This window comes from Pseudophryne corroboree, unplaced genomic scaffold (genome assembly GCF_028390025.1).
Source record: "Pseudophryne corroboree isolate aPseCor3 unplaced genomic scaffold, aPseCor3.hap2 scaffold_90, whole genome shotgun sequence".
NCBI classification, from domain to species: Eukaryota; Metazoa; Chordata; class Amphibia; order Anura; family Myobatrachidae; genus Pseudophryne; species Pseudophryne corroboree.
The window spans coordinates 1,798,789-1,936,433 of record NW_026970479.1 but is presented as its reverse complement, the minus strand read 5'-3'; the positions used below and the strand labels follow the sequence as shown (position 1 = coordinate 1,936,433).

At 43.3% G+C, this 137,645-nt stretch overlaps 65 non-coding genes and 4 pseudogenes across 65 annotated transcripts; 53 read left to right on the top strand and 16 right to left on the bottom strand.

The window, feature by feature from the left end:
• The first annotated feature begins 1,864 nt into the window (after positions 1-1,864).
• On the top strand, positions 1,865-2,028 carry LOC135045026 (U1 spliceosomal RNA). Its single transcript, XR_010237561.1, has one exon. It is a non-coding gene; the product is annotated as a U1 spliceosomal RNA (small nuclear RNA).
• Positions 2,029-2,180: 152 nt separating this feature from the next.
• On the top strand, positions 2,181-2,343 carry LOC135045192 (U1 spliceosomal RNA). Its single transcript, XR_010237720.1, has one exon. It is a non-coding gene; the product is annotated as a U1 spliceosomal RNA (small nuclear RNA).
• A 655-nt stretch (positions 2,344-2,998) lies between these two features.
• On the top strand, positions 2,999-3,162 carry LOC135044923 (U1 spliceosomal RNA). The gene has a single exon (XR_010237459.1). It is a non-coding gene; the product is annotated as a U1 spliceosomal RNA (small nuclear RNA).
• Positions 3,163-9,893: 6,731 nt separating this feature from the next.
• Positions 9,894-10,057, top strand: LOC135044985 (U1 spliceosomal RNA). The gene has a single exon (XR_010237521.1). It is a non-coding gene; the product is annotated as a U1 spliceosomal RNA (small nuclear RNA).
• Positions 10,058-10,209: 152 nt separating this feature from the next.
• On the top strand, positions 10,210-10,344 carry LOC135044551 (U1 spliceosomal RNA; annotated as a pseudogene).
• Positions 10,345-11,046: 702 nt separating this feature from the next.
• Positions 11,047-11,210, top strand: LOC135044855 (U1 spliceosomal RNA). The gene has a single exon (XR_010237392.1). It is a non-coding gene; the product is annotated as a U1 spliceosomal RNA (small nuclear RNA).
• Positions 11,211-11,362: 152 nt separating this feature from the next.
• LOC135044383 (U1 spliceosomal RNA) lies at positions 11,363-11,525 on the top strand. Its single transcript, XR_010236988.1, has one exon. It is a non-coding gene; the product is annotated as a U1 spliceosomal RNA (small nuclear RNA).
• A 671-nt stretch (positions 11,526-12,196) lies between these two features.
• On the top strand, positions 12,197-12,360 carry LOC135044880 (U1 spliceosomal RNA). The gene has a single exon (XR_010237416.1). It is a non-coding gene; the product is annotated as a U1 spliceosomal RNA (small nuclear RNA).
• Positions 12,361-12,512: 152 nt separating this feature from the next.
• Positions 12,513-12,675, top strand: LOC135044569 (U1 spliceosomal RNA). Its single transcript, XR_010237132.1, has one exon. It is a non-coding gene; the product is annotated as a U1 spliceosomal RNA (small nuclear RNA).
• A 671-nt stretch (positions 12,676-13,346) lies between these two features.
• On the top strand, positions 13,347-13,510 carry LOC135044840 (U1 spliceosomal RNA). Its single transcript, XR_010237378.1, has one exon. It is a non-coding gene; the product is annotated as a U1 spliceosomal RNA (small nuclear RNA).
• Positions 13,511-20,142: 6,632 nt separating this feature from the next.
• LOC135044625 (U5 spliceosomal RNA) lies at positions 20,143-20,258 on the bottom strand. Its single transcript, XR_010237166.1, has one exon. It is a non-coding gene; the product is annotated as a U5 spliceosomal RNA (small nuclear RNA).
• Positions 20,259-20,544: 286 nt separating this feature from the next.
• LOC135044821 (U5 spliceosomal RNA) lies at positions 20,545-20,661 on the bottom strand. Its single transcript, XR_010237360.1, has one exon. It is a non-coding gene; the product is annotated as a U5 spliceosomal RNA (small nuclear RNA).
• Positions 20,662-20,931: 270 nt separating this feature from the next.
• Positions 20,932-21,047, bottom strand: LOC135044614 (U5 spliceosomal RNA). The gene has a single exon (XR_010237156.1). It is a non-coding gene; the product is annotated as a U5 spliceosomal RNA (small nuclear RNA).
• Positions 21,048-21,191: 144 nt separating this feature from the next.
• On the top strand, positions 21,192-21,355 carry LOC135045249 (U1 spliceosomal RNA). Its single transcript, XR_010237776.1, has one exon. It is a non-coding gene; the product is annotated as a U1 spliceosomal RNA (small nuclear RNA).
• Positions 21,356-25,198: 3,843 nt separating this feature from the next.
• LOC135044823 (U5 spliceosomal RNA) lies at positions 25,199-25,311 on the bottom strand. The gene has a single exon (XR_010237362.1). It is a non-coding gene; the product is annotated as a U5 spliceosomal RNA (small nuclear RNA).
• Positions 25,312-25,586: 275 nt separating this feature from the next.
• Positions 25,587-25,702, bottom strand: LOC135044759 (U5 spliceosomal RNA). Its single transcript, XR_010237299.1, has one exon. It is a non-coding gene; the product is annotated as a U5 spliceosomal RNA (small nuclear RNA).
• A 275-nt stretch (positions 25,703-25,977) lies between these two features.
• LOC135044665 (U5 spliceosomal RNA) lies at positions 25,978-26,093 on the bottom strand. Its single transcript, XR_010237206.1, has one exon. It is a non-coding gene; the product is annotated as a U5 spliceosomal RNA (small nuclear RNA).
• A 2,637-nt stretch (positions 26,094-28,730) lies between these two features.
• On the bottom strand, positions 28,731-28,846 carry LOC135044817 (U5 spliceosomal RNA). Its single transcript, XR_010237356.1, has one exon. It is a non-coding gene; the product is annotated as a U5 spliceosomal RNA (small nuclear RNA).
• Positions 28,847-29,116: 270 nt separating this feature from the next.
• LOC135044613 (U5 spliceosomal RNA) lies at positions 29,117-29,232 on the bottom strand. Its single transcript, XR_010237155.1, has one exon. It is a non-coding gene; the product is annotated as a U5 spliceosomal RNA (small nuclear RNA).
• Positions 29,233-29,376: 144 nt separating this feature from the next.
• Positions 29,377-29,540, top strand: LOC135045238 (U1 spliceosomal RNA). The gene has a single exon (XR_010237765.1). It is a non-coding gene; the product is annotated as a U1 spliceosomal RNA (small nuclear RNA).
• Positions 29,541-56,684: 27,144 nt separating this feature from the next.
• On the top strand, positions 56,685-56,847 carry LOC135045250 (U1 spliceosomal RNA). The gene has a single exon (XR_010237777.1). It is a non-coding gene; the product is annotated as a U1 spliceosomal RNA (small nuclear RNA).
• Positions 56,848-60,099: 3,252 nt separating this feature from the next.
• Positions 60,100-60,278, bottom strand: LOC135044577 (U1 spliceosomal RNA; annotated as a pseudogene).
• Positions 60,279-82,371: 22,093 nt separating this feature from the next.
• TRNAN-AUU (transfer RNA asparagine (anticodon AUU)) lies at positions 82,372-82,445 on the top strand. The gene has a single exon. It is a non-coding gene; the product is annotated as a tRNA-Asn (tRNA).
• A 5,365-nt stretch (positions 82,446-87,810) lies between these two features.
• On the bottom strand, positions 87,811-87,926 carry LOC135044793 (U5 spliceosomal RNA). Its single transcript, XR_010237332.1, has one exon. It is a non-coding gene; the product is annotated as a U5 spliceosomal RNA (small nuclear RNA).
• A 274-nt stretch (positions 87,927-88,200) lies between these two features.
• Positions 88,201-88,316, bottom strand: LOC135044641 (U5 spliceosomal RNA). The gene has a single exon (XR_010237182.1). It is a non-coding gene; the product is annotated as a U5 spliceosomal RNA (small nuclear RNA).
• Positions 88,317-88,602: 286 nt separating this feature from the next.
• LOC135044660 (U5 spliceosomal RNA) lies at positions 88,603-88,718 on the bottom strand. The gene has a single exon (XR_010237201.1). It is a non-coding gene; the product is annotated as a U5 spliceosomal RNA (small nuclear RNA).
• A 270-nt stretch (positions 88,719-88,988) lies between these two features.
• Positions 88,989-89,104, bottom strand: LOC135044631 (U5 spliceosomal RNA). The gene has a single exon (XR_010237172.1). It is a non-coding gene; the product is annotated as a U5 spliceosomal RNA (small nuclear RNA).
• Positions 89,105-89,248: 144 nt separating this feature from the next.
• Positions 89,249-89,411, top strand: LOC135044488 (U1 spliceosomal RNA). The gene has a single exon (XR_010237072.1). It is a non-coding gene; the product is annotated as a U1 spliceosomal RNA (small nuclear RNA).
• Positions 89,412-90,082: 671 nt separating this feature from the next.
• Positions 90,083-90,246, top strand: LOC135044922 (U1 spliceosomal RNA). Its single transcript, XR_010237458.1, has one exon. It is a non-coding gene; the product is annotated as a U1 spliceosomal RNA (small nuclear RNA).
• A 152-nt stretch (positions 90,247-90,398) lies between these two features.
• On the top strand, positions 90,399-90,561 carry LOC135044441 (U1 spliceosomal RNA). Its single transcript, XR_010237038.1, has one exon. It is a non-coding gene; the product is annotated as a U1 spliceosomal RNA (small nuclear RNA).
• A 671-nt stretch (positions 90,562-91,232) lies between these two features.
• Positions 91,233-91,396, top strand: LOC135044814 (U1 spliceosomal RNA). Its single transcript, XR_010237353.1, has one exon. It is a non-coding gene; the product is annotated as a U1 spliceosomal RNA (small nuclear RNA).
• A 152-nt stretch (positions 91,397-91,548) lies between these two features.
• Positions 91,549-91,711, top strand: LOC135044480 (U1 spliceosomal RNA). The gene has a single exon (XR_010237068.1). It is a non-coding gene; the product is annotated as a U1 spliceosomal RNA (small nuclear RNA).
• Positions 91,712-92,383: 672 nt separating this feature from the next.
• LOC135045107 (U1 spliceosomal RNA) lies at positions 92,384-92,547 on the top strand. Its single transcript, XR_010237640.1, has one exon. It is a non-coding gene; the product is annotated as a U1 spliceosomal RNA (small nuclear RNA).
• Positions 92,548-92,699: 152 nt separating this feature from the next.
• Positions 92,700-92,862, top strand: LOC135044395 (U1 spliceosomal RNA). The gene has a single exon (XR_010236999.1). It is a non-coding gene; the product is annotated as a U1 spliceosomal RNA (small nuclear RNA).
• A 615-nt stretch (positions 92,863-93,477) lies between these two features.
• On the top strand, positions 93,478-93,641 carry LOC135044960 (U1 spliceosomal RNA). Its single transcript, XR_010237496.1, has one exon. It is a non-coding gene; the product is annotated as a U1 spliceosomal RNA (small nuclear RNA).
• A 152-nt stretch (positions 93,642-93,793) lies between these two features.
• On the top strand, positions 93,794-93,956 carry LOC135044440 (U1 spliceosomal RNA). The gene has a single exon (XR_010237037.1). It is a non-coding gene; the product is annotated as a U1 spliceosomal RNA (small nuclear RNA).
• A 671-nt stretch (positions 93,957-94,627) lies between these two features.
• Positions 94,628-94,791, top strand: LOC135044803 (U1 spliceosomal RNA). Its single transcript, XR_010237342.1, has one exon. It is a non-coding gene; the product is annotated as a U1 spliceosomal RNA (small nuclear RNA).
• Positions 94,792-94,944: 153 nt separating this feature from the next.
• LOC135044394 (U1 spliceosomal RNA) lies at positions 94,945-95,107 on the top strand. The gene has a single exon (XR_010236998.1). It is a non-coding gene; the product is annotated as a U1 spliceosomal RNA (small nuclear RNA).
• Positions 95,108-95,722: 615 nt separating this feature from the next.
• On the top strand, positions 95,723-95,886 carry LOC135045068 (U1 spliceosomal RNA). The gene has a single exon (XR_010237602.1). It is a non-coding gene; the product is annotated as a U1 spliceosomal RNA (small nuclear RNA).
• Positions 95,887-96,038: 152 nt separating this feature from the next.
• On the top strand, positions 96,039-96,201 carry LOC135045285 (U1 spliceosomal RNA). Its single transcript, XR_010237792.1, has one exon. It is a non-coding gene; the product is annotated as a U1 spliceosomal RNA (small nuclear RNA).
• Positions 96,202-96,872: 671 nt separating this feature from the next.
• LOC135044520 (U1 spliceosomal RNA) lies at positions 96,873-97,036 on the top strand. The gene has a single exon (XR_010237102.1). It is a non-coding gene; the product is annotated as a U1 spliceosomal RNA (small nuclear RNA).
• Positions 97,037-97,188: 152 nt separating this feature from the next.
• On the top strand, positions 97,189-97,330 carry LOC135044447 (U1 spliceosomal RNA; annotated as a pseudogene).
• A 694-nt stretch (positions 97,331-98,024) lies between these two features.
• LOC135045226 (U1 spliceosomal RNA) lies at positions 98,025-98,188 on the top strand. Its single transcript, XR_010237753.1, has one exon. It is a non-coding gene; the product is annotated as a U1 spliceosomal RNA (small nuclear RNA).
• A 152-nt stretch (positions 98,189-98,340) lies between these two features.
• Positions 98,341-98,504, top strand: LOC135044367 (U1 spliceosomal RNA). Its single transcript, XR_010236972.1, has one exon. It is a non-coding gene; the product is annotated as a U1 spliceosomal RNA (small nuclear RNA).
• Positions 98,505-99,175: 671 nt separating this feature from the next.
• Positions 99,176-99,339, top strand: LOC135044633 (U1 spliceosomal RNA). The gene has a single exon (XR_010237174.1). It is a non-coding gene; the product is annotated as a U1 spliceosomal RNA (small nuclear RNA).
• Positions 99,340-99,491: 152 nt separating this feature from the next.
• LOC135044586 (U1 spliceosomal RNA) lies at positions 99,492-99,654 on the top strand. The gene has a single exon (XR_010237140.1). It is a non-coding gene; the product is annotated as a U1 spliceosomal RNA (small nuclear RNA).
• A 670-nt stretch (positions 99,655-100,324) lies between these two features.
• On the top strand, positions 100,325-100,488 carry LOC135045094 (U1 spliceosomal RNA). Its single transcript, XR_010237627.1, has one exon. It is a non-coding gene; the product is annotated as a U1 spliceosomal RNA (small nuclear RNA).
• Positions 100,489-100,640: 152 nt separating this feature from the next.
• On the top strand, positions 100,641-100,803 carry LOC135045190 (U1 spliceosomal RNA). Its single transcript, XR_010237718.1, has one exon. It is a non-coding gene; the product is annotated as a U1 spliceosomal RNA (small nuclear RNA).
• Positions 100,804-101,477: 674 nt separating this feature from the next.
• Positions 101,478-101,641, top strand: LOC135045096 (U1 spliceosomal RNA). Its single transcript, XR_010237629.1, has one exon. It is a non-coding gene; the product is annotated as a U1 spliceosomal RNA (small nuclear RNA).
• Positions 101,642-101,793: 152 nt separating this feature from the next.
• LOC135044359 (U1 spliceosomal RNA) lies at positions 101,794-101,956 on the top strand. Its single transcript, XR_010236964.1, has one exon. It is a non-coding gene; the product is annotated as a U1 spliceosomal RNA (small nuclear RNA).
• Positions 101,957-102,630: 674 nt separating this feature from the next.
• LOC135045057 (U1 spliceosomal RNA) lies at positions 102,631-102,794 on the top strand. The gene has a single exon (XR_010237591.1). It is a non-coding gene; the product is annotated as a U1 spliceosomal RNA (small nuclear RNA).
• A 152-nt stretch (positions 102,795-102,946) lies between these two features.
• LOC135045189 (U1 spliceosomal RNA) lies at positions 102,947-103,109 on the top strand. Its single transcript, XR_010237717.1, has one exon. It is a non-coding gene; the product is annotated as a U1 spliceosomal RNA (small nuclear RNA).
• A 674-nt stretch (positions 103,110-103,783) lies between these two features.
• LOC135045056 (U1 spliceosomal RNA) lies at positions 103,784-103,947 on the top strand. Its single transcript, XR_010237590.1, has one exon. It is a non-coding gene; the product is annotated as a U1 spliceosomal RNA (small nuclear RNA).
• A 152-nt stretch (positions 103,948-104,099) lies between these two features.
• On the top strand, positions 104,100-104,262 carry LOC135045188 (U1 spliceosomal RNA). The gene has a single exon (XR_010237716.1). It is a non-coding gene; the product is annotated as a U1 spliceosomal RNA (small nuclear RNA).
• Positions 104,263-104,936: 674 nt separating this feature from the next.
• On the top strand, positions 104,937-105,100 carry LOC135044934 (U1 spliceosomal RNA). Its single transcript, XR_010237470.1, has one exon. It is a non-coding gene; the product is annotated as a U1 spliceosomal RNA (small nuclear RNA).
• A 152-nt stretch (positions 105,101-105,252) lies between these two features.
• On the top strand, positions 105,253-105,415 carry LOC135044365 (U1 spliceosomal RNA). Its single transcript, XR_010236970.1, has one exon. It is a non-coding gene; the product is annotated as a U1 spliceosomal RNA (small nuclear RNA).
• Positions 105,416-106,089: 674 nt separating this feature from the next.
• LOC135045084 (U1 spliceosomal RNA) lies at positions 106,090-106,253 on the top strand. The gene has a single exon (XR_010237617.1). It is a non-coding gene; the product is annotated as a U1 spliceosomal RNA (small nuclear RNA).
• A 153-nt stretch (positions 106,254-106,406) lies between these two features.
• Positions 106,407-106,547, top strand: LOC135044559 (U1 spliceosomal RNA; annotated as a pseudogene).
• Positions 106,548-107,241: 694 nt separating this feature from the next.
• On the top strand, positions 107,242-107,405 carry LOC135045050 (U1 spliceosomal RNA). Its single transcript, XR_010237584.1, has one exon. It is a non-coding gene; the product is annotated as a U1 spliceosomal RNA (small nuclear RNA).
• Positions 107,406-107,557: 152 nt separating this feature from the next.
• On the top strand, positions 107,558-107,720 carry LOC135045245 (U1 spliceosomal RNA). The gene has a single exon (XR_010237772.1). It is a non-coding gene; the product is annotated as a U1 spliceosomal RNA (small nuclear RNA).
• Positions 107,721-108,394: 674 nt separating this feature from the next.
• On the top strand, positions 108,395-108,558 carry LOC135044844 (U1 spliceosomal RNA). Its single transcript, XR_010237381.1, has one exon. It is a non-coding gene; the product is annotated as a U1 spliceosomal RNA (small nuclear RNA).
• Positions 108,559-108,710: 152 nt separating this feature from the next.
• On the top strand, positions 108,711-108,873 carry LOC135044454 (U1 spliceosomal RNA). The gene has a single exon (XR_010237045.1). It is a non-coding gene; the product is annotated as a U1 spliceosomal RNA (small nuclear RNA).
• Positions 108,874-109,547: 674 nt separating this feature from the next.
• Positions 109,548-109,711, top strand: LOC135045008 (U1 spliceosomal RNA). The gene has a single exon (XR_010237544.1). It is a non-coding gene; the product is annotated as a U1 spliceosomal RNA (small nuclear RNA).
• A 152-nt stretch (positions 109,712-109,863) lies between these two features.
• Positions 109,864-110,026, top strand: LOC135045234 (U1 spliceosomal RNA). Its single transcript, XR_010237761.1, has one exon. It is a non-coding gene; the product is annotated as a U1 spliceosomal RNA (small nuclear RNA).
• Positions 110,027-110,700: 674 nt separating this feature from the next.
• Positions 110,701-110,864, top strand: LOC135044843 (U1 spliceosomal RNA). Its single transcript, XR_010237380.1, has one exon. It is a non-coding gene; the product is annotated as a U1 spliceosomal RNA (small nuclear RNA).
• A 152-nt stretch (positions 110,865-111,016) lies between these two features.
• Positions 111,017-111,179, top strand: LOC135044453 (U1 spliceosomal RNA). Its single transcript, XR_010237044.1, has one exon. It is a non-coding gene; the product is annotated as a U1 spliceosomal RNA (small nuclear RNA).
• A 9,472-nt stretch (positions 111,180-120,651) lies between these two features.
• On the bottom strand, positions 120,652-120,814 carry LOC135045032 (U1 spliceosomal RNA). The gene has a single exon (XR_010237566.1). It is a non-coding gene; the product is annotated as a U1 spliceosomal RNA (small nuclear RNA).
• A 655-nt stretch (positions 120,815-121,469) lies between these two features.
• LOC135044387 (U1 spliceosomal RNA) lies at positions 121,470-121,632 on the bottom strand. Its single transcript, XR_010236992.1, has one exon. It is a non-coding gene; the product is annotated as a U1 spliceosomal RNA (small nuclear RNA).
• Positions 121,633-121,784: 152 nt separating this feature from the next.
• Positions 121,785-121,948, bottom strand: LOC135044927 (U1 spliceosomal RNA). Its single transcript, XR_010237463.1, has one exon. It is a non-coding gene; the product is annotated as a U1 spliceosomal RNA (small nuclear RNA).
• Between the last annotated feature and the right edge of the window lie 15,697 nt (positions 121,949-137,645).

Genomic DNA, 137,645 nt, shown 5'->3' with positions numbered 1-137,645 from the left:
AGATTTTGGTGATCTTTAAGTAGACAAGTCAAAATTTCAAACCCCCTCTTATGGTGTAGGGTACCTGGCCTACTCTGATGTAATCAGAGTTAGATTTGATTAAGTGATTTTATCAAAAAACAGCTAGGAAGCACAATTTAGCAGTGGGTTGCAGAGAAAATGAAATATGCTGGCAGAAAAATCCAATTGAGTGATTAAACAGCTCTTCATTTTCTGGCTTTATTTTTATGCTAACAAATTTGTTCTCTGAAAAGTGTCCACAAAGCCAAGTATCGGATTAACATCTTTGTAGGGATGGTTTTTCACCTATTACTAAATTAAACTTGCTTCATTGGAAAGGCAGCAAGATGCATCCTCATTTCAATATCTACTGAAATAATACAGGTTGACACCAGGAAACATTAATGCCACTGCATCCTTGCTGCTTTCTCATGTGGAAGTCTGTTTAATGTGAAAACAAGGTGATATCTAATTAGCACACAGGTAAGGAATTAAGAAAATCTTTATTTAAGGGTGAAGATGTTTCTCACAAAATCGTTGCCCCAATGCATCATTGAAATTCAAGCTGGAAAGATGATTTTAATATATCACTTGTACATTTTGTATTGCTCTTCTGGTGACAATGTAGTTTGTTTTTGTCAATTACCATTTTAATAATCGGGTAAAGAAAATTAAGTGGATTTTTGAAAGAAAACAATACTGTCAATATACTATTAAAACATATTAAAATGGTAAAAGTTATTGTACTTTAAGTAAAAATAAAAGAGAAAAAATATCAATCCCTGTTTTGGATTACTTTAATTAACAAAAAAAAAATGCATATAGCAGAGGATAGTTTCAATCTGCCTACCTCTGGGTTATGAACCCAGCATGCTTTCATTACAGTACTCTGCTGCACATGTAAGTGCAAGAGATCTTGAAGCACTCACTCATCATGGGAAAGTAACAATGTGTTTCTTCCTTGGTTGATGGAAGAAACATCTTACAAAAACTCTCCAGATTATTGACTTTTTAAAGTTTTTCTAGGAAACGTTCTAGATGAATGCTTATTAGCCTTTGTCAGTATGGACTTTTGCAAAGTGTCTCTGTGGCGCAATTGGTTAGTGTGATTGGTTATTAACCAAAGGGTTGGTGGTTCAATCCCACCCAGGGATGTAATTGACCTTGTTATCAGATTTTGGTGATCTTTAAGTAGACAAGTCAAAATTTCAAAAACCCCTGTTATGGTGTAGGGTACCTGGCCTTCTCTGATGTAATCAGAGTTAGATTTGATTCAGTGATTTTATAAAAACAGCTAGGAAGCACAATTTAGCAGTGGTTTGCAGAGAAAAAGAAATATGCTGGCAAAAAAATCCAATTGAGTGATTAAACAGCTCTTCATTTTCTGGCTTTATTTTTATGCTAACAAATTTGTTCTCTGAAAAGTGTCCACAAAGCCAAGTATCTGATTAACATCTTTGTAGGGATGGTTTTTCACCTATTACTAAATTAAACTTGCTTCATTGGAAAGGCAGCAAGATGCATCCTCATTTCAATATCTACTGAAATAATACAGGTTGACACCAGGAAACATTAACGCCACTGCATCCTTGCCGATGATAACCTCAAGTTGGGTCATTCGGTGCTGCAGAGTCGTACGCACTCTTCCACCCGTTCAAGAGCTTTGGTATAACCCCATGGTTCTTAATGTGACCCCAGCATCCTCTAGGTCGTATGAGAAAATAGGATTTTAATACCTACCGGTAAATCCTTTTCTCTTAGTCTGTAGAGGATGCTGGAGTTCCCTTGTGCTGCCTCAGTTGAATCTCCTTTACTTGACAGAGATGTGCCTGAGCAGCGGCCCTCCCCAGCCCTATCCCAAATCATACTTATTTTGCATAGGAGATACCATGGTCATGAAGATTATTCTCCCAGGGTGAGGTTCATTCATTGCATTCTGGGTATGCTGACCCCTGTGATTTCCCCAAATGTGGGTAACTCGACTGCATTATTTGTGGTAGTGGGGGACTGTGTTTGTGTTTTCCTCTGGTCAGCTCTGGTAAAAGTCAGATTTCTTTGTTTCAGATCTTCCTCTAGCCTTGTTCTTCTTTCGAGAGTTCCCTTGTGCTGCCTCAGTTGGATCTCCTTCACTTGACAGGGGGGTGCCCGAGCAGCGACCCTCCCCAGCTCAAGCCCAACTCCTACTTACCTGCCAGGTGAGATACTATGATCATGAAGGTGCTTCTCCCAGGGCAAGGCTCACCCATTGCACTCTGGGTGTGCTGCCCCTGCGATTTCCCCAAATGTGGGAAACTTGACTGCATAATTTGTGTTTCCCCTGGTCGGCTCTCGTATAATTCAGATCTCTTTGTCTCAGGTCTCTCTCCAGCCTAGTTTGCTGTCTGTTTCCACTTCTTTTTTCTTGAGCCCCTCCCTTTTATACCCTTGTGCACTATCCTGACTTCTCCTCCTGTCTGCTTACTTTGTGCCTTCCAATGCACAATGCAAACTACACACCCTTTTACTTGCCTTACAGAGCAGCTCTGGAGCTGTTACAGTGCCAAGCTGCTGTAAGAAATCAGCTTGAATGCTTCAGGGGCTGGGGCATTGTCAACATGAGCCCCACACCGAAGGAGGGTGGGGGTGTTTAATGCGAACTAAGGGTCATCCAAGCGCCGCAAAAGGCCGCCATGCCCTGCATACCCCTTTTCTCTTTTCATATGCAGATGAGGGTTCCAGCCAACTTTGGCCCACTGCTTGGATGACATCACCGTATGCAAATCCATCTTCTGCAGAACTTCCCCCAGGAATGCTTGTACTAGTTATTGCATTTGGTTTGTTGTTTGGGGGTGCTTCAGTATTAGGCAGCCTTCTGCCCTCCCATGTTCATCTGAAAATATGTGTTCTCCCTGCAGTTGTTGTCTCCAGATGAGAGTTCCCTTGTGCTGCCTCAGTTGAATCTCCTTTACTTGACAGAGATGTGCCTGAGCAGCGGCCCTCCCCAGCCCTATCCCAAATCATACTTATTTTGCATAGGCGATACCATGGTCATGAAGATTGTTCTCCCAGGGTGAGGTTCATTCATTGCATTCTGGGTATGCTGACCCCTGTGATTTCCCCAAATGTGGGAAACTCGACTGCATTATTTGTGGTAGTGGGGGACTGTGTTTGTGCTTTCCTCTGGTCAGCTCTGGTAAAAGTCAGATTTCTTTGTCTCAGATCTTCCTCTAGCCTTGTTCTTCTTTCGAGAGTTCCCTTGTGCTGCCTCAGTTGGATCTCCTTCACTTGACAGGGGGTGCCCGAGCAGCAATCCTCCACAGCTCTGGCCCAACTCCTACTTACCTGCCAGGAGAGATACTATGATCTTCACTGTTAGGGCAATCAGGATGTGGAATTCCCTGCCAGGGAAGGTGGTAATGGCGGACTCTGTAATTGGATTTAAAAAAGGAATGGATACATTTCTGAATGAAAAAGCTATCCAAGGTTATAATACTTAAAATATCAACATGGTTAATCCGGGGGTAACATGAGTTGTAGTAGCTAACTAGTCATAAAACATTATTCAGCAAGTATGTAGAATCATCACAACTTAAAACAGGTTGAACACGATGGGCAATTTGCCTCTATTCAACCTCAAAAACTATGTTACTATATGTTACTATATTACTATGTTACTGTAGTATACAGAACACCACAATGCAATGAGCAGTGATAGTGAGCACTGATGAGGATACTAGAACTGACACTGAGCAGCAAGATGCAGCACTGGACTATTAGTAATGTACTGTAGTATGCTGAGCACAACAATGCAGCACAAGACAATGAGCAGTGATACTGAGCACTGATGAGGATACTACTGAGAACTGACACTGAGCAGGAGAGACACACTACTAGTATTACTGAGCAGCAATAAGTATCCACTGATACTGAGCACTGATATTGAGATTTCCACTGAGAGAACATAGCCACGTCCTCTCCGCTCTCTCTTCAATGCACGAGTAAAAATGGCGGCAACGCGCAGCTCTTTATATGGAATCCGAATCTCGCGAGAATCCGACAGCGGGATGATGACATTTTCCCTTGTTCAGGTTTTCCGAGTCAGGCGGGAACAACCGAGCCTGCCTCGTACCAGTGTAAACCACGTGGAGTTCGTGGGGAATTCGGTTCTCGGAGAACCGAACCCGCTCCTCTCTATCTTATACCCATCAATTTTTTTTATTTTCAATCTAAGCCCCTGCAGTTTTCTGTAAGCATCTGCTTTGCTATGATGATCAACAAGTCACAAGGGCAAACACTCAGGGCTTGAGGCGTAGATCTTAGGACCAGCTGCTACAAGCATGGCAGAGGTGTCACTATCACTGGTGACACCCAGAGAGGTGGCGAGGGAGATTGTAATGCAGTGCGCGCAGATAAGCAGCGCAATGGTAAAAAGGAGGCATGGTTTCATAGGTAGGGGCGTGGCCTGGTGGCCTGAATCTACATTTTGTTGCTCCGGGTGTCCCGGGGGTTGGGGGCTGCACCGGGGACTAGTGTGTGAGCGGTGCTGGCTCCTGCACAGTGACATGGCATGGCCACTAGAGATGTGCACCGGAAATTTTTCGGGTTTTGTGTTTTGGTTTTGGGTTCGGTTCCGCGGCCGTGTTTTGGGTTCGAACGCGTTTTGGCTAAACCTCACCGAATTTTTTTTGTCGGATTCGGGTGTGTTTTGGATTCGGGTGTTTTTTTCAAAAAACCCTAAAAAACAGCTTAAATCATAGAATTTGGGAGTCATTTTGATCCCAAAGTATTATTAACCTCAATAACCATAATTTCCACTCATTTTCAGTCTATTCTTAACACCTCACACCTCACAATATTATTTTTAGTCCTAAAATTTGCACCGAGGTCGCTGGATGACTAAGCTCAGTGACCCAAGTGGCCGACACAAACACCTGGCCCATCTAGGAGTGGCACTGCAGTGTCACGCATGATGGCCCTTCCAAAAAACACTCCCCAAACAGCACATGACGCAAAGAAAAAAAGAGGCGCAATGAGGTAGCTGTGTGACTAAGCTCAGCGACCCAAGTGGCCGACACAAACACCTGGCCCATCTAGGAGTGGCACTGCAGTGTCACGCAGGATGGCCCTTCCAAAAAACACTCCCCAAACAGCACATGACGCAAAGAAAAAAAGAGGCGCAATGAGGTAGCTGTGTGACTAAGCTCAGCGACCCAAGTGGACGACACAAACACCTGGCCCATCTAGGAGTGTCACTGCAGTGTCACGCAGGATGGCCCTTCCAAAAAACACTCCCCAAACAGCACATGACGCAAAGAAAAAAAGAGGCGCAATGAGGTAGCTGTGTGACTAAGCTCAGCGACCCAAGTGGCCGACACAAACACCTGGCCCATCTAGGAGTGGCACTGCAGTGTCACGCAGGATGGCCCTTCCAAAAAACACTCCCCAAACAGCACATGACGCAAAGAAAAATAAAAGAAAAAAGAGGTGCAAGGTGGAATTGCCTTGGGCCCTCCCACCCACCCTTATGTTGTATAAACAGGACATGCACACTTTAACCAACCCATCATTTCAGTGACAGGGTCTGCCACACGACTGTGACTGAAATGACGGGTTGGTTTGGACCCCCACCAAAAAAGAAGCAATTAATCTCTCCTTGCACAAACTGGCTCTATAGAGGCAAGATGTCCACCTCATCATCCTCCGATTCATCACCGTGTACATCCCCCTCCTCACAGATTATCAATTCGTCCCCACTGGAATCCACCATCTCAGCTCCCTGTATACTTTGTGGAGGCAATTGCTGCTGGTCAATGTCTCCACGGAGAAATTGATTATAATTCATTTTAATGAACATCATCTTCTCCACATTTTCTGGAAGTAACCTCGTACGCCGATTGCTGACAAGGTGAGCGGCGGCACTAAACACTCTTTCGGAGTACACACTTGTGGGAGGGCAACTTAGGTAGAATAAAGCCAGTTTGTGCAAGGGCCTCCAAATTGCCTCTTTTTCCTGCCAGTATACGTACGGACTGTCTGACGTGCCTACTTGGATGCGGTCACTCATATAATCCTCCACCATTCTTTCAATGGTGAGAGAATCATATGCAGTGACAGTAGACGACATGTCCGTAATCGTTGACAGGTCCTTCAGTCCGGACCAGATGTCAGCATCAGCAGTCGCTCCAGACTGCCCTGCATCACCGCCAGCGGGTGGGCTCGGAATTCTGAGCCTTTTCCTCGCACCCCCAATTGCGGGAGAATGTGAAGGAGGAGCTGTTGACCGATCAAGTTCCGCTTGACTTGATAATTTTCTCACCAGCAGGTCTTTGAACCCCTGCAGACTTGTGTCTGCCGGAAAGAGAGATACAACGTAGGTTTTAAATCTAGGATCGAGCACGGTGGCCAAAATGTAGTGCTCTGATTTCAACAGATTGACCACCCGTGAATCCTGGTTAAGCGAATGAAGGGCTCCATCCACAAGTCCCACATGCCTAGCGGAATCGCTCTGTCTTAGCTCCTCCTTCAATGTCTCCAGCTTCTTCTGCAAAAGCCTGATGATGGGAATGACCTGACTCAGGCTGGCAGTGTCTGAACTGACTTCACGTGTGGCAAGTTCAAAAGGTTGCAGAACCTTGCACAACGTTGAAATCATTCTCCACTGCGCTTGAGACAGGTGCATTCCACCTCCTATATCGTGGTCAGATGTATAGGCTTGAATGGCCTTTTGCTGCTCCTCCATCCTCTGAAGCATATAGAGGGTTGAATTCCACCTCGTTACCACTTCTTGCTTCAGATGATGGCAGGGCAGGTTCAGGCGTTTTTGGTGTTGCTCCAGTCTTCTGTACGTGGTGCCTGTACGCCGAAAGTGTCCCGCAATTCTTGTGGCCACCGACAGCATCTCTTGCACGCCCCTGTCGTTTTTTAAATAATTCTGCACCACCAAATTCAAGGTATGTGCAAAACATGGGACGTGCTGGAATTTGCCCAGATATAATGCACGCACAATATTGCTGGCGTTGTCCGATGCCACAAATCCACAGGAGAGTCCAATTGGGGTAAGCCATTCTGTGATGATCTTCCTTAGTTGCCGTAAGAGGTTTTCAGCTGTGTGCGTATTCTGGAAAGCGGTGATACAAAGCGTAGCCTGCCTAGGAAAGAGTTGGCGTTTGCGAGATGCTGCTACTGGTGCCGCCGCTGCTGTTCTTGCGGCGGGAGTCAATACATCTACCCAGTGGGCTGTCACAGTCATATAGTCCTGAGTCTGCCCTGCTCCACTTGTCCACATGTCCGTGGTTAAGTGGACATTGGGTACAACTGCATTTTTTAGGACACTGGTGAGTCTTTTTCTGAGGTCTGTGTACATTTTCGGTATCGCCTGCCTAGAGAAATGGAACCTAGATGGTATTTGGTACCGGGGACACAGTACCTCAATCAAGTCTATAGTTGGCTCTGAAGTAATGATGGATACCGGAACCACGTTTCTCACTGCCCAGGATGCCAAGGCCTCAGTTATCCGCTTTGCAGCAGGATGACTGCTGTGATATTTCATCTTCCTTGCAAAAGACTGTTGGACAGTCAATTGCTTGGTGGAAGTAGTAAAAGTGGTCTTACGACTTCCCCTCTGGGATGACCATCGACTCCCAGCAGCAACAACAGCAGCGCCAGCAGCAGTAGGCGTTACACTCAAGGATGCATCGGAGGAATCCCAGGCAGGAGAGAACTCGTCAGAATTGTCAGTGACATGGCCTGCAGGACTATTGGCATTCCTGGGGAAGGAGGAAATTGACACTGAGGGAGTTGGTGGGGTGGTTTGCGTGAGCTTGGTTACAAGAGGAAGGGATTTACTGGTCAGTGGACTGCTTCCGCTGTCGCCCAAAGTTTTTGAACTTGTCACTGACTTATGATGAATGCGCTGCAGGTGACGTATAAGGGAGGATGTTCCGAGGTGGTTAACGTCCTTACCCCTACTTATTACAGCTTGACAAAGGCAACACACGGCTTGACACCTGTTGTCCGCATTTCTGTTGAAATACTTCCACACCGAAGAGCTGATTTTTTTGGTATTTTCACCAGGCATGTCAATGGCCATATTCCTCCCACGGACAACAGGTGTCTCGCCGGGTGCCTGACTTAAACAAACCACCTCACCATCAGAATCCTCCTTGTCAATTTCCTCCCCAGCGCCAGCAACACCCATATCCTCCTCATCCTGGTGTACTTCAACACTGACATCTTCAATCTGACTATCAGGAACTGGACTGCGGGTGCTCCTTCCAGCACTTGCAGGGGGCGTGCAAATGGTGGAAGGTGCATGCTCTTCACGTCCAGTGTTGGGAAGGTCAGGCATCGCAACCGACACAATTGGACTCTCCTTGTGGATTTGTGATTTTGAAGAACGCACAGTTCTTTGCTGTGCTTTTGCCAGCTTAAGTCTTTTCATTTTTCTAGCGAGAGGCTGAGTGCTTCCATCCTCATGTGAAGCTGAACCACTAGCCATGAACATAGGCCAGGGCCTCAGCCGTTCCTTGCCACTCCGTGTGGTAAATGGCATATTGGCAAGTTTACGCTTCTCCTCCGACGATTTTTATTTAGATTTTTGAGTCCTTTTTTTACTGATCTTTTGTGTTTTGGATTTTACATGCTCTGTACTATGACATTGGGCATCGGCCTTGGCAGACGACGTTGATGGAATTTCATCGTCTCGGCCATGACTAGTGGCAGCAGCTTCAGCACGAGGTGGAAGTGGATCTTGATCTTTCCCTATTTTTGGAACCTCAACATTTTTGTTCTCCATATTTTAATAGGCACAACTAAAAGGCACCTCAGGTAAACAATGGAGATGGATGGATACTAGTATACTTATGGATGACGAGTGACTGACGACACAGAGGTAGCTACAGCCGTGGACTACCGTACTGCGTCTGCTAGTATAGAGATGATAATTAATGATATAAAAAAAAAATATATATAACTACTGTAGGTATATATAATATAATGACGGACCTGGTGGACACTGTCAGCAGACTGCTAAACTACTAGTATGAAGAAGATAGAAAAAAACTTCCACCACAGGTAGGTAGGTATACAATTATGGACGAGCACTGACGACACAGAGATAGCCACAGCCGTGGACTACCGTACTGCGTCTGCTAGTATAGAGATGATAATTAATGATATAAAAAAAATATATATAACTACTGTAGGTATATATAATATAATGACGGACCTGGTGTAATTCAGATCTCTTTGTCTCAGGTCTCTCTCCAGCCTAGTTTGCTGTCTGTTTCCACTTCTCTTTTCTTGAGCCGCTGCCTTCTATGCCCTTGTGCACTCTCCTGACTTCTCCTGTCTGCTTACTTTGTGCCTTCCAACGCACAATGCAAACTACAGGTAGTGCTGCAGGGCCCACACCCTTTTACCTTGCCTTACAGAGCAGCTCTGGAGCTGTTACAGTGCCCAGCTGCAGCAAGAAATCAGCTTGAATGCTTCAGGTGCTGGGGCATAGCCAACAAGAGCCCCACACCGACGGAGGGTGGAGGTGTTTAATGCAAACTAGGGGTCAGCCAAGCGCCGCAAAAGGCCGCCATGCCCTGCATGCCCCTTTTCTCTTTTCATATGCAGACGAGGGTTGAAGCCAACTTTGACCCACTGCTTGGATGACATCACCATATGCAAATCCATCTGCGGCAGGCCTTCCCCCAGGAATGCTTGCACTAGTTGTTGCATTTGGTTTGTTGTTTGGGGGTGCTTCAGTATTAGGCAGCCTTCTGCCCTCCCATGTTCATCTGAAAATATGTGTTCTCCCTGCAGTTGTTGTCCCCAGATGAGAGTTCCCTTGTGCTGCCTCAGTTGAATCTCCTTTACTTGACAGAGATGTGCCTGAGCAGCGGCCCTCCCCAGCCCTATCCCAAATCATACTTATTTTGCATAGGAGATAACATGGTCATGAAGATTGTTCTCCCAGGGTTAGGTTCATTCATTGCATTCTGGGTATGCTGACCTCTGTGATTTCCCCAAATGTGGGAAACTCAACTGCATTATTTGTGGTAGTGGGGGACTGTGTTTGTGCTTTCCTCTGGTCAGCTCTGGTAAAAGTCAGATTTCTTTGTCTCAGATCTTCCTCTAGCCTTGTTCTTCTTTCAAGAGTTCCCTTGTGCTGCCTCAGTTGGATCTCCTTCACTTGACAGGGGGGTGCCCGAGCAGCGACCCTCCCCAGCTCTAGCCCAACTCCTACTTACCTGCCAGGTTAGATACTATGATCATGAAGTTGCTTCTCCCAGGGCAAGGCTCACCCATTGCACTCTGGGTGTGCTGCCCCTGCGATTTCCCCAAATGTGGGAAACTTGACTGCATAATTTGTGTTTCCCCTAGTCGGCTCTCATATAATTCAGATCTCTTTGTCTCAGGTCTCTCTCCAGCCTAGTTTGCTGTCTGTTTCCACTTCTTTTTTCTTGAGCCCCTCCCTTCTACACCCTTGTGCACTATCCTGACTTCTCCTCCTGTCTGCTTACTTTGTGCCTTCCGATGCACAATGCAAACTACAGGTAGTGCTGCAGGGCCCACACCCTTTTACTTGCCTTACAGAGCAGCTCTGGAGCTGTTACAGTGCCAAGCTGCTGAAAGAAATCAGCTTGAATGCTTCAGGGGCTGGGGCATGGCCAACATGAGCCCCACACCGAAGGAGGGTGGGGGTGTTTAATGCGAACTAAGGGTCATCCAAGCGCCGCAAAAGGCCGCCCTGCCCTGCATACCCCTTTTCTCTTTTCATATGCAGATGAGGGTTCCAGCCAACTTTGGCCCACTGCTTGGATGACATCACTGTATGCAAATCCGTCTTCTGCAGACCTTCCCCCTGGAATGCTTGAACTAGTTGTTGCATTTGGTTTGTTGTTTGGGGGTGCTTCAGTATTAGGCAGCCTTCTGCCCTCCCATGTTCATCTGAAAATATGTGTTCTCCCGGCAGTTGTTGTCCCCAGATGAGAGTTCCTTTGTGCTGCCTCAGTTGAATCTCCTTTACTTGACAGAGATGTGCCTGAGCAGCGGCCCTCCCCAGCCCTTTCCCAAATCATACTTATTTTGCATAGGAGATACCATGGTCATAAAGATTGTTCTCCCAGGGTGAGGTTCATTCATTGCATTCTGGGTATGCTGACCCCTGTGATTTCCCCAAATGTGGGAAACTCAACTGCATTATTTGTGGTAGTGGGGGACTGTGTTTGTGTTTTCCTCTGGTCAGCTCTGGTAAAAGTCAGATTTCTTTGTCTCAGATCTTCCTCTAGCCTTGTTCTTCTTTCGAGAGTTCCATTGTGCTGCCTCAGTTTGATCTCCTTCACTTGACAGGGGGGTACCCAAGCAGCGACCCTCCCCAGCTCTAGCCCAACTCCTACATACCTGCCAGGTGAGATACTATGATCATGAAGGTGCTTCTCCCAGGGCAAGGCTCACCCATTGCACTCTGGGTGTGCTGCTCCTGCGATTTCCCCAAATGTGGGAAACTTGACTGCATAATTTGTGTTTCCCCTGGTCGGCTCTCGTATAATTCAGATCTCTTTGTCTCAGGTCTCTCTCCAGCCTAGTTTGCTGTCTGTTTCCACTTCTCTTTTCTTGAGCCGCTGCCTTCTATGCCCTTGTGCACTCTCCTGACTTCTCCTGTCTGCTTACTTTGTGCCTTCCAACGCACAATGCATACTACAGGTAGTGCTGCAGGGCCCACACCCTTTTACTTGCCTTTCAGAGCAGCTCTGGAGCTGTTACAGTGCCCAGCTGCTGCAAGAAATCAGCTTGAATGCTTCAGGGGCTGGGGCATAGCCAACATGAGCCCCACACCGACGGAGGGTGGAGGTGTTTAATGCGAACTAAGGGTCATCCAAGCGCCGCAAAAGGCCGCCATGCCCTGCATACCCCTTTTCTCTTTTCATATGCAGATGAGGGTTCCAGCCAACTTTGGCCCACTGCTTGGATGACATCACCGTATGCAAATCCGTCTTCTGCAGACCTTTTCCCAGGAATGCTTGTACTAGTTGTTGCATTTGGTTTGTTGTTTGGGGGTGCTTCAGTATTAGGCAGCCTTCTGCTCTCCCATGTTCATCTGAAAATATGTGTTCTCCCTGCAGTTGTTGTCCCCAGATGAGAGTTCCCTTGTGCTGCCTCAGTTGAATCTCCTTTACTTGACAGAGATGTGCCTGAGCAGCGGCCCTCCCCAGCCCTATCCCAAATCATACTTATTTTGCATAGGAGATACCATTGTCATGAAGATTGTTCTCCCAGGGTGAGGTTCATTCATTGCATTCTGGGTATGCTGACCCCTGTGATTTCCCCAAATGTGGGAAACTCGACTGCATTATTTGTGGTAGTGGGGGACTGTGTTTGTGCTTTCCTCTGGTCAGCTCTGGTAAAAGTCAGATTTCTTTGTCTCAGATCTTCCTCTAGCCTTGTTCTTTTTTCGAGAGTTTCCTTGTGCTGCCTCAGTTGGAGCTCCTTCACTTGACAGGGGGGTGCCCGAACAGCGACCCTCCCCAGCTCTAGCCCAACTCCTACTTACCTGCCAGGTGAGATACTATGATCAGGAAGGTGCTTCTCCCAGGGCAAGGCTCACCCAATGCACTCTGGGTGTGCTGCTCCTACGATTTCCCCAAATGTGGGACACTTGATTACATAATTTGTGTTTCCTCTGGTCGGCTCTCGTATAATTCAGATCTCTTTGTCTCAGGTCTCTCTCCAGCCTAGTTTGCTGTCTGTTTCCACTTCTCTTTTCTTGAGCCGCTCCCTTCTATGCCCTTGTGCACTATCCTGACTTCTCCCGTCTGCTTACTATGTGCCTTCCAAAGCACAATGCAAACTACAGGTAGTGCTGCAGGGCCCACACCCTTTTACTTGCTTTACAGAGCAGCTCTGGAGCTGTTACAGTGCCCAGCTGCTGCAAGAAATCAGCTTGAATGCTTCAGGGGCTGGGGCATAGCCAACATGAGCCCCACACCGAAGGAAGGTGGAGGTGTTTAATGCGAACTAGGGGTCATCCAAGCGCCGCAAAAGGCCGCCATGCCCTGCACACCCCATTTTTATTTTCATATGCAGACGAGGGTTGAAGCCAACTTTGACCCACTGCTTGGATGACATCACCATATGCAAATCCATCTGCTGCAGGCCTTCCCCCAGGAATGCTTGCACTAGTAGTTGCATTTGGTTTGTTGTTTGGGGGTGCTTCAGTATTAGGCAGCCTTCTGCCCTCCCATGTTCATCTGAAAATATGTGTTCTCCCTGCAGTTGTTGTCCCCAGATGAGAGTTCCCTTGTGTTGCCTCAGTTGAATCTCCTTTACTTGACAGAGATGTGCCTGAGCAGCGGCCCTCCCCAGCCCTATCCCAAATCATACTTATTTTGCATAGGAGATACCATGGTCATGAAGATTGTTCTCCCAGGGTGAGGTTCATTCATTGCACTCTGGGTATGCTGACCCCTGTGATTTCCCCAAATGTGGGAAACTCGACTGCATTATTTGTGGTAGTGGGGGACTGTGTTTGTGCTTTCCTCTGGTCAGCTCTGGTAAAAGTCAGATTTCTTTGTCTCAGATCTTCCTCTAGCCTTGTTCTTCTTTCGAGAGTTCCCTTGTGCTGCCTCAGTTGGATCTCCTTCACTTGACAGGGGGTGCCCGAGCAGCAATCCTCCACAGCTCTAGCCCAACTCCTACTTACCTGCCAGGTGAGATACTATGATCTTCACTGTTAGGGCAATCAGGATGTGGAATTCCCTGCCAGGGAAGGTGGTAATGGCGGACTCTGTAATTGGATTTAAAAAAGGAATGGATACATTTCTGAATGAAAAAGCTATCCAAGGTTATAATACTTAAAATATCAACATGGTTAATCCGGGGGTAACATGAGTTATAGTAGTTAACTAGTCATAAAACATTATTCAGCAAGTATGTAGAATCATCACAACTTAAAACAGGTTGAACACGATGGGCAATTTGCCTCTATTCAACCTCAAAAACTATGTTACTATATGTTACTATATTACTATGTTACTGTAGTATACAGAACACCACAATGTAATGAGCAGTGATAGTGAGCACTGATGAGGATACTAGAACTGACACTGAGCAGCAAGATGCAGCACTGGACTATTAGTAATGTACTGTAGTATGCTGAGCACCACAATGCAGCACAAGACAATGAGCAGTGATACTGAGCACTGATGAGGATACTACTGAGAACTGACACTGAGCAGGAGAGACACACTACTAGTATTACTGAGCAGCAATAAGTAACCACTGATACTGAGCACTGATATTGAGATTTCCACTGAGAGAACATAGCCACGTCCTCTCCGCTCTCTCTTCAATGCACGAGTAAAAATGGCGGCAACGCGCAGCTCTTTATATGGAATCCGAATCTCGCGAGAATCCGACAGCGGGATGATGACATTTTCCCTTGTTCAGGTTTTCCGAGTCAGGCGGGAACAACCGAGCCTGCCTCGGACCAGTGTAAACCACGTGGAGTTCGTGGGGAATTCGGTTCTCGGAGAACCGAACCCGCTCCTCTCTACCTTATACCCATCAATTTTTTTATTTTCAATCTAAGCCCCTGCAGTTTTCTGTAAGCATCTGCTTCGCTATGATGATCAACAAGTCACAAGGGCAAACACTCAGGGCTTGAGGCGTAGATCTTAGGACCAGCTGCTACAAGCATGGCAGAGGTGTCACTATCACTGGTGACACCCAGAGAGGTGGCGAGGGAGATTGTAATGCAGTGCGCGCAGATAAGCAGTGCAATGGTAAAAAGGAGGCATGGTTTCATAGGTAGGGGCGTGGCCTGGTGGCCTGAATCTACATTTTGTTGCTCCGGGTGTCCCGGGGGTTGGGGGCTGCACCCGGGGACTAGTGTGTGTGCGGTGCTGGCTCCTGCACAGTGACAGTGCATGGCCACCGAGCATGACGCCTCCATTCTTGACCATGCTGTAATTGCAGTCGCACTGCAGTTCAGCGTGATCATATAAAATGGTGTAGCCTCCTGCTGGTGCAGACTGTATGTGCGCGCAGGAAGCCGCCACCATTTTTGTGATCACAGCGGCTGAATGTGATGTCATACAGCCGCTGTGACCACGCCCCCTGTGTCTCCTCCGTTGCAGACCCCATTTTGAAGCCTTGCCCCCGCACCGCTCCATCCCTGACTTGGAAATGGAGTGTTGCTGACCCCCCTCTCCCCCCCCCCCCGCCCCGATTGACAGGCAGAGGCGATCGCATTCTCTGCGGGGTGCCGCAGAAAATGCAGGCACATGCGTATGCTCTTAGCAATTTTTGCAGTTGGATCGCTTATTGTGATTGCAATCCAACCTGAATCAGGCCCTATTACCTATCACAATGCGCTGCGGGCAGTACAAAATTGGGTTAATATAGGAGTAAAACTCCCAGACCTGTGCTCCTTAACTGTACCTGGTGGCTAGTGGAGCGGCTGCCCAGTAATCAGTGTCCACGCCAGTGCGCACACGGTCCACCCCCTACGGCCACGCTCCCCTTCATCAGCGGCCTCGTGATCCGGAAGGGCGGTGTGTGTGTGACTGACCTTAGGAAGAAACTGGAGCCTCCGCTGCAGTGACCCAGCAACCAGGGCACGGGAGTATACAGCGCCGCTGGGAGTGATGAAGCTGCAGTAAAGATGTCTATTAGACCTAGCCTGCTGCAGCCCTTGTAGATTCTCATAAAACAAGTTCTTCTTTTCTTGTCAAAATTAATAGCTAAGAATAGGCTGCTTGAGGCAGGCCCCTGTTAAGAGGCCTGCTACTGAAGGCACCAACTACAAACTGAGCTCCCTGTTCATGGAAGCGGGGTTATAGAGGAGAATGCACTGAGCATCTTGGGAACAGTCAAAAGCTTTGAGCCGGTTGGTGCCTCAGATCAAGATCCTACTCTACACCCCAATGTGAATCCTTGTGGAGTCCAGTGTACCCCACAGAAGAAATTAATGTGTCACACCCATTGGCAGCAACCTTAGAATAGCTGCTGACGGGCACAATTGAGAAAGGAAGGGGGGGGGGGGACATTTGAATCCAGCACATAGATGCAATTCAAATATGTAATTTGTACCTTCCTATTTTAAAATATAATGGATGAACCTCACCCTGTGAGAACAATCTTCATGATCAAGAGATCTCATATGCAAAATAAGTATGAGTTGGGATAGGGCTGGGGAGGGTGGCTGCTCGGGCAGCCCCTCCCCCGTCAAGTTAAGGAGATTCAACTGAGGACGCACAAGGGAACTCTCGTCTGGGGACAACAACTGCAGGGAGACCACATCTGTTCAGATGAACATGGGAGGGTGGAAGGCTGCCTAATATTGAAGCACCATCAAATATCAAACCATATGCAACAACTAGTACAAGCATTCCAGGGGGAAGGTCTGCAGAAGACGGATTTGCATACGGTGATGTCATCCAAGCAGTGGACCAAAGTTGGCTGGAACCCTCATCTGCATATGAAAAGAGAAAAGGGGCATGCAGGGCATGGCAGCCTTTTGCGGTGCTTGGATGACCCCTAGTTCGCATTAAACACCCCCACCCTCCTTTGGTGTGGGGCTCATGTTGGCCATGCCCCATCCCCTGAAGCATTCAAGCTGATTTCTTGCAGCAGCTGGGCACTGTAACAGCTCCAGAGCTGTTCTGTAAGGCAAGTAAAAGGGTGTGGGCCCTGCAGCACCACCTGTAGTTCGCATTGTGCGTTGGAAGGCACAAAGTAAGCAGACGGGAGGAGAAGTCAGGATAGTGCGCAAGGGCATCCTTTTCTCTTAGTCCGTAGAGGATGCTGGGGTCACATTAAGAACCATGGGGTATAGACGGGATCCGCAAGAGACATGGGCACTTTAAGACTTTCAAAGGGTGTGAACTGGCTCCTCCCTCTATGCCCCTCCTCCAGACTCCAGTTATAGGAACTGAGCCCAGGGAGACGGACATTTCGAGGAAAGGATTTATTGTTAAACTAAGGTGAGCATCTTACCAGCTCACACCTTAAGCATGCCGCAGAACGTGGCATTCAACAGAACACAAGCCAACGGCATGAACAATTGCAGCAAAAAGCTGACCAGAACCATAACACAACATGTGTATAACCACAAGTAATAACTGCAGACACAGTATGGACTGGGACGGGTGCCCAGCATCCTCTACGGACTAAGAGAAAAGGATTTACCGGTAGGTATTAAAATCCTATTTTCTCATACGACCTAGAGGATGCTGGGGTCACATTAAGAACCATGGGGTTATACCAAAGCTCTTGAACGGGTGGGAGAGTGCGTACGACTCTGCAGCACCGAATGACCCAACTTGAGGTTATCATCAGCCAAGGTATCAAACTTGTAAAACTTAGCAAAAGTGTTTACTAAATAGCTGCTCGGCAAAATTGCAATGCCGAGACTCCCCGACCAGCTGCCCAGGATGAACCCACCTTTCTAGTAGAATGGGTCTTCACCTATTTCAGTAACGGCAATCCTGCCGTGGAATGAGCATGCTGAATCTTACCAAAGATCCAGCGCATAATGGTCTACATGGAAGCAGGACACCCAATCCTGTTGGGAGCATACAGGACAAACAGAGCCTCTGTTTTCCTAATCTGAACCGTTCTGGTGACATAAATTTTCAAAGTTCTGACCACAGCCAGAGACTTTGACTCAACGAAGGTGTCAGTGGCCAAAGGCACCATGTGGAAAGATGAACCACCTTCGGCAGAAATTGTTGACGTGTCCTCAATTCTGCTCTATCTTCATGAAAGATCAAATAAAGGCTCTTGTGATACTGCATGGTTTGTACTGTTTTCCATGTGCTCCCAGATCTTTCAAGCAAGTAGCATGGTCAAGAAAGTTCTGTTTGAAAAGTAACAACATTTACTGTCATTGTTATAGAATTTGGGAGAAAAAACAAGAAGAAATCTGCACTGTTGACGCACTGGACAGAATGAATGAATCATAAAATATAACCTTTATTAAGTATGTATTAAAATTGGATAAATATTAATATTATTATCCCAAACTGCAGTGAAACATAAAGGTTAAAATCACAGAACTAACATACATGTGCATAAGAAGAATAAAGAGATGTGAAAAAAAGGTTTAAAAAGCGTGTCCGTGTGTGATTATTTTTGAAGGCACAACCCTGGCGGGGTTGTTTATATAGATATATATGTTGCTAATAATCACTTTCTAGCGTAATGTTATTAAATAGCTGTTAGTATCTATGTCGTGAGGTACCACTGGGTCGTATCCTATATACTCCCTTCACTCAATAGGGGTTACCTCCCGGGAAGCCATCCCCATTGGCGAATTTGTGGGGGTGATTGAGTATAACCGGTAAGCTAACCTCCAATTTGTGGGGTGCTTAGGTAGATGGGGATCACTTATTTCTCTGTGTCCCCTAAGACTATATTCCTAAATTCAATACCATAGGGGGATAGCTTTCTATATCGGATAAGGAATCACTTGATAGGGAAATCTCTATGCATCATGGAAAGATCATATTTATTAATATCCAAACTAAAAAAATGATGAATAGCTTTAATTTAGCTGTTTAGATATAGTTAATTGGCGAGATATACCAACAGGTGCGGTTGCCTTAAGGAATATGGCAATTCCAATATAAATAGCAGCCCTCCTTCATATAATCAGCCAGATCTTATTAAATCTGGTCCAGATATAGCCGTTCAGATATACTTAATTGACAACATATATCAATCGGTGGGGTTGCCTTAAGGAATATAGCAATTCCAATTCTCATATAAATAGCAACCTTCCTTCATATATTCAGCCAGATCTTATTTAATCTGATCTAGGCGTAGGCAATAATGCTTTCCTTAGAGGTATAGCCACCTCAATTCTTATTAGGAAGCAAAGTGTCTGTCATAATGGTTTATCCAATTCATCTAAGAAATAATATATTCCATGTGTCAGAGATTCATTACTCTCTATTTACACTGTTAAAGAGTTAATTCTTATTATGTTACAGTGTAATGAAATTATCATATAGGGAGATGTGGCAATTCCATGTGCTATATATATAATAACCCTTAGTGGTCCAGATTCCACAATGAGGAATTTTCTTATAAACCGCTGAAACACACAGCTGTTTGACTGACTTCCAAATATATCTATCTCACTTTGTAACAGTCTTATGATAGAGAAACTGTTACATATTCGGTCACTTAGTTATCTAAAGGTAAACAGACTCAGTGTGAGGGTAATATAATATATCAAATGCGCTGTCAATAATCGTGGTAACTGGTGTAATAATGTGGTATATTGAGTATGCTAGTAAGGCATATAACTGCTCTCCAGCCTTTAAGTGTTACCAATCAATTTGTTACACTGTAAAGGATTTATGGTGTCCTGTTAGGACATGCAGCTGCTAGGCTGACTCAAAGATTTATCCATTTGTAACAATTATGTAACAGTTATATACATGTTACTGGTATTACATAGAAATAGTATGACACAGGCCAGCAGTCCCATGTGTCTAGATTCCACAATAGGAGATTTTCTTTGTCTTATAAACTGCTGGAACACACAGCTGCTAGACTGACTTCAAATATATATATATTACTTTGTAACAGTCTTATAGTAAAGAGACTGTTACACACTGTCATTTAGTTATCTCAAGGTTAGCAGATTCTGTGTGAGGATAGTGTTCTGTTAGAACATGCAGCTGCTAGGCTGACTCATAGAAAATGTATCCATTTGTAACAAATGACACATACAGCATTAAATTAATATCTATAGCAGCCCATGTGACATCTCTACTCTTATCATAATTGTCTGGTTATTGCCAATCTGGACAGCAGGAGTGATATATATTCACTAGTCCCAATATCCCATCATATAAATATACCCACACTGATATACTTTCTTATCAAGAGTTATTAGTAGCTATCTGTATGCACTTTAGACATTGTAATTGCTAAGTGACATCATATCTAGTGTATTCCTTTCTTATAGCTCAGCTTCTATTCCCTATTAGTGGAGACTAACAGCTAACATCATAATCATATATTTTTGTTTTATAACATTTCACATGAGTCAAATACACGAGGACACGCCGTGCCCTACACGCGTGTTTCACTGCATCTATGGCAACTTACATTAAAGCTAACAAGAAAGCACACTCGTTCTGTCTTTAAACAGATAAAAGAAACCCCAATAATATGGGGCATGCAAAAATTTAGATAAAACTCAGTTTTGCTCCTCTCCACGGAAATCTTTAGTAAAAGGCGAAAGATTTGTTCGTTCTGAAGAGAAACCAGAGCATGACCAAGATTCCACCTGTCGCCTGAGTGCCATGCCAGCAGTCCTCATTCAGCTCAAAGTGAGCACCCAATATGAAAGAAAGAAAGCAGATTTCTCACCAGGCTTCCCCTTGCTATAAGCATGGTTTGTACTCTTTTCCATGTGCTCCCAGATCTTTCAAGCAATTAGTATGGTCAAGAAAGTTCTGCTTGAAAAGAAACAGACATTTACTGTCATTGTTATACAAATAAACTTACATTAAAGCCAACAAGAAAGCTCACTCGTTCTGTCTTTAAACTGATAAAAGAAACCCCAATGATATGGGGCATGCAAAAATTGAGATAAAACTCAGTTTTGCTCCTCTCCACGGATAATCTTTAATAACAGGCGAAAGATTTGTTCATTCTGAAGAGAAACCAGAGCATGACCAAGATTCCACCTGTCGCCTGAGTGCCATGCCAGCAGTCCTCATTCAGATCAAAGTGAGCGCCCAATTTGAAAGAAAGCAGATTTCTCACCTGGCTTCTCCTTGCTATAAGCATGGTTTGTACTGTATTCCATGTGCTCCCAGATCTTTCAAGCAAGTAGCATGGTCAAGAAAGTTCTGTTTGAAAAGAAACAAACATTTACTGTAATTTCTATGCAAATGAGCTTTCATTAAAGCACACTCATTCTATCTTTAAACCGATAAAAGAAACCCCAAAAAGATGGGGCATGCAAAAATTGAGGTAAAACTCAGTTTTGCTCCTCTCCACGGAAATCTTTAGTAAAAGGCGAAAGATTTGTTCGTTCTGAAGAGAAACCAGAGCATGACCAAGATTTTCATCTGAAAATATGTGTTCTCCCTGCAGTTGTTGTCCCCAGATGAGAGTTCCCTTGTGCTGCCTCAGTTGAATCTCCTTTACTTGACAGAGATGTGCCTGAGCAGCGGCCCTCCCCAGCCCTATCCCAAATCATACTTATTTTGCATAGGAGATACCATGGTCATGAAGATTGTTCTCCCAGGGTGAGGTTCATTCATTGCATTCTGGGTATGCTGACCCCTGTGATTTCCCCAAATGTGGGAAACTCGACTGCATTATTTGTGGTAGTGGGGGACTGTGTTTGTGCTTTCCTCTGGTCAGCTCTGGTAAAAGTCAGATTTCTTTGTCTCAGATCTTCCTCTAGCCTTGTTCTTCTTTCGAGAGTTCCCTTGTGCTGCCTCAGTTGGATCTCCTTCACTTGACAGGGGGTGCCCGAGCAGCAATCCTCCACAGCTCTAGCCCAACTCCTACTTACCTGCCAGGTGAGATACTATGATCTTCACTGTTAGGGCAATCAGGATGTGGAATTCCCTGCCAGGGAAGGTGGTAATGGCGGACTCTGTAATTGGATTTAAAAAAGGAATGGATACATTTCTGAATGAAAAAGCTATCCAAGGTTATAATACTTAAAATATCAACATGGTTAATCCGGGGGTAACATGAGTTATAGTAGCTAACTAGTCATAAAACATTATTCAGCAAGTATGTAGAATCATCACAACTTAAAACAGGTTGAACACGATGGGCAATTTGCCTCTATTCAACCTCAAAAACTATGTTACTATATGTTACTATATTACTATGTTACTGTAGTATACAGAAAACCAAAATGCAATGAACAGTGATAGTGAGCACTGATGAGGATACTAGAACTGACACTGAGCAGCAAGATGCAGCACTGGACTATTAGTAATGTACTGTAGTATGCTGAGCACCACAATGCAGCACAAGACAATGAGCAGTGATCTGAGCACTGATGAGGATACTACTGAGAACTGACACTGAGCAGGAGAGACACACTACTAGTATTACTGAGCAGCAATAAGTAACCACTGATACTGAGCACTGCTATTGAGATTTCCACTGAGAGAACATAGCCACGTCCATTCCGCTCTCTCTTCAATGCACGAGTAAAAATGGCGGCAACGCGCAGCTCTTTATATGGAATCCGAATCTCGCGAGAATCCGACAGCGGGATGATGACATTTTCCCTTGTTCAGGTTTTCCGAGTCAGGCGGGAACAACCGAGCCTGCCTCGGACCAGTGTAAACCACGTGGAGTTCGTGGGGAATTCGGTTCTCGGAGAACCGAACCCGCTCCTCTCTACCTTATACCCATCAATTTTTTTTATTTTCAATCTAAGCCCCTGCAGTTTTCTGTAAGCATCTGCTTCGCTATGATGATCAACAAGTCACAAGGGCAAACACTCAGGGCTTGAGGCGTAGATCTTAGGACCAGCTGCTACAAGCATGGCAGAGGTGTCACTATTACTGGTGACACCCAGAGAGGTGGCGAGGGAGATTGTAATGCAGTGCGCGCAGATAAGCAGCGCAATGGTAAAAAGGAGGCATGGTTTCATAGGTAGGGACGTGGCCTGGTGGCCTGAATCTACATTTTGTTGCTCCGGGTGTCCCGGGGGTTGGGGACTGCACCCGGGGACTAGTGTGTGAGCGGTGCTGGCTCCTGCACAGTGAAAAGGCATGGCCACCCAGCATGACGCCTCCCTTCTTGACCATGCTGTAATTGCAGTCGCACTGCAGTTCAGCGTGATCATAAAAAATGGTGTAGCCTCCTGCTGGTGCAGACTGTATGTGCGCGCAGGAAGCCGCCACCATTTTTGTGATCACAGCGGCTGAATGTGATGTCATACAGCCGCTGTGACCACGCCCCCTGTGTCTCCTCCATTGCAGACCCCATTTTGAAGCCTTGCACCCGCACCGCTCCATCCCTCACTTGGAAATGGAGTGTTGCTGACCCACCTATCCCCCCCCCCCCGCCCCGATTGACAGGCAGAGGCGATCGCATTCTCTGCGGGGTGCCGCAGAAAATGCAGGCACATGCGTATGCTCTTAGCAATTTTTGCAGTTGGATCGCTTATTGTGATTGCAATCCAACCTGAATCAGGCCCTATTACCTATCACAATGCGCTGCGGGCAGTACAAAATTGGGTTAATATAGGAGAAAAACCCCCAGACCTGTGCTCCTTAACTGTACCTGGTGGCTAGTGGAGCGGCTGCCCAGTAATCAGTGTCCACGCCAGTGCGCACACGGTCCACCCCCTACGGCCACGCTCCCCTTCAACAGCGGCCTCGTGATCCGGAAGGGTGGTGTGTGTGTGACTGACCTTAGGATGAAACCGGAGCCTCCGCTGCAGTGACCCAGCAACCAGGGCACGGGAGTATACAGCGTCGCTGGGAGTGATGAAGCTGCAGTAAAGATGTCTATTAGACCTAGCCTGCTGCAGCCCTTGTAGATTCTCATAAAACAAGTTCTTCTTTTCTTGTCAAAATTTATAGCTAAGAATAGGCTGCCTGAGGCAGGCCCCTGTTAAGTGGCCTGCTACTGAAGGCACCAACTACAAACTGAGCTCCCTGTTCATGGAAGCGGGGTTATAGAGGAGAATGCACTGAGCATCTTGGGAACAGTCAAAAGCTTTGAGCCGGTTGGTGCCTCAGATCAAGATCCTACTCTACACCCCAATGTGAATCCTTGTGGAGTCCAGTGTACCCCACAGAAGAAATTAATGTGTCACACCCATTGGCAGCAACCTTAGAATAGCTGCTGACGGGCACAATTGAGAATGGAAGGGGGGGGGGGGGGACATTTGAATCCAGCACATAAATGCAATTCAAATATGTAATTTGTACCTTCCTATTTTAAAATATAATGGATGAACCTCACCCTGTGAGAACAATCTTCATGATCAAGAAATCTCATATGCAAAATAAGTATGAGTTGGGATAGGGCTGGGGAGGGTGTCTGCTCTGGCAGCCCCTCCCCCGTCAAGTTAAGGAGATTCAACTGAGGAAGCACAAGGGAACTCTCGTCTGGGGACAACAACTGCAGGGAGACCACATCTTTTCAGATGAACATGGGAGGGCGGAAGGCTGCCTAATACTGAAGCACCATCAAATATCAAACCATATGCAACATCTAGTACAAGCATTCCTGGGGGAAGGTCTGCAGCAGACGGATTTGCATACAGTGATGTTATCCAAGCAGTGGGCCAAAGTTGGCTGGAACCCTCATCTGCATATGAAAAGAGAAAAGGGGCGTGCAGGGCATGGCGGCCTTTTGCAGTGCTTGGATGACTCCTAGTTCTCATTAAACACCCCCACCCTCCTTTGGTGTGGGGCTCATGTTGGCCATGCCCCATCCCCTGAAGCATTCAAGCTGATTTCTTGCAGCAGCTGGGCACTGTAACAGCTCCAGAGCTGTTCTGTAAGGCAAGTAAAAGGGTGTGGGCCCTGCAGCACCACCTGTAGTTCGCATTGTGCGTTGGAAGGCACAAAGTAAGCAGACGGGAGGAGAAGTCAGGATAGTGCGCAAGGGCATCCTTTTCTCTTAGTCCGTAGAGGATGCTGGGGTCACATTAAGAACCATGGGGTATAGACGGGATCCGCAAGAGACATGGGCACTTTAAGACTATCAAAGGGTGTGAACTGGCTCCTCCCTCTATGCCCCTCCTCCAGACTCCAGTTATAGGAACTGTGCCCAGGGAGACGGACATTTCGAGGAAAGGATTTATTGTTAAACTAAGGTGAGCATCTTACCAGCTCACACCTTAAGCATGCCGCAGAACGTGGCATTCAACAGAACACAAGCCAACGGCATGAACAATTGCAGCGTGGCCTAAGTAAAAGGGGGTGTGACTTCGCGGGAGGACCCGCGATCGCGAGTCACGCCCCCGTTTTCGGCACTGAGGGGGCATGCCCAGCGCTCTGTGAGCCGCTGGCATGCCACCTCTCCCTCTGACTTCAGTGAATAGACGCTGTGCGCATGCGCACAGCGTCTATTCACCGCTGCTCTGCTAAGCAGGGCAGCGACAGACAGAGCCTCCCAACTGTCCTCCCCACCGCGGGACACTGCGGCCCGCAGGTGGGACAGCGGGACAGTCCCCAAAAAACGGGACTGTCCCGCGAAAATCGGGACAGTTGGGAGGTATGATATGGGGCATGCAAAAATTGAGATAAAACTCAGTTTTGCTCCTCTCCACGGAAATCTTTAATAAAAGGCGAAATATTTGTTAGTTCTGAAGAGAAACCAGAGCATGACCAAGATTCCACCTGTCGCCTGAGTGCCATGCCAGCAGTTCTCATTCAGCTGAAAGTGAGCACCCAATTTGAATGAAAGAAAGCAGATTTCTCACCAGGCTTACCCTAGCTATAAACATGGTTTGTACTCTTTTCCATGTGCTCCCAGATCTTTCAAGCAATTAGTGTGGTCAAGAAAGTTCTGTTTGAAAAGAAACAAACATTTACTGTAATTTCTATGCAAATGAGCTTACATTAAAGCACACTCGTTCTATCTTTAAACAGATAAAATAAAACCCCAATAAGATGGGGCAAGGAAAAAATGAGATAAAACTCAGTTTTGCTCCTCTCCACGGAAATCTTTAGTAAAAGGCGAAAGATTTGTTCGTTCTGAAGAGAAACCAGATCATGACCAAGATTCCACCTGTCGCCTGAGTGCCATGCCAGCAGTTCTTATTCAGCTCAAAGTGAGCACCCAATTTGAAAGAAAGAAAGCAGATTTCTCACCAGGCTTCCCCTAGCTATAAACATGGTTTGTATTTTTTTCCATGTGTTCCCAGATCTTTCAAGCAATTAGTATAGTCAAGAAAGTTCTGTTTGAAAAGAAACAAACATTTACTGTCATTTCTATGCAAATGAGCTTACATTAAAGCACACTCGTTCTATCTTTAAACCGATAAAATAAAACCCCAATAAGATGGGGCATGCAAAATTTGAGATAAAACTCAGTTTTGCTCCTCTCCACGGAAATCTTTAGTAAAAGGCGAAAGATTTGTTCGTTCTGAAGAGAAACCAGAGCATGACCAAGATTCCACCTGTCGCCTGAGTGCCATGCCAGCCAGGGCCGGCTCCAGGCCTACTAGCACCCTGAGCGAGAAAATGTAAAAGTGCCCCCCCCCATGCGCGCGCCGAAGGCGCGCGCGCCCTTGGAAAAGTGGGCGTGGCCTCTTGAAAAAGTGGGCGTGGTCTCGTCCCCCAGCAGTGCCAGCTACACATGACATGCCCTCCAGCAGTGCCAGCTACACGTGCTAGTGTTCACTTTTTAGGGCAGGTTGCTGATCACAGGGAGGGCACATTTTTAAGTTAGGTGGGCAAAATGATGTACATACTGTAATGCTTGTTGTTCCCATTTCCACACGCTAAAGCATGGACAGTGCGCGCCGAAGGCGCGCAGCAAAAATTTAGGGGAGTTACTTCGTGGGGAAGGTGCGTAGCCACATTATAGTGGCAATTCACATTACACCACACAGTAGTGCAGCTAATACACATTGCACCAGGTAGAACCTCCTATAAGAGCACGTTAGACACATTGCGCCAGGTAGAGCACTGAGACACACTGCCCAGCCACAGACGCCTAGCGGGAACACTACATGATATGCCCCCCAGCAGTGCCAGCTACACATGACATGCCCCCCAGCAGTGCCAGCTACACGTGACATGCCCCCCAGCAGTGCCAGCTACATAAATGGCCACACAGTTCCAGATGGATAAATGCCCCCACAGCGCAGATATGCCCCCACAGTGCCACATACATTAATGCCCTCACAGTGCAAGATATGCCCCCACAGTGCAAGAAATGTCCCCACAGTGCAAGAAATGCCCCCACAGTGCAAGAAATGCCCCCACGGTGCCAGATACATAAATGCCCCCACGGTGCCAGATACATAAATGCCCCCACGGTGCCAGATACATAAATGCCCCCACGGTGCCTGATACATAAATGCCCCCACGGTGCCAGATACATAAATGCCCCCACGGTGCCAGATACATAAATGCCCCCACGGTGCCAGATACATAAATGTCCCCACGGTGCCTGATACATAAATGCCCCCACGGTGCATGATACATAAATGCCCCCACGGTGCATGATACATAAATGCCCCCACGGTGCCTGATACATAAATGCCCCCACGGTGCCTGATACATAAATGCCCCCACAGAGCCAGATAAATGCCCCCACAGTGCCAGATATGTCCCCACAGTGCCAGATATGCCCCCACAGTGCCAGATATGCCCCCACGGTGCCAGAAATGCCCCCACAGTGCCAGATAAATGCCCCCAGTGCCAGATAAATGCCCCCACAGTGCCAGATAAATGCCCCCACAGAGCCAGATAAATGCCCCCACAGTGCCAGAAATGCCCCCACAGTGCCAGAAATGCCCCCACAGTGCCAGATATGCCCCCACAGTGCCAGATATGCCCCCACAGTGCCAGATATGCCCCCACAGTGCCAGAAATGCCCCCACAGTGCCAGATATGCCCCCACAGTGCCAGATATGCCCCCACAGTGCCAGATATGCCCCCACAGTGCCAGAAATGCCCCCACAGTGCCAGAAATGCCCCCACAGTGCCAGATATGCCCCCACAGTGCCAGATATGCCCCCACAGTGCCAGATATGCCCCCACAGTGCCTGATATGTCCCCACAGTGCCAGAAATGCCCCCACAGTGCCAGAAATGCCCCCACAGTGCCAGATAAATGCCCCCACAGAGCCAGATAAATGCCCCCACAGAGCCAGATAAATGCCCCCACAGTGCCAGAAATGCCCCCACAGTGCCAGAAATGCCCACACAGTGCCAGAAATGCCCCCACAGTGCCAGAAATGTCCCCACAGTGCCTGATATGCCCCCACAGGGCCAGATATGTCCCCACAGTGCCAAATATGCCCCCACAGAGCCAGATATGCAATGCCCCCACAGTGCCAGAAATGCCCCCACAGTGCCAGAAATGCCCCCCACAGAGCCAGAAATGCCCCCACAGTGCCAGAAATGCCCCCACATAACCAAAAATGCCCCCTGTGTGCCAGAAATGCCCCCACAGTGCGGATCTCCCCCCCCCCCAAAAAAAAAAAATACCTGCAGCGCTGGGGAGGAGTACTGCTGTCCGCCTGTGTGGGAGCGCTGGCGGGCGGGCGGGAGGCCGGGCGAGTGAGCCTGAGCCTGGGTCCGGGCTGGCGGGCGGGTGGGCGGCCACTTGTGCAGGCGGGCTATGCGCGGCGCCGGCGTCTGACGTTAGATACCGGCGCCGCGCAGCGCGCATACACAGCGCGACCGCCAAATGCTGCAGCAGCACACACACAGGGCCGGCTCCAGCATCGAATATGGCGGCGCCAGCGCGAGGCGCCCATTAAGGGTGGCGCCCTGCGCGGCCGCTCTATTCGAACATGCCTAGAGCCGGCCCTGATGCCAGCAGTCCTCATTCAGCTCAAAGTGAGCACCCAATTTGAAAGAAAGAAAGCAGATTTCTCACCAGGCTTCCCCTTGCTATAAGCATGGTTTGTACTCTTTTCCATGTGCTCCCAGATCTTTCAAGCAATTAGTATGGTCAAGAAAGTTCTGCTTGAAAAGAAACAGACATTTACTGTCATTGTTATACAAATAAACTTACATTAAAGCTAACAAGAAAGCACACTCGTTCTGTCTTTAAACTGATAAAAGAAACCCCAATAATATGGGGCATGCAAAAATTGAGATAAAACTCAGTTTTGCTGCTCTCCACGGAAATCTTTAATAAAAGGCGAAATATTTGTTAGTTCTGAAGAGAAACCAGAGCATGACCAAGATTCCACCTGTCGCCTGAGTGCCATGCCAGCAGTCCTCATTCAGATCAAAGTGAGCGCCCAATTTGAAAGAAAGCAGATTTCTCACCTGGCTTCTCCTTGCTATAAGCATGGTTTGTACTGTATTCCATGTGCTCCCAGATCTTTCAAGCAAGTAGCATGGTCAAGAAAGTTCTGTTTGAAAAGAAACAAACATTTACTGTCATTTCTATGCAAATGAGCTTTCATTAAAGCACACTCATTCTATCTTTAAACCGATAAAAGAAACCCCAAAAAGATGGGGCATGCAAAAATTGAGGTAAAACTCAGTTTTGCTCCTCTCCACGGAAATCTTTAGTAAAAGGCGAAAGATTTGTTCGTTCTGAAGAGAAACCAGAGCATGACCAAGATTTTCATCTGAAAATATGTGTTCTCCCTGCAGTTGTTGTCCCCAGATGAGAGTTCCCTTGTGCTGCCTCAGTTGAATCTCCTTAACTTGACAGAGATGTGCCTGAGCAGCGGCCCTCCCCAGCCCTATCCCAAATCATACTTATTTTGCATAGGAGATACCATGGTCATGAAGATTGTTCTCCCAGGGTGAGGTTCATTCATTGCATTCTGGGTATGCTGACCCCTGTGATTTCCCCAAATGTGGGAAACTCGACTGCATTATTTGTGGTAGTGGGGGACTGTGTTTGTGCTTTCCTCTGGTCAGCTCTGGTAAAAGTCAGATTTCTTTGTCTCAGATCTTCCTCTAGCCTTGTTCTTCTTTCGAGAGTTCCCTTGTGCTGCCTCAGTTGGATCTCCTTCACTTGACAGGGGGTGCCCGAGCAGCAATCCTCCACAGCTCTAGCCCAACTCCTACTTACCTGCCAGGTGAGATACTATGATCTTCACTGTTAGGGCAATCAGGATGTGGAATTCCCTGCCAGGGAAGGTGGTAATGGTGGACTCTGTAATTGGATTTAAAAAAGGAATGGATACATTTCTGAATGAAAAAGCTATCCAAGGTTATAATACTTAAAATATCAACATGGTTAATCCGGGGGTAACATGAGTTATAGTAGCTAACTAGTCATAAAACATTATTCAGCAAGTATGTAGAATCATCACAACTTAAAACAGGTTGAACACGATGGGCAATTTGCCTCTATTCAACCTCAAAAACTATGTTACTATATGTTACTATATTACTATGTTACTGTAGTATACAGAAAACCAAAATGCAATGAACAGTGATAGTGAGCACTGATGAGGATACTAGAACTGACACTGAGCAGCAAGATGCAGCACTGGACTATTAGTAATGTACTGTAGTATGCTGAGCACCACAATGCAGCACAAGACAATGAGCAGTGATACTGAGCACTGATGAGGATACTACTGAGAACTGACACTGAGCAGGAGAGACACACTACTAGTATTACTGAGCAGCAATAAGTAACCACTGATACTGAGCACTGATATTGAGATTTCCACTGAGAGAACATAGCCACGTCCATTCCGCTCTATCTTCAATGCACGAGTAAAAATGGCGGCAACGCGCAGCTCTTTATATGGAATCCGAATCTCGCGAGAATCCGACAGCGGGATGATGACATTTTCCCTTTTTCAGGTTTTCCGAGTCAGGCGGGAACAACCGAGCCTGCCTCGGACCAGTGTAAACAACGTGGAGTTCGTGGGGAATTCGGTTCTCGGAGAACCGAACCCGCTCCTCTCTACCTTATACCTATCAATTTTTTTATTTTCAATCTAAGCCCCTGCAGTTTTCTGTAAGCATCTGCTTCGCTATGATGATCAACAAGTCACAAGGGCAAACACTCAGGGCTTGAGGCGTAGATCTTAGGACCAGCTGCTACAAGCATGGCAGAGGTGTCACTATCACTGGTGACACCCAGAGAGGTGGCGAGGGAGATTGTAATGCAGTGCGCGCAGATAAGCAGCGCAATGGTAAAAAGGAGGCATGGTTTCATAGGTAGGGGCGTGGCCTGGTGGCCTGAATCTACATTTTGTTGCTCCGGGTGTCCCGGGGGTTGGGGGCTGCACCCGGGGACTAGTGTGTGAGCGGTGCTGGCTCCTGCACAGTGAAAGGGCATGGCCACCCAGCATGACGCCTCCCTTCTTGTCCATGCTGTAATTGCAGTCGCACTGCAGTTCAGCGTGATCATAAAAAATGATGTAGCCTCCTGCTGGTGCAGACTGTATGTGCGCGCAGGAAGCCGCCACCATTTTTGTGATCACAGCGGCTGAATGTGATGTCATACAGCCGCTGTGACCATGCCCCCTGTGTCTCCTCCGTTGCAGACCCCATTTTGAAGCCTTGCCCCCGCACCGCTCCATCCCTGACTTGGAAATGGAGTGTTGCTGACCCACCTATCCCCCCCCCCCGCCCCGATTGACAGGCAGAGGCGATCGCATTCTCTGCGGGGTGCCACAGAAAATGCAGGCACATGCGTATGCTCTTAGCAATTTTTGCAGTTGGATCGCTTATTGTGATTGCAATCCAACCTGAATCAGGCCCTATTACCTATCACAATGCGCTGCGGGCAGTACAAAATTGGGTTAATATAGGAGAAAAACCCCCAGACCTGTGCTCCTTAACTGTACCTGGTGGCTAGTGGAGCGGCTGCCCAGTAATCAGTGTCCACGCCAGTGCGCACACGGTCCACCCCCTACGGCCACGCTCCCCTTCATCAGCGGCCTCGTGATCCGGAAGGGTGGTGTGTGTGTGACTGACCTTAGGATGAAACCGGAGCCTCCGCTGCAGTGACCCAGCAACCAGGGCATGGGAGTATACAGCGCCGCTGGGAGTGATGAAGCTGCAGTAAAGATGTCTATTAGACCTAGCCTGCTGCAGCCCTTGTAGATTCTCATAAAACAAGTTCTTCTTTTCTTGTCAAAATTTATAGCTAAGAATAGGCTGCCTGAGGCAGGCCCCTGTTAAGTGGCCTGCTACTGAAGGCACCAACTACAAACTGAGCTCCCTGTTCATGGAAGCGGGGTTATAGAGGAGAATGCACTGAGCATCTTGGGAACAGTCAAAAGCTTTGAGCCGGTTGGTGCCTCAGATCAAGATCCTACTCTACACCCCAATGTGAATCCTTGTGGAGTCCAGTGTACCCCACAGAAGAAATTAATGTGTCACACCCATTGGCAGCAACCTTAGAATAGCTGCTGACGGGCACAATTGAGAATGGAAGGGGGGGGGGGGGACATTTGAATCCAGCACATAAACGCAATTCAAATATGTAATTTGTACCTTCCTATTTTAAAATATAATGGATGAACCTCACCCTGTGAGAACAATCTTCATGATCAAGAGATCTCATATGCAAAATAAGTATGAGTTGGGATAGGGCTGGGGAGGGTGGCTGCTCGGGCAGCCCCTCCCCCGTCAAGTTAAGGAGATTCAACTGAGGAAGCACAAGGGAACTCTCGTCTGGGGACAACAACTGCAGGGAGACCACATCTTTTCAGATGAACATGGGAGGGCGGAAGGCTGCCTAATACTGAAGCACCATCAAATATCAAACCATATGCAACATCAAGTACAAGCATTCCTGGGGGAAGGTCTGCAGCAGACGGATTTGCATACAGTGATGTTATCCAAGCAGTGGGCCAAAGTTGGCTGGAACCCTCATCTGCATATAAAAAGAGAAAAGGGGCGTGCAGGGCATGGCGGCCTTTTGCAGTGCTTGGATGACCCCTAGTTCTCATTAAACACCCACACCCTCCTTTGGTGTGGGGCTCATGTTGGCCATGCCCCATCCCCTGAAGCATTCAAGCTGATTTCTTGCAGCAGCTGGGCACTGTAACAGCTCCAGAGCTGTTCTGTAAGGCAAGTAAAAGGGTGTGGGCCCTGCAGCACCACCTGTAGTTCGCATTGTGCGTTGGAAGGCACAAAGTAAGCAGACGGGAGGAGAAGTCAGGATAGTGCGCAAGGGCATCCTTTTCTCTTAGTCCGTAGAGGATGCTGGGGTCACATTAAGAACCATGGGGTATAGACGGGATCCGCAAGAGACATGGGCACTTTAAGACTATCAAAGGGTGTGAACTGGCTCCTCCCTCTATGCCCCTCCTCCAGACTCCAGTTATAGGAACTGTGCCCAGGGAGACGGACATTTCGAGGAAAGGATTTATTGTTAAACTAAGGTGAGCATCTTACCAGCTCACACCTTAAGCATGCCGCAGAACGTGGCATTCAACAGAACACAAGCCAACGGCATGAACAATTGCAGCAAAAAGCTGACCAGAACCATAACACAACATGTGTATAACCACAAGTAATAACTGCAGACACAGTATGGACTGGGACGGGTGCCCAGCATCCTCTACAGACTAAGAGAAAAGGATTTACCGGTAGGTATTAAAATCCTATTTTCTCATACGACCTAGAGGATGCTGGGGTCACATTAAGAACCATGGGGTTATACCAAAGCTCTTGAACGGGTGGAAGAGTGCGTACGACTCTGCAGCACCGAATGACCCAACTTGAGGTTATCATCGGCAAGGATGCAGTGGCGTTAATGTTTCCTGGTGTCAACCTGTATTATTTCAGTAGATATTGAAATGAGGATGCATCTTGCTGCCTTTCCAATGAAGCAAGTTTAATTTAGTAATAGGTGAAAAACCATCCCTACAAAGATGTTAATCAGATACTTGGCTTTGTGGACACTTTTCAGAGAACAAATTTGTTAGCATAAAAATAAAGCCAGAAAATGAAGAGCTGTTTAATCACTCAATTGGATTTTTTTGCCAGCATATTTCTTTTTCTCTGCAAACCACTGCTAAATTGTGCTTCCTAGCTGTTTTTATAAAATCACTGAATCAAATCTAACTCTGATTACATCAGAGAAGGCCAGGTACCCTACACCATAACAGGGGTTTTTGAAATTTTGACTTGTCTACTTAAAGATCACCAAAATCTGATAACAAGGTCAATTACATCCCTGGGTGGGATTGAACCACCAACCCTTTGGTTAATAACCAATCACACTAACCAATTGCGCCACAGAGACACTTTGCAAAAGTCCATACTGACAAAGGCTAATAAGCATTCATCTAGAACGTTTCCTAGAAAAACTTTTAAAAGTCAATAATCTGGAGAGTTTTTGTAAGATGTTTCTTCCATCAACCAACAAAGAAACACATTGTTACTTTCCCATGATGAGTGAGTGCTTCAAGATCTCTTGCACTTACATGTGCAGCAGAGTACTGTAATGAAAGCATGCTGGGTTCATAACCCAGAGGTAGGCAGATTGAAACTATCCTCTGCTATATGCATTTTTTTTTTGTTAATTAAAGTAATCCAAAACTGGGATTGATATTTTTTCTCTTTTATTTTTACTTAAAGTACAATAACTTTTACCATTTTAATATGTTTTAATAGTATATTGACAGTATTGTTTTCTTTCAAAAATCCACTTAATTTTCTTTACCCGATTATTAAAATGGTAATTGACAAAAACAAACTACATTGTCACCAGAAGAGCAATACAAAATGTACAAGTGATATATTAAAATCATCTTTCCAGCTTGAATTTCAATGATGCATTGGGGCAACGATTTTGTGAGAAACATCTTCACCCTTAAATAAAGATTTTCTTAATTCCTTACCTGTGTGCTAATTAGATATCACCTTGTTTTCACATTAAACAGACTTCCACATGAGAAAGCAGCAAGGATGCAGTGGCGTTAATGTTTCCTGGTGTCAACCTGTATTATTTCAGTAGATATTGAAATGAGGATGCATCTTGCTGCCTTTCCAATGAAGCAAGTTTAATTTAGTAATAGGTGAAAAACCATCCCTACAAAGATGTTAATCCGATACTTGGCTTTGTGGACACTTTTCAGAGAACAAATTTGTTAGCATAAAAATAAAGCCAGAAAATGAAGAGCTGTTTAATCACTCAATTGGATTTTTCTGCCAGCATATTTCATTTTCTCTGCAACCCACTGCTAAATTGTGCTTCCTAGCTGTTTTTTGATAAAATCACTTAATCAAATCTAACTCTGATTACATCAGAGTAGGCCAGGTACCCTACACCATAAGACGGGGTTTGAAATTTTGACTTGTCTACTTAAAGATCACCAAAATCTGATGACAAGGTCAATAACATCCCTGGGTGGGATTGAACCACCAACCCTTTGGTTAATAACCAAACACACTAACCGATTGCACCACAGAGACACTTTGCAAACGTACATACTGACAAAGGCTAATAAGCATTCATCTAGAACAATTCCTAGAAAACTTTAAAAAGTCAATAATCTGGAGAGATTTTGTAAGATGTTTCTTCCATCAACCAATGAAGAAACGCATTGGTACTTTCCCATGATGAGTGAGTGCTTCAGGATCTCTTGCACTTACATGTGCAGCAGAGTACTGCAATGGAAGCATGCTGGGCCCATAACCCAGAGGTAGGCAGATTGAAACTATCCTCTGCTATATGCATTTTTTTTTGTTCATTAAAGTAATTCAAAACTGGGATTGATATTTTTGCTCTTTTATTTTTACTTAAAGTACAATAACTTTTACCATTTTAATTTGTTTTAATAGTATATTGACAGTATTGTTTTCTTTCAAAAATCCACTTAATTTTCTTTACCCTATTATTAAAATGGTAATTGACAAAAACAAACTACATTGTCACCAGAAGAGCAATACAAAATGTACAAGTGATATATTAAAATCATCTTTCCAGCTTGAATTTCAATGATGCATTGGGGCAACGATTTTGTGAGAAACATCTTCACCCTTAAATAAAGATTTTCTTAATTCCTTACCTGTGTGCTAATTAGATATCACCTTGTTTTCACATTAAACAGACTTCCACATGAGAAAGCAGCAAGGATGCAGTGGCGTTAATGTTTCCTGGTGTCAACCTGTATTATTTCAGTAGATATTGAAATGAGGATGCATCTTGCTGCCTTTCCAATGAAGCAAGTTTAATTTAGTAATAGGTGAAAAACCATCCCTACAAAGATGTTAATCAGATACTTGGCTTTGTGGACACTTTTCAGAGAACAAATTTGTTAGCATAAAAATAAAGCCAGAAAATGAAGAGCTGTTTAATCACTCAATTGGATTTTTTTGCCAGCATATTTCTTTTTCTCTGCAAACCACTGCTAAATTGTGCTTCCTAGCTGTTTTTATAAAATCACTGAATCAAATCTAACTCTGATTACATCAGAGAAGGCCAAGTACCCTACACCATAACAGGGGTTTTTGAAATTTTGACTTGTCTACTTAAATATCACCAAAATCTGATCACAAGGTCAATTACGTCCCTGGGTGGGATTGAACCACCAACCTTTTGATTAATAGCTGAACACACTAACCGATTGCGCCACAGAGACACTTTGCAAAAAGAATATACTGACAAAGACTAATAAGCATTCATCTAGAACGTTTCCTAGAAAAACTTTAAAAAGTCAATAATCTGGAGAGTTTTTGTAAGATGTTTCTTCCAGCAACCAATGAAGAAACACATTGGTACTTTCGCATGATGAGTGAGTGCTTCAGGATCTCTTGCACTTACATGTGCAGCAGAGTACTGCAATGGAAGCATGCTGGGCCCATAACCCAGAGGTAGGCAGATTGAAACTATCCTTTGCTATATGCATTTTTTTTTGTTCATTAAAGTAATCCAAAACTGGGATTGATATTTTAGCTTTTATTTTTACTTAAAGTACAATAACTTTTACCATTTTAATTTGTTTTAATAGTATATTGACAGTATTGTTTTCTTTCAAAAATCCACTTAATTTTCTTTACCCTATTATTAAAATGGTAATTGACAAAAACAAACTACATTGTCACCAGAAGAGCAATACAAAATGTACAAGTGATATATTAAAATCATCTTTCCAGCTTGAATTTCAATGATGCATTGGGGCAATGATTTTGTGAGAAACATCTTTACCCTTAAATAAAGATTTTCTTAATTCCTTACCTGTGTGCTAATTAGATATCACCTTGTTTTCACATTAAACAGACTTCCACATGAGAAAGCAGCAAGGATGCAGTGGCGTTAATGTTTCCTGGTGTCAACCTGTATTATTTCAGTAGATATTGAAATGAGGATGCATCTTGCTGCCTTTCCAATGAAGCAAGTTTAATTTAGTAATAGGTGAAAAACCATCCCTACAAATATGTTAATCAGATACTTGGCTTTGTGGACACTTTTCAGAGAACAAATTTGTTATCATAAAAATAAAGCCAGAAAATGAAGAGCTGTTTAATCACTCAATTGTATTTTTCTGCCAGCATTTTTCTTTTTCTCTGCAACCCACTGCTAAATTGTGCTTCCTAGCTGTTTTTTATAAAATCACTTAATCAAATCTAACTCTGATTACATCAGAGAAGGCCAGGTACCCTACACTATAAGAGGGGGTTTGCAATTTTGACTTGTCTACTTAAATATCACCAAAATCTGATCACAAGGTCAATTACGTCCCTGGGTGGGATTGAACCACCAACCTTTTGATTAATAGCTGAACACACTAACCGATTGCGCCACAGAGACACTTTGCAAAAAGAATATACTGACAAAGACTAATAAGCTTTCATCTAGAACGTTTCCTAGAAAAACTTTAAAAAGTCAATAATCTGGAGAGTTTTTGTAAGATGTTTCTTCCAGCAACCAATGAAGAAACACATTGGTACTTTCGCATGATGAGTGAGTGCTTCAGGATCTCTTGCACTTACATGTGCAGCAGAGTACTGCTATGGAAGCATGCTGGGCCCATAACCCAGAGGTAGGCAGATTGAAACTATCCTTTGCTATATGCATTTTTTTTTTGTTCATTAAAGTAATCCAAAACTGGGATTGATATTTTAGCTTTTATTTTTACTTAAAGTACAATAACTTTTACCATTTTAATTTGTTTTAATAGTATATTGACAGTATTGTTTTCTTTCAAAAATCCACTTAATTTTCTTTACCCTATTATTAAAATGGTAATTGACAAAAACAAACTACATTGTCACCAGAAGAGCAATACAAAATGTACAAGTGATATATTAAAATCATCTTTCCAGCTTGAATTTCAATGATGCATTGGGGCAATGATTTTGTGAGAAACATCTTTACCCTTAAATAAAGATTTTCTTAATTCCTTACCTGTGTGCTAATTAGATATCACCTTGTTTTCACATTAAACAGACTTCCACATGAGAAAGCAGCAAGGATGCAGTGGCATTAATGTTTCCTGGTGTCAACCTGTATTATTTCAGTAGATATTGAAATGAGGATGCATCTTGCTGCCTTTCCAATGAAGCAAGTTTAATTTAGTAATAGGTGAAAAACCATCCCTACAAATATGTTAATCAGATACTTGGCTTTGTGGACACTTTTCAGAGAACAAATTAGTTAGCATAAAAATAAAGCCAGAAAATGAAGAGCTGTTTAATCACTCAATTGGATTTTTCTGCCAGCATATTTCTTTTTCTCTGCAACCCACTGCTAAATTGTGCTTCCTAGCTGTTTTTATAAAATCACTGAATCAAATCTAACTCTGATTACATCAGAGAAGGCCAGGTACCCTACACCATAACAGGGGGTTTGAAATTTTGACTTGTCTGCTTAAAGATCACCAAAATCTGATAACAAGGTCAATTATGTCCCTGGGTGGGATTGAACCACCAACCTTTTGGTTAATAGCCTTACACACTAACTGATTGCGCCACAGCGACACTTTGCAAAAGTACTTACTGACAAAGGCTAATAAGCATTCATCTAGAACGATTCCTAGAAACATTTTAAAAAGTCAATAATGTGGAGAGTTTTTGTAAGATGTTTCTTCCATCAACCAATGAAGAAACACATTGGTACTTTCCCATGATGAGTGAGTGCTTCAGGATCTCTTGCACTTACATGTGCAGCAGAGTACTGTAATGGAAGCATGCTGGGTCCATAACCCAGAGGTAGGCAGATTGAAACTATCCTCTGCTATATGCATTTTTTTTTGTTCATTAAAGTAATCCAAAACTGGGATTGATATTTTAGCTTTTATTTTTACTTAAAGTACAATAACTTTTACCATTTTAATTTGTTTTAATAGTATATTGACAGTATTGTTTTCTTTCAAAAATCCAATTAATTTTCTTTACCCGATTATTAAAATGGTAACTGACAAAAACAAACTACATTGTCACCAGAAGAGCAATACAAAATGTACAAGTGATATATTAAAATCATCTTTCCAGCTTGAATTTCAATGATGCATTGGGGCAACGATTTTGTGAGAAACATCTTCACCCTTAAATAAAGATTTTCTTAATTCCTTACCTGTGTGCTAATTAGATATCACCTTGTTTTCACATTAAACAGACTTCCACATGAGAAAGCAGCAAGGATGCAGTGGCGTTAATGTTTCCTGGTGTCAACCTGTATTATTTCAGTAGATATTGAAATGAGGATGCATCTTGCTGCCTTTCCAATGAAGCAAGTTTAATTTAGTAATAGGTGAAAAACCATCCCTACAAAGGTGTTAATCAGAGACTTGGCTTTGTGGACACTTTTCAGAGAACAAATTTGTTATCATAAAAATAAAGCCAGAAAATGAAGAGCTGTTTAATCACTCAATTGTATTTTTCTGCCAGCATTTTTCTTTTTCTCTGCAACCCACTGCTAAATTGTGCTTCCTAGCTGTTTTTTTATAAAATCACTTAATCAAATCTAACTCTGATTACATCAGAGAAGGCCAGGTACCCTACACCATAAGAGGGGGTTTGCAATTTTGACTTGTCTACTTAAATATCACCAAAATCTGATCACAAGGTCAATTACGTCCCTGGGTGGGATTGAACCACCAACCTTTTGATTAATAGCTGAACACACTAACCGATTGCGCCACAGAGACACTTTGCAAAAAGAATATACTGACAAAGACTAATAAGCATTCATCTAGAACGTTTCCTAGAAAAACTTTAAAAAGTCAATAATCTGGAGAGTTTTTGTAAGATGTTTCTTCCAGCAACCAATGAAGAAACACATTGGTACTTTCGCATGATGAGTGAGGGCTTCAGGATCTCTTGCACTTACATGTGCAGCAGAGTACTGTAATGGAAGCATGCTGGGCCCATAACCCAGAGGTAGGCAGATTGAAACTATCCTTTGCTATATGCATTTTTTTTTTGTTCATTAAAGTAATCCAAAACTGGGATTGATATTTTAGCTTTTATTTTTACTTAAAGTACAATAACTTTTACCATTTTAATTTGTTTTAATAGTATATTGACAGTATTGTTTTCTTTCAAAAATCCACTTAATTTTCTTTACCCTATTATTAAAATGGTAATTGACAAAAACAAACTACATTGTCACCAGAAGAGCAATACAAAATGTACAAGTGATATATTAAAATCATCTTTCCAGCTTGAATTTCAATGATGCATTGGGGCAATGATTTTGTGAGAAACATCTTTACCCTTAAATAAAGATTTTCTTAATTCCTTACCTGTGTGCTAATTAGATATCACCTTGTTTTCACATTAAACAGACTTCCACATGAGAAAGCAGCAAGGATGCAGTGGCGTTAATGTTTCCTGGTGTCAACCTGTATTATTTCAGTAGATATTGAAATGAGGATGCATCTTGCTGCCTTTCCAATGAAGCAAGTTTAATTTAGTAATAGGTGAAAAACCATCCCTACAAATATGTTAATCAGATACTTGGCTTTGTGGACACTTTTCAGAGAACAAATTAGTTAGCATAAAAATAAAGCCAGAAAATGAAGAGCTGTTTAATCACTCAATTGGATTTTTCTGCCAGCATATTTCTTTTTCTCTGCAACCCACTGCTAAATTGTGCTTCCTAGCTGTTTTTATAAAATCACTGAATCAAATCTAACTCTGATTACATCAGAGAAGGCCAGGTACCCTACACCATAACAGGGGGTTTGAAATTTTGACTTGTCTGCTTAAAGATCACCAAAATCTGATAACAAGGTCAATTAAGTCCCTGGGTGGGATTGAACCACCAACCTTTTGGTTAATAGCCTTACACACTAACTGATTGCGCCACAGCGACACTTTGCAAAAGTACTTACTGACAAAGGCTAATAAGCATTCATCTAGAACGATTCCTAGAAACATTTTAAAAAGTCAATAATGTGGAGAGTTTTTGTAAGATGTTTCTTCCATCAACCAATGAAGAAACACATTGGTACTTTCCCATGATGAGTGAGTGCTTCAGGATCTCTTGCACTTACATGTGCAGCAGAGTACTGTAATGGAAGCATGCTGGGTCCATAACCCAGAGGTAGGCAGATTGAAACTATCCTCTGCTATATGCATTTTTTTTTGTTCATTAAAGTAATCCAAAACTGGGATTGATATTTTAGCTTTTATTTTTACTTAAAGTACAATAACTTTTACCATTTTAATTTGTTTTAATAGTATATTGACAGTATTGTTTTCTTTCAAAAATCCAATTAATTTTCTTTACCCGATTATTAAAATGGTAACTGACAAAAACAAACTACATTGTCACCAGAAGAGCAATACAAAATGTACAAGTGATATATTAAAATCATCTTTCCAGCTTGAATTTCAATGATGCATTGGGGCAACGATTTTGTGAGAAACATCTTCACCCTTAAATAAAGATTTTCTTAATTCCTTACCTGTGTGCTAATTAGATATCACCTTGTTTTCACATTAAACAGACTTCCACATGAGAAAGCAGCAAGGATGCAGTGGCGTTAATGTTTCCTGGTGTCAACCTGTATTATTTCAGTAGATATTGAAATGAGGATGCATCTTGCTGCCTTTCCAATGAAGCAAGTTTAATTTAGTAATAGGTGAAAAACCATCCCTACAAAGGTGTTAATCAGAGACTTGGCTTTGTGGACACTTTTCAGAGAACAAATTTGTTAGCATAAAAATAAAGCCAGAAAATGAAGAGCTGTTTAATCACTCAATTGGATTTTTTTGATAGCATATTTCTTTTTCTCTGCAACCCACTGCTAAATTGTGCTTCCTAGCTGTTTTTATAAAATCACTGAATCAAATCTAACTCTGATTACATCAGAGAAGGCCAGGTACCCTACACCATAACAGGGGTTTTCGAAATTTTGACTTGTCTACTTAAAGATCAACAAAATCTGATAACAAGGTCAATTATGTCCCTGGGTGGGATTGAACCACCAACCTTTTGGTTAATAGCTGTACACACTAACTGATTGCGCCACAGCGACACTTTGCAAAAGTACATACTGACAAAGGCTAATAAGCATTCATCTAGAACGTTTCCTATAAAAACTTTAAATAGTCAATAATCTGGAGAGTTTTTGTAAGATGTTTCTTCCATCAACCAATGAAGAAACACATTGGTACTTTCCCATGATGAGTGAGTGCTTCATGATCTCTTGCACTTACATGTGCAGCAGAGTACTGTTATGAAAGCATGCTGGGTCCATAACCCAGAGGTAGGCAGATTGAAACTATCCTCTGCTATATGCATTTTTTTTTTGTTAATTAAAGTAATCCAAAACTGGGATTGATATTTTTGCTCTTTTATTTTTACTTAAAGTACAATAACTTTTACCATTTTAATTTGTTTTAATAGTATATTGACAGTATTGTTTTCTTTCAAAAATCCAATTACTTTTCTTTACCCGATTATTAAAATGGTAATTGACAAAAACAAACTACATTGTCACCAGAAGAGCAATACAAAATGTACAAGTGATATATTAAAATCATCTTTCCAGCTTGAATTTCAATGATGCATTGGGGCAACGATTTTGTGAGAAACATCTTCACCCTTAAATAAAGATTTTCTTAATTCCTTACCTGTGTGCTAATTAGATATCACTTTGTTTTCACATTAAACAGACTTCCACATGAGAAAACAGCAAAGATGCAGTGGCGTTAATGTTTCCTGGTGTCAACCTGTATTATTTCCGTAGATATTGAAATGAGGATGCATCTTGCTGCCTTTCCAATGAAGCAAGTTTAATTTAGTAATAGGTGAAAAACCATCCCTACAAAGATGTTAATCAGATACTTGGCTTTGTGGACACTTTTCAGAGAACAAATTTGTTATCATAAAAATAAAGCCAGAAAATGAAGAGCTGTTTAATCACTCAATTGGATTTTTCTGCCAGCATTTTTCTTTTTCTCTGCAACCCACTGCTAAATTGTGCTTCCTAGCTGTTTTTTTTATAAAATCACTTAATCAAATATAACTCTGATTACATCAGAGAAGGCCAGGTACCCTACACCATAAGAGGGGTTTTGCAATTTTGACTTGTCTACTTAAATATTACCAAAATCTGATCACAAGGTCAATTACGTCCCTGGGTGGGATTGAACCACCAACCTTCTGATTAATAGCTGAACACACTAACCGATTGCGCCACAGAGACACTTTGCAAAAAGTACATACTGACAAAGACTAATAAGCATTCATCTAGAACGTTTCCTAGAAAAACTTTAAAAAGTCAATAATCTGGAGAGTTTTTGTAAGATGTTTCTTCCAGCAACCAATGAAGAAACACATTGGTACTTTCGCATGATGAGTGAGTGCTTCAGGATCTCTTGCACTTACATGTGCAGCAGAGTACTGCACTGGAAGCATGCTGGGCCCATAACCCAGAGGTAGGCAGATTGAAACTATCCTTTGCTATATGCATTTTTTTTTTGTTCATTAAAGTAATCCAAAACTGGGATTGATATTTTAGCTTTTATTTTTACTTAAAGTACAATAACTTTTACCATTTTAATTTGTTTTAATAGTATATTGACAGTATTGTTTTCTTTCAAAAATCCAATTAATTTTCTTTACCCGATTTTTAAAATGGTAATTGACAAAAACAAACTACATTGTCACCAGAAGAGCAATACAAAATGTACAAGTGATATATTAAAATCATCTTTCCAGCTTGAATTTCAATGATGCATTGGGGCAACGATTTTGTGAGAAACATCTTCACCCTTAAATAAAGATTTTCTTAATTCCTTACCTGTGTGCTAATTAGATATCACCTTGTTTTCACATTAAACAGACTTCCACATGAGAAAACAGCAAAGATGCAGTGGCGTTAATGTTTCCTGGTGTCAACCTGTATTATTTCCGTAGATATTGAAATGAGGATGCATCTTGCTGCCTTTCCAATGAAGCAAGTTTAATTTAGTAATAGGTGAAAAACCATCCCTACAAAAATGTTAATCAGATACTTGGCTTTGTGGACACTTTTCAGAGAACAAATTTGTTATCATAAAAATAAAGCCAGAAAATGAAGAGCTGTTTAATCACTCAATTGGATTTTTCTGCCAGCATTTTTCTTTTTCTCTGCAACCCACTGCTAAATTGTGCTTCCTAGCTGTTTTTTTTATAAAATCACTTAATCAAATCTAACTCTGATTACATCAGAGAAGGCCAGGTACCCTACACCATAAGAGGGGGTTTGCAATTTTGACTTGTCTACTTAAATATCACCAAAATCTGATCACAAGGTCAATTATGTCCCTGGGTGGGATTGAACCACCAACTTTTTGATTAATAGCTGAACACACTAACCAATTGCGCCACAGAGACACTTTGCAAAAAGTACATACTGACAAAGACTAATAAGCATTCATCTAGAACGTTTCCTAAAAAAACTTTAAAAAGTCAATAATCTGGAGAGTTTTTGTAAGATGTTTCTTCCAGCAACCAACGAAGAAACACATTGGTACTTTCGCATGATGAGTGAGTGCTTCAGGATCTCTTGCACTTACATGTGCAGCAGAGTACTGCAATGGAAGCATGCTGGGCCCATAACCCAGAGGTAGGCAGATTGAAACTATCCTTTGCTATATGCATTTTTTTTTGTTCATTAAAGTAATCCAAAACTGGGATTGATATTTTTGCTCTTTTATTTTTACTTAAAGTACAATAACTTTTACCATTTTAATTTGTTTTAATAGTATATTGACAGTATTGTTTTCTTTCAAAAATCCAATTAATTTTCTTTACCCGATTATTAAAATGGTAATTGACAAAAACAAACTACATTGTCACCAGAAGAGCAATACAAAATGTACAAGTGATACATTAAAATCATCTTTCCAGCTTGAATTTCAATGATGCATTGGGGCAACGATTATGTGAGAAACATCTTCACCCTTAAATAAAGATTTTCTTAATTCCTTACCTGTGTGCTAATTAGATATCACCTTGTTTTCACATTAAACAGACTTCCACATGAGAAAGCAGCAAGGATGCAGTGGCGTTAATGTTTCCTGGTGTCAACCTGTATTATTTCAGTAGATATTGAAATGAGGATGCATCTTGCTGCCTTTCCAATGAAGCAAGTTTAATTTAGTAATAGATGAAAAACCATCCCTACAAATATGTTAATCAGATACTTGGCTTTGTGGACACTTTTCAGAGAACAAATTAGTTAGCATAAAAATAAAGCCAGAAAATGAAGAGCTGTTTAATCACTCAATTGGATTTTTCTGCCAGCATATTTCTTTTTCTCTGCAACCCACTGCTAAATTGTGCTTCCTAGCTGTTTTTATAAAATCACTGAATCAAATCTAACTACATCAGAGAAGGCCAGGTACCCTACACCATAACAGGGGGTTTGAAATTTTGACTTGTCTACTTAAAGATCACCAAAATCTGATAACAAGGTCAATTAAGTCCCTGGGTGGGATTGAACCACCAACCTTTTGGTTAATAGCCTTACACACTAACTGATTGCGCCACAGCGACACTTTGCAAAAGTACATACTGACAAAGGCTAATAAGCATTCATCTAGAACGATTCCTAGAAACATTTTAAAAAGTCAGTAATGTGGAGAGTTTTTGTAAGATGTTTCTTCCATCAACCAATGAAGAAACACATTGGTACTTTCCCATGATGAGTGAGTGCTTCAGGATCTTTTGCACTTACATGTGCAGCAGAGTACTGTAATGGAAGCATGCTGGGTCCATAACCCAGAGGTAGGCAGATTGAAACTATCCTCTGCTAAATGCATTTTTTTTTTGTTAATTAACGTAATCCAAAACTGGGATTGATATTTTTGATCTTTTATTTTTACTTAAAGTACAATAACTTTTACCATTTTAATTTGTTTTAATAGTATATTGACAGTATTGTTTTCTTTCAAAAATCCACTTAATTTTCTTTACCCGATTATTAAAATGGTAATTGACAAAAACAAACTACATTGTCACCAGAAGAGCAATACAAAATGTACAAGTGATATATTAAAATCATCTTTCCAGCTTGAATTTCAATGATGCATTGGGGCAACGATTTTGTGAGAAACATCTTCACCCTTAAATAAAGATTTTCTTAATTCCTTACCTGTGTGCTAATTAGATATCACCTTGTTTTCACATTAAACAGACTTCCACATGAGAAAACAGTAAAGATGCAGTGGCGTTAATGTTTCCTGGTGTCAACCTGTATTATTTCCGTAGATATTGAAATGAGGATGCATCTTGCTGCCTTTCCAATGAAGCAAGTTTAATTTAGTAATAGGTGAAAAACCATCCCTACAAAGATGTTAATCAGATACTTGGCTTTGTGGACACTTTTCAGAGAACAAATTTGTTATCATAAAAATAAAGCCAGAAAATGAAGAGCTGTTTAATCACTCAATTGGATTTTTCTGCCAGCATTATTCTTTTTCTCTGCAACCCACTGCTAAATTGTGCTTCCTAGCTGTTTTTTTTATAAAATCACTTAATCAAATCTAACTCTGATTACATCAGAGAAGGCCAGGTACCCTACACCATAACAGGGGGTTTGCAATTTTGACTTGTCTACTTAAATATCACCAAAATCTGATCACAAGGTCAATTATGTCCCTGGGAGGGATTGAACCACCAACCTTTTGATTAATAGCTGAACACACTAACCGATTGCGCCACAGAGACACTTTGCAAAAAGTACATACTGACAAAGACTAATAAGCATTCATCTAGAACGTTTCCTAGAAAAACTTTAAAAAATCAATAATCTGGAGAGTTTTTGTAAGATGTTTCTTCCAGCAACCAATGAAGAAACACATTGGTACTTTCGCATGATGAGTGAGTGCTTCAGGATCTCTTGCACTTACATGTGCAGCAGAGTACTGCAATGAAAGCATGCTGGGCCCATAACCCAGAGGTAGGCAGATTGAAACTATCCTTTGCTATATGCATTTTTTTTTTTGTTCATTAAAGTAATCCAAAACTGGGATTGATATTTTAGCTTTTATTTTTACTTAAAGTACAATAACTTTTACCATTTTAATTTGTTTTAATAGTATATTGACAGTATTGTTTTCTTTCAAAAATCCACTTAATTTTCTTTACCCTATTATTAAAATGGTAATTGACAAAAACAAACTACATTGTCACCAGAAGAGCAATACAAAATGTACAAGTGATATATTAAAATCATCTTTCCAGCTTGAATTTCAATGATGCATTGGGGCAACGATTTTGTGAGAAACATCTTCACCCTTAAATAAAGATTTTCTTAATTCCTTACCTGTGTGCTAATTAGATATCACCTTGTTTTCACATTAAACAGACTTCCACATGAGAAAGCAGCAAGGATGCAGTGGCGTTAATGTTTCCTGGTGTCAACCTGTATTATTTCAGTAGATATTGAAATGAGGATGCATCTTGCTGCCTTTCCAATGAAGCAAGTTTAATTTAGTAATAGGTGAAAAACCATCCCTACAAATATGTTAATCAGATACTTGGCTTTGTGGACACTTTTCAGAGAACAAATTAGTTAGCATAAAAATAAAGCCAGAAAATGAAGAGCTGTTTAATCACTCAATTGGATTTTTCTGCCAGCATATTTCTTTTTCTCTGCAACCCACTGCTAAATTGTGCTTCCTAGCTGTTTTTATAAAATCACTGAATCAAATCTAACTCTGATTACATCAGAGAAGGCCAGGTACCCTACACCATAACAGGGGGTTTGAAATTTTGACTTGTCTACTTAAAGATCACCAAAATCTGATAACAAGATCAATTAAGTCCCTGGGTGGGATTGAACCACCAACTTTTTGGTTAATAGCCTTACACACTAACTGATTGCGCCACAGTGACACTTTGCAAAAGTACTTACTGACAAAGGCTAATAAGCATTCATCTAGAACGATTCCTAGAAACATTTTAAAAAGTCAATAATGTGGAGAGTTTTTGTAAGATGTTTCTTCCATCAACCAATGAAGAAACACATTGGTACTTTCCCATGATGAGTGAGTGCTTCAGGATCTCTTGCACTTACATGTGCAGCAGAGTACTGTAATGGAAGCATGCTGGGTCCATAACCCAGAGGTAGGCAGATTGAAACTATCCTCTGCTATATGCATTTTTTTTTGTTAATTAAAGTAATCCAAAACTGGGATTGATATTTTTGCTCTTTTATTTTTACTTAAAGTACATTAACTTTTACCATTTTAATTTGTTTTAATAGTATATTGACAGTATTGTTTTCTTTCAAAAATCCAATTAATTTTCTTTACCCGATTATTAAAATGGTAATTGACAAAAGCAAACTACATTGTCACCAGAAGAGCAATACAAAATGTACAAGTGATATATTAAAATCATCTTTCCAGCTTGAATTTCAATGATGCATTGGGGCAACGATTTTGTGAGAAACATCTTCACCCTTAAATAAAGATTTTCTTAATTCCTTACCTGTGTGCTAATTAGATATCACCTTGTTTTCACATTAAACAGACTTCCACATGAGAAAGCAGCAAGGATGCAGTGGCGTTAATGTTTCCTGGTGTCAACCTGTATTATTTCAGTAGATATTGAAATGAGGATGCATCTTGCTGCCTTTCCAATGAAGCAAGTTTAATTTAGTAATAGGTGAAAAACCATCCCTACAAAGATGTTAATTAGATACTTGGCTTTGTGGACACTTTTCAGAGAACAAATTTGTTAGCATAAAAATAAAGCCAGAAAATGAAGAGCTGTTTAATCACTCAATTGGATTTTTTTTCCAGCATATTTCTTTTTCTCTGCAACCCACTGCTAAATTGTGCTTCCTAGCTGTTTTTATAAAATCACTGAATCAAATCTAACTCTGATTACATCAGAGAAGGCCAGGTACCCTACACCATAACAGGGGTTTTCGAAATTTTGACTTGTCTACTTAAAGATCAACAAAATCTGATAACAAGGTCAATTACGTCCCTGGGTGGGATTGAACCACCAACCTTTTGGTTAATAGCCGTACACACTAACTGATTGCGCCACAGCGACACTTTGCAAAAGTACTTACTGACAAAGGCTAATAAGCATTCATCTAGAATGTTTCCTAGAAAAACTTTAAAAAGTCAATAATCTGGAGAGTTTTTGTAAGATGTTTCTTCCATCAACCAACGAAGAAACACATTGGTACTTTCGCATGATGAGTGAGTGCTTCAGGATCTCTTGCACTTACATGTGCAGCAGAGTACTGCATTGGAAACATGCTGGGCCCATAACCCAGAGGTAGGCAGAATGAAACTATCCTCTGCTATATGCATTTTTTATTGTTAATTAAAGTAATCCAAAACTGGGATTGATATTTTTGCTCTTTTATTTTTACTTAAAGTACAATAACTTTTACCATTTTAATTTGTTTTAATAGTATATTGACAGTATTGTTTTCTTTCAAAAATCCACTTAATTTTCTTTACCCTATTATTATAATGGTAATTGACAAAAACAAACTACATTGTCACCAGAAGAGCAATACAAAATGTACAAGTGATATATTAAAATCATCTTTCCAGCTTGAATTTCAATGATGCATTGGGGCAACGATTTTGTGAGAAACATCTTCACCCTTAAATAAAGATTTTCTTAATTCCTTACCTGTGTGCTAATTAGATATCACCTTGTTTTCACATTAAACAGACTTCCACATGAGAAAACAGCAAAGATGCAGTGGCGTTAATGTTTCCTGGTGTCAACCTGTATTATTTCCGTATATATTGAAATGAGGATGCATCTTGCTGCCTTTCCAATGAAGCAAGTTTAATTTAGTAATAGGTTAAAAACCATCCCTACAAAGATGTTAATCAGACACTTGGCTTTGTGGACACTTTTCAGAGAACAAATTAGTTAGCATAAAAATAAAGCCAGAAAATGAAGAGCTGTTTAATCACTCAATTGGATTTTTCTGCCAGCATATTTCTTTTTCTCTGCAACCCACTGCTAAATTGTGCTTCCTAGCTGTTTTTTTATAAAATCACTTAATCAAATCTAACTCTGATTACATCAGAGAAGGCCAGGTACCCTACACCATAAGAGGGGGTTTGAAATTTTGACTTGTCTACTTAAAGATCACCAAAATCTGATAACAAGGTCAATTACATCCCTGGGTGGTATTGAACCACCAACCCTTTGATTAATAACCAAACACACTAACCGATTGCACCACAGAGACACTTTGCAAACTTACATACTGACAAAGGCTAATAAGCATTCATCTAGAACGTTTCCTAGAAAAACTTTAAAAAGTCAATAATCTGGAGAGTTTTTGTAAGATGTTTCTTCCATCAACCAACGAAGAAACACATTGGTACTTTCCCATGATGAGTGAGTGCTTCAGGATCTCTTGCACTTACATGTGCAGCAGAGTACTGCATTGGAAACATGCTGGGCCCATAACCCAGAGGTAGGCAGATTGAAACTATCCTCTGCTATATGCATTTTTTATTGTTAATTAAAGTAATCCAAAACTGGGATTGATATTTTTGCTCTTTTATTTTTACTTAAAGTACAATAACTTTTACCATTTTAATTTGTTTTAATAGTATATTGACAGTATTGTTTTCTTTCAAAAATCCACTTAATTTTCTTTACCCTATTATTATAATGGTAATTGACAAAAACAAACTACATTGTCACCAGAAGAGCAATACAAAATGTACAAGTGATATATTAAAATCATCTTTCCAGCTTGAATTTCAATGATGCATTGGGGCAACGATTTTGTGAGAAACACCTTCACCCTTAAATAAAGATTTTCTTAATTCCTTACCTGTGTGCTAATTAGATATCACCTTGTTTTCACATTAAACAGACTTCCACATGCGAAAGCAGCAAGGATGCAGTGGCGTTAATGTTTCCTGGTGTCAACCTGTATTATTTCAGTAGACATTGAAATGAGGATGCATCTTGCTGCCTTTCCAATGAAGCAAGTTTAATTTAGTAATAGGTGAAAAACCATCCCTACAAAGATGTTAATCAGAGACTTGGCTTTGTGGACACTTTTCAGAGAACAAATTTGTTAGCATAAAAATAAAGCCAGAAAATGAAGAGCTGTTTAATCACTCAATTGGATTTTTTTGCCAGCATATTTCTTTTTCTCTGCAACTCACTGCTAAATTGTGCTTCCTAGCTGTTTTTATAAAATCACTAAATCAAATCTAACTCTGATTACATCAGAGAAGGCCAGGTACCCTACACCATAACAGGGGGTTTGAAATTTTGACTTGTCTACTTAAAGATCACCAAAATCTGATAACAAGGTCAATTAAGTCCCTGGGTGGGATTGAACCACCAACCTTTTGGTTAATAGCCTCACACACTAACTGATTGCGCCACAGCGACACTTTGCAAAAGTACTTACTGACAAAGACTAATACGCATTCATCTAGAACGATTCCTAGAAACATTTTAAAAAGTCAATAATGTGGAGAGTTTTTGTAAGATGTTTCTTCCATCAACCAATGAAGAAACACATTGGTACTTTCCCATGATGAGTGAGTGCTTCAGGATCTCTTGCACTTACATGTGCAGCAGAGTACTGTAATGGAAGCATGCTGGGTCCATAACCCAGAGGTAGGCAGATTGAAACTATCCTCTGCTATATGCATTTTTTTTGTTAATTAAAGTAATCCAAAACAGGGATTGATATTTTTGCTCTTTTATTTTTACTTAAAGTACAATAACTTTTACCATTTTAATTTGTTTTAATAGTATATTGACAGTATTGTTTTCTTTCAAAAATCCAATTAATTTTCTTTACCCGATTATTAAAATGGTAATTGACAAAAGCAAACTACATTGTCACCAGAAGAGCAATACAAAATGTACAAGTGATATATTAAAATCATCTTTCCAGCTTGAATTTCAATGATGCATTGGGGCAACGATTTTGTGAGAAAAATCTTCACCCTTAAATAAAGATTTTCTTAATTCCTTACCTGTGTGCTAATTAGATATCACCTTGTTTTCACATTAAACAGACTTCCACATGAGAAAGCAGCAAGGATGCAGTGGCGTTAATGTTTCCTGGTGTCAACCTGTATTATTTCAGTAGATATTGAAATGAGGATGCATCTTGCTGCCTTTCCAATGAAGCAAGTTTAATTTAGTAATAGGTGAAAAACCATCCCTACAAAGATGTTAATCAGATACTTGGCTTTGTGGACACTTTTCAGAGAACAAATTTGTTAGCATAAAAATAAAGCCAGAAAATGAAGAGCTGTTTAATCACTCAATTGGATTTTTTTGCCAGCATATTTCTTTTTCTCTGCAACCCACTGCTAAATTGTGCTTCCTAGCTGTTTTTATAAAATCACTGAATCAAATCTAACTCTGATTACATCAGAGAAGGCCAGGTACCCTACACCATAAAAGGGGTTTTCGAAATTTTGACTTGTCTACTTAAAGATCAACAAAATCTGATAACAAGGTCAATTATGTCCCTGGGTGGGGTTGAACCACCAACCTTTTGGTTAATAGCCATACACACTAACTGATTGAGCCACAGCGACACTTTGCAAAAGTACTTACTGACAAAGGCTAATAAGCATTCATCTAGAACGTTTCCTATAAAAACTTTAAATAGTCAATAATCTGGAGAGTTTTTGTAAGATGTTTCTTCCATCAACCAATGAAGAAACACATTGGTACTTTCCCATGATGAGTGAGTGCTTCAGGATCTCTTGCACTTACATGTGCAGCAGAGTACTGTAATGGAAGCATGCTGGGTCCATAACCCAGAGGTAGGCAGATTGAAACTATCCTCTGCTATATGCATTTTTTTTGTTAATTAAAGTAATCCAAAACTGGGATTGATATTTGTGCTCTTTTATTTTTACTTAAAGTACAATAACTTTTACCATTTTAATTTGTTTTAATAGTATATTGACAGTATTGTTTTCTTTCAAAAATCCAATTAATTTTCTTTACCCGATTATTAAAATGGTAATTGACAAAAACAAACTACATTGTCACCAGAAGAGCAATACAAAATGTACAAGTGATATATTAAAATCATCTTTCCAGCTTGAATTTCAATGATGCATTGGGGCAACGATTTTGTGAGAAACATCTTCACCCTTAAATAAAGATTTTCTTAATTCCTTACCTGTGTGCTAATTAGATATCACCTTGTTTTCACATTAAACAGACTTCCACATGAGAAAACAGCAAAGATGCAGTGGCGTTAATGTTTCCTGGTGTCAACCTGTATTATTTCCGTAGATATTGAAATGAGGATGCATCTTGCTGCCTTTCCAATGAAGCAAGTTTAATTTAGTAATAGGTGAAAAACCATCCCTACAAAGATGTTAATCAGACACTTGGCTTTGTGGACACTTTTCAGAGAACAAATTAGTTAGCATAAAAATAAAGCCAGAAAATGAAGAGCAGTTTAATCACTCAATTGGATTTTTCTGCCAGCATATTTCTTTTTCTCTGCAACCCACTGCTAAATTGTGCTTCCTAGCTGTTTTTTTATAAAATCACTTAATCAAATCTAACTCTGATTACATCAGAGAAGGCCAGGTACCCTACACCATAAGAGGGGGTTTGAAATTTTGACTAGTCTACTTAAAGATCACCAAAATCTGATAACAAGGTTAATTACATCCCTGGGTGGGATTGAACCACCAACCCTTTGATTAATAACCAAACACACTAACCGATTGCGCCACAGAGACACTTTGCAAACTTACATACTGACAAAGGCTAATAAGCATTCATCTAGAACGTTTCCTAGAAAAACTTTAAAAAGTCAATAATCTGGAGAGTTTTTGTAAGATGTTTCTTCCATCAACCAACGAAGAAACACATTGGTACTTTCCCATGATGAGTGAGTGCTTCAGGATCTCTTGCACTTACATGTGCAGCAGAGTACTGCATTGGAAACATGCTGGGCCCATAACCCAGAGGTAGGCAGATTGAAACTATCCTCTGCTATATGCATTTTTTATTGTTAATTAAAGTAATCCAAAACTGGGATTGATATTTTTGCTCTTTTATTTTTACTTTAAAGTACAATAACTTTTACCATTTTAATTTGTTTTAATAGTATATTGACAGTATTGTTTTCTTTCAAAAATCCACTTAATTTTCTTTACCCTATTTTTATAATGGTAATTGACAAAAACAAACTACATTGTCACCAGAAGAGCAATACAAAATGTACAAGTGATATATTAAAATCATCTTTCCAGCTTGAATTTCAATGATGCATTGGGGCAACGATTTTGTGAGAAACATCTTCACCCTTAAATAAAGATTTTCTTAATTCCTTACCTGTGTGCTAATTAGATATCACCTTGTTTTCACATTAAACAGACTTCCACATGCGAAAGCAGCAAGGATGCAGTGGCGTTAATGTTTCCTGGTGTCAACCTGTATTATTTCAGTAGACATTGAAATGAGGATGCATCTTGCTGCCTTTCCAATGAAGCAAGTTTAATTTAGTAATAGGTGAAAAACCATCCCTACAAAGGTGTTAATCAGAGACTTGGCTTTGTGGACACTTTTCAGAGAACAAATTTGTTAGCATAAAAATAAAGCCAGAAAATGAAGAGCTGTTTAATCACTCAATTGGATTTTTTTGCCAGCATATTTCTTTTTCTCTGCAACTCACTGCTAAATTGTGCTTCCTAGCTGTTTTTATAAAATCACTGAATCAAATCTAACTCTGATTACATCAGAGAAGGCCAGGTACCCTACACCATAACAGGGGGTTTGAAATTTTGACTTGTCTACTTAAAGATCACCAAAATCTGATAACAAGGTCAATTACGTCCCTGGGTGGGATTGAACCACCAACCTTTTGGTTAATAACCATACACACAGACTGATTGCGCCACAGCGACACTTTGCAAAAGTACATACTGACAAATGCTAATAAGCATTCATCTAGAACGTTTCCTAGAAACATTTTAAAAAGTCAATAATGTGGAGAGTTTTTGTAAGATGTTTCTTCCATCAACCAATGAAGAAACACATTGGAACTTTCCCATGATAAGTGAGTGCTTCAGGACCTCTTGCACTTACATGTGCAGCAGAGTACTGTAATGGAAGCATGCTGGGTCCATAACCCAGAGGTAGGCAGATTGAAACTATCCTCTGCTATATGCATTTTTTTTTGTTAATTAAAGTAATCCAAAACTGGGATTGATATTTTTGCTCTTTTATTTTTACTTAAAGTACAATAACTTTTACCATTTTAATTTGTTTTAATAGTATATTGACAGTATTGTTTTCTTTCAAAAATCCAATTAATTTTCTTTACCCGATTATTAAAATGGTAATTGACAAAAACAAACTACATTGTCACCAGAAGAGCAATACAAAATGTACAAGTGATATATTAAAATCATCTTTCCAGCTTGAATTTCAATGATGCATTGGGGCAACGATTTTGTGAGAAACATCTTCACCCTTTAATAAAGATTTTCTTAATTCCTTACCTGTGTGCTAATTAGATATCACCTTGTTTTCACATTAAACAGACTTCCACATGAGAAAGCAGCAAGGATGCAGTGGCGTTAATGTTTCCTGGTGTCAACCTGTATTATTTCAGTAGATATTGAAATGAGGATGCATCTTGCTGCCTTTCCAATGAAGCAAGTTTAATTTAGTAATAGGTGAAAAACCATCCAAGAGCTGTTTAATCACTCAATTGGATTTTTTTTGCCAGCATATTTCTTTTTCTCTGCAACCCACTGCTAAATTGTGCTTCCTAGCTGTTTTTATAAAATCACTGAATCAAATCTAACTCTGATTACATCAGAGAAGTCTAAATACCTAACACCATAACAGGGGGTTTGAAATTTTGACTTGTCTACTTAAAGATCACCAAAATCTGATAACAAAGTCAATTACATCCCTGGGTGGGATTGAACCACCAACCTTTTGGTTAATAGCCATACACACTAACTGATTGCGCCACAGCGACACTTTGCAAAATTACATACTGACAAAGGCTAATAAACAATCATCTAGAACGTTTCCTAGAAAAACTTTAAAAAGTCAATAATCTGGAGTGTTTTTGTAAGATGTTTCTGCCATCAACCAATGAAGAAACACATTGGTACTTTCCCATGATGAGTGAGTGCTTCAGGATCTCTTGCACTTACATGTGCAGCAGAGTACTGCAATGGAAGCATGCTGGGCCGATAACCCAGAGGTAGAAAGATTGAAACTATCCTCTGCTATATGCATTTTTTTTGTTAATTAAAGTAATCCAAAACTGGGATTGATATTTTTGCTCTTTTATTTTTACTTAAAGTACAATAACTTTTACCATTTTAATTTGTTTTAATAGTATATTGACAGTATTGTTTTCTTTCAAAAATTCACTTAATTTTCTTTTCTGTGTGCTAATTAGATATCACCTTGTTTTCACATTAAATAGACTTCCACATGAGAAAGCAGCAAGGATGCAGTGGCGTTAATGTTTCCTGGTGGTAGTGGGGTACTGTGTTTGTGCTTTCCTCTGGTCAGCTCTGGTAAAAGTCAGATTTCTTTGTCTCAGATCTTCCTCTAGCCTTGTTCTTCTTTCGAGAGTTCCCTTGTGCTGCCTCAGTTGGATCTCCTTCACTTGACAGGGGGGTACCCGAGCAGCGACCCTCCCCAGCACTAGCCCAACTCCTACTTACCTGCCAGGTGAGATACTATGATCAGGAAGGTGCTTCTCCCAGGGAAAGGCTCACCCATTGCACTCTGGGTGTGCTGCTCCTGCGATTTCCCCAAATGTGGGAAACTTGACTGCATAATTTGTGTTTCCCCTGGTCGGCTCTCGTATAATTCAGATCTCTTTGTCTCAGGTCTCTCTCCAGCCTAGTTTGCTGTCTGTTTCCACTTCTCTTTTCTTAAACCGCTCCCTTCTATTCCCTTGTGCACCTTAATTAAATCTAACTCTGATTACGTCAGAGAAGGCCAGGTACCCTACACCATAAGAGGGGGTTTGAAATTTTGACTTGTCTACTTAAAGATCACCAAAATCTGATCACAAGGTCAATTACATCACTGGGTGGGAACCTTTTGGTTAATAGCCCATGTAAGTGCAAGAGATCCTGAAGCACTCACTCATCATGGGAATGTACCAATGTGTTTCTTACAAAAATTCTCCAGATTATTGACTTTTTAAAGTTTTTCTAGGAAACGTTCTAGATGAATGCTTATTAGCCTTTGTCAGTATGTACTTTTGCAAAGTGTCGCTGTGGCGCAATCAGTTAGTGTGTATGGCTATTAACCTAAAGGTTGGTGATTCAATCCCACCAAGGGACGTAATAGACCTTGTTATCAGATTTTGGTGATCTTTAAGTAGACAAGTCAAAATTTCAAACCCCCTCTTATGGTGTAGGGTACCCGGCCTTCTCTGATGTAATCAGAATTAGATTTGATTAAGTGATTTTATAAAAAACAGCTAGGAAGCACAATTTAGCAGTGGGTTGCAAAGAAAAAAAATTATGCTGGCAGAAAAGTCCAATTGAGTGATTAAACAGCTCTTTATTTTCTGATTTTATGTTTATGCTAACAAATTTGCTCTCTGAAAAGTGTCCACAAAGCCAAGTCTCTGATTAACACCTTTGTAGGAATGGTTTTTCACCTATTACTGAATTAAACTTGCTTCATTGGAAAGGCAGCAAGATGCATCCTCATTTCAATGTCTACTGAAATAATACAGGTTGACACCAGGAAACATAAACGTCACTGCATCCTTGCTGCTTCCTCATGGGGAAGTCTGTTTAATGTGAAAACAAGGTGATATCTAATCAGCACACAGGTAAGGAATTAAGAAAATCTTTCTTTATGGGTGAAGATGTTTCTCACAAAATTGTTGCACCAAGGCATCATTGAAATTCAAGCTGGAAAGATGATTTTAATATATCACTTGTACATTTTGTACTGCTCTTCTGGTGACAATGTAGATTGTTTTTGTCAATTACCATTTTAATAATCGGGTAAAGAAAATTAATTGGATTTTTGAAAGAAAACAATACTGTCAATATACTATTAAAACAAATTAAAATGGTAAAAGTTATTGTACTTTAAGTAAAAATAAAAGAGCAAAAATATCAATCCCAGTTTTGGATTACTTTAATTAATAAAAACAATGCATATAGCAGAGGATAGTTTCAATCTGCCTACCTCTGGGTTATGGACCCAGCATGCTTCCATTACAGTACTCTGCTGCACATGTAAGTGCAAGAGATCCTGAAGCACTCACTCATCATAGGAAAGTACCAATGTGTTTCTTCATTGGTTGATGGAAGAAACATCTTACAAAAACTCTCCACATTATTGACTTTTTAAAATGTTTCTAGGAAACGTTCTAGATGAATGCTTATTAGCCTTTGTCAGTATGTACTTTTGAAAAGTGTCGCTGTGGCGCAATCAGTTAGTGTATAAGGCTATTAACCAAAAGGTTGGTGGTTCAATCCCACCCAGGGATGTAATTGACCTTGTTATCAGATTTCGGTGATCTTTAAGTAGACAAGTCAAAATTTCAAACCCCCTCTTATGGTGTAGGGTACCTGGCCTTCTCTGATGTAATCAGAGTTAGATTTGATTAAGTGATTTTATAAAAAAAACAGCTAGGAAGCACAATTTAGCAGTGGGTTGCAGAGAAAAAGAAAAATGCTGGCAGAAAAATCCAATTGAGTGATTAAACAGCTCTTCATTTTCTGGCTTTATTTTTATGCTAACAAATTTGTTCTCTGAAAAGTGTCCACAAAGCCAAGTCTCTGATTAACACCTTTGTAGGGATGGTTTTTAACCTATTACTAAATTAAACTTGCTTCATTGGAAAGGCAGCAAGATGCATCCTCATTTCAATGTCTACTGAAATAATACAGGTTGACACCAGGAAACATTAACGCCACTGCATCCTTGCTGCTTTCTCATGTGAAAGTCTGTTTAATGTGAAAACAAGGTGATATCTAATTAGCACACAGGTAGGGAATTAAGAAAATCTTTATTTAAGGGTGAAGATGTTTCTCACAAAATCGTTACCTCAATGCATCATTGAAATTCAAGCTGAAAAGATGATTTTAATATATCACTTGTACATTTTGTATTGCTCTTCTGGTGACAATGTAGTTTGTTTTTGTCAATTACCATTTTAATAATAGGGTAAAGAAAATTAAGTGGATTTTTGAAAGAAAACAATACTGTCAATATACTATTAAAACAAATTAAAACAGTAAAAGTTATTGTACTTTAAGTAAAAATAAAAGAGCCAAAATATCAATCCCAGTTTTGGATTACTTTAATTAACAAAAAAAATGCATATAGCAGAGGACAGTTGCAATCTGCCTACCTCTGGGTTATAGGCCCAGCATGCTTCCATTGTAGTCCTTTGCTGCACATGTAAGTGCAAGAGATCCTGAAGCACTCACTCATCATGGGAAAGTACCAATGTGTTTCTTCATTGGTTGATGGAAGGAACATCTTACAAAAACTCTCCAGATTATTGACTTTTTAAAGTTTTTCTAGGAAACGTTCTAGATGAATGCTTATTAACCTTTGTCAGTATGTACTTTTGCAAAGTGTCTCTGAGGCGCAAACAGTTAGCGTGTTCAGTTGTTAACCAAAAGGTTGGTGGTTCAATCCCACCTAGGGACGTAATTGACCTCGTTATCAGATTCTGGTGATCTTTAAGTAGACAAGTAAAAATTTCAAACCACCTCTTATGGTGTAGGGTACCTGGCCTTCTCTGATGTAATCAGAGTTAGATTTGATTAAGTGATTTTATGAAAAAAACAGCCACGAAGCACAATTTAGCAGTGGGTTGCAGAGAAAAAGAAATATGCTGGCAGAAAAATCCAATTGAGTGATTAAACAGCTCTTCATTTTCTGGCTTTATTTTTATGCTAACAAATTTGTGCTCTGAAAAGTGTCCACAAAGCCAAGTATCTGATTAACACCTTTGTAGGGATGGTTTTTCACCTATTATTAAATTAAACTTGCTTCATTGGAAAGGCAGCAAGTGATGTCATCCAAGCAGTGGGTCAAAGTTGGCAACAAACCTCGTCTGCTTATGAAAAGAGAAAAGGGGTATGCAGGGCATGGCGGCCTTTTGCGGTGCTTGGATGACCCCTAGTTCGCATTAAATAATGCAGTCGAGTTTCCCACATTTGGGGAAATCACAGGGGTCAGCATACCCAGAATGCAATGAATGAACCGCACCCTGGGAGAACAGTCTTCATGACCATGGTATCTCCTATGCAAAATAAGTATGATTTGGGATAGGGCTGGGGAGGGCCGCTGCTCAGGCACATCTCTGTCAAGTAAAGGAGATTCAACTGAGGCAGCACAAGGGAACTCTCATCTGGGGACAACAACTGCAGGGAGAACACATATTTTCAGATGAACATGGGAGGGCAGAAGGCTGCCTAATACTGAAGCACCCCCAAACAACAAACCAAATGCAACAACTAGTGCAAGCATTCCTGGGGGAAGGCCTGCAGCAGATGGATTTGCATATGGCGGTGTCATCCAAGCAGTGGGTCAAAGTTGGCTTCAACCCTCGTCTGCATATGAAAAGAGAAAAGGGGCGTGCAGGGCATGGCGGCCTTTTGCGGCACTTGGATGACCCCTAGTTTGCATTAAACACCTCCACCCTCCGTCGGTGTGGGGCTCATGTTGGCTATGCCCCAGCCCCTGAAGCATTCAAGCTGATTTCTTGCAGCAGCTGGGCACTGTAACAGCTCCAGAGCTGCTCTGTAAGGCAAGTAAAAGGGTGTGGGCCCTGCAGCACTACCTGTAGTTCGCATTGTGCGAGACCCCTAGTTCGCATTAAACACCCCCACCCTCCTTCGGTGTGGGGCTCATGTTGGCCATGCCCCAGCCCCTGAAGCATTCACGCTGATTTCTTGCAGCAGCTGGGCACTGTAACAGCTCAAGAGCTGCTCTGTAAGGCAAGTAAAAGGGTGTGGGCCCTGCAGCACTACCTGTAGTTTGCATTGTGCATTGGAAGGCACAAAGTAAGCAGACGGGAGGAGAAGTCAGGATAGTGCACAAGGGTATAGACGGGAGGGGCTCAAGAAAAAAGAAGTGGAAACAGACAGCAAACTAGGCTTCCAATGCACAATGCAAACTACAGGTAGTGCTGCAGGGCCCACACCCTTTTACTTGCCTTACAGAGCAGCTCTGGAGCTGTTTAATCACTCAATTGGATTTTTCTGCCAGCATAATTTTTCTCTTACGTCCTAGAGGATGCTGGGGACTCCGTAAGGACCATGGGGGATAGACGGGCTCCGCAGGAGACATGGGCACTTAAAGAAAGACTTTAGATCTGGGTGTGCACTGGCTCCTCCCTCTATGCCCCTCCTCCAGACCTCAGTTTACTACTGTGCCCAGAGGAGACTGGGTGCTTTTCAGGGAGCTCTCCTGAGTTTCCTGACAGAAAGTATATTTGTTAGATTTTTTTATTTTCAGGGAGCCTGCTGGCAACAGACTCCCTGCATCGAGGGGTGGAGGGGAGAGATGCACACCTACTTCTGTGAGTTGATAGGCTCTGCTTCTTAGGCTACTGTACAGCATTAGCTCCAGAGGGATCGGTACGCAGGTCTCACCCTTGCCGTCCGTCCCAGAGCCGCGCCGCCGTCCCCCTCGCAGAGCCGGAAGATAGAAGCCGGGTGAGTATGAGAAGAAAAGAAGACTTCAGAGGCGGCGGAAGACTTCATGATCTTCACTGAGGTAACGCACAGCAGTAAAGCTGTGCTCCATTGCTCCCATACACCTCACACACGGCAGTCAGTGTAAGGGTGAAGGGCTCAGGGGGGACGCCCTGGGCAGCAATATAGACCTCTCTTTGGCAAAATAAATATATATGCAGCTAGGCACTGTATATATATATATAAGAGCCCCCGCCATTTTTTTACTATATTTGAGCGGGACAGAAGCCCGTCGCTGAGGGGGTGGGGCTTCTCCCTCAGCACTCACCAGCACCATTTTCTCCACAGCACCGCTGAGGGGAAGCTCCACGGACTCTCCCCTGCTTATACCACGGTAGAAAGAGGGTCTTAAAGAAGAGGGGGGCACATAATTAGGCGCATATATATATGGAAATACAGCGCTACTGGGTAAACATAAAATTATTGTGTTTTTTTCCTGGGTCATATAGCGCTGGGGTGTGTGCTGGCATACTCTCTCTCTCTCTGTCTCTCCAAAGGGCCTTGTTGGGGAACTGTCCTCAGATAAGAGGATTCCCTGAGTGTATGGTGTGTCGGTACACGTGTGTCGACATGTCTGAGGTAGAAGGCTCTCCTAGAGAGGAGCAGGAGCAAATTAATGTGGTGTCTCCATCGACAACGCCGACACCTGACTGAATGGATATGTGAAATGTTTTAAGTGCTAATGTAAACTTATTACACAAGAGATTAGACAAAGCTGAAGCTAGGGAACAGTCAGGGAGTCAACCCATGCCTGTCCCTATGTCGCAGGGACCTTCGGGGTCTCAAAAGCGCCCACTATCCCAAATAGTTGACACAGATACCGACACGGATTCTGACTCCAGTGTCGACTACGATGATGCAAAGTTACAGCCAAAATTGGCTAAATGTATTCGATATATGATTATTGCAATAAAAGATGTTTTGCACATCACAGAGTCCCCTGTCCCTGACACGAGGGTACACATCTATAAGGGAAAGAAACCTGAGATAACCTTTCCCCCCTCACATGAGTTGAACGAATTATGTGAAAAAGCTTGGGAATCTCCAGACAAAAAGCTGCAGATTCCCAAAAGGATTCTTATGGCGTATCCTTTCCCGCCAATGGACAGGATACGGTGGGAATCCTCCCCTAGGGTGGATAAAGCATTGACACGCTTATCCAAAAAGGTAGCGCTGCCATCCCAGGATACGGCTACCATCAGGGACCATGCTGACCGCAAGCAGGAGGTTACCCTAAAGTCCATTTACACACATTCTGGTACCTTACTCAGACCGGCAATTGCGTCGGCCGGGGTTGTAGCGCGGTGGCAGCATGGACAGATACCTTATCAGCAGAGATTGAGACCCTAGATAAGGATGCTATGTTATTGACCATAGGGCATATAAAAGATGCTGTCCTATATATAAGAGATGCTCAAAGTGACATTAGTCTACTGGGTTCTAGAATAAACGCTATGTCAATTTCTGCTAGACGAGTCCTATGGACCCGGCAATGGACAGGTGATGCCGACTCAAAAAGGTATATGGAGGTTTTACCTTACAGGGGTGAGGAATTGTTTGGGGAAGGTCTCTCGGACCTAGTCTCCACAGCTACAGCTGGTAAATCAAATTTTTTGCCTTATATTCCCTCACAGCCTAAGAAAGCACCACATTATCAAATGCAGTCCTTTCGATCACAGAGAAACAAGAAAGTACGAGGTGTGTCCTTTCTTGCCAGAGGTAAGGGCAGAGGGAAGAAGCTGCACAACACAGCTAGTTCCCAGGAACAGAAGTCCTCCCCGGCCTCTACAAAATCCACCGCATGACGCTGGGGCTCCGCTAAAGGAGTCCGCCCAGTTGGGGGCACGTCTTCGAGTTTTCAGCCACATCTGGGTTCATTCGCAGGTGGATCCCTAGGCAATAGAAATTGTTTCTCAGGGTTACAAGCTGAAATTCGAAGAGGTGCCTCCTCGCCGGTTTTTCAAATCGGCCCTACCATCTTCTCCCCAGGAAAGGGAGATAGTGTTAAATGCAATTCACAAATTGTATCTTCAACAGGTGGTGGTCAAGGTTCCCCTGCTTCAACAAGGAAATGGAAATTATTCGACCCTGTTTGTAGTCCCAAAACCGGACGGTTTGGTCAGACCCATATTAAATTTAAAATCCCTGAACCTATACTTGAAAAGGTTCAAGTTCAAGATGGAATCGCTAAGAGCGGTCATCGCCAGCCTAGAAGGGGGGGATTTTATGATATCTCTGGACATAAAGGATGCATACCTTCATGTACTCATTTATCCACCTCATCAGGCGTACCTAAGATTTGCGGTACAGTATTGTCATTACCAATTTCAGACGTTGCCGTTTGGTCTCTCCAGAATTTTCTCCGAGAATTTTCACCAAGGTAATGACGGAAATTATGGTGCTCCTGCGAAAGCAAGGTGTCACAATTATCCCGTACTTGAACGATCTCCTCATAAAAGCGAGATCAAGAGAGCAGTTGCTGAACAGCGTATAACTTTCACTGAAGGTGTTACAGCAACACGGCTGGATTCTCAATATCCCGAAGTCGCAGTTGGTTCCTACGACTCGTCTGACTTTGCTTGGGCATTATTCTGGATACGGACCAGAAAAGGGTTTATCTTCCGATAGAAAAGGCCCAGGAACTCATGACTCTGGTCAGGAACCTATTGAAACCAAAACAGGTGTCAGTGCATCACTGCACTCGAGTCCTGGGAATGATGGTGGCATCATACGAGGCCATTCCCTTCGGCAGGTTCCATGCGAGGATCTTGCAATGGGACCTACTGGACAAGTGGTCCGGGTCACATCTACAGATTCATCAGTTGATCACCCTGTCCCCCAGGGCCAGGGTATCTCTCCTGTGGTGGCTGCAGAGTGCTCACCTTCTAGAGGGCCGCAGGTTCGGCATTCAGGACTGGATCCTGGTGACCACGAACGCGAGCCTCCGAGGTTGGGGAGCAGCCACACAGGGAAGAAATTTCCAAGGTCTTTGGTCAAGTCAGGAGACTTGTCTTCACATCAACATCCTGGAGCTAAGGGCCATATACAACGCCCTATGTCAAGCGGAGACCTTACTTCGCGACCAACCAGTTCTGATCCAGTCAGACAACGTCACCGCACTAGTTCATGTAAACCGCCAAGGCGGCACAAGGAGCAGAGTGGCGATGGCGGAAGCCACCAGAATTCTTCGCTGGGCGGAGAATCATGTAAGCTGTCAAAGTCAGAAAAATATCACGATGCACACTGCCATATTTGCACCTCATATGTGTCCCTGCTGCGCATGCGTGCGCTCTCCCGTGCGTGCGCATACTCGCTGTTGCGGGCACCCGCAGGCGCACGGTATGCGCATTTACGGTAGAGATTGTGTGCGTCTAGCGGGCGACTCTTTCGTTACATATTTTCACCATATAATGCATTTTGTAGATTATGGTCCCTTTGATAGAGTCTGAAAGTTTAGTTAATGTAGTATGTTCCTGGACAGAGAGATCCCTCATTGTTTGATACGAAGGGTCAGACAGGAGTAATACAGTGGTGTTTAGTATCCATCGGAAGAGTATTTAATTAGCAATATTCCGGTGTTGGTTTGAAGCGGATCAATCGCTCGTGCGAATAGTTATGGACATAAGAAGTTTATGAACATTTACTGTATTTGCACTTACTTATCCATGCGGCGGGAAACCCAGTTTCCCTCCCACCTGAGCTGTTGGAAATAGTCACAGCCCACCTGTATGAATCAACCTATGACCTTTTGTTATAATGCGAAGACGAATTCCTGTGTCCAATGAACAATGAGATTGTAGGGACCATTGAATTGTATTGTGTGTGGGGCATAAATAGACAGGCCGATCACATCCAGCACTCACTCTTCATCGGTTATCATTGCTGAAAATCGGGAGCTGGATGTCCAGAGGCGCATGCGATCGTTTCCTTTGTGCGTAAGTTTTCTCCGTAATCATATTGTCTTTTCTTGTTATTATGGGCCATATCTTTCTCTCTCTCTCTTCTCTTTCTCTCATTTTCTCTTAAACGTACTTGTATTGTATTTACTGTGTAGTTACCTGGTTAGTTAGTCTATGTTATATTGTAGTGTATGACTTGTATTGTATTAATTCTTTTGCAAGTATAACATTCATAATATATATATTAGGCGTTGGACCCTAAGCACGGTATTTGTGTATTTCTTATAGTGTTAAGTATTCTCAGAGCGTCGGTGACGCTCGAACAGCTTTTGAGTTAATAAGGTTATACAGTGTTGCATTTACACCCTATCTCTACACTAAGGTTTTACAGCAAATTACATTGTTTGTGGTTTAGACATAAAGGTTTAACATTGTGAGCGTCGGCGCCGCTCGTGATCTCCTCGTGGTCTCGAGCGTCCGCTACGCTGATAGCGTAGCATTACGGTAGTCGCTCACCTATAAGTGTGCCCGATACCAACAGCGTATTCTCGTGAGCGTCTGTATCGCTTGAGCAGCCCGCTCCCGATACAGCGTCCGTTACGCTATAGCGAACCATTACGTTAGTCAGCAGCCAATAGCGTGCCTGCCTGTGATCTCTTGGCCGTGAGCGAACGTGACGCTTGAGCGTCTCGACCACGGCTAAGCGATTGTTACGCAACGAGCGTACCCTTACGGTACTCCATACGCAAATAGCGTACAGTGTTCTTAGACCTCACAAAGGGTTTTAAATAAGATAAATATTTAGCTTTATCAATTGGCGGCTCGTCCTGTCCTTCACATATCTCTGCTAGGTAATTTCAGCAGACATTATCCATCAGCAAAGGGCGGGAGATCATATTCTTCGCAGTGCTGACGGGATAAGCGTCTGTTTCGCTTAGTAAAGGGTGCTGAAGGAATCCGGGAAACGGAGGTAAGAACAACACACTAGTGTCTTTTAAAACTGTTTATTTCTATCTTGCGTACGCACACACGCATATCTGCATTTCTTTTTCATTCGTGTATTTTCATATATCACTCTCCTGTTTGCCATTTTATAATTGATAAAACGTGCTAAGAGAGATTTGTCGCTATTTCATAGTTAAAGTGTAAAAGTAATGCGTTAAGGGATAAAGTGTAAAGCACACACGCAGCTCTACCTAAAGGTAAAAGGAGAGATTGGTGTGTTGCACGGTAGACGACTGAGGATCATCTACATTGATAAAACGTGTTAGTTGTGTTACGGTGGACATTGGTTTTGTATACACGTGTCTCTAACAAAAGGCTGAGACTCGCGTACGCAAAGGCCGACGCACGCAGCGTAAATTATGCAACGGAGCGTCTGGGTACGCCCACGTAACTCAAATCACACGATAGTGTTGATTTTTAAATAGCACAATAAGCGATAAATAGCGCAATAAGCGATAAATATCGCAACAGGCGATAAATAGCGCAACAAGCGATAAATAGCGCAACAGGCGATAAATAGCGCAAATCTATTTTAAATCCGAAATTTAAATTAACAGATCCTTCTCCAAATTTACAACACATCTGGTCTAAAGAAAAATTTCTGCGCAGAAATAGAAATAGAAACAAAAGTGTGTATGTGGTGAGTGAGTGTTTGTTTTTACAATTTTGGGGATTGAACCACAGAAATCATCGAGTTCTCGTGAAGTACATACGTGTAAGTGACATACGTGGTGGCTAGGGAGGCATCTCTGGTTAAACATAAAATTTGAGCATTAGAGTGTAGCAGACCAGGAGGTCATACTGTAACAGACCAGGAGGTCAGACCAGGAGGTCGCATAACAGACCAGGAGGTCCAAGTACAGCAGACAAGGAAGTCCGCTATAGAGACAAGGCACAACACCAAGAAGGGTTGGTGCGACACCCATATAGGCCATAAAAAGCTCAGGCTGAAGGAATTCGCAGCTGCTGAATGTCGATTCCACTGGTCGCTCCGTACATAAGATTAGTTGCTTATGTGCTGAACGATTGTACCGCACGTAATTGTGTGCATTAAGTTAGTCTGACCAGTACCATTTGTGTACAAACCCGGTCATAAAACTATTTGTACATTCTGACGTTATTTGTGTAATTTTTTATTTTCTGAAGGGAAGTTCGCTGGTCACTCAGGAATTGTCCAACAACCAATAGTTACTGGAAAGAGTAAGTGTTCTTCGGATATCTCTCGCATGTTCCAGTAAATAGAGGTTCATAGGGGCCCTGGGTCGAGTACGCCAGCGCTATATCAGTGTGTGGGCGTATTGGTCGGCGTGGGCGAGTGAGTGAGGTGCTCGGTAAACTTCACCGTCAACCTATCTTTTAATATTTTGGTTTTTTGTAAGGGTTCGCTGAAGACCCTGAGATAAAGGTCAGAGGTAGAGCAAGCAACACCTGCAAATTATGGGGGCCAGTTGTTCAGGAAGGGGGCGATCAACCTCGGTTCGGGTTGATTCAGTAAACCGACCAGTCGGGTCGGCAAGGTATGTAATGTGTGAAAAATATGGTTTACATACAGAAATTTTATGTGATGAATGGGAGAGAATGACAGTACATGACGGGGAGAAATTCCCAAGAGTAGGTAGCTTCAGCCCAGAAGTGTTAATGAATTTAAGGAGGAGGATATGTCTCATTAAATCAACAAAGAGACGAATCCAACATTATGATTATTTGCAGCTATGGCAACAGGAGGGTGAAATACAGAGAGGATTGGCTCTGGCGGCGGGATCTGGCCCTATCAGGAAACTGATAGCCACGGCCCCGCCGCCACCATACATATCAGGAGAGAAATTGGTTGCGGAGAATGACGCATCAGGGGGTAACAAACAGGCACTTAGCAACTGTATAAATGTTAAGGATAATGTTAATAAGTTAACCAATGCAAGCATTAACCCGTGCAAGTTGTACCCTGTTTTGAACTTTCCCCAGGAGTGTGATCAAGAGGACGAATCGGCAACAATATCGGCGCTCTCTCTAGCAGCCACTATATCAGAAACGACAGTAGGCACGGCCCAACCCATAAGATTAGTAACAAAGCCCCCTAGCGGAGGGACAGGTGAGGTCGTATCAACGGGTAAGTACGGCACCTTACACTATGCTGAAACCATTTCACCACAGGCTGTAGAATCTACACAGAATGATGTTAGTAGACTTAATCCTGTTAGGGTAATAGCTGTTCCAAATGGGAAAACTGACACATCAGGAGTCACTCCTATCAGGAACATTGCCATGTATATCCCATTTTCCAGAATGGAATTAAGGACCATAGTGTCTGAATTCCCTGACCCCAGAAAAGACTTAGTTGCTAGCCAAAAATACATCAGAGACCTAGGAAACACTTTAGAGCCCAATAACAAAGACTGGCAGATATTGCTGAGGGCATGTTTACCCTCCAATGTCGACTCAGCTCAATTTTTAGCTGACTGTGGATTGGATCTGGATGTACCTCTTACAGATGTGTACAACAAAGATAACGTAAAAAGAATAAATTTACAGTTAAAGGAGTATTTCCCAGCTGTAGCCAAATGGAATAGAATTTTTTCCATTAAACAAAAAGAGACAGAAACAGCTGCTGATTATTTTCACCGGGCATTATTAGAAATGGCAAAGTACACTGGCATAGAGGACATTAGGACCAATGCAAACCATCAAGAAGTAGCAGTATCTGTGCTAATGGATGGTTTAAAAGAAGCATTAAAGACAAGGGTACAGACCACGCAACCATGTTGGCGAGGTCTGTCAGTGGCTACTTTGAGAGAGGCTGCTATTGATCACGACCGGAATATCACCAGACACAGGGAGTCGCAAGGTGATAAGTTAATGTCAGTAAGTATACAGGCCCTGACCACAAAACAGCCTGTGTTTATATCACCAAACCCTGTGGGTAAGTCAAATGTGGTAACATGTTATTTTTGTCATAAACAGGGACACATAGCACGAGACTGTAGAGCGAAAAATTCGCAAAGATCTTACCAACCCCCTAGACAACGACACGACACACGACATTGGGAGCAAGGTCCGCAGAGACGGAGTTATGAGCCACATGCAGGAGAAACAAAAAGATACCCCCCGAACAGAGACTGGCAAACTCCTGGCAGTTCCCATTTAACCCCTTCACAAGTAGTTGCTGCCAGCGGGATTCAGGGAGGTCACCATACCCAATAGGGGTGTAGCCATACCTGTAATCTGCAGCCAGTAAAATTGATTGCAAGCCTTGGGAGTGAACCTGAAATTGCAATCAATGTAGCTGGTAAATCATTAAACTTTCTTGTAGACACAGGGGCGGCCAAATCAGTGATAAATTCGACAGTGGGCATGAGAACCACTGGTAAGACAATTCCAGCCATAGGGGTAACGGGAGTAGTCCAGCACTACCCTGTTAGCAAACCAGCCGAGATTACAGTAGGGCCTTTACATACCAAGCATTCCTTTTTGCTGGCTGCATCGGCACCGACTAATCTCCTGGGAAGAGACTTATTGTGTAAAATGGGGTGCGTCATTTATTGTACTCCTGAAGGTGTATTCTTGGACATACCTGAGAATCACGCTCAGGAAGTGCGAGACATGTTAGACTCCCCATCAAAATTAATGTCACATACCATTATGACAAATAGGACTCCATCCAAAGTAGAAGAAATGACATCCCAGATACCAGAGTCACTTTGGACTAAAGATGGACAGGACACTGGATTAATGGCAAACGTAGCTCCAGTAGTTGTACAAGTAAAAGATGGTAGGATAGCTCCAAAAATCCCACAGTACCCTCTGAAGCCAGAGGTGGAGTTAGGAGTGTATCCCGTAATAGAGCGCTTGCTACAACAGGGTATTCTGGTAAGAACGTCCAGCACTGCCAATAGTCCCATCTTCCCTGTGAAAAAGAGTGGGGGGAGGGGTTACCGGCTAGTGCAGGATCTAAGGGGGATCAACAAAATAGTTGAGAGTCAGTTCCCCGTAGTGCCAAATCCAGCTGTCATCCTTATGCAAATCCCTCCCACTGCGAAATTTTTCACTGTTATTGACCTCTGCTCCGCTTTCTTTTCGGTACCTCTGCACCCTGACAGCCAATATTTGTTTGCATTCACATACAGAGGAGTCCAATACACATGGACTCGATTACCACAAGGTTTCATAGACAGTCCAAGTATATTTTCCCAGGCTTTGCATGATTGTTTACAGTCTTTCCAACCAGAGAGTGGATCAGTATTAATACAGTACGTGGATGATCTACTACTGTGTTCTGATTCATTGGAAGCATCCCTGAAGGATACGAAACAGCTCCTGTTTCATCTTTCAGACACAGGACACAAGGTTTCCAAAGACAAGTTGCAATTATGCCAAACTAAGGTAAAATATTTGGGACACTGTCTAACACAAGGACTGAGACACCTGACCACTGATAGAATTCAAGCAATTAGAGACATGACTCTGCCAAAAACCCAGCAACAGATCAGAACATTTTTAGGAATGTGTGGGTATTGCCGTAACTGGATCCCAGGGTTTTCCATTCTAGCGTTACCTCTGCAGGAGATGGTCTCCTCAAACAAACCTGATCGGATTTCGCATACAGACGAGTCCGAGATGGCATTTGAGAGACTTAAACAGTGCCTAACGCAGGCACCAGCATTAGGTATGCCAGACTATGGGAAACCCTTTGAGCTGTACGGAACAGAAAGTGCTGGTTGCGCGGCAGGCGTCTTAACCCAAAAGCACGGTGATGCCAGCAGGCCAGTAGCATACTACAGCGCTCAGCTAGACACGGTAGCGCGATCCCTCCCCACATGCTTGCGAAGCGTCGCTGCGATAGCATTGCTAGTAACGAAAAGCGAAGATGTAGTGCTAGGTCACAACCTCACAATTCATACACCACATGCAGTGTCAGCCTTGCTAAATTCTGCCCAAACCAGGCACGTCTCATCAGCGCGGTTTACAAGATGGGAATTGGCACTAATGGCCCCCGTAAACATCACCATAAGGAGATGCAGTGCATTAAATCCTGCAACATATCTCCCAGGTGTGCCTGGACAGGCACAAAGGGTGGAGGATGAGAGTGGTGGGGAAGGAGAATTTAACACACAGGAGGACACACATGATTGTATGGAATATTTGACCCAAAATTTTACCGCAAGGCCTGACATCAGTGACAACCCGCTGGAAAATGTAGATCTAACTTTCTACACGGACGGTAGTTGTCACAGACAGTCAGACTCGGGAGACTTGTGTACTGGATACGCAGTCGTAGATGACCAAGGCACCATAGAAGCGGAACCGCTAGGCCCACCTCACTCAGCCCAGGTTGCTGAACTGGTCGCCCTAACCAGAGCATGTGAATTGGCTAAGGGCAAATCAGCCAATATCTACACCGACTCTAGATACGCATTCGGGGTAGTCCATGATTTCGGAGCCCTATGGCGCCTCAGAAATTTCATGACGGCAGCTGGTACACCGGTAGCGCATGCAGCTCACATCAAAAGGCTTCTAACAGCGATACAGGAACCCGACAGAGTGGCTGTTATCAAGTGTAAAGCACACACATATAGCCAGGACCCAGTATCACTTGGTAACAGCCGAGCAGACGAAGCAGCTAAGTTAGCAGCTGGTACCCCCAGACAGACACCACACAACTGATGGTATTTAATACTATCAACACACAGAAGTTGTGTGAAATGCAAAATTTGTGTTCCACACAGGAAAAGGCAGTCTGGAAGGCGAAGGGATATGGCCAGGAGTCCTCAGGACTCTGGACGGATGGACAAGGTAAACCGGTGGCCCCCAGAGCATATCTTCCATGTTTAGCTGAGGCAGCTCACGGGCTGACTCATCTGGGCAAGGAAGGAATGTGCAAGTTGGTAAGAGCATATTGGTGCGCCCCAGGATTTTCATCTCATGCAAGTAAGAGAGCAATGTCATGCCTTACCTGTTTGAGAAAGAATATCGGAAAGGCAATACCAACAGAACCATCTCATATCCCACCTGCAGGCGGTCCTTTCCAGGCAATACAGATTGACTTCATTCAATTACCCCCTTGTCGAAATTTGAAATATGTACTTGTTTGTATAGATGTGTTCTCAAATTGGGTTGAAGCATTCCCGGCGGCCACAAATACCGCTATGTTTACTGCTAAGAAAATTGTGCAGGAATTTGTATGTAGATATGGTATCCCTAGAATTATCGAAAGTGATAGGGGTACCCATTTTACAGGTGATGTCTTTCAAGGAATGTGTAAGTTGATGGGAATTGATAGCAAGCTGCACACTCCATACCGTCCACAGGCGAGTGCGAAGGTGGAAAGAGTGAATAGCACTATTGAAAATAATTTGAGCAAAGTTATGGCAGAAACAGGATTGACATGGCCAGAAGCTTTACCCATTGTACTGTACAGCATCAGAACCACTCCCAGGTCCCCTCTTAATCTGTCCCCTTTTGAAATCTTGTTTGGTCGACAACCGCATGTTATGATTAACCCTCAGGATGATTTGAAGTGTAACAATGAAGTGACTGTAAAGTACCTGGTTAATATGAGTAAACAGCTAAGGAATCAAAATAATAATTTGAAGTTGGTGATTCCTGATTTACCAGATAGTAATTGTCATGACATTGAACCTGGGGAGTATGTAATGATACAAAATTTTCTACGCTCAGGTTGCCTTATTGACAGATGGGAAGGACCATACCAAGTCTTATTGACTAGCACTACAGCATTGAAAGTTGCCGAGAGAGAGACTTGGGTTCATTCGTCCCATTGTAAGAAGGTTGCTGATCCAGAGAGGTCCCGTGATAAGGAACAGACGGTAGAGGACGTTGTATCACTGGAGTGTCTGTTCCAGGAGGACTGAGGCGGCACCTGAGCATTGAAAATCACAAGATCAAAAGCAGTTGTCGATTCCCTGTTCCCTTTTATTGTTTTTCTCCAACTTCCCATCCCCTCTCCCTCAAATTATTTTCCCCCCCTTCTCATTCTTCTTCGTTTCCTCCTATAAGATGGACTTGCCCCAAGAGACTGTGATCCGGATTTTCCTGTTGACCATGATGTTGACCAGAGCAGTCTGTTCCGGCGAGAGTACCATGGAGGTCGAGAGAGGTTCTGGAATGGGTTCTGATGACAGAGATGGAGGCGTAGTTTTCCGAGAACAACATAATCAACAAGCAAAGGCGAGTATCAGAAAACGATCCGATAGCATTGACAATAGAAGGAATTGTGAAGGATTGTTAGCTGAAGAAAACTGTATCTGTAGGCTCTGTGACAACGTAGTCGAGGATGGGTGCATTAAGAAATGCCAATCCAGTTTTAATATCCACATGGACCGGCATCCCTTGAGTGACTATCACTCCTTAGTGGGTAGCGTGTTAAATCAAACAGATTGTTGGGTATGCTCTCAAGTACCTCAAGGTCATAGCAAATCAGGACTAGTACCATTTCCTTTAACGATAGGGGAGGTACTTGAGCTAAGTGGTGGGAGACCGGTGGACAGGAGGTTTAATATCTCCAGTCCTCCTAGTTTGAAGCTCCACCAATATCATGTGGATAGATCCCTCATATGTTTTAACATTTCCAATCCCCGAAAGCCGGGAAATTGGGAAGTGTCATGGAGTAACCAAACCATGACCTTTTCATATAGAGCAGATAGAATGCCGACAGATACAGAGCTTATACGCCACATAGCCAGTAGAGGAAAATCTTTCCGGTATAGGTATACCCTAGGAAGTAGGATTACGAGAGTTGGAGAGGTATCACCAGGATACTGTGCACATATCGTACAAGCTGATACGTGTACTAGACAGATGGGAGAATTAGGGTTAGGAGATTTCACATGGAAAATGTGTAATATGGTTATGTCCTACTCCGTCCCATATGTTCTCCCCGATGATGCATATTTCATATGCGGGAGGAAGGCGTATAAGTGGCTTGCCCCAAACTCTGAAGGATTGTGTTATATTGGAAAAGTATTGCCTGAGGTAATGACTGTATCACATGCCAAAATGAAAGACATACACCGTGTTGCCCAAACTCCTTATACTCACACCCATTACGAGCACGTAGTTAAACGGCACCTGATAGAAAGAACAGAGCACCCGGCCTCTGACATGATCCATGAATCCACCGGGATTCAGTTTCTACTTGCGTTAGACCTCACTCGCACCGCCAGAGGAGTGTTGAATTATAAATACATATCTGCGCTCGCAAATTTGTTAGACAATATCACAGAAATGTATGATGACACGTTTAGGTATACTGGAAGAGAACTTCAAGCTTTTAAAACAGAACTAGTTCAGCATAGAATGATTCTCAATTATCTCACAGCAGTAACAGGTGGATATTGTGTCACACTGGCAACGCAGTACGGCGTGAAATGCTGCACATATATAACGAATAGTACCGAGGACCCGGTCGAGGTCATAGACCAAAAGATGGACGATATTCTCCAATTGAAGTGGGAATTTCGCAGGAGACACAATCTCACCCTTGCTGCTGTGAGTAATGAGCTGACTAGTTGGGTGTCATGGTTGAACCCGCGAAATTGGTTCTCCGGTTTAGGAGAATGGGCTCAAGGAGTTATAATGGATGTAGGGAAGTTTCTCCTATGTATCTTAGGTGTTATCATAACGATTGGCTTGATATTTAGATGCGGTCAGGCTTTAACGAAGTGCAAACGAAGTACCAGGGTGATGAGTTTAAGGAGTGAGGAAATTGTAATGCGATTTCTACGGTCCGTTTCTTTCACCTGTTTTTCCGTTTTCCTCTGAGGTAAAAAGACCCACTTGGACGAGGAATTTGATGAGCCGATATACAGACAACAGATGGATTAAAGAAGAAGTTTTGACAACCTTATACACAGATTTTTGATGAACTATGCCATAGATCCCCAGTTTCCCTAGAAATTTTAAAATAACTCTAGCCCAACACTTTTGTAAATCTATGGACATTGACAAAGCTTTTTGCTCGCACCTTATGGGCAAAAGCACAAAGAAGACTGCATTCAACAGACACCAAACAAGACCTCAATCGACGAATGTTCATTAACCTGACATAGAATACCACTGCATTTACCGTAACTATGTATTTTCTTCATCTCTACAACCTTCAGGTAATTACACACATAGTATAGGGAATACAGGCACAGATATCAGCAATCACATATTCCCCCATTCATGTATCATCAACTAAAATGTGCTCCCCATTTTTGTTACAACCAAAATCCGAAAAAAGCTCGGTAAAGTTTGACAGCCCATCCACAGACCCGTACCACGGGATAAGAAGGAATTCAAATGTATACTTCGCAATACCTCAAAGCTTGATTTAAAACACGTACGGCATGATGATACATGACCCCCCAAACATGGATTCATACACACATGCTTCTGCTATCTCACTAGGTCATACCCTTTTCCTACCTTCTCCTCTCCTCCCCTACCCAACCATGTAAATGTATTAACCCCTGACATATATTTTTCTCTTTTTGAAATGTTTTAGGAAGTGGCAGTTATTGTTGACTGCCAAAGGGTGGACTGTCAAAGTCAGAAAAATATCACGATGCACACTGCCATATTTGCACCTCATATGTGTCCCTGCTGCGCATGCTTGCGCTCTACCGTGCGTGCGCATACTCGCTGTTGCGGGCACCCGCAGGCGCACGGTATGCACATTTACGGTAGAGATTGTGTGCGTCTAGCGGGCGACTCTTTCGTTACATATTTTCACCATATAATGCATTTTGTAGATTATGGTCCCTTTGATAGATTCTGAAAGTTTAGTTAATGTAGTATGTTCCTGGACAGAGAGATCCCTCATTGTTTGATACGAAGGGTCAGACAGGAGTAATACAGTGGTGTTTTGTATCCATCGGAAGAGTATTTAATTAGCAATATTCCGGTGTTGGTTTGAAGCGGATCAATCGCTCGTGCGAATAGTTATGGACATAAGAAGTTTATGAACATTTACTGTATTTGCACTTACTTATCCATGCGGCGGGAAACCCAGTTTCCCTCCCACCTGAGCTGTTGGAAATAGTCACAGCCCACCTGTATGAATCAACCTATGACCTTTTGTTATAATGCGAAGACGAATTCCTGTGTCCAATGAACAATGAGATTGTAGGGACCATTGAATTGTATTGTGTGTGGGGCATAAATAGACAGGCCGATCACATCCAGCACTCACTCTTCATCGGTTATCATTGCTGAAAATCGGGAGCTGGATGTCCAGAGGTGCATGCGATCGTTTCCTTTGTGCGTAAGTTTTCTCCGTAATCATATTGTCTTTTCTTGTTATTATGGGCCATATCTTTCTCTCTCTCTCTTCTCTTTCTCTCATTTTCTCTTAAACGTACTTGTATTGTATTTACTGTGTAGTTACCTGGTTAGTTAGTCTATGTTATATTGTAGTGTATGACTTGTATTGTATTAATTCTTTTGCAAGTATAACATTCATAATATATATATTAGGCGTTGGACCCTAAGCACGGTATTTGTGTATTTCTTATAGTGTTAAGTATTCTCAGAGCGTCGGTGACGCTCGAACAGCTTTTGAGTTAATAAGGTTATACAGTGTTGCATTTACACCCTATCTCTACACTAAGGTTTTACAGCAAATTACATTGTTTGTGGTTTAGACATAAAGGTTTAACATTGTGAGCGTCGGCGCCGCTCGTGATCTCCTCGTGGTCTCGAGCGTCCGCTACGCTGATAGCGTAGCATTACGGTAGTCGCTCACCTATAAGTGTGCCCGATACCAACAGCGTATTCTCGTGAGCGTCTGTATCGCTCGAGCAGCCCGCTCCCGATACAGCGTCCGTTACGCTATAGCGAACCATTACGTTAGTCAGCAGCCAATAGCGTGCCTGCCTGTGATCTCTTGGCCGTGAGCGAACGTGACGCTTGAGCGTCTCGACCACGGCTAAGCGATTGTTACGCAACGAGCGTACCCTTACGGTACTCCATACGCAAATAGCGTACAGTGTTCTTAGACCTCACAAAGGGTTTTAAATAAGATAAATATTTAGCTTTATCAAAGCGCACTGTCAGCAGTGTTCATTCCGGGAGTGGACAACTGGGATGCAGACTTCCTCAGCAGACACGACCTACATCCAGGAGAGTGGGGACTCCATCAGGAAGTCTTCGCACAGATTGCAAGTCGGTGGGGACTGTTCCAGATAGACATGATGGCGTCCCGCCTCAACAAAAAGCTACAGAGGTATTGCAACAGGTTAAGAGACCCTCGGGCAGTAGCTGTAGACGCCCTAGTGACACCGTGGGTGTTCCGGTCGGTCTATGTATTTCCTCCTCTACCTCTCATACCCAAGGTGTTGATAATAGTAAGAAAAAGAGGAGTAAGAACAATTCTCATTGTTCCAGATTGGCCGCGAAGGACCTGGTATCCAGATCTGCAGGAAATGCTCACAGAAGATCCGTGGCCACTTCCTCTAAGACAGGACCTGTTGCAACAGGGGCCCTGTCTGTTCCAAGACTTACCGCGGCTGCGTTTGACGGCATGGCGGTTGAACGCCGGATCCTAGCGGAAAAGGGTATTCCAGATGAGGTCATTCCTACGCTAATAAAGGCTAGGAAGGACGTGACATCTAAACATTATCACTGTATATGGCGAAAATATGTTTCTTTGTGTGAGGCCAGGAATGCTCATACGTAAAAATTCCACCTGGGCCACTTCCTTCACTTCCTACAAACTGGAGTGAATTTGGGCCTAAAATTAGGCTCTATTAAGGTTCAGATTTTGGCCTTATCCATTTTCTTTCAAAAGGAATTGGCCTCTCTTCCTGAAGTAAGTACAAACTTTTGTGAAGGGAGTACTGCATATTCAGCCTCCTTTTGTACCTCCGGTGGTCCCTTGGGACCTTAACGTGGTGTTAAGGTTATGGTTTGAACCACTTAAAATGGTGGAGTTTAAATATCTCACTTGGAAGGTGGTCATGTTATTAGCCTTGGCTTCCGCTAGGCGAGTGTCGGAATTAGCAGCTTTATCACATAAAATCCCCTATCTGGTTTTCCATATGGATAGAGCGGAATTGCAGACCCGTCCTCAATTCCTGCTAAAAGTGGACTCATCCTTTCATATGAACCAACCTATTGTGGTGCCTGTGGCTACGCGTGACTTGGAGGATTCCGAGTCCCTTGATGTGGTCAGGGCTTTGAAAATTTACGTGGCCAGAACGGCTAGAGTCAGAAAAACAGAAGCACTGTTTGTCCTGTATGCAGCCAACAAGATTGGCACCCCTGCTTCAAATCAGACTATTGCTCTCTGGATCTGTAACACGATTCAGCAGGCGCATTCTATGGCGGGATTGCCGTTGCCTAATTCAGTCAAGGCCCATTCCACTAGGAAGGTGGGCTCTTCTTGGGCAGCTGCCCGGGGGTCTCGGCACTACAGCTGTGCCGAGCTGCTACTTGGTCGGGTTCAAACACCTTTGCAAAGTTCTATAAGTTTGATACCCTGGCTGAGGAGGACCTCCTGTTTGCTCAATCGGTGCTGCAGAGTCATCCGCAGGAGCCCGTTTGGGAGCTTTGGTATAATCCCCATGGTCCTTACGGAGTCCCCAGCATCTTTTAGGACGTAAGAGAAAATAAGATTTTAAACCTACCGGTAAATCTTTTTCTCGTAGTCCGTAGAGGATGCTGGGTGCCCGTCCCAAGTGCGGACTACTTCTGCAAGACTTGTATATAGTTATTGCTTACATAAGGGTTATATGTTAGTTTTCATCGGTCTTGGACTGATGCTATGTTGTTTTCATACTGTTAACTGGGTAGTATATCACAAGTTATACGGTGTGATTGGTGTGGCTGGTATGAATCTTGACCTTGGATTAACAAAAATCCTTTCCTCGTACTGTCCGTCTCCTCTGGGCACAGTTTCTCTAACTGAGGTATGGAGGAGGGGCATAGAGGGAGGAGCCAGTGCACACCCAGATCTAAAGTCTTTCTTAAAGTGCCCATGTCTGCTGCGGAGCCCGTCTATCCCCCATGGTCCTTACGGAGTCCCCATCATCCTCTACGGACTACGAGAAAAAAAATTTACCGGTAGGTTTAAAATGTTATTTTTTTCTCTGCAACCCACTGCTAAATTGTGCTTCCTAGCTGTTTTTTATAAAATCACTTAATTAAATCTAACTCTGATTACGTCAGAGAAGGCCAGGTACCCTACACCATAAGAGGGGGTTTGACATTTTGACTTGTCTACTTAAAGATCACCAAAATCTGATCACAAGGTCAATTACATCCCTGGGTGGGATTGAACCACCAACCTTTTGGTTAATAGCCCATGTAAGTGAAAGAGATCCTGAAGCACTCACTCATCATGGGAAAGTACCAATGTGTTTCTTACAAAAATTCTCCAGATTATTGACTTTTTAAAGTTTTTCTAGGAAACGTTCTAGATAAATGCTTATTAGCCTTTGTCAGTATCTACTTTTGCAAGGTGTCTATGTGGCGCAATCGGTTAGCATGTTTGGCTATTAACCAAAAGGTTGGTGGTTCAATCCCACCCAGGGATGTAAATAACCTTGTAATCAGATTTTGGTGATCTTTAAATAGACAAGTCAAAATTTCAAACCCCCTCTTATGGTGTAGGGTACCTGGCCTTCTCTGATGTAATCAGAGTTAGATTTGATTAAGTGATTTTATAAAAAAACAGCTAGGAAGCACAATTTAGCAGTGGGTTGCAGAGAAAAAAAATTATGCTGGCAGAAAAGTCCAATTTAGTGACGAAACAGCTCTTCATTTTCTGATTTTATGTTTATGCTAACAAATTTGCTCTCTGAAAAGTGTCCACAAAGCCAAGTCTCTGATTAACACCTTTGTAGGGATGGTTTTTCACCTATTACTGAATTAAACTTGCTTCATTGGAAAGGCAGCAAGATGCATCCTCATTTCAATGTCTACTGAAATAATACAGGTTGACACCAGGAAACATAAACGTCACTGCATCCTTGCTGCTTCCTCATGGGGAAGTCTGTTTAATGTGAAAACAAGGTGATATCTAATCAGCACACAGGTAAGGAATTAAGAAAATCTTTCTTTATGGGTGAAGATGTTTCTCACAAAATTGTTGCACCAAAGCATCATTGAAATTCAAGCTGGAAAGATGATTTTAATATATCACTTGTACATTTTGTACTGCTCTTCTGGTGACAATGTAGTTTGTTTTTGTCAATTACCATTTTAATAATAGGGTAAAGAAAATTAAGTGGATTTTTGAAAGAAAACAATACTGTCAATATACTATTAAAACAAATTAAAATGGTAAAAGTTATTGTACTTTAAGTAAAAATAAAAGAGCCAAAATATCAATCCCAGTTTTGGATTACTTTAATTAACAAAAAACAATGCATATAGCAGAGGATAGTTTCAATCTGCCTACCTCTGGGTTATGGGCCCAGCATGCTTCCGTTGCAGTACTCTGCTGCTCATGTAAGTGCAAGAGATCCTGAAGCACTCACTCATCATGGGAAAGTACCAATGTGTTTCTTACAAAAACTCTCCAGATTATTGACTTTTTAAAGTTTTTCTAGGAAACGTTCTAGATGAATGCTTATTAGCCTTTGTCAGTATATACTTTTACGAGGTGTCTCTGTGGTGCAATCGGTTAGCATGTTTGGCTATTAACCAAAAGGTTGGTGGTTCAATCCCACCCATGGATGTAATTGACCTTGTGATTAGATTTTGGTAATCTTTAAGTAGACAAGTCAAAATGTCAAACTCCCTCTTATGGTGTAGGGTACCTGGCCTTCTCTGATGTAATCAGAGTTAGATTTGATTAAGTGATTTTATAAAAAAACAGCTAGGAAGCACAATTTAGCAGTGGGTTGCAGAGAAAAAAAACTATGCTGGCAGAAAAGTCCAATTGAGTGATTAAACAGCTCTTCATTTTCTGATTTTATGTTTATGCTAACAAATTTGCTCTCTGAAAAGTGTCCACAAAGTAAAGTCTCTGATTAACACCTTTGTAGGAATGGTTTTTCACCTATTACTGAATTAAACTTGCTTCATTGGAAAGGCAGCAAGATGCATCCTCATTTCAATGTCTACTGAAATAATACAGGTTGACACCAGGAAACATAAACGTCACTGCATCCTTGCTGCTTCCTCATGGGGAAGTCTGTTTAATGTGAAAACAAGGTGATATCTAATCAGCACACAGGTAAGGAATTAAGAAAATCTTTCTTTATGGGTGAAGATGTTTCTCACAAAATTGTTGCACCAAAGCATCATTGAAATTCAAGCTGGAATGATGATTTTAATATATCACTTGTACATTTTATACTGCTCTTCTGGTGACAATGTAGTTTGTTTTTGTCAATTACCATTTTAATAATAGGGTAAATAAAATTAAGTGGATTTTTGAAAGAAAACAATACTGTCAATTTACTATTAAAACAAATTAAAATGGTAAAAGTTATTGTACTTTAAGTAAAAATAAAAGAGCCAAAATATCAATCCCAGTTTTGGATTACTTTAATTAACAAAAAACAATGCATATAGCAGAAGATAGTTTCAATCTGCCTACATCTAGGTTATGGGCCCAGCATGCTTCCGTTGCAGTACTCTGCTGCTCATGTAAGTGCAAGAGATCCTGAAGCACTCACTCATCATGGGAAAGTAGCAATGTGTTTCTTACAAAAACTCTCCAGATTATTGACTTTTTAAAGTTTTTCTAGGAAACGTTCTAGATGAATGCTTATTAGCCTTTGTCAGAATGGACTTTTACGAGGTGTCTCTGTGGTGCAATCGGTTAGCATGTTTGGCTATTAACCAAAAGGTTGGTGGTTCAATCCCACCCAGGGATGTAATTGACCTTGGGATCAGATTTTGGTGATCTTTAAGTAGACAAGTCAAAATTTCAAACCCCCTCTTATGGTGTAGGGTACCTGGCCTTCTCTGATGTAATCAGAGTTAGATTTGATTAAGTGATTTTATAAAAAACAGCTAGGAAGCACAATTTAGCAGTGGGTTGCAGAGAAAAAAAAATTATGCTGGCAGAAAAGTCCAATTGAGTGATTAAACAGCTCTTCATTTTCTGACTTTATTTTTATGCTAACAAATTTGCTCTCTGAAAAGTGTCCACAAAGCCAAGTCTCTGATTAACACCTTTGTAGGAATGTTTTTTCACCTATTACTGAATTAAACTTGCTACATTGGAAAGGCAGCAAGATGCATCCTCATTTCAATGTCTACTGAAATAATACAGGTTGACACCAGGAAACATAAACGTTACTGCATCCTTGCTGCTTTCTCATGTGGAAGTCTGTTTAATGTGAAAACAAGGTAATATCTAATCAGCACACAGATAAGGAATTAAGAAAATCTTTCTTTATGGGTGAAGATGTTTCTCACAAAATTGTTGTCCCAATGCATCATTGAAATTCAAGATGGAAGATGATTTTAATATATCACTTGTACATTTTGCATTGCTCTTCTGGTGACAATGTAGTTTGTTTTTGTCAATTACCATTTCAGTAATAGGGTAAAGAAAATTAAGTGGATTTTTTAAAGAAAACAATGCTGTCAATATACTAATAAAAAAAAAATTAAAATGATAAAAGTTATTGTACTTTAAGTAAAAATAAAAGAGCCAAAATATCAATCCCAGTTTTTGATTACTTTAATTATAAAAAAAAATGCACATAGCAGAGGATAGTTTCGATTAATCGACCTCTGGGTTATGCGCCCAGCATCCTTCCATTGCACTACTCTGCTGCTCATGGAAGTCCGAGAGATCCTGAAGACTAAATTGATTAAAGGCCTAAAAGTACTGGACTATAAGGAAAGACTTACTAGGCTGAATATGTATACACTAGAAAAGAGGTGCCTAAGAGGAGATATTATTAATATCTTCAAATATGTAAAGATACATAACAAAGAGTTATCAGAGGAATTATTTATTAAAAGAACACGTGGTCACTCGCTGCGACTGGAGGAAAGTTCAGAACGCAATGGAGGAAAGGTTTCTTCACTGTTAGGGCAATCAGGATGTGGAATTCCCTGCCAGGGAAGGTGGTAATGGCGGACTCTGTAATTGGATTTAAAAAAGGAATGGATACATTTCTGAATGAAAAAGCTATCCAAGGTTATAATACTTAAAATATCAACATGGTTAATCCGGGGGTAACATGAGTTATAGTAGCTAACTAGTCATAAAACATTATTCAGCAAGTATGTAGAATCATCACAACTTAAAACAGGTTGAACACGATGGGCAATTTGCCTCTATTCAACCTCAAAAACTATGTTACTATATGTTACTATATTACTGTAGTATACAGAACACCACAATGCAATGAGCAGTGATAGTGAGCACTGATGAGGATACTAGAACTGACACTGAGCAGCAAGATGCAGCACTGGACTATTAGTAATGTACTGTAGTATGCTGAGCACCACAATGCAGCACAAGACAATGAGCAGTGATACTGAGCACTGATGAGGATACTACTGAGAACTGACACTGAGCAGGAGAGACACACTACTAGTATTACTGAGCAGCAATAAGTAACCACTGATACTGAGCACTGATATTGAGATTTCCACTGAGAGAACATAGCCACGTCCTCTCCGCTCTCTCTTCAATGCACGAGTAAAAATGGCGGCAACGCGCAGCTCTATATATAATATCCGAATCTCGCGAGAATCCGACAGCGGGATGATGACATTTTCCCTTGTTCAGGTTTTCCGAGTCAGGCGGGAACAACCGAGCCTGCCTCAGACCAGTGTAAACCACGTGGAGTTCGTGGGGAATTCGGTTCTCGGAGAACCGAACCCGCTCCTCTCTACCTTATACCCATCAATTTTTTTTATTTTCAATCTAAGCCCCTGCAGTTTTCTGTAAGCATCTGCTTCGCTATGATGATCAACAAGTCACAAGGGCAAACACTCAGGGCTTGAGGCATAGATCTTTGGACTAGCTGCTACAAGCATGGCAGAGGTGTCACTATCACTGGTGACACCCAGAGAGGTGTCGAGGGAGATTGTAATGCAGTGCGTGCAAATAAGCAGCGCAATGGTAAAAAGGAGGCATGATTTCATAGGTAGGGGCGTGGCCTGGTGGCCTGAATCTACATTTTGTTGCTCCGGGTGTCCCGGGGGTTGGGTGCTGCACCCGGGGACTAGTGTGTAAGCGGTGCTGGCTCCTGCACAGTGACAGGGCATGGCCACCCAGTATGACACCTCCCTTCTTGACCATGCTGTAATTGCAGTCGCACTGCAGTTCAGCGTGATCATAAACAATGGTGTAGCCTCCTGCTGGTGCAGACTGTATGTGCGCGCAGGAAGCCGCCACCATTTTTGTGATCACAGCGGCTGAATGTGATGTCATACAGCCGCTGTGACCACGCCCCCTGTGTCTCCTCCATTGCAGACCCCATTTTGAAGCCTTGCCCCCGCACTGCTCCATCCCTGACTTGGAAATGGAGTGTTGCTGACCCCACTCTCCCCCCCTGCCCCGATTGACAGGCAGAGGCGATCGCATGCAGGCACATGCGTATGCTCTTAGCAATTTTTGCAGTTGGATCGCTTATTGTGATTGCAATCCAACCTGAATCAGGCCCTATTACCTATCACAATGCGCTGCGGGCAGTACAAAATTGGGTTAATATAGGAGAAAAACCCCCAGACCTGTGCTCCTTAACTGTACCTGGTGGCTAGTGGAGCGGCTGCCCAGTAATCAGTGTCCACCCCAGTGCGCACACGGCCCACCCCCTACGGCCACGCTCCCCTTAATCAGCGGCCTCGTGATCCGGAAGGGCGGTGTGTGTGTGTGACTGACCTTAGGAAGAAACCGGAGCCTCCGCTGCAGTGACCCAGCAACCAGGGCACGGGAGTATACAGCGCCGCTGGGAGTGATGAAGCTGCAGTAAAGATGTCTATTAGACCTAGCCTGCTGCAGCCCTTGTAGATTCTCATAAAACAAGTTCTTCTTTTCTTGTCAAAATTAATAGCTAAGAATAGGCTGCCTGAGGCAGGCCCCTGTTAAGTGGCCTGCTACTGAAGGCACCAACTACAAACTGAGCTCCCTGTTCATGGAAGCGGGGTTATAGAGGAGGATGCGCTGAGCATCTTGGGAACAGTCAAAAGCTTTGAGCCGGTTGGTGCCTCAGATCAAGATCCTACTCTACACCCCAATGTGAATCCTTGTGGAGTCCAGTGTACCCCACAGAAGAAATTAATGTGTCACACCCATTGGCAGCAACCTTAGAATAGCTGCTGACGGGCACAATTGAGAAAGGAAGGGGGGGGGGGCATTTGAATCCAGCACATAGATGCAATTCAAATATGTAATTTGTACCTTCCTATTTTAAAATATAATGGATGAACCTCACCCTGTGAGAACAATCTTCATGATCAAGAGATCTAATATGTAAAATAAGTATGAGTTGGGATAGGGCTGGGGAGGGTGGCAGCTCGGGCAGCCCCTCCCCCGTCAAGTTAAGGAGATTCAACTGAGGAAGCAAAAGGGAACTCTCGTCTGGGGACAACAACTGCAGGGAGACCACATCTTTTCAGATGAACATGGGAGGGCGGAAGGCTGCCTAATACTGAAGCACCATCAAATATCAAACCATATCCAACAACTAGTACAAGCATTCCTGGGGGAAGGTCTGCAGCAGACGGATTTGCATACGGTGATGTCATCCAAGCAGTGGGCCAAAGTTGGCTGGAACCCTCATCTGCATATAAAAAGAGAAAAGGGGCATGCAGGGCATGGCGGCCTTTTGCAGTGCTTGGATGACCCCTAGTTTGCATTAAACACCCCCACCCTCCTTTGGTGTGGGGCTCATGTTGGCCATGCCCCATCCCCTGAAGCATTCATGCTGATTTCTTGCAGCAGCTGGGCACTGTAACAGCTCCAGAGCTGCTCTGTAAGGCAAGTAAAAGGGTGTGGGCCCTGCAGCACCACCTGTAGTTCGCATTGTGCGTTGGAAGGCACAAAGTAAGCAGACGGGAGGAGAAGTCAGGATAGTACACAAGGGCATCCTTTTCTCTTAGTCCGTAAAGGATGCTGGGGTCACATTAAGAACCATGGGGTATAGACGGGATCCGCAAGAGACATGGGCACTTTAAGACTTTCAAAGGGTGTGAACTGGCTCCTCCCTCTATGCCCCTCCTCCAGACTCCAGTTATAGGAACTGTGCCCAGGGAGACGGACATTTCGAGGAAAGGATTTATTGTTAGACTAAGGTGAGCATCTTACCAGCTCACACCTTAAGCATGCCGCAGAACGTGGCATTCAACAGAACACAAGCCAACGGCATGAACAATTGCAGCAAAAAGCTGACCAGAACCGTAACACAACATGTGTATAACCACAAGTAATAACTGCAGACACAGTATGGACTGGGACGGGTGCCCAGCATCCTCTACGTACTAAGAGAAAAGGATTTACTGGTAGGTATTAAAATCCTATTTTCTCATACGACCTAGAGGATGCTGGGGTCACATTAAGAACCATGGGGTTATACCAAAGCTCTTGAACGGGTGGGAGAGTGCGTACGACTCTGCAGCACCGAATGACCCAACTTGAGGTTATCATCAGCCAAGGTATCAAACTTGTAAAACTTAGCAAAAGTGTTTACTAAATAGCTGCTCGGCAAAGTTGCAATGCTGAGACTCCCCGACCAGCTGCCCAGGATGAACCCACCTTTCTAGTAGAATGGGTCTTCACCTAATTCAGTAACGGCAATCCTGCCGTGGAATGAGCATGCTGAATCTTACCACAGATTCAGCGCATAATGGTCTGCATGGAAGCAGGACACCCAATCCTGTTGGGAGCATACAGGACAAACAGAGCCTCTGTTTTCCTAATCTGAACCGTTCTGGTGACATAAATTTTCAAAGTTCTGACCACAGCCAGAGACTTTGACTCAACGAAGGTGTCAGTGGCCAAAGGCACCATGTGGAAAGATGAACCACCTTTGGCAGAAATTGTTGACGTGTCCTCAATTCTGCTCTATCTTCATGAAAGATCAAATAAAGGCTCTTGTGATACTGCATGGTTTGTACTGTTTTCCATGTGCTCCCAGATCTTTCAAGCAAGTAGCATGGTCAAGAAAGTTCTGTTTGAAAAGAAACAAACATTTACTGTCATTGTTATGCAAATAAACTTACATTAAAGCTAACAAGAAAGCACACTCGTTCTGTCTTTAAACTGATAAAAGAAACCCCAATAATATGGGGCATGCAAAAATTGAGATAAAACTCAGTTTTGCTCCTCTCCACGGAAATCTTTAATAAAAGGCGAAATATTTGTTAGTTCTGAAGAGAAACCAGAGCATGACCAAGATTCCACCTGTCGCCTGAGTGCCATGCCAGCAGTTCTCATTCAGCTCAAAGTGAGCACCCAATTTGAATGAAAGAAAGCAGATTTCTCACCAGGCTTCCCCTTGCTATAAACATGGTTTGTACTCTTTTCCATGTGCTCCCAGATCTTTCAAACAATTAGTGTGGTCAAGAAAGTTCTGTTTGAAAAGAAACAAACATTGACTGTCATTTCTATGCAAATGTGCTTACATTAAAGCACACTCGTTCTATCTTTAAACTGATAAAAGAAACCCCAATAAGACGGGGCATGCAAAAATTGAGATAAAACTCAGTTTTGCTCCTCTCCACGGAAATCTTTAGTAAAAGGCGAAAGATTTGTTCGTTCTGAAGAGAAACCAGAGCATGACCAAGATTCCACCTGTCGCCTGAGTGCCATGCCAGCAGTCCTCATTCAGCTCAAAGTGAGCACCCAATTTGAAAGAAAGAAAGCAGATTTCTCACCAGGCTTCCCCTTGCTATAAGCATGGTTTGTACTCTTTTCCATGTGCTCCCAGATCTTTCAAGCAATTAGTATGGTCAAGAAAGTTCTGCTTGAAAAGAAACAGACATTTATTGTCATTGTTATGCAAATAAACTTACATTAAAGCTAACAAGAAAGCACACTCGTTCTGTCTTTAATCCGATAAAAGAAACCCCAATAATATGGGGCATGCAAAAATTGAGATAAAACTCAGTTTTGCTCCTCTCCACGGAAATCTTTAGTAAAAGGCGAAAGATTTGTTCGTTCTGAAGAGAAACCAGAACATGACCAAGATTCCACCTGTCGCCTGAGTGCCGTGCCAGCAGTCCTCATTCAGATCAAAGTGAGCGCCCAATTTGAAAGAAAGCAGATTTCTCACCTGTCTTCTCCTTGCTATAAGCATGGTTTGTACTGTATTCCATGTGCTCCCAGATCTTTCAAGCAAGTAGCATGGTCAAGAAAGTTCTGTTTGAAAAGAAACAAACATTTACTGTCATTTCTATGCAAATGAGCTTACATTAAAGCACACTCATTCTATCTTTAAACCGATAAAAGAAACCCCAAAAAGATGGGGCATGCAAAAATTGAGATAAAACTCGGTTTTGCTCCTCTCCACGGAAATCTTTAGTAAAAGGCGAAAGATTTGTTCGTTCTGAAGAGAAACCAGAGCATGACCAAGATTTTTATCTGAAAATATGTGTTCTCCCTGCAGTTGTTGTCCCCAGATGAGAGTTCCCTTGTGCTGCCTCAGTTGAATCTCCTTTACTTGACAGGGGGATGCTCGAGCAGCGGCCCTCCCCAGCTCTAGCCCAACTCCTACTTACCTGCCAGGTGAGATACTATGATCATGAAGGTGCTTCTCCCAGGGCAAGGCTCACCCATTGCACTTTGGGTGTGCTGCTTCTGCGTTTTCCCCAAATGTGGGAAACTTGACTGCATAATTTGTGTTTCCCCTGGTCGGCTCTCGTATAATTCAGATCTCTTTGTCTCAGGTCTCTCTCCAGCCTAGTTTGCTGTCTGTTTCCACTTCTCTTTTCTTGAGCCGCTCCCTTCTATGCCCTTGCGCACTATCCTGACTTCTACCGTCTGCTTACTTCGTGCCTTCCAACGCACAATGCAAACTACAGGTAGTGCTGCAGGGCCCACACCCTTTTACTTGCCTTACAGAGCGTCTCTGGAGCAGTTACAGTGCCCAGCTGCTGCAAGAAATCAGCTTGAATGCTTCAGGGGCTGGGGCATAGCCAACATGAGCCCCACACCGAAGGAGGGTGGAGGTGTGTAATGCGAACTAGGGGTCATCCAAGCGCCGCAAAAGGCCGCCATGCCCTGCACGCCCCTTGTCTCTTTTCATATGCAGACGAGGGTTGAAGCCAACTTTGACCCACTGTTTGGATGACATCACCATATGCAAATCCATCTGCTGCAGGCCTTCCCCCAGGAATGCTTGCACTAGTTGTTGCATTTGGTTTGTTGTTTGGGGGTGCTTCAGTATTAGGCAGCCTTCTGCCCTCCCATGTTCATCTGAAAATATGTGTTCTCCCTGCAGTTGTTGTCCCCAGATGAGAGTTCCCTTGTGCTGCCTCAGTTGAATCTCCTTTACTTGACAGAGATGTGCCTGAGCAGCGGCCCTCCCCAGCCCTATCCCAAATCATACTTATTTTGCATAGGCGATACCATGGTCATGAAGATTGTTCTCCCAGGGTGAGGTTCATTCATTGCATTCTGGGTATGCTGACCCCTGTGATTTCCCCAAATGTGGGAAACTCGACTGCATTATTTGTGGTAGTGGGGGACTGTGTTTGTGCTTTCCTCTGGTCAGCTCTGGTAAAAATCAGATTTCTTTATATCAGATCTTCCTCTAGCCTTGTTCTTCTTTCGAGAGTTCCCTTGTGCTGCCTCAGTTGGATCTCTTTCACTTGAGAGGGGGGTGCCCGAGCAGCGACCCTCCCCAGCTCTAGCCCAACTCCTACTTACCTGCCAGGTGAGATACTATGATCATGAAGGTGCTTCTCCCAGGGCAAGGCTCACCCATTGCACTCTGGTTGTGCTGCCCCTGCGATTTCCCCAAATGTGGGAAACTTGACTGCATAATTTGTGTTTCCCTTGGTCATCTCTCGTATAATTCAGATCTCTTTGTCTCAGGTCTCTCTCCAGCCTAGTTTGCTGTCTGTTTCCACTTCTCTTTTCTTGAGCCGCTCCCTTCTATGCCCTTGCGCACTATCCTGACTTCTCCCGTCTGCTTACTTCGTGCCTTCCAACGCACAATGCAAACTACAGGTAGTGCTGCAGGGCCCACACCCTTTTACTTGCCTTACAGAGCAGCTCTGGAGCAGTTACAGTGCCCAGCTGCTGCAAGAAATCAGCTTGAATGCTTCAGGGGCTGGGGCATAGCCAACATGAGCCCCACACCGAAGGAGGGTGGAGGTGTGTAATGCGAACTAGGGGTCATCCAAGCGCCGCAAAAGGCCGCCATGCCCTGCACGCCCCTTTTCTCTTTTCATATGCAGACGAGGGTTGAAGCCAACTTTGACCCACTGCTTGGATGGCATCACCATATGCAAATCCATCTGCTGCAGGCCTTCCCCCAGGAATGCTTGCACTGGTTGTTGCATTTGGTTTGTTGTTTGGGGGTGCTTCAGTATTAGGCAGCCTTCTGCCCTCCCATGTTCATCTGAAAATATGTGTTCTCCCTGCAGTTGTTATCCCCAGATGAGAGTTCCCTTGTGCTGCCTCAGTTGAATCTCCTTTACTTGAAAGAGATGTGCCTGAGCAGCGGCCCTCCCCAGCCCTATCCCAAATCATACTTATTTTGCATAGGAGAGACCATGGTCTTGAAGATTGTTCTCCCAGGGTGAGGTTCATTCATTGCATTCTGGGTATGCTGACCCCTGTGATTTCCCCAAATGTGGGAAACTCAACTGCATTATTTGTGGTAGTGGGGGACTGTGTTTGTGCTTTCCTCTGGTCAGCTCTGGTAAAAGTCAGATTTCTTTGTTTCAGATCTTCCTCTAGCCTTGTTCTTCTTTCGAGAGTTCCCTTGTGCTGCCTCAGTTGGATCTCCTTCACTTGACAGGGGGGTGCCCGTGCAGCGACTCTCCCCAGCTCTAGCCCAACTTCTACTTACCTGCCAGGTGAGATACTATAATCATGAAGGTGCTTCTCCCAGGGCAAGGCTCACCCATTGCACTCTGGATGTGCTGCCCCTGCGATTTCCCCAAATGTGGGAAACTTGACTGCATAATTTGTGTTTCCCCTGGTCGGCTCTCGTATAATTCAGATCTCTTTGTCTCAGGTCTCTCTCCAGCCTAGTTTGCTGTCTGTTTCCACTTCTCTTTTCTTAAGCCGCTCCATTCTATGGCCTTGCGCACTATCCTTACTTCTCCCGTCTGCTTACTTTGTGCCTTCCAATGCACAATGCAAACTACAGGTAGTGCTGCAGGGCCCACACCCTTTTACTTGCCGTACAGAGCAGCTCTGGAGCAGTTACAGTGCCCATCTACTGCAAGAAATCAGCTTGAATGCTTCAGGGGCTGGGGCATAGCCAACATGAGCCCCACACCGAAGGAGGGTGGAGGTGTTTAATGCGAACTAGGGGTCATCCAAGCGCCGCAAAAGGCCGCCATGCCCTGCACGCCCCTTTTCTCTTTTCATATGCAGACGAGGGTTGAAGCCAACTTTGACCCACTGCTTTGGATGACATCACCATATGCAAATCCATCTGCTGCAGGCCTTCCCCCAGGAATGCTTGCACTAGTTGTTGCATTTGGTTTGTTGTTTGGGGGTGCTTCAGTATTAGGCAGCCTTCTGCCCTCCCATGTTCATCTGAAAATATGTGTTCTCCCTGCAGTTGTTGTCCCCAGATGAGAGTTCCCTTATGCTGCCTCAGTTGAATCTCCTTTACTTGAAAGAGATGTGCCTGAGCAGCGGCCCTCCCCAGCCCTATCCCAAATCATACTTATTTTGCATAGGAGATACCATGGTCATGAAGATTATTCTCCCAGTGTGAGGTTCATTCATTGCATTCTGGGTATGCTGACCCCTGTGATTTCCCCAAATGTGGGAAACTCGACAGCATTATTTGTGGTAGTGGGGGACTGTGTTTGTGTTTTCCTCTGGTCAGCTCTGGTAAAAGTCAGATTTCTTTGTCTCAGATCTTCCTCTAGCCTTGTTCTTCTTTCGAGAATTCCCTTGTGCTGCCTCAGTTGGATCTCCTTCACTTGACAGGGGGGTACCCGAGCAGCGACCCTCCCCAGCTCTAGCCCAACTCCTACTTACCTGCCAGGTGAGATACTATGATCACGTAGGTGCTTCTCCCAGGGCAAGGCTCACCCATTGCACTCTGGGTGTGCTGCTCCTGCGATTTCCCCAAATGTGGGAAACTTGACTGCATAATTTGTGTTTCCCCTGGTCGGCTCTCGTATAATTCAGATCTCTTTGTCTCAGGTCTCTCTCCAGCCTAGTTTGCTGTCTGTTTCCACTTCTCTTTTCTTAAGTGCCTTCCAATGCACAATGCAAACTACAGGTAGTGCTGCAGGGCCCACACCCTTTTACTTGCCGTACAGAGCAGCTCTGGAGCTGTTACAGTGCCCAGCTGCTGCAAGAAATCAGCTTGAATGCTTCAGGGGCTGGGGCATAGCAAACATGAGCCCCACACCGAAGGAGGGTGGGGGTGTTTAATGTGAACTAAGGGTCATCCAAGCGCCGCAAAAGGCCGCCATGCCCTGCATACCCCTTTTCTATTTTCATATGCAGATGAGGGTTCCAGCCAACTTTGGCCCACTGCTTGGATGACATCACCGTATGCAAATCCGTCTTCTGCAGAACTTCCCCCAGGAATGCTTGTACTAGTTGTTGCATTTGGTTTGTTGTTTGGGGGTGCTTCAGTATTAGGCAGCCTTCTGCCCTCCCATGTTCATCTGAAAATATGTGTTCTCCCTGCAGTTGTTGTCCCCAGATGGGAGTTCCCTTGTGCTGCCTCAGTTGAATCTCCTTTACTTGACAGAGATGTGCCTGAGCAGCGGCCCTCCCCAGCCCTATCCCAAATCATACTTATTTTGCATAGGAGATACCATTTTCATGAAGATTGTTCTCCGAGGGTGAGGTTCATTCATTGCATTTTGGGTATGCTGACCCCTGTGATTTCCCCAAATGTGGGAAACTCGACTGCATTATTTGTGGTAGTGGGGGACTGTGTTTGTGCTTTCCTCTGGTCAGCTCTGGTAAAAATCAGATTTCTTTATATCAGATCTTCCTCTAGCCTTGTTCTTCTTTCGAGAGTTCCCTTGTGCTGCCTCAGTTGGATCTCTTTCACTTGAGAGGGGGGTGCCCGAGCAGTGACCCTCCCCAGCTCTAGCCCAACTCCTACTTACCTGCCAGGTGAGATACTATGATCATGAAGGTGCTTCTCCCAGGGCAAGGCTCACCCATTGCACTCTGGTTGTGCTGCCCCTGCGATTTCCCCAAATGTGGGAAACTTGACTGCATAATTTGTGTTTCCCTTGGTCATCTCTCGTATAATTCAGATCTCTTTGTCTCAGGTCTCTCTCCAGCCTAGTTTGCTGTCTGTTTCCACTTCTCTTTTCTTGAGCCGCTCCCTTCTATGCCCTTGCGCACTATCCTGACTTCTCCCGTCTGCTTACTTCGTGCCTTCCAACGCACAATGCAAACTACAGGTAGTGCTGCAGGGCCCACACCCTTTTACTTGCCTTACAGAGCAGCTCTGGAGCAGTTACAGTGCCCAGCTGCTGCAAGAAATCAGCTTGAATGCTTCAGGGGCTGGGGCATAGCCAACATGAGCCCCACACCGAAGGAGGGTGGAGGTGTGTAATGCGAACTAGGGGTCATCCAAGCGCCGCAAAAGGCCGCCATGCCCTGCACGCCCCTTTTCTCTTTTCATATGCAGACGAGGGTTGAAGCCAACTTTGACCCACTGCTTGGATGGCATCACCATATGCAAATCCATCTGCTGCAGGCCTTCCCCCAGGAATGCTTGCACTAGTTGTTGCATTTGGTTTGTTGTTTGGGGGTGCTTCAGTATTAGGCAGCCTTCTGCCCTCCCATGTTCATCTGAAAATATGTGTTCTCCCTGCAGTTGTTGTCCCCAGATGAGAGTTCCCTTGTGCTGCCTCAGTTGAATCTCCTTTACTTGACAGAGATGTGCCTGAGCAGCGGCCCTCCCCAGCCCTATCCCAAATCATACTTATTTTGCATAGGAGAGACCATGGTCTTGAAGATTGTTCTCCCAGGGTGAGGTTCATTCATTGCATTCTGGGTATGCTGACCCCTGTGATTTCCCCAAATGTGGGAAACTCAACTGCATTATTTGTGGTAGTGGGGGACTGTGTTTGTGCTTTCCTCTGGTCAGCTCTGGTAAAAGTCAGATTTCTTTGTTTCAGATCTTCCTCTAGCCTTGTTCTTCTTTCGAGAATTCCCTTGTGCTGCCTCAGTTGGATCTCCTTCACTTGACAGGGGGGGTACCCGAGCAGCGACCCTCCCCAGCTCTAGCCCAACTCCTACTTACCTGCCAGGTGAGATACTATGATCACGTAGGTGCTTCTCCCAGGGCAAGGCTCACCCATTGCACTCTGGGTGTGCTGCTCCTGCGATTTCCCCAAATGTGGGAAACTTGACTGCATAATTTGTGTTTCCCCTGGTCGGCTCTCGTATAATTCAGATCTCTTTGTCTCAGGTCTCTCTCCAGCCTAGTTTGCTGTCTGTTTCCACTTCTCTTTTCTTAAGTGCCTTCCAATGCACAATGCAAACTACAGGTAGTGCTGCAGGGCCCACACCCTTTTACTTGCCTTACAGAGCAGCTCTGGAGCTGTTACAGTGCCAAGCTGCTGCAAGAAATCAGTTTGAATGCTTCAGGGGCTGGGGCATGGCCAACATGAGCCCCACACCGAAGGAGGGTGGGGGTGTTTAATGCGAACTAAGGGTCATCCAAGCGCCGCAAAAGGCCGCCATGCCCTGCATACCCCTTTTCTCTTTTCATATGCAGATGAGGGTTCCAGCCAACTTTGGCCCACTGCTTGGATGACATCACCGTATGCAAATCCGTCTTCTGCAGACCTTCCCCCAGGAATGCTTGTACTAGTTGTTGCATTTGGTTTGTTGTTTGGGCGTGCTTCAGTATTAGGCAGCCTTCTGCCCTCCCATGTTCATCTGAAAATATGTGTTCTCCCTGCAGTTGTTGTCCCCAGATGAGAGTTCCCTTGTGCTGCCTCAGTTGAATCTCCTTTACTTGACAGAGATGTGCCTGAGCAGCGGCCCTCCCCAGCCCTATCCCAAATCATACTTATTTTGCATAGGAGATACCATGGTCATAAAGACTGTTCTCCCAGGATGAGGTTCATTCATTGCATTCTGGGTATGCTGACCCCTGTGATTTCCCCAAATGTGGGAAACTCAACTGCATTATTTGTGGTAGTGGGGGACTGTTTTTGTGTTTTCCTCTGGTCAGCTCTGGTAAAAGTCAGATTTCTTTGTCTCAGATCTTCCTCTAGCCTTGTTCTTCTTTCGAGAGTTCCATTGTGCTGCCTCAGTTTGATCTCCTTCACTTGACAGGGGGGTACCCGAGTAGCGACCCTCCCCAGCTCTAGCCCAACTCCTACATACCTGCCAGGTGAGATACTATGATCATGAAGGTGCTTCTCCCAGGGCAAGGCTCACCCATTGCACTCTGGGTGTGCTGCTCCTGCGATTTCCCCAAATGTGGGAAACTTGACTGCATAATTTGTGTTTCCCCTGGTCGGCGCTTGTATAATTCAGATCTCTTTGTCTCAGGTCTCTCTCCAGCCTAGTTTGCTGTCTGTTTCCACTTCTCTTTTCTTGAGCCCCTGCCGTCTATGCCCTTGTGCACTCTCCTGACTTCTCCTGTCTGCTTACTTTGTGCCTTCCAACGCACAATGCGAACTACAGGTAGTGCTGCAGGGCCCACACCCTTTTACTTGCCTTACAGAGCAGCTCTGGAGCTGTTACAGTGCCCAGCTGCTGCAAGAAATCAGCTTGAATACTTCAGGGGCTGGGGCATAGCCAACATGAGCCCCACACCGAAGGAGAATGGAGGTGTTTAATGCGAACTAGGGGTCATCCAAGCACCGCAAAAGGCCGCCATGCCCTGCATAACCCTTTTTTCTTTGCATATGCAGATGAGGGTTCCAGCCAACTTTGGCCCACTGCTTGGATGACATCACCGTATGCAAATCCGTCTTCTGCAGACCTTCTCCCAGGAATGCTTTTACTAGTTGTTGCATTTGGTTTGTTGTTTGGGGGTGCTTCAGTATTAGGCAGCCTTCTGCCCTCCCATGTTCATCTGAAAATATGTGTTCTCCCTGCAGTTGTTGTCCCCAGATGAGAGTTCCCTTGTGCTGCCTCAGTTGAATCTCCTTTACTTGACAGAGATGTGCCTGAGCAGCGGCCCTCCCCAGCCCTATCCCAAATCATACTTATTTTGCATAGGAGATACCATGGTCATGAAGATTGTTCTCCCAGGGTTAGGTTCATTCATTGCATTCTGGGTATGCTGACCCCTGTGATTTCCCCAAATGTGGGAAACTCAACTGCATTATTTGTGGTAGTGGGGGACTGTGTTTGTGCTTTCCTCTGGTCAGCTCTGGTAAAAGTCAGATTTCTTTGTCTCAGATCTTCCTCTAGCCTTGTTCTTCTTTCGAGAGTTCCCTTGTGTTGCCTCAGTTGGATCTCCTTCACTTGACAGGGGGGTGCCCGAGCAGCGACCCTCCCCAGCTCTAGCCCAACTCCTACTTACCTGCCAGGTGAGATACTATGATCATGTAGGTGCTTCTCCCAGGGCAAGGCTCACCCATTGCACTCTGGGTGTGCTGCCCCTGCGATTTCCCCAAATGTGGGAAACTTGACTGCATAATTTGTGTTTCCCCTGGTCGGCTCTCATATAATTCAGATCTCTTTGTCTCAGGTCTCTCTCCAGCCTAGTTTGCTGTCTGTTTCCACTTCTTTTTTCTTGAGCCCCTCCCTTCTATACCCTTGTGGACTCTCTTGACTTCTCCTCCTGTCTGCTTACTTTGTGCCTTCCAACGCACAATGCAAACTACAGGTAGTGCTGCAGGGCCCACACCCTTTTACTTGCCTTTCAGAGCAGCTCTGGAGCTGTTACAGTGCCCAGCTGCTGCAAGAAATCAGCTTGAATGCTTCAGGGGCTGGGGCATAGCCAACATGAGCCCCACACCGACGGAGGGTGGAGGTGTTTAATGCGAACTAAGGGTCATCCAAGCGCCGCAAAAGGCCGCCATGCCCTGCATACCCCTTTTCTCTTTTCATATGCAGATGAGGGTTCCAGCCAACTTTGGCCCACTGCTTGGATGACATCACCGTATGCAAATCCGTCTTCTGCAGACCTTCCCCCAGGAATGCTTGTACTATTTGTTGCATTTGGTTTGTTGTTTGGGGTGCTTCAGTATTAGGCAGCCTTCTGCTCTCCCATGTTCATCTGAAAATATGTGTTCTCCCTGCAGTTGTTGTCCCCAGATGAGAGTTCCCTTGTGCTGCCTCAGTTGAATCTCCTTTACTTGACAGAGATGTGCCTGAGCAGCGGCCCTCCCCAGCCCTATCCCAAATCATACTTATTTTGCATAGGAGATACCATGGTCATGAAGATTGTTCTCCCAGGGTGAGGTTCATTCATTGCATTCTGGGTATGCTGACCCCTGTGATTTCCCCAAATGTGGGAAACTCGACTGCATTATTTGTGGTAGTGGGGGACTGTGTTTGTGCTTTCCTCTGGTCAGCTCTGGTAAAAGTCAGATTTCTTTGTCTCAGATCTTCCTCTAGCCTTGTTCTCTTTTTGAGAGTTTCCTTGTGCTGCCTCAGTTGGATCTCCTTCACTTGACAGGGGGGTGCCCGAGCAGCGACCCTCCCCAGCTCAAGCCCAACTCCTACTTACCTGCCAGGTGAGATACTATGATCAGGAAGGTGCTTCTCCCAGGGCAAGGCTCACCCATTGCACTCTGGGTGTGCTGCTCCTACGATTTCCCCAAATGTGGGACACTTGATTGCATAATTTGTGTTTCCTCTGGTCGGCTACTCGTATAATTCAGATCTCTTTGTCTCAGGTCTCTCTTTAGCCTAGTTTGCTGTCTGTTTCCACTTCTCTTTTCTTGAGCCCCTGCCTTCTATGCCCTTGTGCACTCTCCTGACTTCTCCTGTCTGCTTACTTTGTGCCTTCCAACGCACAATGCGAACTACAGGTAGTGCTGCAGGGCCCACACCCTTTTACTTGCCTTACAGAGCAGCTCTGGAGCTGTTACAGTGCCCAGCTGCTGCAAGAAATCAGCTTGAATACTTCAGGGGCTGGGGCATAGCCAACATGAGCCCCACACCGAAGGAGAATGGAGGTGTTTAATGCGAACTAGGGGTCATCCAAGCACCGCAAAAGGCCGCCATGCCCTGCATAACCCTTTTTTCTTTGCATATGCAGATGAGGGTTCCAGCCAACCTTGGCCCACTGCTTGGATGACATCACCGTATGCAAATCCGTCTTCTGCAGACCTTTTCCCAGGAATGCTTGTACTAGTTGTTGCATTTGGTTTGTTGTTTGGGGGTGCTTCAGTATTAGGCAGCCTTCTGCTCTCCCATTTTCATCTGAAAATATGTGTTCTCCCTGCTGTTGTTGTCCCCAGATGAGAGTTCCCTTGTGCTGCCTCAGTTGAATCTCCTTTACTTGACAGAGATGTGCCTGAGCAGCGGCCCTCCCCAGCCCTATCCCAAATCATACTTATTTTGCATAGGAGATACCATTATCATGAAGATTGTTCTCCCAGGGTGAGGTTCATTCATTGCATTCTGGGTATGCTGACCCCTGTGATTTCCCCAAATGTGGGAAACTCGACTGCATTATTTGTGGTAGTGGGGGACTGTGTTTGTGCTTTCCTCTGGTCAGCTCTGGTAAAAGTCAGATTTCTTTGTCTCAGATCTTCCTCTAGCCTTGTTCTTTTTTCGAGAGTTTCCTTGTGCTGCCTCAGATGGATCTCCTTCACTTGGCAGGGGGGTGCCCGAACAGCGACCCTCCCCAGCTCTAGCCCAACTCCTACTTACCTGCCAGGTGAGATACTATGATCAGGAAGGTGCTTCTCCCAGGGCAAGGCTCACCCAATGCACTCTGGGTGTGCTGCTCCTAAGATTTCCCCAAATGTGGGACACTTGATTACATAATTTGTGTTTCCTCTGGTCGGCTCTCGTATAATTCAGATCTCTTTGTCTCAGGTCTCTCTCCAGCCTAGTTTGCTGTCTGTTTCCACTTATCTTTTCTTGAGCCGCTCCCTTCTATGCCCTTGTGCACTATCCTGACTTCCCCGTCTGCTTACTTTGTGCCTTCCAACGCACAATGCAAACTACAGGTAGTGCTGCAGGGCCCACACCCTTTTACTTGCTTTACAGAGCAGCTCTGGAGCTGTTACAGTGCCCAGCTGCTGCAAGAAATCAGCTTGAATGCTTCAGGGGCTGGGGCATAGCCAACATGAGCCCCACACCGAAGGAGGGTGGAGGTGTTTAATGCAAACAAGGGGTCAGACAAGCGCCGCAAAAGGCCACCATGCCCTGCACGCCCCTTTTCTGTTTTCATATGCAGACGAGGGTTGAAGCCAACTTTGACCCACTGCTTGGATGACATCACCATATGCAAATCCATCTGCGGCAGGCCTTCCCCCAGGAATGCTTGCACTAGTTGTTGCATTTGGTTTGTTGTTTGGGGGTGCTTCAGTATTAGGCAGGCTTCTGCCCTCCCATGTTCATCTGAAAATATGTGTTCTCCCTGCAGTTGTTGTCCCCAGATGAGAGTTCCCTTGTGCTGCCTCAGTTGAATCTCCTTAACTTGACAGAGATGTGCCTGAGCAGCGGCCCTCCCCAGCTCTATCCCAAATCATACTTATTTTGCATAGGAGATACCATGGTCATGAAGATTATTCTCCCAGGGTGAGGTTCATTCATTGCATTCTGGGTATGCTGACCCCTGTGATTTCCCCAAATGTGGGAAACTTGACTGCTTTATTTGTGGTAGTGGGGGACTGTGTTTGAGTTTTCCTCTGGTCAGCTCTGGTAAAAGTCAGATTTCTTTGTTTCAGATCTTCCTCTAGCCTTGTTCTTCTTTCGAGAGTTCCCTTGTGCTGCCTCAGTTGGATCTCCTTCACTTGACAGGGGGGTGCCAGAGCAGAGACCCTCCCCAGCTCTAGCCCAACTCCTACTTACCTGCCAGGTGAGATACTATGATCATGAAGGTGCTTCTCCCAGGGCAAGGCTCACCCATTGCACTCTGGGTGTGCTGCCCCTGCGATTTCCCCAAATGTGGGAAACTTGACTGCATAATTTGTGTTTCCCCTGGTCGGCTCTCGTATAATTCAGATCTCTTTGTCTCAGGTCTCTCTCCAGCCTAGTTTGCTGTCTGTTTCCACTTCTCTTTTCTTGAGCCGCTCCCTTCTATGCCCTTGCGCACTATCCTGACTTCTCCTCCTGTCTGCTTACTTTGTGCCTTCCAACGCACAATGCGAACTACAGGTAGTGCTGCAGGGCCCACACCCTTTTACTTGCCTTACAGAGCAGCTCTGGAGCTGTTACAGTGCCCAGCTGCTGCAAGAAATCAGCTTGAATGCTTCAGGGGCTGGGGCATAGCCAACATGAGCCCCACACCAAAGGAGGTTGGAGGTGTTTAATGCAAACTAGGGGTCAGCCAAGCGCCGCAAAAGGCCACCATGCCCTGCACGCCCCTTTTCTCTTTTCATATGCAGACGAGGGTTGAAGCCAACTTTGACCCACTGCTTGGATGACATCACCATATGCAAATCCATCTGCGGCAGGCCTTCCCCCAGGAATGCTTGCACTAGTTGTTGCATTTGGTTTGTTGTTTGGGGGTGCTTCAGTATTAGGCAGCCTTCTGCCCTCCCATGTTCATCTGAAAATATATGTTCTCCCTGCAGTTGTTGTCCCCAGATGAGAGTTCCCTTGTGCTGCCTCAGTTGAATCTCCTTTACTTGATAGAGATGTGCATGAGCAGCGGCCCTCCCCAGCCCTATTCCAAATCATACTTATTTTGCATAGGAGATACCATGGTCATGAAGATTTTTCTCCCAGGGTGAGGTTCATTCATTGCATTTTGGGTATGCTGACCCCTGTGATTTCCCCAAATGTGGGAAACTTGACTGCATTATTTGTGGTAGTGGGAGGCTGTGTTTGTGATTTCTTCTGGTCAGCTCTGGTAAAAGTCAGATTTCTTTGTCTCAGATTTTCCTTTAGCCTTGTTCTTCTTTCGAGAGTTCCCTTGTGCTGCCTCAGTTGGATCTCCTTCACTTTACAGGGGGGTACCCGAGCAGCAACCCTCCCCAGCTCTAGACCAACTCCTACTTACCTGCCAGGTGAGATACTATGATCATGAAGGTGCTTCTCCCAGGGCAAGGCTCACCCATTGTACTCTGGGTGTGCTGCTCCTGCGATTTCCCCAAATGTGGGAAACTTGACTGCATAATTTGTGTTTCCCCTGGTCGGCTCTCGTATAATTCAGATCTCTTTGTCTCAGGTCTCTCTCCAGCCTAGTTTGCTGTCTGTTTCCACTTCTCTTTTCTTCAGCCGCTTCCTTCTATACCCTTGTGCACTATCCTGACTTCTCCTCCCGTCTGCTTACTTTGTGCCTTCCAATGCACAATGCAAACTACAGGTAGTGCTGCAGGGCCCACACCCTTTTACGTGCCTTACAGAGCAGCTCTGGAGCTGTTACAGTGCCCAGCTGCTGCAAGAAATCAGCTTGAATGCTTCAGGGGCTGGGGCATAGCCAACATGAGCCCCACACCGAAGGAGGGTGGAGGTGTTTAATGCAAACTAGGGGTCAGTCAAGCGCCGCAAAAGGCCACCATGCCCTGCACGCCCCTTTTCTGTTTTCATATGCAGACGAGGGTTGAAGCCAACTTTGACCCACTGCTTGGATGACATCACCATATGCAAATCCATCTGCGGCAGGCCTTCCCCCAGGAATGCTTGCACTAGTTGTTGCATTTGGTTTGTTGTTTGGGGGTGCTTCAGTATTAGGCAGCCTTCTGCCCTCCCATGTTCATCTGAAAATATGTGTTCTCCCTGCAGTTGTTGTCCCCAGATGAGAGTTCCCTTGTGCTGCCTCAGTTGAATCTCCTTAACTTGACAGAGATGTGCCTGAGCAGCGGCCCTCCCCAGCTCTATCCCAAATCATACTTATTTTGCATAGGAGATACCATGGTCATGAAGATTATTCTCCCAGGGTGAGGTTCATTCATTGCATTCTGGGTATGCTGACCCCTGTGATTTCCCCAAATGTGGGAAACTCGACTGCTTTATTTGTGGTAGTGGGGGACTGTGTTTGTGTTTTCTTCTGGTCAGCTCTGGTAAAAGTCAGATTTCTTTGTTTCAGATCTTCCTCTAGCCTTGTTCTTCTTTTGAGAGTTCCCTTGTGCTGCCTCAGTTGGATCTCCTTCTCTTAACAGGGGGGTGCCCGAGCAGCGACCCTCCCCAGCTCTAGCCCAACTCCTACTTACCTGCCAGGTGAGATACTATGATCATGAAGGTGCTTCTCCCAGGGCAAGGCTCACCCATTGCACTCTGGGTGTGCTGCCCCTGCGATTTCCCCAAATGTGGGAAACTTGACTGCATAATTTGTGTTTCCCCTGGTCGGCTCTCGTATAATTCAGATCTCTTTGTCTCAGGTCTCTCTCCAGCCTAGTTTGCTGTCTGTTTCCACTTCTCTTTTCTTGAGCCGCTCCCTTCTATGCCCTTGCGCACTATCCTGACTTCTCCTCCTGTCTGCTTACTTTGTGCCTTCCAACGCACAATGCGAACTACAGGTAGTGCTGCAGGGCCCACACCCTTTTACTTGCCTTACAGAGCAGCTCTGGAGCTGTTACAGTGCCCAGCTGCTGCAAGAAATCAGCTTGAATGCTTCAGGGGCTGGGGCATAGCCAACATGAGCCCCACACCAAAGGAGGTTGGAGGTGTTTAATGCAAACTAGGGGTCAGCCAAGCGCCGCAAAAGGCCACCATGCCCTGCACGCCCCTTTTCTCTTTTCATATGCAGACGAGGGTTGAAGCCAACTTTGACCCACTGCTTGGATGACATCACCATATGCAAATCCATCTGCGGCAGGCCTTCCCCCAGGAATGCTTGCACTAGTTGTTGCATTTGGTTTGTTGTTTGGGGGTGCTTCAGTATTAGGCAGCCTTCTGCCCTCCCATGTTCATCTGAAAATATGTGTTCTCCCTGCAGTTGTTGTCCCCAGATGAGAGTTCCCTTGTGCTGCCTCAGTTGAATCTCCTTAACTTGACAGAGATGTGCCTGAGCAGCGGCCCTCCCCAGCTCTATCCCAAATCATACTTATTTTGCATAGGAGATACCATGGTCATGAAGATTATTCTCCCAGGGTGAGGTTCATTCATTGCATTCTGGGTATGCTGACCCCTGTGATTTCCCCAAATGTGGGAAACTCGACTGCTTTATTTGTGGTAGTGGGGGACTGTGTTTGTGTTTTCTTCTGGTCAGCTCTGGTAAAAGTCAGATTTCTTTGTTTCAGATCTTCCTCTAGCCTTGTTCTTCTTTTGAGAGTTCCCTTGTGCTGCCTCAGTTGGATCTCCTTCTCTTAACAGGGGGGTGCCCGAGCAGCGACCCTCCCCAGCTCTAGCCCAACTCCTACTTACCTGCCAGGTGAGATACTATGATCATGAAGGTGCTTCTCCCAGGGCAAGGCTCACCCATTGCACTCTGGGTGTGCTGCCCCTGCGATTTCCCCAAATGTGGGAAACTTGACTGCATAATTTGTGTTTCCCCTGGTCGGCTCTCGTATAATTCAGATCTCTTTGTCTCAGATCTCTCTACAGCCTAGTTTGCTGTCTGTTTCCACTTCTCTTTTCTTCAGCCGCTCCCTTCTATACCCTTGTGCACTATCCTGACTTCTCCTCCCGTCTGCTTACTTTGTGCCTTCCAATGTACAATGCAAACTACAGGTAGTGCTGCAGGGCCCACACCCTTTTACTTGCCTTACAGAGCAGCTCTGGAGCTGTTACAGTGCCCAGCTGCTGCAAGAAATCTGCTTGAATGCTTCAGGGGATGGGGCATGGCCAACATGAGCCCCACACCAAAGGAGGGTGGAGGTGTTTAATGCGAACTAGGGGTCATCCAAGCACCGCAAAAGGCCGCCATGCCCTGCACGCCCCTTTTCTCTTTTCATATGCAGATGAGGGTTGAAGCCAACTTTGACCAACTGCTTGGATGACATCACCGTATGCAAATCCGTCTTCTGCAGAACTTCCCCCAGGAATGCTTGCACTAGTTGTTGCATTTGGTTTGTTGTTTGGGGGTGCTTCAGTATTAGGCAGCCTTCTGCCCTCCCATGTTCATCTAAAAATATGTGTTCTCCCTGCAGTTGTTGTCCCCAGATGAGAGTTCCCTTGTGCTGCCTCAGTTGAATCTCCTTTACTTGACAGAGATGTGCATGAGCAGCGGCCCTCCCCAGCCCTATTCCAAATCATACTTATTTTGCATAGGAGATACCATGGTCATGAAGATTGTTCTCTCAGGGTGAGGTTCATTCATTGCATTTTGGGTATGCTGACCCCTGTGATTTCCCCAAATGTGGGAAACTTGACTGCATTATTTGTGGTAGTGGGGGACTGTGTTTGTGCTTTCCTCTGGTCAGCTCTGGTAAAAGTCAGATTTCTTTGTCTCATATTTTACTCTAGCCTTGTTCTTCTTTCGAGAGTTCCCTTGTGCTGCCTCAGTTGGATCTCCTTCACTTGACAGGGGGGTACCCGAGCAGCGACCCTCCCCAGCTCTAGCCCAAATCCTACTTACCTGCCAGGTGAGATACTATGATCATGAAGGTGCTTCTCCCAGGGCAAGGCTCACCCATTGCACTCTGGGTGTGCAGCTCCTGCGATTTCCCCAAATGTGGGAAACTTGACTGCATAATTTGTGTTTCCCCTGGTCGGCTCTCGTATAATTCAGATCTCTTTGTCTCAGGTCTCTCTCCAGCCTAGTTTGCTGTCTGTTTCCACTTCTCTTTTCTTGAGCCGCTCCCTTCTATGCCCTTGCGCACTATCCTGACTTCTCCTCCTCTCTGCTTACTTTGTGCCTTCCAACGCACAATGCGAACTACAGGTAGTGCTGCAGGGCCCACACCCTTTTACTTGCCTTACAGAGCAGCTCTGGAGCTGTTACAGTGCCCAGCTGCTGCAAGAAATCAGCTTGAATGCTTCAGGGGCTGGGGCATAGCCAACATGAGCCCCACACCGAAGGAGGGTGGAGGTGTTTAATGCGAACTAGGGGTCATCCAAGCGCCGCAAAAGGCCGCCATGCCCTGCACGCCCCTTTTCTCTTTTCATATGCAGACGAGGGTTGAAGCCAACTTTGACCCACTGCTTGGATGACATCACCATATGCAAATCCGTCTTCTGCAGAACTTCCCCCAGGAATGCTTGTACTAGTTGTTGCATTTGGTTTGTTGTTTGGGGGTGCTTCAGTATTAGGCAGCCTTCTGCCCTCCCATGTTCATCTGAAAATATGTGTTCTCCCTGCAGTTGTTGTCCCCAGATGAGAGTTCCCTTGTGCTGCCTCAGTTGAATCTCCTTTACTTGACAGAGATGTGCATGAGCAGCGGCCCTCCCCAGCCCTATTCCAAATCATACTTATTTTGCATAGGAGATACCATGGTCATGAAGATTGTTCTCCCAGGGTGAGGTTCATTCATTGCATTCTGGGTATGCTGACCTCTGTGATTTCCCCAAATGTGGGAAACGCGACTGCTTTATTTGTGGTAGTGGGGGACTGTGTTTGTGTTTTCCTCTGGTCAGCTCTGGTAAAAGTCAGATTTCTTTGTTTCAGATCTTCCTCTAGCCTTGTTCTTCTTTCGAGAGTTCCCTTGTGCTGCCCTCAGTTGGATCTCCTTCACTTGACAGGGGGGTGCCCGAGCAGCGACCCTCCCCAGCTCTAGCCCAACTCCTACTTACCTGCCAGGTGAGATACTATGATCATGAAGGTGCTTCTCCCAGGGCAAGGCCCACCATTGCACTCTGGGTGTGCTGCCCCTGCGATTTCCCGAAATGTGGGAAACTTGACTGCATAATTTGTGTTTCCCCTGGTCGGCTCTCGTATAATTTAGATCTCTTTGTCTCAGGTCTCTCTCCAGCCTAGTTTGCTGTCTGTTTCCACTTCTTTTTTCTTGAGCCCCTCCCATCTATACCCTTGTGCACTATCCTGACTTCTCCTCCCGTCTGCTTACTTTGTGCCTTCCAATGCACAATGCAAACTACAGGTAGTGCTGCAGGGCCCACACCCTTTTACTTGCCTTACAGAGCAGCTCTGGAGCTGTTACAGTGCCCAGCTGCTGCAAGAAATCAGCTTGAATGCTTCAGGGGCTGGGGCATAGCCAACATGAGCCCCACACCGAAGGAGGGTGGAGGTGTTTAATGCAAACTAGGGGTCAGCCAAGCGCCGCAAAAGGCCACCATGCCCTGCACGCCCCTTTTCTCTTTTCATATGCAGACGAGGGTTGAAGCCAACTTTGACCCACTGCTTGGATGACATCACCATATGCAAATCCATCTGCGGCAGGCCTTCCCCCAGGAATGCTTGCACTAGTTGTTGCATTTGGTTTGTTGTTTGGGGGTGCTTCAGTATTAGGCAGCCTTCTGCCCTCCATGTTCATCTGAAAATATGTGTTCTCCCTGCAGTTGTTATCCCCAGATGAGAGTTCCCTTGTGCTGCCTCAGTTGAATCTCCTTTACTTGACAGAGATGTGCCTGAGCAGCGGCCCTCCCCAGCTCTATCCCAAATCATACTTATTTTGCATAGGAGATACCATGGTCATGAAGATTATTCTCCCAGGGTGAGGTTCATTCATTGCATTCTGGGTATGCTGACCCCTGTGATTTCCCCAATTGTGGGAAACTCGACTGCTTTATTTGTGGTAGTGGGGGACTGTGTTTGTGTTTTCCTCTGGTCAGCTCTGGTAAAAGTCAGATTTCTTTGTCTCAGATTTTCCTCTAGCCTTGTTCTTCTTTCGAGAGTTCCCTTGTGCTGCCTCAGTTGGATCTCCTTCACTTGACAGGGGGGTGCCCGAGCAGCGACCCTCCCCAGCTCTAGCCCAACTCCTACTTACCTGCCAGGTGAGATACTATGATCATGAAGGTGCTTCTCCCAGGGCAAGGCTCACCCATTGCACTCTGGGTGTGCTGCCCCTGCGATTTCCCCAAATGTGGCAAACTTGACTGCATAATTTGTGTTTCCCCTGGTCGGCTCTCGTATAATTCAGATCTCTTTGTCTCAGGTCTCTCTCCAGCCTAGTTTGCTGTCTGTTTCCACTTCTCTTTTCTTTAGCCGCTCCCTTCTATACCCTTGTGCACTATCCTGACTTCTCCTCCCGTCTGCTTACTTTGTGCCTTCCAATGCATTATGCTAACTACAGGTAGTGCTGCAGGGCCCACACCCTTTTACTTGCCTTACAGAGCAGCTCTGGAGCTGTTACAGTGCCCAGCTGCTGCAAGAAATCAGCTTGAATGCTTCAGGGGATGGGGCATGGCCAACATGAGCCCCACACCAAAGGAGGGTGGAGGAGTTTAATGCGAACTAGGGGTCATCCAAGCACCGCAAAAGGCCGCCAAGCCCTGCACGCCCCTTTTCTCTTTTCATATGCAGATGAGGGTTGAAGCCAACTTTGACCCACTGCTTGGATGACATCACCGTATGCAAATCCGTCTTCTGCAGAACTTCCCCCAGGAATGCTTGCACTAGTTGTTGCATTTGGTTTGTTGTTTGGGGGTGCTTCAGTATTAGGCAGCCTTCTGCCCTCCCATGTTCATCTGAAAATATGTGTTCTCCCTGCAGTTGTTGTCCCCAGATGAGAGTTCCCTTGTGCTGCCTCAGTTGAATCTCCTTTACTTGACAGAGATGTGCCTGAGCAGCGGCCCTCCCCAGCCCTATTCCAAATCATACTTATTTTGCATAGGAGATACCATGGTCATGAAGATTGTTCTCCCAGGGTGAGGTTCATTCATTGCATTTTGGGTATGCTGACCCCTGTGATTTCCCCAAATGTGGGAAACTTGACTGCATTATTTTTGGTAGTGGGGGACTGTGTTTGTGCTTTCCTCTGGTCAGCTCTGGTAAAAGTCAGATTTCTTTGTCTCAGATTTTCCTCTAGCCTTGTTCTTCTTTCGAGAGTTCCCTTGTGCTGCCTCAGTTGGATCTCCTTCACTTTACAGGGGGGTACCCGAGCAGCGACCCTCCCCAGCTCTAGCCCAACTCCTACTTACCTGCCAGGTGAGATACTATGATCATGAAGGTGCTTCTCCCAGGGCAAGGCTCACCCATTGCACTCTGGGTGTGCTGCCCCTGCGATTTCCACAAATGTGGGAAACTTGACTGCATAATTTGTGTTTCCCCTGGTCGGCTCTCGTATAATTCAGATCTCTTTGTCTCAGGTCTCTCTCCAGCCTTGTTTGCTGTCTGTTTCCACTTCTCTTTTCTTGAGCCGCTCCCTTCTATGCCCTTGCGCACTATCCTGACTTATCCTCCTGTCTGCTTACTTTGTGCCTTCAAACGCACAATGCGAACTACAGGTAGTGCTGCAGGGCCCACACCCTTTTAGTTGCCTTACAGAGCAGCTCTGGAGCTGTTACAGTGCCCAGCTGCTGCAAGAAATCAGCTTGAATGCTTCAGGGGCTGGGGCAGAGCCAACATGAGCCCCACACAAAAGGAGGGTGGGGGTGTTTAATGCGAACTAAGGGTCATCCAAGCACCGCAAAAGGCCGCCATGCCCTGCATGCCCCTTTTCTCTTTTCATATGCAGATGAGGGTTCCAGCCAACTTTGGCCCACTGCTTGGATGACATCACCGTATGCAAATTCGTCTCCTGCAGACCTTCCCCCAGGAATGCTTGTACTAGTTATTGCATATGGTTTGATATTTGATGGTGCTTCAGTATTAGGCAGCCTTCTGCCCTCCCATGTTCATCTGAAAATATGTGTTCTCCCTGCAGTTGTTGTCCCCAGATGAGAGTTCCCTTGTGCTGCCTCAGTTGAATCTCCTTAACTTGACAGAGATGTGCCTGAGCAGCGGCCCTCCCCAGCTCTATCCCAAATCATACTTATTTTGCATAGGAGATACCATGGTCATGAAGATTATTCTCCCAGGGTGAGGTTCATTCATTGCATTCTGGGTATGCTGACCCCTGTGATTTCCCCAAATGTGGGAAACTCGACTGCTTTATTTGTGGTAGTGGGGGACTGTGTTTGTGTTTTCCTCTGGTCAGCTCTGGTAAAAGTCAGATTTCTTTGTTTCAGATCTTCCTCTAGCCTTGTTCTTCTTTCGAGAGTTCCCTTGTGCTGCCTCAGTTGGATCTCCTTCACTTGACAGGGGGGTGCCCGAGCAGCGACCCTCCCCAGCTCTAGCCCAACTCCTACTTACCTGCCAGGTGAGATACTATGATCATGAAGGTGCTTCTCCCAGGGCAAGGCTCACCCATTGCACTCTGGGTGTGCTGCCCCTGCGATTTCCCCAAATGTGGCAAACTTGACTGCATAATTTGTGTTTCCCCTGGTCAGCTCTCGTATAATTCAGATCTCTTTGTCTCAGGTCTCTCTCCAGCCTAGTTTGCTGTCTGTTTCCACTTCTCTTTTCTTTAGCCGCTCCCTTCTATACCCTTGTGCACTATCCTGACTTCTCCTCCCGTCTGCTTACTTTGTGCCTTCCAATGCATTATGCTAACTACAGGTAGTGCTGCAGGGCCCACACCCTTTTACTTGCCTTACAGAGCAGCTCTGGAGCTGTTACAGTGCCCAGCTGCTGCAAGAAATCAGCTTGAATGCTTCAGGGGATGGGGCATGGCCAACATGAGCCCCACACCAAAGGAGGGTGGAGGAGTTTAATGCGAACTAGGGGTCATCCAAGCACCGCAAAAGGCCGCCAAGCCCTGCACGCCCCTTTTCTCTTTTCATATGCAGATGAGGGTTGAAGCCAACTTTGACCCACTGCTTGGATGACATCACCGTATGCAAATCCGTCTTCTGCAGAACTTCCCCCAGGAATGCTTGCACTAGTTGTTGCATTTGGTTTGTTGTTTGGGGGTGCTTCAGTATTAGGCAGCCTTCTGCCCTCCCATGTTCATCTGAAAATATGTGTTCTCCCTGCAGTTGTTGTCCCCAGATGAGAGTTCCCTTGTGCTGCCTCAGTTGAATCTCCTTTACTTGACAGAGATGTGCCTGAGCAGCGGCCCTCCCCAGCCCTATTCCAAATCATACTTATTTTGCATAGGAGATACCATGGTCATGAAGATTGTTCTCCCAGGGTGAGGTTCATTCATTGCATTTTGGGTATGCTGACCCCTGTGATTTCCCCAAATGTGGGAAACTTGACTGCATTATTTTTGGTAGTGGGGGACTGTGTTTGTGCTTTCCTCTGGTCAGCTCTGGTAAAAGTCAGATTTCTTTGTCTCAGATTTTCCTCTAGCCTTGTTCTTCTTTCGAGAGTTCCCTTGTGCTGCCTCAGTTGGATCTCCTTCACTTTACAGGGGGGTACCCGAGCAGCGACCCTCCCCAGCTCTAGCCCAACTCCTACTTACCTGCCAGGTGAGATACTATGATCATGAAGGTGCTTCTCCCAGGGCAAGGCTCACCCATTGCACTCTGGGTGTGCTGCCCCTGCGATTTCCACAAATGTGGGAAACTTGACTGCATAATTTGTGTTTCCCCTGGTCGGCTCTCGTATAATTCAGATCTCTTTGTCTCAGGTCTCTCTCCAGCCTTGTTTGCTGTCTGTTTCCACTTCTCTTTTCTTGAGCCGCTCCCTTCTATGCCCTTGCGCACTATCCTGACTTATCCTCCTGTCTGCTTACTTTGTGCCTTCAAACGCACAATGCGAACTACAGGTAGTGCTGCAGGGCCCACACCCTTTTAGTTGCCTTACAGAGCAGCTCTGGAGCTGTTACAGTGCCCAGCTGCTGCAAGAAATCAGCTTGAATGCTTCAGGGGCTGGGGCAGAGCCAACATGAGCCCCACACAAAAGGAGGGTGGGGGTGTTTAATGCGAACTAAGGGTCATCCAAGCACCGCAAAAGGCCGCCATGCCCTGCATGCCCCTTTTCTCTTTTCATATGCAGATGAGGGTTCCAGCCAACTTTGGCCCACTGCTTGGATGACATCACCGTATGCAAATCCGTCTTCTGCAGACCTTCCCCCAGGAATGCTTGTACTAGTTGTTGCATATGGTTTGATATTTGATGGTGCTTCAGTATTAGGCAGCCTTCCGCCCTCCCATGTTCATCTGAAAAGATGTGGTCTCCCTGCAGTTGTTGTCCCCAGACGAAAGTTCCCTTGTGCTTCCTCAGTTGAATCTCCTTAACTTGACGGGGGAGGGGCTGCCCGAGCAGCCACCCTCCCCAGCCCTATCCCAACTCATACTTATTTTGCATATGAGATCTCTTGATCATGAAGATTGTTCTCACAGGGTGAGGTTCATCCATTATATTTTAAAATAGGAAGGTACAAATTACATATTTGAATTGCATCTATGTGTTGGATTCAAATGTCCCCCCCCCCCTTCCTTTCTCAATTGTGCCCGTCAGCAGCTATTCTAAGGTTGCTGCCAATGGGTGTGACACATTAATTTCTTCTGTGGGGTACACTGGACTCCACAAGGATTCACATTGGTGTGTAGAGTAGGATCTTGATCTGAGGCACCAACCGGCTCAAAGCTTTTGACTGTTCCCAAGAAGCTCAGTGCATTCTCCTCTATAACCCCGCTTCCATGAACAGGGAGCTCAGTTTGTAGTTGGTGCCTTCAGTAGCAGGCCACTTAACAGGGGCCTGCCTCAGGCAGCCTATTCTTAGCTATTAATTTTGACAAGAAAAGAAGAACTTGTTTTATGAGAATCTACAAGGGCTGCAGCAGGCTAGGTCTAATAGACATCTTTACTGCAGCTTCATCACTCCCAGCGGCGCTGTATACTCCCGTGCCCTGGTTGCTGGGTCACTGCAGCGGAGGCTCCGGTTTCTTCCTAAGGTCAGTCACACACACACCGCCCTTCCGGATCACGAGGCCGCTGATGAAGGGGAGCGTGGCCGTAGGGGGTGGACCGTGTGTGCACTGGCGTGGACACTGATTACTGGGCAGCCGCTCCACTAGCCACCAGGTACAGTTAAGGAGCACAGGTCTGGGGGTTTTTCTCCTATATTAAACCAATTTTGTACTGCCCGCAGCGCATTGTGATAGGTAATAGGGCCTGATTCAGGTTGGATTGCAATCACAATAAGCGATCCAACTGCAAAAATTGCTAAGAGCATACGCATGTGCCTGCATTTTCTGCGGCACCCCGCAGAGAATGCGATCGCCTCTGCCTGTCAATCGGGGCAGGGGGGGAGAGGGGGGTCAGCAACACTCCATTTCCAAGTCAGGGATGGAGCGGTGCGGGGGCAAGGCTTCAAAATGGGGTCTGCAATGGAGGAGACACAGGGGGCGTGGTCACAGCGGCTGTATGACATCACATTCAGCCGCTGTGATCACAAAAATGGTGGCGGCTTCCTGCGCGCACATACAGTCTGCACCAGCAGGAGGCTACACCATTTTTTATGATCACGCTGAACTGCAGTGCGACTGCAATTACAGCATGGTCAAGAAGGGAGGCGTCATGCTGGGTGGCCATTAGAGATGAGCGGGTTCGGTTCCTCGGAATCCGAACCCGCCCGAACTTCACCCTTTTTTGCACGGGTCCGAGCAGACTCGGATCCTCCCGCCTTGCTCGGTTATCCCGAGCGCGCCCGAACGTCATCATCCCGCTGTCGGATTCTCACAAGACTCGGATTCTATATAAGGAGCCGCGCGTCGCCGCCATTTTCACACGTGCATTGAGATTGATAGGGAGAGGACGTGGCTGGCGTCCTCTCCATTTAGATTAGAAGATAGAGACGAGTGACATTTGATTTACTACTAATTTGGGGAGCAGTTGAACTTGTCAGGAGTACTCAGTAGTGCAGAGTTTTGCTGATAGTGACCACCAGTTTTATTATTTATAATCCGTTCTCTGCCTGAAAAAAAACGATACACATACCATATATGTGCTCAGCCTCAGTGTGCTGCATGATATATCATCTATGTATATCTGACTGTGCTGAGTGCTCACTGCTCACACAGCTTAATTGTGGGGGAGACTGGGGAGCAGTTATAGCAGGAGTACAGTGCACACTTTTGCTGCCAGTGTGACCACCAGTATATTGTCTGCCTGAAAAAGTTAAACACTCCTGTGGTGTTTTTTTTTTTTATTCTATAAACGCATTCTGCTGACAGTGTCCAGCAGGTCGGTCATACATTATATTATATAAATATTTACCTGCAGTAGTGTTATATTTTTTTTTCATCTCTATCATCTTTATCATCTCTATATTAGCAGACGCAGTACGGTAGTCCACGGCTGTGGCTATCTCTGTGTCGTCAGTGCTCGTCCATAATTGTATACCTACCTACCTGTGGTGGGTTTTTTTTTTCTATCTTCTTCATACTAGTAGTTTAGGAGTCTGCTGACAGTGTCCACCAGGTCCATCATTATATTATATACCTACAGTAGTAATATATTTATTATATTATCTATACTAGCAGACGCAGTACGGTAGTCCACGGCTGTGGCTATCTCTGTGTCGTCAGTGCTCGTCCATAATTGTATACCTACCTGTGGTGGGGTGTTTTTTTTCTATCTTCTTCATACTAGTAGTTTAGGAGTCTGCTGACAGTGTCCACCAGGTCCGTCATTATATTATATACCTACAGTAGTAATATATTTAGTATATTATCTATACTAGCAGACGCAGTACGGTAGTCCACGGCTGTACCTACCTCTGTGTCGTCACTCGTCCATAATTGTATACCTAACTGTGGTGGGGTTTTTTTTTCTATCTTCTTCATACTAGTAGTTTAGGAGTCTGCTGACAGTGTCCACCAGGTCCGTCATTATATTATATACCTACAGTAGTAATATATTTAGTATATTATCTATACTAGCAGACGCAGTACTGTAGTCCACGGCTGTACCTACCTCTGTGTCGTCACTCGTCCATAATTGTATACCTACCTGTGGTGGGTTTTTTTTTTCTATCTTCTTCATACTAGTAGTTTAGCAGTCTGCTGACAGTGTCCACCAGGTCCGTCATTATATTATATACCTACAGTAGTAATATATTTAGTATATTATCTATGCTAGCAGACGCAGTACGGTAGGCCACGGCTGTGGCTATCTCTGTGTCGTCAGTGCTCGTCCATAATTGTATACCTACCTACCTGTGGTGGGTTTTTTTTTCTATCTTCTTCATACTAGTAGTTTAGGAGTCTGCTGACAGTGTCCACCAGGTCCGTCATTATATTATATATACCTACAGTAGTAATATATTTAGTATATTATCTATACTAGCAGACGCAGTACGGTAGTCCACGGCTGTACCTACCTCTGTGTCGTCACTCGTCCATAATTGTATACCTACCTGTGGTGAAGTTTTTTTCTATCTTCTTCATACTAGTAGTTTAGCAGTCTGCTGACAGTGTCCACCAGGTCCGTCATTACATTATATATACCTACAGTAGTTATATATATTTTTTTTTATATCATTAATTATCATCTCTATACTAGCAGACGCAGTACGGTAGGCCACGGCTGTGGCTATCTCTGTGTCGTCAGTGCTCGTCCATAATTGTATACCTACCTACCTGTGGTGGGGTTTTTTTTTCTATCTTCATCATACTAGTAGTTTAGCAGTCTGCTGACAGTGTCCACCAGGTCCATCATTATATAATATATACCTACAGTAGTTATATATATATTTTTTTAATATCATTAATTATCATCTCTATACTAGCAGACGCAGTACGGTAGTCCACGGCTGTAGCTACCTCTGTGTCGTCAGTCACTCGTCATCCATAAGTATACTAGTATCCATCCATCTCCATTGTTTACCTGAGGTGCCTTTTAGTTGTGCCTATTAAAATATGGAGAACAAAAATGTTGAGGTTCCAAAAATAGGGAAAGATCAAGATCCACTTCCACCTCGTGCTGAAGCTGCTGCCACTAGTCATGGCCGAGACGATGAAATTCCATCAACGTCGTCTGCCGAGGCCGATGCCCAATGTCATAGTACAGAGCATGTAAAATTCAAAACACAAAAGATCAGTAAAAAAAAGGACTCAAAAATCTAAATAAAAATCGTCGGAGGAGAAGCGTAAACTTGCCAATATGCCATTTACCACACGGAGTGGCAAGGAACGGCTGAGGCCCTGGCCTATGTTCATGGCTAGTGGTTCAGCTTCACATGAGGATGGAAGCACTCAGCCTCTCGCTAGAAAAATGAAAAGACTTAAGCTGGCAAAAGCACAGCAAAGAACTGTGCGTTCTTCAAAATCACAAATCCACAAGGAGAGTCCAATTGTGTCGGTTGCGATGCCTGACCTTCCCAACACTGGACGTGAAGAGCATGCACCTTCCACCATTTGCACACCCCCTGCAAGTGCTGGAAGGAGCACCCGCAGTCCAGTTCCTGATAGTCAGATTGAAGATGTCAGTGTTGAAGTACACCAGGATGAGGAGGATATGGGTGTTGCTGGCGCTGGGGAGGTGAGGTGGTTTGTTTAAGTCAGGCACCCGGGGAGACACCTGTTGTCCGTGGGAGGAATATGGCCATTGACATGCCTGGTGAAAATACCAAAAAAAACTGCTCTTCGGTGTGGAAGTATTTCAACAGAAATGCGAACAACAGGTGTCAAGCCGTGTGTTGCCTTTGTCAAGCTGTAATAAGTAGGGGTAAGGACGTTAACCACCTCGGAACATCCTCCCTTATACGTCACCTGCAGCGCATTCATCATAAGTCAGTGACAAGTTCAAAAACTTTGGGCGACAGCGGAAGCAGTCCACTGACCAGTAAATCCCTTCCTCTTGTAACCAAGCTCACGCAAACCACCCCACCAACTCCCTCAGTGTCAATTTCCTCCTTCCCCAGGAATGCCAATAGTCCTGCAGGCCATGTCACTGGCAATTCTGACGAGTTCTCTCCTGCCTGGGATTCCTCCGATGCATCCTTGAGTGTAACGCCTACTGCTGCTGGCGCTGCTGTTGTTGCTGCTGGGAGTCGATGGTCATCCCAGAGGGGAAGTCGTAAGACCACTTTTACTACTTCCACCAAGCAATTGACTGTCCAACAGTCCTTTGCAAGGAAGATGAAATATCACAGCAGTCATCCTGCTGCAAAGCGGATAACTGAGGCCTTGGCATCCTGGGCGGTGAGAAACGTGGTTCCGGTATCCATCATTACTTCAGAGCCAACTATAGACTTGATTGAGGTACTGTGTCCCCGGTACCAAATACCATCTAGGTTCCATTTCTCTAGGCAGGCGATACCGAAAATGTACACAGACCTCAGAAAAAGACTCACCAGTGTCCTAAAAAATGCAGTTGTACCCAATGTCCACTTAACCACGGCCATGTGGACAAATGGGGCAGGGCAGACTCAGGACTATATGACTGTGACAGCCCACTGGGTAGATGTATTGACTCCCGCCGCAAGAACAGCAGCGGCGGCACCAGTAGCAGCATCTCGCAAACGCCAACTCTTTCCTAGGCAGGCTACGCTTTGTATCACCGCTTTCCAGAATACGCACACAGCTGAAAACCTCTTACGGCAACTGAGGAAGATCATCGCAGAATGGCTTACCCCAATTGGACTCTCCTGTGGATTTGTGGCATCGGACAACGCCAGCAATATTGTGCGTGCATTATATCTGGGCAAATTCCAGCACGTCCCATGTTTTGCACATACCTTGAATTTGGTGGTGCAGAATTATTTAAAAAACGACAGGGGTGTGCAAGAGATGCTGTCGGTGGCCAGAAGAATTGCGGGACACTTTCGGCGTACAGGCACCACGTACAGAAGACTGGAGCAACACCAAAAACGCCTGAACCTGCCCTGCCATCATCTGAAGCAAGAAGTGGTAACGAGGTGGAATTCAACCCTCTATATGCTTCAGAGGATGGAGGAGCAGCAAAAGGCCATTCAAGCCTATACATCTGACCACGATATAGGAGGTGGAATGCACCTGTCTCAAGCGCAGTGGAGAATGATTTCAACGTTGTGCAAGGTTCTGCAACCTTTTGAACTTGCCACACGTGAAGTCAGTTCAGACACTGCCAGCCTGAGTCAGGTCATTCCCGTCATCAGGCTTTTGCAGAAGAAGCTGGAGACATTGAAGGAGGAGCTAAGACAGAGCGATTCCGCTAGATATGTGGGACTTGTGGATGGAGCCCTTCATTCGCTTAACCAGGATTCACGGGTGGTCAATCTGTTGAAATCAGAGCACTACATTTTGGCCACCGTGCTCGATCCTAGATTTAAAACCTACGTTGTATCTCTCTTTCCGGCAGACACAAGTCTGCAGGGGTTCAAAGACCTGCTGGTGAGAAAATTATCAAGTCAAGTGGAACTTGATCGGTCAACAGCTCCTCCTTCACATTCTCCCGCAATTGGGGGTGCGAGGAAAAGGCTCAGAATTCCGAGCCCACCCGCTGGCGGTGATGCAGGGCAGTCTGGAGCGACTGCTGATGCTGACATCTGGTCCGGACTGAAGGACCTGCCAACGATTACGGACATGACGTCTACTGTCACTGCATATGATTCTCTCACCATTGAAAGAATGGTGGAGGATTATATGAGTGACCGCATCCAAGTAGGCACGTCAGACAGTCCGTACGTATACTGGCAGGAAAAAGAGGCAATTTGGAGGCCCTTGCACAAACTGGCTTTATTCTACCTAAGTTGCCCTCCCACAAGTAGTACTCCGAAAGAGTGTTTAGTGCCGCCGCTCACCTTGTCAGCAATCGGCGTACGAGGTTACTTCCAGAAAATGTGGAGAAGATGATGTTCATTAAAATGAATTATAATCAATTGCTCCGTGGAGACATTGACCAGCAGCAATTGCCTCCACAAAGTACACAGGGAGCTGAGATGGTAGATTCCAGTGGGGACGAATTGATAATCTGTGAGGAGGGGGATGTACACGGTGATGAATCGGAGGATGATGATGAGGTGGACATCTTGCCTCTGTAGAGCAAGTTTGTGCAAGGAGAGATTAATTGCTTCTTTTTTGGTGGGGGTCCAAACCAACCCGTCATTTCAGTCACAGTCGTGTGGCAGACCCTGTCACTGAAATGATGGGTTGGTTAAAGTGTGCATGTCCTGTTTATACAACATAAGGGTGGGTGGGAGTGCCCAAGGACAATTCCATCTTGCACCTCTTTTTTCTTTCATTTTTCTTTGCGCCATGTGCTGTTTGGGGAGTGTTTTTTGGAAGGGCCATCCTGCGTGACACTGCAGTGCCACTCCTAGATGGGCCAGGTGTTTGTGTCGGCCACTTGGGTCGCTGAGCTTAGTCACACAGCTACCTCATTGCGCCTCTTTTTTTCTTTGCGTCATGTGCTGTTTGGGGAGTGTTTTTTGGAAGGGCCATCCTGCGTGACACTGCAGTGACACTCCTAGATGGGCCAGGTGTTTGTGTCGGCCACTTGGGTCGCTGAGCTTAGTCACACAGCTACCTCATTGCGCCTCTTTTTTTCTTTGCGTCATGTGCTGTTTGGGGAGTGTTTTTTGGAAGGGCCATCCTGCGTGACACTGCAGTGCCACTCCTAGATGGGCCAGGTGTTTGTGTCGGCCACTTGGGTCGCTGAGCTTAGTCACACAGCTACCTCATTGCGCCTCTTTTTTTCTTTGCGTCATGTGCTGTTTGGGGAGTGTTTTTGGAAGGGCCATCCTGCGTGACACTGCAGTGCCACTCCTAGATGGGCCAGGTGTTTGTGTCGGCCACTTGGGTCGCTGAGCTTAGTCACACAGCTACCTCATTGCGCCTCTTTTTTTCTTTGCGTCATGTGCTGTTTGGGGAGTGTTTTTTGGAAGGGCCATCCTGCGTGACACTGCAGTGCCACTCCTAGATGGGCCAGGTGTTTGTGTCGGCCACTTGGGTCGCTGAGCTTAGTCACACAGCTACCTCATTGCGCCTCTTTTTTTCTTTGCGTCATGTGCTGTTTGGGGAGTGTTTTTTGGAAGGGCTATCCTGCGTGACACTGCAGTGCCACTCCTAGATGGGCCAGGTGTTTGTGTCGGCCACTTGGGTCGCTGAGCTTAGTCATCCAGCGACCTCGGTGCAAATTTTAGGACTAAAAATAATATTGTGAGGTGTAAGGTGTTAAGAATAGACTGAAAATGAGTGGAAATTATGGTTATTGAGGTTAATAATACTTTGGGATCAAAATGACTCCCAAATTCTATGAACAAGGGAAAATGTCATCATCCCGCTGTCGGATTCTCGCGAGATTCGGATTCCATATAAAGAGCTGCGCGTTGCCGCCATTTTTACTCGTGCATTGAAGAGAGAGCGGAGAGGACGTGGCTATGTTCTCTCAGTGGAAATCTCAATATCAGTGCTCAGTATCAGTGGATACTTATTGCTGCTCAGTAATACTAGTAGTGTGTCTCTCCTGCTCAGTGTCAGTTCTCAGTAGTATCCTCATCAGTGCTCAGTATCACTGCTCATTGTCTTGTGCTGCATTGTTGTGCTCAGCATACTACAGTACATTACTAATAGTCCAGTGCTGCATCTTGCTGCTCAGTGTCAGTTCTAGTATCCTCATCAGTGCTCACTATCACTGCTCATTGCATTGTGGTGTTCTGTATACTACAGTAACATAGTAATATAGTAACATATAGTAACATAGTTTTTGAGGTTGAATAGAGGCAAATTGCCCATCGTGTTCAACCTGTTTTAAGTTGTGATGATTCTACATACTTGCTTAATAATGTATTATGACTAGTTAGCTACTACAACTCATGTTACCCCCGGATTAACCATGTTGATATTTTAAGTATTATAAACTTGGATAGCTTTTTCATTCAGAAATGTATCCATTCCTTTTTTAAATCCAATTACAGAGTCCGCCATTACCACCTTCCCTGGCAGGGAATTCCACATCCTGATTGCCCTAACAGTGAAGATCATAGTATCTCACCTGGCAGGTAAGTAGGAGTTGGGCCAGAGCTGTGGAGGATTGCTGCTCGGGCACCCCCTGTGAAGTGAAGGAGATCCAACTGAGGCAGCACAAGGGAACTCTCGAAAGAAGAACAAGGCTAGAGGAAGATCTGAGACAAAGAAATCTGACTTTTACCAGAGCTGACCAGAGGAAAGCACAAACACAGTCCCCCACTACCACAAATAATGCAGTCGAGTTTCCCACATTTTGGAAATCACAGGGGTCAGCATACCCAGAATGCAATGAATGAACCTCACCCTGGGAGAACAATCTTCATGACCATGGTATCGCCTATGCAAAATAAGTATGATTTGGGATAGGGCTGGGGAGGGCCGCTGCTCAGGCACATCTCTGTCAAGTATAGGAGATTCAACTGAGGCAGCACAAGGGAACTCTCATCTGGGGACAACAACTGCAGGGAGAACACATATTTTCAGATGAACATGGGAGGGCAGAAGGCTGCCTAATACTGAAGCACCCCCAAACAACAAACCAAATGCAACAACTAGTACAAGCATTCCTGGGGGAAGTTCTGCAGAAGACGGATTTGCATACGGTGATGTCATCCAAGCAGTGGGCCAAAGTTGGCTGGAACCCTCATCTGCATATGAAAAGAGAAAAGGGGCATGCAGGGCATGGCGGCCTTTTGCGGCGCTTGGATGACCCTTAGTTCGCATTAAACACCCCCACCCTCCTTCGGTGTGGGGCTCATGTTGACAATGCCCCAGCCCCTGAAGCATTCAAGCTGATTTCTTACAGCAGCTTGGCACTGTAACAGCTCCAGAGCTGCTCTGTAAGGCAAGTAAAAGGGTGTGTAGTTTGCATTGTGCATTGGAAGGCACAAAGTAAGCAGACAGGAGGAGAAGTCAGGATAGTGCACAAGGGTATAAAAGGGAGGGGCTCAAGAAAAAAGAAGTGGAAACAGACAGCAAACTAGGCTGGAGAGAGACCTGAGACAAAGAGATCTGAATTATACGAGAGCCGACCAGGGGAAACACAAATTATGCAGTCAAGTTTCCCACATTTGGGGAAATCGCAGGGGCAGCACACCCAGAGTGCAATGGGTAAGCCTTGCCCTGGAAGAAGCACCTTCATGATCATAGTATCTCACCTGGCAGGTAAGTAGGAGTTGGGCTTGAGCTGGGGAGGGTCGCTGCTCGGGCACCGCCCTGTCAACTGAAGGAGATCCAACTGAGGAAGCACAAGGGAACTCTCGAAAGAAGAACAAGGCTAGAGGAAGATCTGAAACAAAGAAATCTGACTTTTACCAGAGCTGACCAGAGGAAAACACAAACACAGTCCCCCACTACCACAAATAATGCAGTCGAGTTACCCACATTTGGGGAAATCACAGGGGTCAGCATACCCAAAATGCAATGAATGAACCTCACCCTGGGAGAACAATCTTCATGACCATGGTATCTCCTATGCAAAATAAGTATGATTTGGGATAGGGCTGGGGAGGGCCGCTGCTCAGGCACATCTCTGTCAAGTAAAGGAGATTCAACTGAGGCAGCACAAGGGAACTCTCATCTGGGGACAACAACTGCAGGGAGAACACATATTTTCAGATGAACATGGGAGGGCAGAAGGCTGCCTAATACTGAAGCACCCCCAAACAACAAACCAAATGCAACAACTAGTGCAAGCATTCCGGGGGGAAGGCCTGCAGCAGATGGATTTGCATATGGTGATGTCATCCAAGCAGTGGGTCAAAGTTGGCTTCAATCCTCATCTGCATATGAAAAGAGAAAAGGGGCGTGCAGGGTATGGCGGCCTTTTGCGGCGCTTGGATGACCCCTAGTTCGCATTAAACACCTCCACCCTCCTTTGGTGTGGGGCTCATGTTGACAATGCCCCAGCCTCTGAAGCATTCAAGCTTATTTCTTACAGCAGCTTGGCACTGAAACAGCTCCAGAGCTGCTCCGTAAGGCAAGTAAAAGGGTGTGGGCCCTGCAGCACTACCTGTAGTTTGCATTGTGCATTGGAAGGCACAAAGTAAGCAGACAGGAGGAGAAGTCAGGATAGTGCACAAGGGTTAGCTGAACACACTAACCGATTGCGCCACAGAGACACTTTGCAAAAAGTATATACTGACAAAGACTAATAAGCATTCATCTAGAACGTTTCCTAGAAAAACTTTAAAAAGTCAATAATCTGGAGAGTGTTTGTAAGATGTTTCTTCCAGCAACCAATGAAGAAACACATTGGTACTTTCGCATGATGAGTGAGTGCTTCAGGATCTCTTGCACTTACATGTGCAGCAGAGTACTGCAATGGAAGCATGCTGGGTCCATAACCCAGAGGTAGGCAGATTGAAACTATCCTTTGCTATATGCATTTTTTTGTTGTTCATTAAAGTAATCCAAAACTGGGATTGATATTTTAGCTTTTATTTTTACTTAAAGTACAATAACTTTTACCATTTTAATTTGTTTTAATAGTATATTGACAGTATTGTTTTCTTTCAAAAATCCACTTAATTTTCTTTACCCTATTATTAAAATGGTAATTGACAAAAACAAACTACATTGTCACCAGAAGGGCAATACAAAATGTACAAGTGATATATTAAAATCATCTTTCCAGCTTGAATTTCAATGATGCATTGGGGCAACGATTTTGTGAGAAACATCTTCACCCTTAAATAAAGATTTTCTTAATTCCTTACCTGTGTGCTAATTAGATATCACCTTGTTTTCACATTAAACAGACTTCCACATGAGAAAGCAGCAAGGATGCAGTGGCGTTAATGTTTCCTGGTGTCAACCTGTATTATTTCAGTAGATATTGAAATGAGGATGCATCTTGCTGCCTTTCCAATGAAGCAAGTTTAATTTAGTAATAGGTGAAAAACCATCCCTACAAATATGTTAATCAGATACTTGGCTTTGTGGACACTTTTCAGAGAACAAATTAGTTAGCATAAAAATAAAGCCAGAAAATGAAGAGCTGTTTAATCACTCAATTGGATTTTTCTGCCAGCATTTTTCTTTTTCTCTGCAACCCACTGCTAAATTGTGCTTCCTAGCTGTTTTTATAAAATCACTGAATCAAATCTAACTCTGATTACATCAGAGAAGGCCAGGTACCCTACACCATAACAGGGGGTTTGAAATTTTGACTTGTCTACTTAAAGATCACCAAAATCTGATAACAAGGTCAATTAAGTCCCTGGGTGGGATTGAACCACCAACCTTTTGGTTAATAGCCTTACACACTAACTGATTGCGCCACCGCGACACTTTGCAAAAGTACATACTGACAAATGCTAATAAGCATTCATCTAGAACGATTCCTAGAAACATTTTAAAAAGTCAATAATGTGGAGAGTTTTTGTATGATGTTTCTTCCATCAACCAATGAAGAAACACATTGGTACTTTCCCATGATGAGTGAGTGCTTCAGGATCTCTTGCACTTACATGTGCAGCAGAGTACTGTAATGGAAGCATGCTGGGTCCATAACCCAGAGGTAGGCAGATTGAAACTATCCTCTGCTATATGCATTTTTTTTTTGTTAATTAAAGTAATCCAAAACTGGGATTGATATTTTTGCTCTTTTATTTTTACTTAAAGTACAATAACTTTTACCATTTTAATTTGTTTTAATAGTATATTGACAGTATTGTTTTCTTTCAAAAATCCAATTAATTTTCTTTACCCGATTATTAAAATGGTAATTGACAAAAGCAAACTATATTGTCACCAGAAGAGCAATACAAAATGTACAAGTGATATATTAAAATCATCTTTCCAGCTTGAATTTCAATGATGCATTGGGGCAACGATTTTGTGAGAAACATCTTCACCCTTAAATAAAGATTTTCTTAATTCCTTACCTGTGTGCTAATTAGATATCACCTTGTTTTCACATTAAACAGACTTCCACATGAGAAAGGAGCAAGGATGCAGTGGCGTTAATGTTTCCTGGTGTCAACCTGTATTATTTCAGTAGATATTGAAATGAGGATGCATCTTGCTGCCTTTCCAATGAAGCAAGTTTAATTTAGTAATAGGTGAAAAACCATCCCTACAAAGATGTTAATCAGATACTTGGCTTTGTGGACACTTTTCAGAGAACAAATTTGTTAGCATAAAAATAAAGCCAGAAAATGAAGAGCTGTTTAATCAGTCAATTGGATTTTTTTGCCAGCATATTTCTTTTTCTCTGCAACCCACTGCTAAATTGTGCTTCCTAGCTGTTTTTATAAAATCACTGAATCAAATCTAACTCTGATTACATCAGAGAAGGCCAGGTACCCTACACCATAACAGGGGTTTTCGAAATTTTGACTTGTCTACTTAAAGATCACCAAAATCTGATAACAAGGTCAATTAAGTCCCTGGGTGGGATTGAACCACCAACCTTTTGGTTAATAGCCTTACACACTAACTGATTGCGCCACCGCGACACTTTGCAAAAGTACATACTGACAAAGGCTAATAAGCATTCATCTAGAACGATTCCTAGAAACATTTTAAAAAGTCAATAATGTGGAGAGTTTTTGTATGATGTTTCTTCCATCAACCAATGAAGAAACACATTGGTACTTTCCCATGATGAGTGAGTGCTTCAGGATCTCTTGCACTTACATGTGCAGCAGAGTACTGTAATGGAAGCATGCTGGGTCCATAACCCAGAGGTAGGCAGATTGAAACTATCCTCTGCTATATGCATTTTTTTTTTTGTTAATTAAAGTAATCCAAAACTGGGATTGATATTTTTGCTCTTTTATTTTTACTTAAAGTACAATAACTTTTACCATTTTAATTTGTTTTAATAGTATATTGACAGTATTGTTTTCTTTCAAAAATCCAATTAATTTTCTTTACCCGATTATTAAAATGGTAATTGACAAAAGCAAACTACATTGTCACCAGAAGAGCAATACAAAATGTACAAGTGATATATTAAAATCATCTTTCCAGCTTGAATTTCAATGATGCATTGGGGCAACGATTTTGTGAGAAACATTTTCAGCCTTAAATAAAGATTTTCTTAATTCCTTACCTGTGTGCTAATTAGATATCACCTTGTTTTCACATTAAACAGACTTCCACATGAGAAAGCAGCAAGGATGCAGTGGCGTTAATGTTTCCTGGTGTCAACCTGTATTATTTCAGTAGATATTGAAATGAGGATGCATCTTGCTGCCTTTCCAATGAAGCAAGTTTAATTTAGTAATAGGTGAAAAACCATCCCTACAAAGATGTTAATCAGATACTTGGCTTTGTGGACACTTTTCAGAGAACAAATTTGTTAGCATAAAAATAAAGCCAGAAAATGAAGAGCTGTTTAATCAGTCAATTGGATTTTTTTGCCAGCATATTTCTTTTTCTCTGCAACCCACTGCTAAATTGTGCTTCCTAGCTGTTTTTATAAAATCACTGAATCAAATCTAACTCTGATTACATCAGAGAAGGCCAGGTACCCTACACCATAACAGGGGTTTTCGAAATTTTGACTTGTCTACTTAAATATCACCAAAATCTGATCACAAGGTCTATTACATCCCTGGCTGGGATTGAACCACCAACCTTTTGATTAATAGCTGAACACACTAACCGATTGCGCCACAGAGACACTTTGCAAAAAGTACATACTGACAAAGACTAATAAGCATTCATCTAGAACGTTTCCTAGAAAAACTTTAAAAAGTCAATAATCTGGAGAGTTTTTGTAAGATGTTTCTTCCAGCAACCAATGAAGAAACACATTGGTACTTTCGCATGATGAGTGAGTGCTTCAGGATCTCTTGCACTTACATGTGCAGCAGAGTACTGCACTGGAAGCATGCTGGGCCCATAACCCAGAGGTAGGCAGATTGAAACTATCCTTTGCTATATGCATTTTTTTTTTGTTCATTAAAGTAATCCAAAACTGGGATTGATATTTTAGCTTTTATTTTTACTTAAAGTACAATAACTTTTACCATTTTAATTTTTTTTAATAGTATATTGACAGTATTGTTTTCTTTCAAAAATCCAATTAATTTTCTTTACCCGATTATTAAAATGGTAATTGACAAAAACAAACTACATTGTCACCAGAAGAGCAATACAAAATGTACAAGTGATATATTAAAATCATCTTTCCAGCTTGAATTTCAATGATGCATTGGGGCAACGATTTTGTGAGAAACATCTTCACCCTTAAATAAAGATTTTCTTAATTCCTTACCTGTGTGCTAATTAGATATCACCTTGTTTTCACATTAAACAGACTTCCACATGAGAAAGCAGCAAGGATGCAGTGGCGTTAATGTTTCCTGGTGTCAACCTGTATTATTTCAGTAGATATTGAAATGAGGATGCATCTTGCTGCCTTTCCAATGAAGCAAGTTTAATTTAGTAATAGGTGAAAAACCATCCCTACAAATATGTTAATCAGATACTTGGCTTTGTGGACACTTTTCAGAGAACAAATTAGTTAGCATAAAAATAAAGCCAGAAAATGAAGAGCTGTTTAATCACTCAATTGGATTTTTCTGCCAGCATTTTTCTTTTTCTCTGCAACCCACTGCTAAATTGTGCTTCCTAGCTGTTTTTATAAAATCACTGAATCAAATCTAACTCTGATTACATCAGAGAAGGCCAGGTACCCTACACCATAAGAGGGGGTTTGCAATTTTGACTTGTCTACTTAAATATCACCAAAATCTGATCACAAGGTCAATTACGTCCCTGGGTGGGATTGAACCACCAACCTTTTGATTAATAGCTGAACACACTAACCGATTGCGCCACAGAGACACTTTGCGAAAAGTATATACTGACAAAGACTAATAAGCATTCATCTAGAACGTTTCCTAGAAAAACTTTAAAAAGTCAATAATCTGGAGAGTGTTTGTAAGATGTTTCTTCCAGCAACCAATGAAGAAACACATTGGTACTTTCGCATGATGAGTGAGTGCTTCAGGATCTCTTGCACTTACATGTGCAGCAGAGTACTGCAATGGAAGCATGCTGGGTCCATAACCCAGAGGTAGGCAGATTGAAACTATCCTTTGCTATATGCATTTTTTTTTGTTCATTAAAGTAATCCAAAACTGGGATTGATATTTTAGCTTTTATTTTTACTTAAAGTACAATAACTTTTACCATTTTAATTTGTTTTAATAGTATATTGACAGTATTGTTTTCTTTCAAAAATCCACTTAATTTTCTTTACCCTATTATTAAAATGGTAATTGACAAAAACAAACTACATTGTCACCAGAAGAGCAATACAAAATGTACAAGTGATATATTAAAATCATCTTTCCAGCTTGAATTTCAATGATGCATTGGGGCAACGATTTTGTGAGAAACATCTTCACCCTTAAATAAAGATTTTCTTAATTCCTTACCTGTGTGCTAATTAGATATCACCTTGTTTTCACATTAAACAGACTTCCACATGAGAAAGCAGCAAGGATGCAGTGGCGTTAATTTTTCCTGATATCAACCTGTATTATTTCAGTAGATATTGAAATGAGGATGCATCTTGCTGCCTTTCCAATGAAGCAAGTTTAATTTAGTAATAGGTGAAAAACCATCCCTACAAATATGTTAATCAGATACTTGGCTTTGTGGACACTTTTCAGAGAACAAATTAGTTAGCATAAAAATAAAGCCAGAAAATGAAGAGCTGTTTAATCACTCAATTGGATTTTTCTGCCAGCATTTTTCTTTTTCTCTGCAACCCACTGCTAAATTGTGCTTCCTAGCTGTTTTTATAAAATCACTGAATCAAATCTAACTCTGATTACATCAGAGAAGGCCAGGTACCCTACACCATAACAGGGGGTTTGAAATTTTGACTTGTCTACTTAAAGATCACCAAAATCTGATAACAAGGTCAATTAAGTCCCTGGGTGGGATTGAACCACCAACCTTTTGGTTAATAGCCTTACACACTAACTGATTGCGCCACCGCGACACTTTGCAAAAGTACATACTGACAAAGGCTAATAAGCATTCATCTAGAACGATTCCTAGAAACATTTTAAAAAGTCAATAATGTGGAGAGTTTTTGTAAGATGTTTCTTCCATCAACCAATGAAGAAACACATTGGTACTTTCCCATGATGAGTGAGTGCTTCAGGATCTCTTGCACTTACATGTGCAGCAGAGTACTGTAATGGAAGCATGCTGGGTCCATAACCCAGAGGTAGGCAGATTGAAACTATCCTCTGCTATATGCATTTTTTTTTTGTTAATTAAAGTAATCCAAAACTGGGATTGATATTTTTGCTCTTTTATTTTTACTTAAAGTACAATAACTTTTACCATTTTAATTTGTTTTAATAGTATATTGACAGTATTGTTTTCTTTCAAAAATCCAATTAATTTTCTTTACCCGATTATTAAAATGGTTATTGACAAAAGCAAACTACATTGTCACCAGAAGAGCAATACAAAATGTACAAGTGATATATTAAAATCATCTTTCCAGCTTGAATTTCAATGATGCATTGGGGCAACGATTTTGTGAGAAACATCTTCACCCTTAAATAAAGATTTTCTTAATTCCTTACCTGTGTGCTAATTAGATATCACCTTGTTTTCACATTAAACAGACTTCCACATGAGAAAGCAGCAAGGATGCAGTGGCGTTAATGTTTCCTGGTGTCAACCTGTATTATTTCAGTAGATATTGAAATGAGGATGCATCTTGCTGCCTTTCCAATGAAGCAAGTTTAATTTAGTAATAGGTGAAAAACCATCCCTACAAAGATGTTAATCAGATACTTGGCTTTGTGGACACTTTTCAGAGAACAAATTTGTTAGCATAAAAATAAAGCCAGAAAATGAAGAGCTGTTTAATCAGTCAATTGGATTTTTTTGCCAGCATATTTCTTTTTCTCTGCAACCCACTGCTAAATTGTGCTTCCTAGCTGTTTTTATAAAATCACTGAATCAAATCTAACTCTGATTACATCAGAGAAGGCCAGGTACCCTACACCATAACAGGGGTTTTCGAAATTTTGACTTGTCTACTTAAATATCACCAAAATCTGATCACAAGGTCAATTACATCCCTGGGTGGGATTGAACCACCAACCTTTTGATTAATAGCTGAACACACTAACCGATTGCGCCACAGAGACACTTTGCAAAAAGTACATACTGACAAAGACTAATAAGCATTCATCTAGAACGTTTCCTAGAAAAACTTTAAAAAGTCAATAATCTGGAGAGTTTTTGTAAGATGTTTCTTCCAGCAACCAATGAAGAAACACATTGGTACTTTCGCATGATGAGTGAGTGCTTCAGGATCTCTTGCACTTACATGTGCAGCAGAGTACTGCACTGGAAGCATGCTGGGCCCATAACCCAGAGGTAGGCAGATTGAAACTATCCTTTGCTATATGCATTTTCTTTTTGTTCATTAAAGTAATCCAAAACTGGGATTGATATTTTAGCTTTTATTTTTACTTAAAGTACAATAACTTTTACCATTTTAATTTGTTTTAATAGTATATTGACAGTATTGTTTTCTTTCAAAAATCCAATTAATTTTCTTTACCCGATTATTAAAATGGTAATTGACAAAAACAAACTACATTGTCACCAGAAGAGCAATACAAAATGTACAAGTGATATATTAAAATCATCTTTCCAGCTTGAATTTCAATGATGCATTGGGGCAACGATTTTGTGAGAAACATCTTCACCCTTAAATAAAGATTTTCTTAATTCCTTACCTGTGTGCTAATTAGATATCACCTTGTTTTCACATTAAACAGACTTCCACATGAGAAAGCAGCAAGGATGCAGTGGCGTTAATGTTTCCTGGTGTCAACCTGTATTATTTCAGTAGATATTGAAATGAGGATGCATCTTGCTGCCTTTCCAATGAAGCAAGTTTAATTTAGTAATAGGTGAAAAACCATCCCTACAAAGATGTTAATCAGATACTTGGCTTTGTGGACACTTTTCAGAGAACAAATTTGTTAGCATAAAAATAAAGCCAGAAAATGAAGAGCTGTTTAATCAGTCAATTGGATTTTTTTGCCAGCATATTTCTTTTTCTCTGCAACCCACTGCTAAATTGTGCTTCCTAGCTGTTTTTATAAAATCACTGAATCAAATCTAACTCTGATTACATCAGAGAAGGCCAGGTACCCTACACCATAACAGGGGTTTTCGAAATTTTGACTTGTCTACTTAAATATCACCAAAATCTGATCACAAGGTCAATTACGTCCCTGGGTGGGATTGAACCACCAACCTTTTGATTAATAGCTGAACACACTAACCGATTGCGCCACAGAGACACTTTGCAAAAAGTACATACTGACAAAGACTAATAAGCATTCATCTAGAACGTTTCCTAGAAAAACTTTAAAAAGTCAATAATCTGGAGAGTTTTTGTAAGATGTTTCTTCCAGCAACCAATGAAGAAACACATTGGTACTTTCGCATGATGAGTGAGTGCTTCAGGATCTCTTGCACTTACATGTGCAGCAGAGTACTGCACTGGAAGCATGCTGGGCCCATAACCCAGAGGTAGGCAGATTGAAACTATCCTTTGCTATATGCATTTTTTTTTTGTTCATTAAAGTAATCCAAAACTGGGATTGATATTTTAGCTTTTATTTTTACTTAAAGTACAATAACTTTTACCATTTTAATTTTTTTTAATAGTATATTGACAGTATTGTTTTCTTTCAAAAATCCAATTAATTTTCTTTACCCGATTATTAAAATGGTAATTGACAAAAACAAACTACATTGTCACCAGAAGAGCAATACAAAATGTACAAGTGATATATTAAAATCATCTTTCCAGCTTGAATTTCAATGATGCATTGGGGCAACGATTTTGTGAGAAACATCTTCACCCTTAAATAAAGATTTTCTTAATTCCTTACCTGTGTGCTAATTAGATATCACCTTGTTTTCACATTAAACAGACTTCCACATGAGAAAGCAGCAAGGATGCAGTGGCGTTAATGTTTCCTGGTGTCAACCTGTATTATTTCAGTAGATATTGAAATGAGGATGCATCTTGCTGCCTTTCCAATGAAGCAAGTTTAATTTAGTAATAGGTGAAAAACCATCACTACAAATATGTTAATCAGATACTTGGCTTTGTGGACACTTTTCAGAGAACAAATTAGTTAGCATAAAAATAAAGCCAGAAAATGAAGAGCTGTTTAATCACTCAATTGGATTTTTCTGCCAGCATATTTCTTTTTCTCTGCAACCCACTGCTAAATTGTGCTTCCTAGCTGTTTTTATAAAATCACTGAATCAAATCTAACTCTGATTACATCAGAGAAGGCCAGGTACCCTACACCATAAGAGGGGGTTTGCAATTTTGACTTGTCTACTTAAATATCACCAAAATCTGATCACAAGGTCAATTACGTCCCTGGGTGGGATTGAACCACCAACCTTTTGATTAATAGCTGAACACACTAACCGATTGCGCCACAGAGACACTTTGCAAAAAGTATATACTGACAAAGACTAATAAGCATTCATCTAGAACGTTTCCTAGAAAAACTTTAAAAAGTCAATAATCTGGAGAGTGTTTGTAAGATGTTTCTTCCAGCAACCAATGAAGAAACACATTGGTACTTTCGCATGATGAGTGAGTGCTTCAGGATCTCTTGCACTTACATGTGCAGCAGAGTACTGCAATGGAAGCATGCTGGGTCCATAACCCAGAGGTAGGCAGATTGAAACTATCCTTTGCTATATGCATTTTTTTTTGTTCATTAAAGTAATCCAAAACTGGGATTGATATTTTAGCTTTTATTTTTACTTAAAGTACAATAACTTTTACCATTTTAATTTGTTTTAATAGTATATTGACAGTATTGTTTTCTTTCAAAAATCCACTTAATTTTCTTTACCCTATTATTAAAATGGTAATTGACAAAAACAAACTACATTGTCACCAGAAGAGCAATACAAAATGTACAAGTGATATATTAAAATCATCTTTCCAGCTTGAATTTCAATGATGCATTGGGGCAACGATTTTGTGAGAAACATCTTCACCCTTAAATAAAGATTTTCTTAATTCCTTACCTGTGTGCTAATTAGATATCACCTTGTTTTCACATTAAACAGACTTCCACATGAGAAAGCAGCAAGGATGCAGTGGCGTTAATGTTTCCTGGTGTCAACCTGTATTATTTCAGTAGATATTGAAATGAGGATGCATCTTGCTGCCTTTCCAATGAAGCAAGTTTAATTTAGTAATAGGTGAAAAACCATCCCTACAAATATGTTAATCAGATACTTGGCTTTGTGGACACTTTTCAGAGAACAAATTAGTTAGCATAAAAATAAAGCCAGAAAATGAAGAGCTGTTTAATCACTCAATTGGATTTTTCTGCCAGCATTTTTCTTTTTCTCTGCAACCCACTGCTAAATTGTGCTTCCTAGCTGTTTTTATAAAATCACTGAATCAAATCTAACTCTGATTACATCAGAGAAGGCCAGGTACCCTACACCATAACAGGGGGTTTGAAATTTTGACTTGACTACTTAAAGATCACCAAAATCTGATAACAAGGTCAATTAAGTCCCTGGGTGGGATTGAACCACCAACCTTTTGGTTAATAGCCTTACACACTAACTGATTGCGCCACCGCGACACTTTGCAAAAGTACATACTGACAAAGGCTAATAAGCATTCATCTAGAACGATTCCTAGAAACATTTTAAAAAGTCAATAATGTGGAGAGTTTTTGTATGATGTTTCTTCCATCAACCAATGAAGAAACACATTGGTACTTTCCCATGATGAGTGAGTGCTTCAGGATCTCTTGCACTTACATGTGCAGCAGAGTACTGTAATGGAAGCATGCTGGGTCCATAACCCAGAGGTAGGCAGATTGAAACTATCCTCTGCTATATGCATTTTTTTTTTGTTAATTAAAGTAATCCAAAACTGGGATTGATATTTTTGCTCTTTTATTTTTACTTAAAGTACAATAACTTTTACCATTTTAATTTGTTTTAATAGTATATTGACAGTATTGTTTTCTTTCAAAAATCCAATTAATTTTCTTTACCCGATTATTAAAATGGTAATTGACAAAAACAAACTACATTGTCACCAGAAGAGCAATACAAAATGTACAAGTGATATATTAAAATCATCTTTCCAGCTTGAATTTCAATGATGCATTGGGGCAACGATTTTGTGAGAAACATCTTCACCCTTAAATAAAGATTTTCTTAATTCCTTACCTGTGTGCTAATTAGATATCACCTTGTTTTCACATTAAACAGACTTCCACATGAGAAAGCAGCAAGGATGCAGTGGCGTTAATGTTTCCTGGTGTCAACCTGTATTATTTCAGTAGATATTGAAATGAGGATGCATCTTGCTGCCTTTCCAATGAAGCAAGTTTAATTTAGTAATAGGTGAAAAACCATCCCTACAAAGATGTTAATCAGATACTTGGCTTTGTGGACACTTTTCAGAGAACAAATTTGTTAGCATAAAAATAAAGCCAGAAAATGAAGAGCTGTTTAATCAGTCAATTGGATTTTTTTGCCAGCATATTTCTTTTTCTCTGCAACCCACTGCTAAATTGTGCTTCCTAGCTGTTTTTATAAAATCACTGAATCAAATCTAACTCTGATTACATCAGAGAAGGCCAGGTACCCTACACCATAACAGGGGTTTTCGAAATTTTGACTTGTCTACTTAAATATCACCAAAATCTGATCACAAGGTCAATTACGTCCCTGGGTGGGATTGAACCACCAACCTTTTGATTAATAGCTGAACACACTAACCGATTGCGCCACAGAGACACTTTGCAAAAAGTACATACTGACAAAGACTAATAAGCATTCATCTAGAACGTTTCCTAGAAAAACTTTAAAAAGTCAATAATCTGGAGAGTTTTTGTAAGATGTTTCTTCCAGCAACCAATGAAGAAACACATTGGTACTTTCGCATGATGAGTGAGTGCTTCAGGATCTCTTGCACTTACATGTGCAGCAGAGTACTGCACTGGAAGCATGCTGGGCCCATAACCCAGAGGTAGGCAGATTGAAACTATCCTTTGCTATATGCATTTTTTTTTTGTTCATTAAAGTAATCCAAAACTGGGATTGATATTTTAGCTTTTATTTTTACTTAAAGTACAATAACTTTTACCATTTTAATTTGTTTTAATAGTATATTGACAGTATTGTTTTCTTTCAAAAATCCAATTAATTTTCTTTACCCGATTATTAAAATGGTAATTGACAAAAACAAACTACATTGTCACCAGAAGAGCAATACAAAATGTACAAGTGATATATTAAAATCATCTTTCCAGCTTGAATTTCAATGATGCATTGGGGCAACGATTTTGTGAGAAACATCTTCACCCTTAAATAAAGATTTTCTTAATTCCTTACCTGTGTGCTAATTAGATATCACCTTGTTTTCACATTAAACAGACTTCCACATGAGAAAGCAGCAAGGATGCAGTGGCGTTAATGTTTCCTGGTGTCAACCTGTATTATTTCAGTAGATATTGAAATGAGGATGCATCTTGCTGCCTTTCCAATGAAGCAAGTTTAATTTAGTAATAGGTGAAAAACCATCACTACAAATATGTTAATCAGATACTTGGCTTTGTGGACACTTTTCAGAGAACAAATTAGTTAGCATAAAAATAAAGCCAGAAAATGAAGAGCTGTTTAATCACTCAATTGGATTTTTCTGCCAGCATATTTCTTTTTCTCTGCAACCCACTGCTAAATTGTGCTTCCTAGCTGTTTTTATAAAATCACTGAATCAAATCTAACTCTGATTACATCAGAGAAGGCCAGGTACCCTACACCATAACAGGGGGTTTGAAATTTTGACTTGTCTACTTAAAGATCACCAAAATCTGATAACCAGGTCAATTAAGTCCCTGGGTGGGATTGAACCACCAACCTTTTGGTTAATAGCCTTACACACTAACTGATTGCGCCACAGCGACACTTTGCAAAACTATATACTGACAAAGGCTAATAAGCATTCATCTAGAACGATTCCTAGAAACATTTTAAAAAGTCAATAATGTGGAGAGTTTTTGTAAGATGTTTCTTCCATCAACCAATGAAGAAACACATTGGTACTTTCCCATGATGAGTGAGTGCTTCAGGATCTCTTGCACTTACATGTGCAGCAGAGTACTGTAATGGAAGCATGCTGGGTCCATAACCCAGAGGTAGGCAGATTGAAACTATCCTCTGCTATATGCATTTTTTTTGTTAATTAAAGTAATCCAAAACTGGGATTGATATTTTTGCTCTTTTATTTTTACTTAAAGTACAATAACTTTTACCATTTTAATTTGTTTTAATAGTATATTGACAGTATTGTTTTCTTTCAAAAATCCAATTAATTTTCTTTACCCGATTATTAAAATGGTAATTGACAAAAACAAACTACATTGTCACCAGAAGAGCAATACAAAATGTACAAGTGATATATTAAAATCATCTTTCCAGCTTGAATTTCAATGATGCATTGGGGCAACGATTTTGTGAGAAACATCTTCACCCTTAAATAAAGATTTTCTTAATTCCTTACCTGTGTGCTAATTAGATATCACCTTGTTTTCACATTAAACAGACTTCCACATGAGAAAACAGCAAAGATGCAGTGGCGTTAATGTTTCCTGGTGTCAACCTGTATTATTTCCGTAGATATTGAAATGAGGATGCATCTTGCTGCCTTTCCAATGAAGCAAGTTTAATTTAGTAATAGGTGAAAAACCATCCCTACAAAGATGTTAATCAGATACTTGGCTTTGTGGACACTTTTCAGAGAACAAATTTGTTATCATAAAAATAAAGCCAGAAAATGAAGAGCTGTTTAATCACTCAATTGGATTTTTCTGCCAGCATTTTTCTTTTTCTCTGCAACCCACTGCTAAATTGTGCTTCCTAGCTGATTTTTTATAAAATCACTTAAACAAATCTAACTCTGATTACATCAGAGAAGGCCAGGTACCCTACACCATAAGAGGGGGTTTGAAATTTTGACTTGTCTACTTAAATATCACCAAAATCTGATCACAAGGTCAATTACGTCTCTGGGTGGGATTGAACCACCAACCTTTTGACTAATAGCTGAACACACTAACCGATTGCGCCACAGAGACACTTTGCAAAAAGTCCATACTGACAAAGACTAATAAGCATTCATCTAGAACGTTTCCTAGAAAAACTTTAAAAAGTCAATAATCTGGAGAGTTTTTGTAAGATGTTTCTTCCAGCAACCAATGAAGAAACACATTGGTACTTTCCCATGATGAGTGAGTGCTTCAGGATCTCTTGCACTTACATGTGCAGCAGAGTACTGTAATGGAAGCATGCTGGGTCCATAACCCAGAGGTAGGCAGATTGAAACTATCCTCTGCTATATGCATTTTTTTTTTGTTAATTAAAGTAATCCAAAACTGGGATTGATATTTTTGCTCTTTTATTTTTACTTAAAGTACAATAACTTTTACCATTTTAATTTGTTTTAATAGTATATTGACAGTATTGTTTTCTTTCAAAAATCCAATTAATTTTCTTTACCCGATTATTAAAATGGTAATTGACAAAAGCAAACTACATTGTCACCAGAAGAGCAATACAAAATGTACAAGTGATATATTAAAATCATCTTTCCAGCTTGAATTTCAATGATGCATTGGGGCAACGATTTTGTGAGAAACATCTTCACCCTTAAATAAAGATTTTCTTAATTCCTTACCTGTGTGCTAATTAGATATCACCTTGTTTTCACATTAAACAGACTTCCACATGAGAAAGCAGCAAGGATGCAGTGGCGTTAATGTTTCCTGGTGTCAACCTGTATTATTTCAGTAGATATTGAAATGAGGATGCATCTTGCTGCCTTTCCAATGAAGCAAGTTTAATTTAGTAATAGGTGAAAAACCATCCCTACAAAGATGTTAATCAGATACTTGGCTTTGTGGACACTTTTCAGAGAACAAATTTGTTAGCATAAAAATAAAGCCAGAAAATGAAGAGCTGTTTAATCAGTCAATTGGATTTTTTTGCCAGCATATTTCTTTTTCTCTGCAACCCACTGCTAAATTGTGCTTCCTAGCTGTTTTTATAAAATCACTGAATCAAATCTAACTCTGATTACATCAGAGAAGGCCAGGTACCCTACACC